Source organism: Pseudophryne corroboree, chromosome 4 (assembly GCF_028390025.1).
Source record: "Pseudophryne corroboree isolate aPseCor3 chromosome 4, aPseCor3.hap2, whole genome shotgun sequence".
Lineage (NCBI taxonomy): Eukaryota > Metazoa > Chordata > Amphibia > Anura > Myobatrachidae > Pseudophryne > Pseudophryne corroboree.
This window is the reverse complement of record NC_086447.1, coordinates 927,498,021-927,642,199: the sequence shown is the minus strand read 5'-3', so window position 1 is coordinate 927,642,199 and position 144,179 is coordinate 927,498,021. Positions and strand designations below refer to the sequence as shown.

Sequence of the window (144,179 nt, the reverse complement as noted above, 5' to 3'; positions counted from 1 at the left end):
AACAGTCCCTAACTGTCAATCACTCTGCAAATAAATCCTCTCTGCAACCGCCATCGCAAGACCATTGTGATAATAATTGGGTCTGTTTACAACTGAATCAGGCCCTGTGTATGAACGCAATCTGAGAATTGATGCTAATTCCGCAGGAAGCGTCTTTTGGAAAAAACACACCCACTGACGCCCTCTCAGATCTGCTGCGTGCGTCCGAAGACACAGCATTGGATCGCCATTGCAACCATCACCTGGATAATTGGACATCTGCGCAACCCTAAGAAAGGTCAGAATGCCCAACTGCCAAGACCAGTGAATGCACGTTCCGACAACACAGTTGCTGGCTATCGCCATCTCCGAACACCCCTGCGGCTTCCTCTACACTGCGCCTGAAGCCGCTGCACTATCACGGCACATGTACGCTGCGGCGCATGCGCAGGGAAGAAGCCATCTTACAGCTGAGACGGAATCGGTCCAGCATCCCAGTGTGAATGAGGCCCACAATCGGGATGCATGCGTAGTGCTACCAGTCTCTAATCCAGGCATATTCCCAGGATTCTGGGGGGCATATTTACTAAAGTGCGGGTTTTTTAGAAGTGGAGATGTTGGCCATAGCAACCAATCACATTCTACTTATCATTTATCCAGCACCTTCTAGAAGATGACAGCTAGAATCTGATTGGTTGCTAGGGGCAACATCTGCAGCTGGGGCTGTTTTATAGCATACTTGTCTACTCTAACGCAAATCGCGGGATACTCCAGATATTTCAGGCAGTCCTCCGCACCTACGGAAGAGCGGTTTTATCTCCTGCTTCCTAGTGAGACGGGCAGGATGGAGAGAGCATAGAGAGGTTTGCGGATGCTGTATGAAGGGGGTGGGACTAAATGGCGTGACTTCAAGTCATTTAGCTCCGCCCCCTCAATGCGGACACACAAATTACAGCATTTTAGGGAAGGGCCTAGTGATGTACAACCTGGCCATGCCCCCCCCCCCCCCCCTCCCCGCGGTGGCAAGTCACATCTCCTCCTCTAGCTTCTCCTGGAGAGGAGATTTTTAATGTACGCAAATATGTTTTAAAGGGGGAACGCTAGCTCAATGTTCATGCAATTGTCTGATGGTATTTGATCTGTCGAAGGAGCCGCACTGCGCACGTGCAGATCTGGCCCTGCCATGTGGTCCCTGTGTTCACACAGTGGATTCGATGTTGCATCTTTGCAGCGGATGACAGAATCCACCAGTGGCCGTTTTACACCACGCGCTTCCTGCGTCTTCTGCCTAGTATTTCAGCATACAAAGCCACTGCGGCGGTGCCATTGTTGTCCACCTCTGAATCAGCCCCTCTCTCCATGAAAATACCCCCGTGTTTAGTTTCTGCGTGTTAGTTGGGGCTGTTACTACCTCTGGCCTGCACCGGGTAACATTTACTGCAAATGAGCATTTTAAATGCACAACAGTCCACGATTATCACTTCCGGCAAACATGACGGGGATTGCCACCTTCCATGGCCCACCAAGGCGGCCTCACCCATACCATGCTCTGATGCAGCAGCAGTAACCAGTAAGTCTTTATCACGTGCCTGAGTTATTGTACAATTTGCACCTAAATGCAGCGTCACCACCATAAATGAGCCTTATAGGGACCCCCACCCACTCCCCCCAGGGGAAACTGCATTGCGTGCCCTTTGTATACTGAGTTGTACTCATCAGTGATTGGAACGTCCCTATCTGTACCTGTTATCATTATTCCTGGTGCAAATGATCCATCTGGTGTAATCACATTGATGCATGGAGCCTGATTCAGAGTTGATTCAGAGTTGTACGCAAGCCCAGTGGTGAGCGTTTTCGAAATCAGAGTTGTGTCTTCTGACGCAGCTTCGCTGCCCCCGGATGTGTGGAACCACCGGCCATCCCGAGGGTTACTCAGATGCGATCACCTGTGCTCCAGACCCATAGTCATTAATATTCTGCCTTACTGCAGCTAAAACAAAACCAAAACTAATATACAGTAAGTCAGTGTTCCTGTATCCGATTGCAAGTTCCCGGGACTTTTTTTTTTGGTGTTGGAGGACTTATTATTTTGTAATCAATACGCCCTGACCATTAATTTTGAACTGCACATAATTACCAGCGAAAAACAACTTAAAAATAAAATGAGGGGGTTTTACAGTAATTACATGGTGTGTTGTTACATTTCAGGGTGTGATGAGCTCTGTGTTGTGGTTTATAGATTGTGTTGCAGATGTGGTCTCGTGGTCTCGTGGGATCTGATGTGGAGAAGGTAAAACAACACGAGGGTGCTTCATGGGGCAACGCGGTAAGGAGCTCTCTACACTCACATGACTGGGATTCAGTGCCCTGTATGTGCCCTATTGCCAATTGCACTAAGGAGAAACATAGAATGTGAGGGCAGATAAGAACCACTTAATCCCATCTAGTCTGCCCACACACACACACAAACAAACACACACAGGTTAATTTTGTTGTGAACTAATTAACCTATCAGTATATTTTTGTATTGTGGGAGGAAACCCACTTAAGCATGGGGAGAATATACAAACTCCACACAGTTAAGACCATGGTGGGAATTGAACCCATGACCTCAGTGCCGTGAGGCAGTAATGCTAACCATTACACCGTCCATTCATTGCTTAGTTCTGTATTACTGCTGCATGGGATAGGATACGGCTACATCAGGGGCTCTGAGAGCGGGGGGCGGAGGGTGCCCAAGACCGGGATTTCCTTGGAGGTGTAATGTCACCACCCAGCTTTTTCTAATATGGCCTCTGTACTCACAACAAAGAATACCACACACTTGGCCACGCCCCCTCAGGCCCTAATGATGTCTTGGCAACACTGAGCTCCAATGTCTCCTTGGACAGTACTGGAGCTGTCAGGGCAAGGGTACGCACAATTACCGTAGGTGAACGTTCCCTAGGTGTTGTGCCCCATCCTCCTGCCTCTTATCATCGCACCTCTGACTGGGAGTGTGGCACTGGGCAGTGTCATTATAACTAAGCACCGCTCTCCACTTGCACCCTAGGTAATGCCTTGTTTCACCTCGTGGCAGCGCAGTACAGCCGCATTGTGTTGACAGCAAAAATAAAACAGATTTTTTCAATTGCCCTAAAGATTGAGAATTCTCCATAGAATTTTGCATAAAACATAATTTAGATGAACTGGTTTGCCATCCCCCCTACACGGCCTAACCCTAACCCCCACAGCCTAACCTTAAACCCTCCCACCGCCTAGCCCTTAACCCTCTACAGCCTAACCTTAACCCCCCCACAGCACTACAACAACCAGCATGCTCTCCAAATGCCGGTCCCATCTGTGCTTCTCAGAACTTCAGTATAAAATGGAAGCTGCCCAATCAATTATTTAGTAATACCCCTCAGGCGCTGAACGGGAGGGGTTATTCTAAACACCAGTGTTGGACCACCAGTATCAGAGAAGCCATGAAGAGGCCTGTGGCTTAACCACATCTTTGCAAATATATGTAACTAAGATCTCTGGATTTTCTACTACCATGTAGTGCTGAAATGTTATTGCTAATACCCCTTAGTGTGCTGGGGAAACTCTGTTTTGCGTATTTTTATTGTCTACACATTTCTTGTTGAGATTTTGACAATGCTGACATCAAAACAATGCGTCTGACTCTTGGAAGTACCTTGGTTTTACCCAACACAGATTATAGTTAGAAAACAAAAAGTTATTTCAAAATAGTCAATGTTTCTGATGATTAAACATTTTTATTGCTGTATATTATTGAGACTAAAATTATATTAAATCACAATTTGGATAGCAGAAGAGACAATAAAAAAAATAATTTGCTTGTAGATTCTACAGGTTGAGAAAACCCCCTGGACTTTCATGTGACTAAATGACATTTGTAAATACCCAGGACTGTGGTGTGTGCTCAGGTACCAGCCGTGTGAGACACAACACCACCTGGTATACATTTCAGAGTATCAGTTAGGTCTATGCTCAGGTAAATGCAGGTCGGCAGCGGTTACACCCTCGTGTGCGCGGAGATAAATGCAGATACTTGTAAGTCGAGTTGTACGCATTTCTGTATTTATATATAGGCCAAAATGAAGTGGCAGCACTCAGAGACTGTTACAACACATGTTACTAGTTAGAAAACATGCAATTAATTCCGATGTTTCAGGGATCGTCTATCTTTCCTCAGATAATGTCTCTCTTTCCTCAGGGAACATCTCTCTTTCCTCAGGGAACTTCTCTCTTTCCTCAGGGAACATCTCTCTTTCCTCAGGGAACATCTCTCTGTCCTCAGGGAACATCTCTCTTTCCTCAGGGAACATCTCTCTTTCCTCAGGGAACTTCTCTCTTTCCTCAGGGAACATCTCTCTTTCCTCAGGGAACATCTCTCTGTCCTCAGGGAACATCTCTCTTTCCTCAGGGAACATCTCTCTTTCCTCAGGGAACATCTCTCTTTCCTCAGGGAACATCTCTCTTTCCTCAGGGAACATCTCTCTGTCCTCAGGGAACATCTCTCTTTCCTCAGGGAACATCTCTCTTTCCTCAGGGAACATCTCTCTTTCCTCAGGGAACTTCTCTCTTTCCTCAGGGAACATCTCTCTTTCCTCAGGGAACATCTCTCTTTCCTCAGGGAACATCTCTCTTTTGTCAAAGTCAGAAAAATATCACTATGCACACTGCCATATTTGCACCTCATACATGTCCGCTCTGCGCGTGCGTACACTCTCCCGTGCGTGCGCATACACGCAGTCGCGTGCACCCGCAGGCGCACGATATGTGCATTTACGGTAGAGTTTATGTGTTCGTAGCGGGCGACTCAATCGTTACATATTTTCACTATATAATGTATTTTGTAGATTATGGTCCCTTTGATAGATTCTGAAAGTTTAGTTAATATAGCATGTTCCTGGACAGAGAGATCCCTCTTTGTCTGATACAAGGGGTCAGACAGGGATTATACAGTGGTGTTTAGTATCCATCGGAAGAATATTTAATTAGCAATATTCCGGTGTTGGTTTGAAGCGGATTAATCGCTCGTGCGAATAGTTATGGACATAAGAAGTTTATGTCCATTTACTATTATTTGCACTTACTTATCCATGCGGCGGGAAACCTAGTTTCCCACCCACCTGAGCAGTTGGAAATTGTCACAGCCCACCTGTATGAATCAACCTATGACCTTTTGTTATAATGCGAGGAGGAATTCCTGTGTCCAATGAACAATGAGATTGTAGGGACCATTGAATTGTATTGTGTGTGGGGCATAAATAGACAAGCCGATCACATCCAGCTCACTCTCTTCAACGGTTCTCATTGCTGATAATCGGGAGCTGGATGTCCAGAGGCGCATGCGATCGTTCCCCTTTGTGCGTAAGTTTTTCTCCGCAATCATATTGTCTTATTGTCATTGTGAGCCATCTCTCTCTCTCTCTCTCTCTCTCTCTCTCTCTTCTCCTCTTTCTCTCTTATTTTCCCTTAAAATGTAATTGTATTGTATTGTATTTCCTGTGTAGTTATCTGGTTAGTTAGTCTATGTTATATTGTAGTGTATGACTTGTATTGTATTAATTCTTTTGCAAGTATAACATTCATAATATATATATAAGGCGTTGGACCCTAAGCCCAGGTATCTGTGTATTTCTTATAGTGTTAAGTATTTTCAGAGCGTCGGTGACGCTCGAACAGCTTTTAAGATAATCAGGCTACACAAGGTTGCATCTACACTCTATCATTACACTAAGGTTTTGCTGCATAATACATTGTTTATGGTTTAGATATAAAGGTTTAACATTGTGAGCGTCAGCGCCGCTGGTGATCTCCTCGTGGTCCCGAGCGTCCGCTACGCTATAGCGAATCATTACGTTAGTCGGCAGCCAATAGCGTGCCTGCCTGTGATCTCTTGGCCGTGAGCGAACGTGACGCTTGAGCGTCTCGATTACGGCTAAGCGATTGTTACGCAACGTGCGTACCCTTACGGTACTCCATACGTGAATAGCGTACAGTGTTCTTAGACCTCACAAAGGGTTTTATATAAGATAAATATTTGGCTTTATCAATTGGCGGCTCGTCCTGTCCTTCACATATCTCTGCTAGGTAATTTCAGCAGACATTATCCATCAGCAAAGGGCGGGAGATCATATTCTTCGCAGTGCTGACGGGATAAGCGTCTGCTTCGCTTAGTAAAGGGTGCTGAGGGAATCCGGAACCGGAGGTAAGAACAACACGCTAGTGTCTTTTAAAACTGTTTATTTCTGTCTTGCGTACGCACGCACATATCTGCATCTCTTTTTCATTCGTGTATTTTCATATATCACTCTCCTGTTTGCCATTTTATAAATTGATAAAACGTGCTAAGAGAGATTTGTCGCTATTTCATAGTTAAAGTGTAAAAGTAATGCATTAAGGGATAAAGTGTAAAGCACACACGCAGCTCTACCTAAAGGTACAAGGAGAGATTGGTGTGGGGTTCAGTAGAGGATCGAGGATCATCTACATTGATAAACGTGTACATTGTGTTACGGTGGACATTGGCTTTGTGTACACGTGTCTCTAACAAAGGGCTGAGACTCGCGTACGCAAAGGCCGACGCACGCAGCGTAAATTACGCAACGGAGCGTCTGGGTACGCCCACGTAACTCAAGTCACACGATAGTGTTGATTTTTAACAAGCGAAAAGGTGGCAACGCGATAAATAGCGCAACAGGCGATAAATAGCGCAACAGGCGATAAATAGCGCAACAGGTGATAAATAGCGCAAAGAGCGATAAATAGCGCAAATCTATTTTAATATCCGAAATTTAAATTAACAGATCCTTCTCCAAATTTACAACACATCTGGTCTAAAGAAAATTTCTGCGCAGAAATAGAAATAGAAACAAAAGTGTATATGTGGTGAGTGAGTGTTTGTTTTTACAATTTTGGGGATTGAACCACAGAAATCATCGAGTTCTCGTGAAGGTACATACGTGTAAGTGACATACGTGGTGGCTAGGGAGGCATCTCTGGTTAAACATAAAATTTGAGCATTAGAGTGTAGCGGACCAGGAGGTATAGCAGACCAGGAGGTCAGACCAGGAGGTCGTATAACAGACCAGGAGGTCTAGGTACAAAGAAGTCCGCTATAGAGACAAGGCACAACACCAAGAAGGGTTGGTGCAACACCCATATAGGCCATAAAGCTCAGGCTGAAGGAATTCGCAGCTGCTGAATGTCGATTCCACTGGTCGCTCCGTACATAAGATTAGTTGCTTATGTACTGAACGATTGTACCGCACGTAATTGTGTGCATTAGTTAGTCTGACCAGTACCATTTGTGTACGAACCCGGTCATAAACACTATTTGTACATTCTAACGTGATTTGTGTAATTTTTTATTTTTTTAAAAAGGGAAGTTCGCTGGTCACTCAGGAATTATCCGACAACCCCACCTTTACTGGAAAGGGTTAATGCTCTTCGGATCACACTCACATGTTCCAGTAAACGAAGGTTAATAGGGGCCCTGGGTCGAGTACGCCAGCACTATATCAGTGTGTGGGCATATTGGTCGGCGTGGGCGAGTGAGTGAGGTGCTCGGTAAACTTCACCGTCAACCTATCTTTGAATATTTTGGTTTTTTGTAAGGGTTCGCTGAAGACCCTGATATAAAGGTCAGAGGTAGAGCAAGCAACACCTGCAAATTATGGGGGCCAGTTGTTCAGGAAGGGGGCGATCAACCTCGGTTCGGGTTGATTCTGTAAACCGACCAGTCGGGTCGGCAAGGTATGTAATGTGTGAAAAATACGGAAGACACACAGAAATTTTATGTGATGAATGGGAGAAAATGACTGTACATGACGGGGAGAAATTCCCAAGAGTAGGCAGCTTCAGCCCAGAAGTGTTGCAAAATTTAAGGAGAAGGATATGTCTCATTAAATCAGCAAAGAGACGAATCAAACATTATGATTATTTGCAGTTATGGCAACAGGAGGGTGAAATACAGAGAGGATTGGCTCAGGCGGCGGGATCTGGCCCTATCAGGAAACTGATAGCCACGGCCCCGCCGCCACCATACATATCAGGAGAGAAGTTGGTTGCGGAGAATGACGCATCAGGGGGTAACAAACAGGCACTTAGCAACTGTATAAATGTTAAGGATAATATTAATAAGTTAACCCATGCAAGTATTAACCCGTGCAAGTTGTACCCTGTTTTGAACTTTCCCCAGGAGTGTGATCAAGAGGACGAATCGGCAACAATATCGGCGCTCTCTCTAGCAGCCACCATATCAGAAACAACAGTAGGCACGGCCCAACCCATAAGATTAGTAACAAAGCCCCCTAGCGGAGGGACAGGTGAGGTCGTATCAACGGGTAAGTACGGCACCATACACTATGCTGAAACTATTTCACCACAGGCTGTAGAATCTACACAGAATGATGTTGTTAGAATTAATCCTGTTAAGGTAATAGTAGTGCCAAATGGGAAAACGGACACTTCAGGAGTCACTCCTGTTAGGAACATTGCCATGTACAGCCCGTTTTCCCGAATGGAATTAAGGACCATAGTGTCTGAATTCCCTGACCCCAGAAAAGACTTAGTTGCTAGCCAAAAATACATCAGAGACCTAGGAAACACTTTAGAGCCCAATAACAAAGATTGGCAGATATTGCTGAGGGCTTGTTTACCCTCCAATGTCGACGCAGCTCAATTTTTAGCTGACTGTGGATTGGATCAGGATGTACCTCTTACAGATGTGTACAACAAAGATAACGTAAAAAGAATAAGTTTACAGTTAAAAGAGTATTTTCCAGCTGTGGCCAAATGGAATAGAATTTTTTCCATTAAACAAAAAGAGACAGAAACAGCTGCTGATTATTTTCACCGGGCACTATTAGAAATGGCAAAGTACACTGGCATAGAGGACATTAGGACCAATGCAAACCATCAAGAAGTAGCAGTATCTGTGCTAATGGATGGTTTAAAAGAGGCATTAAAGACCAGGGTACAGACCACACAACCTTGTTGGCGAGGTCTGTCGGTGGCTACTTTGAGAGAGGCTGCTATTGATCACGACCGGAATATCACCAGACACAGGGAGTCACAAGGTGATAAGTTAATGTCAGTAAGTATACAGGCCCTGACCACAAAACAGCCTGTGTTTATATCACCAAACCCTGTGGGTAAGTCAAATGTGGTAACATGTTATTTTTGTCATAAACAGGGACACATAGCACGAGACTGTAGAGCGAAAAATTCGCAAAGATCATACCAACCCCCTAGACAACGACACGACACACGACATTGGGATCAGGGTCCGCAGAGACGGAGTTATGAGCCACATACAGGGGAAACAAAAAGATACCCCCCGAACAGAGACTGGCACGCCTCTGGTAGTTCCCAGCTAACTCCCTCACAAGTAGTTGCTGCCAGCGGGATTCAGGGAGGTCACCATACCCAATAGGGGTGTGGCCATACCTGTAATCTGCAGCCAGTAAAATTGATTGCAAATCTTGGAGGTGAACCCGAGATTGCAATAAATGTAGCTGGCAAATCATTAAACTTTCTTGTAGATACGGGGGCGGCCAAATCAGTGATAAATTCGACAGTGGGCATGAGAACCACTGGTAAAACAATTCCAGCCATGGGAGTAACGGGAGTAGTACAACACTACCCTGTTAGCAAACCAGCAGAGATTACAATAGGGCCTTTACATACCAAGCATTCCTTTTTGCTGGCTGCATCGGCACCGACTAATCTCCTGGGAAGAGATTTATTGTGTAAAATGGGGTTGTATTGTACTCCTGAAGGTGTATTCTTGGACATACCTGAGAATCACGCTCAGGAAGTGCGAGACATGTTAGACTCCCCATCAAAATTAATGTCACATACCATTATGACAAATAGGACTCCATCCCAAGTAGAAGAAATGACATCCCAGATACCAGAGTCACTTTGGACTAAAGATGGACAGGACACTGGATTAATGGCAAACGTAGCACCGGTAGTTGTACAAGTAAAAGATGGTAGGATAGCTCCAAAAATCCCACAATACCCTCTGAAGCCAGAGGTGGAGTTAGGAGTGTATCCCGTAATAGAGCGCTTGCTACAACAGGGCATTCTGGTAAGAACGTCCAGCACTGCCAATAGTCCCATCTTCCCTGTGAAAAAGAGTGGGGGGAGGGGTTACCGGCTAGTGCAGGATCTAAGGGGGATTAACAAAATAGTTGAGAGTCAGTTCCCCGTAGTGCCAAATCCAGCTGTCATCCTTATGCAAATCCCTCCCACTGCGAAATTTTTCACTGTTATTGACCTCTGCTCCGCTTTCTTTTCGGTACCTCTACACCCTGACAGCCAATACTTGTTTGCATTCACATACAGAGGAGTCCAATACACATGGACTCGATTACCACAAGGTTTCATAGACAGTCCAAGTATATTTTCCCAGGCTTTGCATGATTGTTTACAGTCTTTCCAACCAGAGAGTGGATCAGTATTAATACAGTACGTGGATGATCTACTACTGTGTTCTGATTCAGTGGAAGCATCCCTGAAGGATACGAAACAGCTCCTGTTTCATCTTTCAGACACAGGACACAAGGTTTCCAAAGACAAGTTGCAATTATGCCAAACTAAAGTAAAATATTTGGGACACTGTCTAACACAAGGACTGAGACACCTGACCGCTGATAGAATTCAAGCAATTAGAGGCATGACTCTGCCACAAACCCAGCAACAGATCAGAACATTTTTAGGAATGTGTGGGTATTGCCGTAACTGGATCCAAGGATTTTCCATTCTAGCGTTACCTTTGCAGGAGATGGTCTCCTCAAACAAACCTGATCGGATTTCGCATACAGACGAGTCCGAGATGGCATTTGAGAGACTTAAACAGTGCCTAACGCAGGCACCAGCATTAGGTATGCCAGACTATGGGAAACCCTTTGAGCTGTACGGAACAGAAAGTGCTGGTTGCGCGGCAGGCGTCTTAACCCAAAAGCACGGTGATGCCAGCAGGCCAGTAGCATACTATAGCGCTCAGCTAGAGACGGTAGCGCGATCCCTCCCCACATGCTTGCGAAGCGTTGCTGCGATAGCATTGCTAGTAACAAAAAGCGAAGATGTAGTGCTAGGTCACAACCTCACAATTCATACACCACATGCAGTGTCAGCCTTGCTAAATTCTGCCCAAACCAGGCACGTCTCATCAGCGCGGTTTACAAGATGGGAATTGGCACTAATGGCCCCCGTAAACATCACCATAAGGAGATGCAGTGCATTAAATCCTGCAACATATCTCCCAGGTGTGCCTGGACAGGCACAAAGGGTGGAGGATGAGAGTGGTGGGGAAGGAGAATTTAATACAAAGGAGGACACACATAATTGTATGGAATATTTGACCCAAAATTTTACCGCAAGGCCTGACATCAGTGACAACCCACTGGAAGATGTAGATCTAACTTTCTACACGGACGGTAGTTGTCACAGACAGTCAGACTCGGGAGACTTGTGTACTGGATACGCAGTCGTAGATGACCAAGGCACCATAGAAGCAGAACCGCTAGGCCCACCTCACTCAGCCCAGGTTGCTGAACTGGTCGCCCTAACCAGAGCATGTGAATTGGCTAAGGGCAAATCAGCCAATATCTACACCGACTCTAGATACGCATTCGGGGTAGTCCATGATTTCGGAGCCCTATGGCGCCTCAGAAATTTCATGACGGCAGCTGGTACACTGGTAGCGCATGCAGCTCACATCAAAAGGCTTCTAACAGCGATACAGGAACCCGACTGAGTGGCTGTTATCAAGTGTAAAGCACACACATATAGTCAAGATCCAGTATCACTTGGTAACAGCCGAGCAGACGAAGCAGCTAAGTTAGCAGCTGGTACCCCCAGACAGACAGACAGACACCACACAACTGATGGTATTTAATACCATCAACACACAGAAGTTGTGTGAAATGCAAAATTTGTGTTCCACACAGGAAAAGGCAGTCTGGAAGGCAAAGGGATATGGCCAGGAGTCCTCAGGACTCTGGACGAATGGACATGGTAAACCGGTGGCCCCCAGAGCGTACCTTCCATGTTTAGCTGAGGCAGCTCACGGGCTGACTCATCTGGGCAAGGAAGGAATGTGCAAGTTGGTAAGAGCATACTGGTGCGCCCCAGGATTTTCATCTCATGCAGGTAAGAGAGCAATGTCATGCCTTACCTGTTTGAGAAAGAATATCGGAAAGGCAATACCAACAGAACCATCTCATATCCCACCTGCAGGCGGCCCTTTCCAGGTAATACAGATTGACTTCATTCAATTACCCCCTTGTCGAAATTTGAAATATGTACTTGTTTGTATAGATGTTTTCTCAAATTGGGTCGAAGCATTTCCTGCGGCCACAAATACCGCTATGTTTACTGCTAAGAAAATTGTGCAGGAATTTGTATGTAGATATGGTATCCCTAGAATTATCGAAAGTGATAGGGGTACCCATTTTACAGGTGATGTCTTTCAAGGAATGTGTAAGTTGATGGGAATTGATAGCAAGCTGCACACTCCATACCATCCACAGGCGAGTGCGAAGGTGGAAAGAGTGAACAGCACTATTAAAAATAAACTGAGCAAAGTTATGGCAGAGACAGGATTGACATGGCCAGAAGCTTTACCCATTGTACTGTACAGCATCAGAACCACTCCCAGGTCCCCTCTTAATCTGTCTCCCTTTGAAATCTTGTTTGGTCGACAACCGCATGTTATGATTAACCCTCAGGATGATTTGAAGTGTAACAATGAAGTGACTGTAAAATACCTGATTAACATGAGTAAACAGCTAAGGAATCAAAATGATCATTTGAAGTTGGTGATTCCTGATTTACCAGATAGTAATTGTCATGACATTGAACCTGGAGATTATGTAATGATACAGAATTTTCTACGCTCAGGTTGCCTTATTGACAGATGGGAAGGACCATACCAAGTCTTATTGACTAGCACTACCGCATTGAAGGTTGCCGAGAGAGAGACTTGGGTTCATTCGTCCCATTGTAAGAAGGTTGCTGATCCAGAGAGGTCCCGTGATAAGGAACAGACGGTAGAGGAAGTGGTATCGCTGGAGTGTCTGTTCCAAGAGGACTGAGGCGGCACCTGAGCATTGAAAATCACAAGATCAAAAGCAGTTGTCGATCCCCCGTTTCCCTTTTATTGTTTTTCTCCACTTCCCATCCCCTCTCCCTCAAATTATTTTTTCCCCCTTCTCATTCTTCTTCGTTTCCTCCTATAAGATGGACTTGCCTCAAGAGACTGTGATCCGGATTTTCCTGTTGACCATGATGTTGACCAGAGCAGTCTGTTCCGGCGAGAGTACCATGGAGGTCGAGAAAGGTTCTGGAATGGGTTCTGATGACAAAGATGGAGGCGTAGTTTTCCAAGAACAACTTAACCAACAAGCAAAGACAACTGATGGATTAAAGAAGAAGTTTTGACAACCTTATACACAGAGATTTGATGAACTATGCCATAGACCCCCAGTTTCCCTAGAAATTTTAAAATTACGCTAGCCCAACACTTTTGTAAGCCTATGGACATTGACAAAGCTTTTTGCCCACACGCCTTTTGGCAAAAGCACAAAGAAGACTGCATTCAACAGACACCGAACAAGACTTCAACCGACAAATGTTCATTAACCTGACATAGAATACCACTGCATTTACCATAATTATGTCTTTTCTTCATCTCTACAACCTTCAGGTAATGACACACATAGTCGATAGGGAATACAGGCACAGATATCAGCAATCACATATTCCCCCATTCATGTATCATCAACTAAAATGTGCTCCCCCATTTTGTTGCAACCAAAATCCGAAAAGAGCTCGGTAAAGTTTGACAGCCCATCCACAGACCCGTACCACGGGATAAGAAGGAATTCAAATGTATACTTCGCAATACCTCGAAGCTTGATTTAAAACATGTACGGCACGATGATACATGACCCCCAAACACGGATACATACACACATGCTTCTGCTATCTCACTAGGTCATACCCTTTTCCTACCTTCTTCTCTCCTCCCTTACCCAACCATGGAAATGTATTAACCCCTGACATATATTTTTCTCTTTTTGAAATGTTTTAGGAAGTGGCAGTTATTGTTGACTGCCAAAGGGTGGACTGTCAAAGTCAGAAAAATATCACTATGCACACTGCCATATTTGCACCTCATACATGTCCGCTCTGCGCGTGCGTACACTCTCCCGTGCGTGCGCATACACGCAGTCGCGTGCACCCGTAGGCGCACGATATGTGCATTTACGGTAGAGTTTATGTGTTCGTAGCGTGCGACTCAATCGTTACATATTTTCACCATATAATGTATTTTGTAGATTATGGTCCCTTTGATAGATTCTGAAAGTTTAGTTAATGTAGCATGTTCATGGACGGAGAGATCCCTCTTTGTCTGATACAAGGGGTCAGACAGGGATAATACAGTGGTGTTTAGTATCCATCGGAAGAATATTTAATTAGCAATATTCCGGTGTTGGTTTGAAGCGAATTAATCGCTCGTGCGAATAGTTATGGACATAAGAAGTTTATGTCCATTTACTATTATTTGCACTTACTTATCCATGCGGCGGGAAACCTAGTTTCCCACCCACCTGAGCAGTTGGAAATTGTCACAGCCCACCTGTATGAATCAACCTATGACCTTTTGTTATAATGCGAGGAGGGATTCCTGTGTCCAATGAACAATGAGATTGTAGGGACCATTGAATTGTATTGTGTGTGGGGCATAAATAGACAAGCCGATCACATCCAGCTGACTCTTCAACGGTTCTCATTGCTGATAATCGGGAGCTGGATGTCCAGAGGCGCATGCGATCGTTCCCCTTTGTGCGTAAGTTTTTCTCCGCAATCATATTGTCTTATTGTCATTGTGAGCCATCTCTCTCTCTCTCTTCTCCTCTTTCTCTCTTATTTTCCCTTAAAACGTAATTGTATTGTATTGTATTTCCTGTGTAGTTATCTGGTTAGTTAGTCTATGTTATATTGTAGTGTATGACTTGTATTGTATTAATTCTTTTGCAAGTATAACATTCATAATATATATATAAGGCGTTGGACCCTAAGCCCAGATATCTGTGTATTTCTTATAGTGTTAAGTATTTTCAGAGCGTCGGTGACGCTCGAACAGCTTTTAAGATAATCAGGCTACACAAGGTTGCATCTACACTCTATCATTACACTAAGGTTTTGCTGCATAATACATTGTTTATGGTTTAGATATAAAGGTTTAACATTGTGAGCGTCAGCGCCGCTGGTGATCTCCTCGTGGTCCCGAGCGTCCGCTATGCTATAGCGAATCATTACGTTAGTCGGCAGCCAATAGCGTGCCTGCCTGTGATCTCTTGGCCGTGAGCGAACGTGACGCTTGAGCGTCTCGATTACGGCTAAGCGATTGTTACGCAACGTGCGTACCCTTACGGTACTCCATACGTGAATAGCGTACAGTGTTCTTAGACCTCACAAAGGGTTTTATATAAGATAAATATTTGGCTTTATCACTTTCCTCAGGGAACATCTCTCTTTCCTCAGGGAACTTCTCTCTTTCCTCAGGGAACGTCTCTCTTTCCTCAGGGAACGTCTCTCTTTCCTCAGTGAAAGTCTCTTTTTTTCAGGGAATGTCTCTTTCCTCAGGGAATGTCTCTCTTTCCTCAGGGAACTTCTCTCTATCCTCAGGCAACATCTCTATTTCCTCATGGAACGTCTCTCTTTCCCGAGGGAACTTCTCTCTTTCCTCATGAAACATCTCTCTTTCCCCAGGGAACACAAATGCAAGTGAAAAACAAACTGACCTACAGAAAATAGCCTTGGGGGTTTTACTATCTGCACCTTCTGGGCAGTAACTTTATTGCGTCTACTTTGTATGCTGCTAGTTTTTAGCATTTAGCATCCAGTTGCATTTTACCGCATATGTCTTACAGCTTAAAGAATGTACAACCATTGCTAATGGTAAATGGCTCCAGCCTGAAGGCAGATACTGGTGAGAAGAAGGTTCCTGGTTGATTGGTGGTGAGAGGCGATGTTATTGCAGTGTCACATATAAGGATGGATTACGGATATTTATTGGTAAGAAACCATTAGTTGTATCTTTTCAGTACGGTAACTCTAGCTGACTCCCGTTGTCAGAATTGGGCTGATGCTCTGCAGGAACCATGACTCAGTTATCTGGGAGATGGTGTATTAACATCATCATTAATTGATGGGGGTTTTCTGGTCAGATATTGCTCACAGGTCATCTTCCGCATCTTATATTTCAAGAATTGGAAAAGTATAAATTGTGCGCAGAACAGCGAGGTGGAATCTGCAAGATGATATGTACTATACATACATTTTATCCGTGTAATGCTATCACCGTATACAGCACTTACACAGTAGAGGACAGTAGGTGCAACATATTTAGGATTTATACTTATTTGTCATCTATAAATCTTGCATTTGCTTTGTGTCTCTGTTGATGCCTAAGTTATGTCACTGTCTACTTTTAAAGGGATAGGCTGCGCTCTCAGTGATGTCACTGGCTCCTAGTGATTGGATAGGCTGCACTCTCAGTGATGTCACTGGCTCCTAGTGTCTGGATAGGCTGCACTCTCAGTGATGTCACTGGCTCACAGTGACTGGATAGGCTGCGCTCTCAGGATGTCATTGGTTCCTAGTTACTGGATAGGCTGCGCTCTCAGTGATGTCACTGGTTGCCAGTGACTGGATAGGCTGCACTCTCAGTGGTGTCACTGGCTCCTAGTGACTGGATAGGCTGCACTCTCAGTGATGTAATTGGTTCCTAGTTACTGGATAGGTTGCGCTCTCAGTGATGTCACTGGTCCCCAGTGACTGGATAGGCTGCACTCTCAGTGATGTTACTGGATCCCAGTCACTGGATAGGCTACACTCTCAGTGATGTCACTGGCTTCTAATGTCTGGATAGGCTGCACTTTCAGTGATGTCACTGGCTCCTAGTGACTGGATAGGCTGCAGTCTCAGTGATGTCCCTGGCGCCTAGTGACTGGATAGGCTGCAGTCTCAGTGATGTCCCTGGCGCCTAGTGACTGGATAGGCTGCACTCTCAGTGATGTCAGTGGATCCCAGTGACTGGATAGGCTGCGCTCTCAGTGATGGCACTGGCTCCTAGTGACTAGATAGGCTGCACTCTCAGTGATGCCACTGGCTCCTAGTGACTGGATAGGCTGCACTCTCAGTGATATCACTGGCTCCTAGTGACTGGATAGGCTGCACTCTCAGTGATGCCACTGGCTCCTAGTGACTGGATAGGCTGCACTCTCAGTGATATCACTGGTTTCTAGTGACTGGATAGGCTGCGCTCTCAGTGATGTCACTGGCTCCCAGTGACTGGATAGGCTGTGCTCTCAGTGATATCATTGGTTCCTAGTTACTGGATAGGCTGCACTCTCAGTGATGTCACTGGTTCCCAGTAACTGGATAGGCTGCACTCTCAGTGATGTCACTGGCTCCTAGTGACTGGATAGGCTGCACTCTCAGTGATGTCACTGGCTCCTAGTGACTGGATAGGCTGCACTCTCAGTGATGTCACTGGTTCCTAGTTACTGGATAGGCTGCATTCTCAGTGATGTCACTGGCTCCCAGTGACTGGATAGGCTGTGCTCTCAGTGATGTCATTGGTTCCTAGTTACTGGATAGGCTGCATTCTTAGTGATGTCACTGGTTTTGGGCTCAATAAAATCATCTGAACTCTGCATTTACCCATAAATATAGTACAGTGAAATGCTTGGTAATATATGGTGGATATTGGATTTCAGCAGATGATACAACATGGCAGCTCCCACATGTCACCCCTCTCCTGTCTCTGCTTGCATTCAGCACTATCCCGGCGTGCGTCATATGTAACAGCGCAGTGATAGAGTACGTAGGGAGGTTAGTATCTCCTATATAATAGCCCAGACCTGTGACTCTGTGCCTGTGTGTATAATGCTGGGCGGAGTCGTACAGGCACAGATCTGGGTGGCTGGATACAGGGTAGGAACAGTCCCCTCCCTCGGTGCGCCCATCCCCGCCCAGTTCCCTCTCCGTCTCCGCCCAGTCCCCTCTCTCCTCCTCCCCGTACAGTCCCCGCACCCTGGTGACACTACAGACGGCGACAGTAAGCAGGACTCGCAGCAGCTGCCTCAGTCTCCAGGACTCCAGTACCGAGCAGCGGCCTTGAGTCTTGCGGCTGCCGCACAGTCCTGAGTGGGCAACATGGAGGAGAATGGCAATGTGCCGGAGACGGGCACTGACAGCCTCACCCCCCCCGCGCCACCTGCCCCCCCTCCCCCCCTCGGCACCCCCCACCCCACTCGCGGCATCCACCGCATCCGCCCCCCACCCGCGGCACCCCCGCAACCGGCATGCGCTGTGGCCGCAATGTGCAGGCGCGTCGCTGCTTGGCGACGGGAAACGCCAGTCAGCAATTGTTCTAACAAAGATCGCAGCGGCGATCGCAAGGTGACTGCCGTGGTGGCAACTGACCGTTTTCTGGGAGTGGAGAGGAAAATGCAGGCGTGTCCAGGTGTTTGCAGGGCGAGTGTCTGAAGTCAATTAGATCTGGGTGTTGTGTGTTCAAACTGAAATCTAAATTGCAGTGTAAAAATAAAGCAGACAGTATTTACCCTGCACAGAAACAATATAACTCACCCAAATCTAACTCTCTCTGCACATGTTACATCTGCCCCACCTGCAGTACACATGGTTTTGCCCAATTGCTAACAAACTTGCTGCTGCGATCAGGTCTGAATTAGGCCCCATGTCGGCATTTTGAACATGTTGTTATAATGAATGTCAGTATTTTGACTGTCGTCAAAGGCTGTCGGTATTGTGTCCGTCGGTAAATCAACTGCTACCCGTTTCAATATATCATCTTCTGTGTAAGCCGTGGGCGAGTGCTTTCCATGCAGAGTTGGAGAAACTTTATGATATTTACGGCTCCGCATAGATGAGAATAAAGAAGCTGCGGTGAGCCACCAGATCCGCTGCGTTGCGAGAGTAGCAATCCCGCGAGGGGACTCGCTGCCTCGCCGCCGGGATTCCGGCAGATGGGATGCCGCTGTTGGTATATTGACAGTCGGCATCCCGTCTAGCGGAATATCGTATGAATTCCGTTAGAGGAATCTGAGATTTCTCCATGAGATGCCTCTTAATAAATGTGGAGAAGCGGTGATACCGATGGGAAAGAGGGTTATCACCGCTTCATAAATAGACCCCTATACCCGGTATCTATACATCAGCGTAGATTATTGTGTGAAAGTACAAGGGGATATATTTACTAAAGGGTTACAATTCAGTTGTACGCGATGTGCCGTTCCGGAAGGGCGCATTGCGTCTGCTGGCCCTGCAAGTATTCCGTCGCACCCCATAGATGGAAAACTTGTAAAGTCGGCAGTACCAATATCTGCCCAATACGTGTGCGTCGCCGCTACGCCAGGGGGCACATCATTCCGGATTCCCTCTAAATGCCGCTTTTTAAACCTGCCATGTTTTCCACGGTTGTGGACGCTGGATTTAAATGGCAAAAATATAAAATACAACGCACGCCTGGCTGTGTATTTAATACTATCACCCCTTTAATTCCAGCGGGTAAAAGCGCGGCGTAGTCACATTCTTTTATCGTGGTGCACGAAGGAAGATTGTGCTGCAGACGGTATACATTCCTGACATTGCGCTGTGGACTCAGGACCCATGTCGCCAAGTATACAGGTCGCCTCACCTGTTGGCCGGATACAATGTTTACTTGTTTTTAAATTCTTAGAAATGACAACGGCGATGTCTGGATAACAAGACGCTATTTACAGCTCATAACATACACATTCTGGAGACGGACGCTGGTTCCCATGGCGACGCCTGTATATAAACACAGCTTGTCCTAGTGCGGATGCATCACATAGGAGGAAGTTGTTAAATGTTCAACATTCTCTAAATACAGTGTGTGTTACATGCAGCGTAATGGGTATATAGAGCTCTATGGGGGTCATTCAGAGTTGTTCGCTCGCTAGCAGTTTTAGCAGCCGTGCAAACGCTATGCCGCCACCCAGTGGGAGTGTATTTTAGCTTAGCAGAAGTGCGACCGAAAGGATCGCAGAGCGGCTACAAAATAATTTTGTGCAGTGTCAGAGTAGCTCCAGACCTACTCAGCGCTTGCGATCACTTCAGACTGGTCAGTTCCTGTTTTGACGTCACGAACACGCCCTGCGTTCGCCCAGCCACGCTTGCGTTTTTCCTGGCACGCCTGCGTTTTTTCAAACACTCCCTGAAAACGGTCAGTTGACACCCAGAAACGCCCACTTCCTGTCAATCACTCTGCGGCCAGCAGTGCGACTGAAAAGCTTCGCTAGACCCTGGGTGAAACGACATTGTTCGTTGTAATAGTACGACGCGCGTGCGCATTGCGCTGCATACGCATGCGCAGAAGTGCCCTTTTTTGCCTGATCGCTGCGCAGCGAATGAAAGCAGCTAGCGATCAACTCGGAATGACCACCTATGTATTAAGCCTTGGAACGCGAGAAAGTGGGCGAAGGTAAAGCACCAGCCAATCAGCTCCTACCTGTCATTTTTCAAACACAGCCTGTGACATGGCAGTTAGGAGCTGATTGGCTGGTACTTTTTCTCACTCCAAGGCTTAGTAAATAGACATTATTTCCTATGATACCATATAACAGACCCCCTATAATAAGTGGGCTTCTTGTGAGAACTTCCAACAGTGCAAAATCGTGTCAGAGTGATTTTAATGACTTTAGGGCAAAATGTATAAAAACTTCAAAAATGGACGATAGCAGCCAATCATTTATCAAGTACTTTCTATAAAATGATAATTATAACCTGATTGGTTGCTATAGGCAATTTTTGCATCTGTTCTCTTTACGAGGTTTGAAACATCTCCCCCTTGGGAGAGTAATTGTAATTCATGTTCTGACCCAGCGAAATCCTGAAAATATCTTTTTAGAGTAGTTTGAGAAACTTTTTTTCCAGATCCTCCTCGTACTTGTGGATTTATACACATGAGAACGTGCAGTGGAAAATGTCCGTCACAATGCAATAAATATTTTCAGATTTTATATATATATTTTTTATTAAAACAAATATCAAATTTTATATATATATATATATATATATATATATATATATATATAAAAGAGGCGGAGCTTATGATGTGGTGGCCAGGATTAGAAACAAGGTGGGCGGAGTTAGTATAAATCTACTTTTTTTTTAAATTTAACTTTGCCTTCAGCGCGGGAGAGCAGCGGCCATGCAGAGGGTTTACCATTATTATGCAATTACTGCAGATTTGTTTCCCCCTGAAAGCAATAAGAAAATCCTGTCTTTCACAAATGAGTCAGATGCCAACTTAATGTAGCAACCGGACCCAATAATGCTATATTTACTGTAATCTAGATTGTACTACCTAGAACTCGCAGGATCTTTTTCCCCTTACATTCCAAGCCTGAGAGACTGACGACATAACGAAATAAAACATACAGCGTGTTGTAACCCAGTTACCTAAACTGTGATCAGCAGAAATCTCATATAAATGTTTTAAGTTTAACTAATGATGACTGACAGGTTTTTGCCCCATCGCTAATAGACCAAAAGTAACTTTTTAAGATGCTTCCATGTAAGCCTACAATTATTTATTTATTTATTATTTATTAACAGTTTCTTATATAGCGCAGCAAATTACGTTGCGCTTTACAATTGAATATAACAATGATATAACAAAACTGGGTAATAACAAACAGTCATAGAGGTAGGAGGGCCCTGCTCGCAAGCTTACACTCTAGAGGGAACTTACTACAGGAGTGACATCCACGCCACGTGCGTCTGTGCCACGCAGGGCCCGCCGACGCGCTATTGCTGGGCTGGCAAAGTCATTTAGGAAAGGCAGGCACATTTTTCTTTAGCCTTTATATTTTTCAAATATATATTTTTTTACATTTAATTTTCTTAGCGTTACTTATAGATCATAATGAGCCGTGAGCAATTGCTACTGAGCTGTCCACGTCACTCATCTAAGGGACACACAGACACGCCACGTGGGAGCATGAGTGTACGTACAATCTACTGTAGCACTTATTCAGGGAAGACCTTTGAATTGGGGAGTGGGGTCCTCCCAACTTCCCAGCGATCAAACCAAAAGCACAGTTCCAATAATAAGGACTGAACCCCCGCCCACATCAGGACTGTAGGGAGTAATGCGTCTCTGTTATCATCAGGTATCCAAGTCGATCCTGACGTGGAGGCTGTTTTGACACTGGCAAACACATTGCGTCGATAAAAAACTGCGGTTTAAGTGCCCAAGAGCAGAGTCGTATGGTTGGGTCAGCCTGGTGCGAGATACGGGATAATCAGCGGTCTCTAACCCAGCAGCGCAAGGATCTACAGCCCATCAAAATATAATGATTTACTATAAGATGTTTGTGGCTACATTACTTTTGTAAAAAAATTTTTTTTTTAAATGACAGCAATGCTTTTGGGTTGGCGGAGCCCTTTGTAAGATTGTACTTGGAAATTGCGCTTCCAAGCACTGTACAATCTGTCGATACTTTGGCCACCGGTCTACAAAGCCGAGCGAGCGGTTTGCAGACATACCAGAGCGGGTTACTTCTCCCTGATTGACCGGTAATTTCAAGCAGCGACGGTTTCAGGGAAGAGTCCCTGGAAGGAAAAAAATTTGCAAAAATGGGGGTCATGCCGACCTGATCGCACACTAGGTTTTTTCGCTGCGGTGTGATCATGTCAAGATTCGGCAAAACTGCGCATGCATATGCACCGCAATGCGCAGGCGCGTCGTAAGGGTACAAAGCGGATCGTTGCTGAGCGATGGATTTAACGAAGAATCCATTTGCACAGCCGATCGCAAGGAGATTGACATGAAGAGGGCGTTTGTGGGTGGCAACTGACCGTTTTCAGAGAGTGGTTGGGAAAATGCAGGCGTGTCCAAGCGTTTGCAGGGCGGGTGTCTGACGTCAATTCCGGACACGAACAGGCTGACGTGATCGCAGCGGCTGAGTAAGTTCTGAGCTACTCAGAAACTGCACAAAACTTTTTTGTACCGCTTGGCTGCACATGCGTTCACACACTTGCAAAGTGAAAATACCCTCCCCTATAGGCGGCGACTATGTGATCGCAGCGCTGCAAAAAGTAGCTAGCGAGCGATCAACTCGGAATGACCCCCTATGACACTGGACCGCAAGTGCGCCAGCAATATCGGTCCTGTGCGCTCCAGCAGCGCAATTCTTGTTGTCTTCTTTCCTGGTACATTAGGTTCAGTTTTTGTGACCTCTTAATGACCATGAGAAAAATATAACATTAGAGGAGAATTCTCCAATAAATTACCAGATTTTCCTATGCAGGGCTTGGAAAATTAGTTTGTTATTAAACGTACTATTTGACGGGCTACAATGTAATCATTAAAACATAAATAAATAGAAAGGTATTCAGTTTTATATGTTTAAGTAGCAGTTACAATATTATGACGCTCAGGAACATGCGCGATGGTGCCTAGCTATCTGGCCGCGCAATCCGCCCACCAGTGGGGCATGTGACAGTGAACTGCCCTGCTCTCACTGCGCAGGGGGGCCACACCGAAATTACTGCAGGGGCTCCCATCATTGTGGGCCATGCAGAATGTGGGCTGTCCCCAAATGACTCCGCTAATCACGCGCTTCAGTCATCGCAGGCCACATGAGAAACGCGCAGTTATTTGCTTTGAACAGTAATAATTTAGGTTTCTATTATTGGACAGATAATTCACCTTCAGGAAATAACCTGTATTATTGACGGCAGTATAAATAGTAGCAGCCACACGGCAGTAATCAGAATAACAATTTCTTCCTTATGAAAGTTTAAATACTGTGAACAGATTGTAATTGTTATTTGTAAGTTTAAACAGTTTATGGAGTGACCCAGAGATACAAGGATCAGTCTGGTTTGAGTGACAGCTGAAAATAGATCTTTGACAACATAAATCTCTCACTACAGCTCTATACTCTGCAGCTAACGTCACGTTCTGTGTAGCCTGGCAGTGAAAGTGCAGTCTGGATTGTACGAACCCCCTGGGAAACATAGAACCGTCTAATATTTTAATGACCCCTGATACTATACACAAATGAAGCCACCAAGAATTTTTACGCGTTTCACACTAGGATGGTTAAAGAGATACTCCACCTTCGCAGAGTGTAACACTATAGAGTGTAAGCTTGTGAGCAGGGCCTTCCTACCTCTATGTCTGTCTGTTTTTACCCAGTTTTGTTCTATCACTGTTGTTCTAATTGTAAATCGCAACGGAATATGCTGCACTATATAAGAAACTGCTAATAAATAAACAAAATTCTCACTGCCTTTAGCGATGACAAGACGATTGCTGTGTGTATACAATAAAAGACAAAACAAAACTGGAAGAAAGATTTTCCTAGAAGGCGGTGTGCGATCGTAGCGCTGCATAAGTGAAGCCCCCCTGCCTACGCAGCCTGGCTGAGATGGCGGATGGGCCGCCGTCAATTTCCACATGGCAGTGGACGCCCCAAAAACAGCACCGCCCTGCCCCGTTTTAGCCGCCCCGCCCCCACGTTGCCGCCTTAGGAACGCCTCTGCCTTTCAATAAGGCAGAGGTGTTCGCATCAATGCAGCGCTGTACAATGTCGCAGATCTACCAGGCGACTTGTTACATCTGTAATAATTTGTGATTGGTGTCGCGTTATTCCTTACAATAGACTCGTTTCCTAGATCACTGAAGAGATGACCCCAGAACACTGCAGTCAGTGATAAGGTTATTACTAGTCACCGAGCGCTTTCCCACAGGTGACAGAAGTAAAATGGCTTCTGATACGTGTAGTCATTTACAGCAGAATGCGTTATTTCTGACAATACGCAGGTTTTCCCGGTTAAGCAGCGACGTGGTGACATCAGAACTTCCTGTACCCTCAGCAGCAGCACTTGCGTATTGGAAGGACAATAATGAATATTCCTGATTGTTTAAATGACGCAAAATATTCGGTATCCGGTCTTTAGGTCGACATCACGTAGGTCGACATGAGTTTTTCAAAAAATTTTTTTTACTTTTTCATACTTTACGATCCATGTGGACTAAGATTGGGAATAGTAACCTTACCCGAAGCCCGCTCACCATGCGAGGGGACACGGTACACTAATTGGGGTTCCCGGTCACTTTACGAAGAAAACGACACCAACATTTTTTTAAAAATTCATGGTGACCTTTTTCTGTGACTACCTTTTCCATGTCGCCCTAATGACCGTGTCGACCTAGTCACTGTCGGCCAATAGTGGTCAACCTAAGGACTGTCAACCCAACGATCCACACCCAAATATTCATACAACTCAAAAAGCAAAAGAGCCATTATAAGTGCTCTGGCGCCATCTTGTGGCAGACAGAGAGCAACGCACCTCTTCAAATGTCAAAAAGCAGAAAAAGTGGGAAACTAAAAAAACAAGTTGTATTATACACAAGGAATATCTGGAAATCTATATGCAGAAGGTCCCAGACCTTGGCAGAACTCTTGACAAGACTGTATATTTGCTATGCAGCAGCAGCATTTAAGGTGTTATATTGTATCCATACCTCCCAACTGCCCCGATTTTCGCGGGACAGTCCCGTTTTCTTGGGTCTGTCCCGCTGTCCCTCCCGTGGGCCGCAGTGTCCCGCGGTGGGGGGGGGGGGGGCAGTTGGGAGGCTCCCTATCACTCGCTGCTCTGCTCAGTTCAGAGCAGAGCAGCGGTGATTAGACTCTATTCCAGTGAGGCAGAGGGACTGGGGGCATGGCCAGCAGTTCACAGAGCGCTGGCCACCACCCCACTGTGACGGAAATTGGGGGCGTGGAGCGCGAATGTGTCACCCTGCGAGGCCACACCCCCTTTTCAGCAGGCCACGCCCTTTCTAGGCACGGCACAGCCGTGTGAGAAGTCCCTCCTTGAGGGAATAGAAAGTTGGGAGGTATGTTAAGGAAAAATTATTTCACAGAAAGGGTAGTGGATAAGTAGAATAGCCTCCCAACAGAGGTGGTAGAGGCTAAGACTGTAGAGCAATTTAAACATGCTTGGGATAGGCATATGAATATCCTTACAAAGAATTAAGGTTCAAAAAGGGTTGCGATTACCTAAAGGATAAAAAAAAATGGGCAGACTAGATGGGCCAAGTGGTTCTTATCTGCTGTCAAATTCTATGTTTCTACGTTTCTATGTTGTATCACCAATAATATAAGAAAGGCAGGGGGCGTAAGTTCATCCCAGTCGCTCGGAGGCAAGTTGGAATTTGGGGCCTTCACCTTTACAAAAAAGGGAAAACAAACATTTAAACACACGACTTACAGAATTATATAGATAGCACTCTCAGCTGGTCTACGGTTACCGGAGCCCGCAATGAATTTGCAGGACTCTAGCTACGTTGCGTGGCAACGGCTGGTGGGTCAGGGTCAAACTCACGAGATTCAGCCGTCTGCAGCGTGCAGAATCAGTGATCACCAGTGGATTCCATCTCACAGTCCAGCAGCAGCGGCGGGGGCACCGTGCAGGCTGAGCAGTACAAGACGGGAGCCATCCTGTCCCCTTATTGCAGGTGTTAGTTAGCAGGGCTCCTGAGACAGAGCAAAATAACTCTGCAGCAGCAGTGGGTGCGCCACAGAGCTCCGTTGGAAGGGCAGAGGTCACACGTGGATCCTGCTGTGAACCACACAGGTGCCCCTTTAGGGCTTGCAGCCCGGAGGCAGGTGTCTCCAATGTCTCTGGGAGTTATGCACCTGAAGCAAGGCCTGTCTATCATCTGTCACAATGGGACATCCCTCTATGGCAGCCTGCTCACTGGGTTACGCTAACGCGAGTATCTGTCTGTGTATGCGAGTACCTGTCTACATGCGTATACTGTATGTGGCGCTGTTGTCATTAGTACCAGGGAGTGTACACACCCCATGCTGAGTGCAAGACATCCATCTGACAGAGGCTCCCATCTTCGTCCACAGACTGTGAACGTCCCACAAGACGCTCGTGCCGTTCCCACTAGACCCATCTATTCTGTGAGTCCACACTGTCACCACCCAAAACTGGCCACTTCACATTAGGCGCCTTCCGCTCAAACTGCGGCTTGCCTACAGCTACTTGTTAGTGAGGACGCATTATTTATTAGCAGTTTCTTATATAGTAGCAGTTTCTTATATAGAGCAGCATATTCTGTTGCGCTTTACAATTGGAAACAACAGTAATAGAACAAAACTGGGTAATAACAGTCATAGAGGTAGGAAGGCCCTGCTCGCAAACTTACACTCTATAGGGAAGTACTGTAAGCATTGATACACAAGGATAGGCGCTATCTATTGCATAATTGTCCAGCCAGATTGCTAGGTTCTTGGTGGGCTGTATAATATGGTCACACAGTGATGTTGGCCTGGGGTCAGGAGGATGGGAAAGTGAAGATAGAGAAGATATGTGGAGAGTATGTGTGGACTGTACAGAGGGGATATATTTGGATAGGAAACTTATGAAAGTTATGTGGGCGGTTCTGGAATGTGATAAGCTGCCTGAAGAGGTGAATTTTCAGGGAACTCTTGAAAGTTTAGAGACTAGTGGAGAGTCTTATTGTGCATGGGAGGGCATTCCACAGAGTGGGTGCAGCCCGGAGAAAGTCCTGTAATCGTGAGTGGGAGCGAGTAATGAGTGTGGATGAGAGACGCAGGTCTTGTGCAGAGCGGAGAGGTCGGGTTGGGAGATATTTTGAGATAAGTGAAGAGATGTAAGTTGGTGTAGTTTGGTAAATAACCTTGTGTGTATTTTATATTGAATACTGTAGAATACGGGTAACCAATGGAGGGACTGACGGAGCAGATCCACAGATAAACATCTACCGATGAAGAATAGCCTCCTGCAGCTTCAGGCCGCCCCATCACAATAGGCCCGCAGGATCTGCTGTGGCTGCGCTGCAGGAGAGAGGGATGTTTTCCTATTACAGCCTGCCAGCAGCCGCCTGACCGAGGAGCCGCACACTGACCCCCCCCCCCCCCCCCAATCATACACCGAGCGCACTGTGCTGACACCTCTCTCTCTCACACACACACACATGGCCGTGTCGTGCAGTAAGAGGCTTCACTAGCCCTCCCTGTGCTCCGTAATGTCTCAGGCAGGCCGCTCCTCTGCACCGCTCGATGCCACGCAGGTGCCACCCAGCCCAGTACAGTCTCCTTGTCACGTGGCCGCAGGAGCGCCCATTGCATACACATGCCTTATCCCTGGGCATAGACAGATCTCTCAGACGGTGTCATGGCACAGGCAGAGAGGCCGGGCAGCACTATCTATTAGCCATCTGGCTGTTAGGCATGTGTAAGCAGCTGGCACTGCCAGCTTGTGTCCGCTCCTCCGCAGCAGTTACACACCACCACTCTTTTCTGGACGTGGTCTCACTCTCTGGCCAGTTTTCCTCTGATGTACGGCCCATTGTAGGCGGAATGCAATACAATACAGTTCTGGAGAAGTGACCAGAGCGCGGGCGAGCTAAATCCAATACCACCCCAGGAGCGGGACCCGGTAGTCACTGCTTATATTTAAAGATTTTTGCCACTTTTTTTTTTTTTTTTTAACAGCAAACCAATGTTTATCACAGTGTGTACCGCAGCTGCAGATCCGGGGAGTGATCTGGGTCTCAAACTGGCGGCGGGATGCAATGGAGTCCGAGATCGCCGGAGGTGCAGGATGCCGTCTGAGATCAGTGAGTAAATCTGGGGTCTAATTTGACACCAGGAAGAGGTTAGTTAGGGGATTTGATAACTGAGGGATGCAGATTTGGGCTTTCATTTTAAATGAGTGGGGAAATCAGATCTGGGATCTGAATTTATTACAGTTACAGATATTTTACATATAGAATGGCCTCTGTACTGCATATCGGTCGCTAGAATGATCTCTGCACTGCATATCTGGTCACTAGAATGGTCTCTGCACTGCTTATCGGTCACTAGAATGGACTCTGCATTGCATATCAGTCACTAGAATGGTCTCTGTGTTGCATATCGGTCACTAGAATGGTCTCTGCACTGCTTATCGGTTACTAGAATGGACTGTGCGTTGCATATCGGTCACTAGAATGGTCTCTGCGTTGCATATCGGTCACTAGAATGGTCTCTGCGTTGCATATTGGTCACTAGAATGGTCTCTGCGTTGCATATCAGTCACTAGAATGGTCTCTGCACTGCATATCGGTCACTAGAATGGTCTCTGCATTGCATATCGGTCACTAGAATGGTCTCTGCACTGCATATCGGTCACTAGAATGGTCTCTGCACTGCATATCGGTCACTAGAATGGACTCTGCACTGCATATCGGTCACTAGAATAGACTCGGCACTGCATATCGGTCACTAGAATGGACTCGGCACTGCATATTGGTCACTAGAATGGTCTCTGCACTGCATATCGGTCACTAGAATGGTCTCTGCATTGCATATCGGTCACTAGAATGGTCTCTGCGTTGCATATTGGTCACTAGAATGGTCTCTGCATTGCATATCGGTCACTAGAATGGTCTCTGCGTTGCATATCGGTCACTAGAATGTACTCTGCGTTGCATATCGGTCACTAGAATGGTCTCTGCGTTGCATATCGGTCACTAGAATGGTCTCTGCATTGCATATCAGTCACTAGAATGGTCTCTGCACTGCATATCGGTCACTAGAATGGTCTCTGCATTGCATATCGGTCACTAGAATGGTCTCTGCACTGCATATCGGTCACTAGAATGGTCTCTGCGTTGCATATCGGTCACTAGAATGGTCTCTGCACTGCTTATCGGTTACTAGAATGGACTGTGCGTTGCATATCGGTCACTAGAATGGTCTCTGCGTTGCATATCGGTCACTAGAATGTACTCTGCGTTGCATATCGGTCACTAGAATGGTCTCTGCGTTGCATATCAGTCACTAGAATGGTCTCTGCACTGCATATCAGTCACTAGAATGGTCTCTGCATTGCATATCGGTCACTAGAATGGTCTCTGCACTGCATATCGGTCACTAGAATGGACTCTGCACTGCATATCGGTCACTAGAATGGACTCGACACTGCATATCGGTCACTAGAATGGTCTCTGCACTGCATATCGGTCACTAGAATGGTCTCTGCATTGCATATCGGTCACTAGAATGGTCTCTGCACTGCATATCGGTCACTAGAATGGACTCTGCACTGCATATCGGTCACTAGAATAGACTCGGCACTGCATATCGGTCACTAGAATGGACTCGGCACTGCATATTGGTCACTAGAATGGTCTCTGCACTGCATATCGGTCACTAGAATGGTCTCTGCATTGCATATCGGTCACTAGAATGGTCTCTGCGTTGCATATTGGTCACTAGAATGGTCTCTGCATTGCATATCGGTCACTAGAATGGTCTCTGCGTTGCATATCGGTCACTAGAATGTACTCTGCGTTGCATATCGGTCACTAGAATGGTCTCTGCGTTGCATATCGGTCACTAGAATGGTCTCTGCGTTGCATATCAGTCACTAGAATGGTCTCTGCGTTGCATATCGGTCACTAGAATGGTCTCTGCACTGCTTATCGGTTACTAGAATGGACTGTGCGTTGCATATCGGTCACTAGAATGGTCTCTGCGTTGCATATCGGTCACTAGAATGTACTCTGCGTTGCATATCGGTCACTAGAATGGTCTCTGCGTTGCATATCAGTCACTAGAATGGTCTCTGCACTGCATATCAGTCACTAGAATGGTCTCTGCATTGCATATCGGTCACTAGAATGGTCTCTGCACTGCATATCGGTCACTAGAATGGACTCTGCACTGCATATCGGTCACTAGAATGGACTCGACACTGCATATCGGTCACTAGAATGGTCTCTGCACTGCATATCGGTCACTAGAATGGTCTCTGCATTGCATATCGGTCACTAGAATGGTCTCTGCACTGCATATCGGTCACTAGAATGGACTCTGCACTGCATATCGGTCACTAGAATAGACTCGGCACTGCATATCGGTCACTAGAATGGACTCGGCACTGCATATTGGTCACTAGAATGGTCTCTGCACTGCATATCGGTCACTAGAATGGTCTCTGCATTGCATATCGGTCACTAGAATGGTCTCTGCGTTGCATATCGGTCACTAGAATGGTCTCTGCATTGCATATCGGTCACTAGAATGGTCTCTGCGTTGCATATCGGTCACTAGAATGTACTCTGCGTTGCATATCGGTCACTAGAATGGTCTCTGCGTTGCATATCGGTCACTAGAATGGTCTCTGCGTTGCATATCAGTCACTAGAATGGTCTCTGCACTGCATATCGGTCACTAGAATGGTCTCTGCATTGCATATCGGTCACTAGAATGGTCTCTGCACTGCATATCGGTCACTAGAATGGTCTCTGCGTTGCATATCGGTCACTAGAATGGTCTCTGCACTGCTTATCGGTTACTAGAATGGACTGTGCGTTGCATATCGGTCACTAGAATGGTCTCTGCGTTGCATATCGGTCACTAGAATGTACTCTGCGTTGCATATCGGTCACTAGAATGGTCTCTGCGTTGCATATCAGTCACTAGAATGGTCTCTGCACTGCATATCGGTCACTAGAATGGTCTCTGCATTGCATATCGGTCACTAGAATGGTCTCTGCACTGCATATCGGTCACTAGAATGGACTCTGCACTGCATATCGGTCACTAGAATGGACTCGGCACTGCATATTGGTCACTAGAATGGTCTCTGCACTGCATATCGGTCACTAGAATGGTCTCTGCATTGCATATCGGTCACTAGAATGGTCTCTGCGTTGCATATTGGTCACTAGAATGGTCTCTGCGTTGCATATCGGTCACTAGAATGGTCTCTGCGTTGCATATCGGTCACTAGAATGTACTCTGCGTTGCATATCGGTCACTAGAATGGTCTCTGCGTTGCATATCGGTCACTAGAATGGTCTCTGCGTTGCATATCAGTCACTAGAATGGTCTCTGCGTTGCATATCAGTCACTAGAATGGTCTCTGCACTGCATATCGGTCACTAGAATGGACTCGGCACTGCATATCGGTCACTAGAATGGTCTCTGCGTTGCATATCGGTCACTAGAATGGTCTCTGCACTGCATATCGGTCACTAGAATGGACTCTGCATTGCATATCGCCCACTAGAATGGACTCGGCACTGCATATCAGTCACTAGAATGGACTCGCCACTGCATATCGGTCACTAGAATGGTCTATGCACTGCATATCAGTCAATAGAATGGTCTTTGCATTGCATATCGGTCACTAGAATGGACTCTGCATTGCATATCAGCCACTAGAATGGACTCGGCACTGCATATCATTCACTAGAATGGACTCTGCATTGCATATCGGTCACTAGAATGGACTCTGCATTGCATATCGGTCACTAGAATGGACTCTGCATTGCATATCGGTCACTAGAATGGACTCTGCATTGCATATCGGTCACTAGAATGGCCTCTGTGTTACATATTGGTCACTAGAATGGTCTCTGCACTGCATATCAGTCACTAGAATGGCCTTGTGTTACATATCGGTCACTAGAATGGTCTCTGCATTGCATGTCCTTGTCCATTTAAATGGGCATTATTTAAAAAAAAAAGTTAGAATATTATTTAATTTAATAATATTTAAATGTAATACTTTAATAAAAAATGAGTAAATAATTAAAAAAGTGTCATCACTGGTATACACCGGAAACATGCAATGGGTCATGAAAGGATTAAAGTACTGTAAAAAAAAACAACAAAAAAAAAACTTTTTTTTGTTCAAACATTTATTTTATGTTAAACTTCTGTAGTGTATTTTCTTACCAACAGCCCCGGTGACATAAACCAGCTGCCAGCGTGAGAACTGCTGATCTTACACACAACGCCGTATAGGATTCTGGGCACTGTCGTGCTAAAATAAGTGTGCAGTAAAAGTTGTGCACATCAGCCAAAAACAGAGGGTAGTGATATAAAAAAGTTAACTGCGAGTCCACCAGGAAATTATAAGGAGAATGCACATGACGTGGTTCATTCTGTAACACACAGCAAACTGTCTCCCAGAACCATCACACAGCATTCCGCCGGACAATGGACCTCCGAGAGGAGTGTCCAAAAACAGTCCCCAGTTGTACCCACAGAAACGCAGTAACATGATTAATCTGATGCTGAGAACTGCGTCACAGGAATAACGCTCAAACCCGTCCCGTTACCGTTATCACTAAGGGGGGAATGGAGCCGGAGATTATAGAGTACTACATGGTAACAATTATACAGACAGCCCAGGAGACCTCTCTGCTCCGGCGTCAGTCAGACTATGAGGTAGACACACTAGAGGAGGGAGACTGAGATACACCGATTCCTGTTTTCTAGTCCGTTCTTTACATTTCTCGCTGGGCATAGTGTTTAACCCCCGCAGGTTCTGTAAATAGCTCAATTTATAATGACAAGACGGAGGTTGGAGGAGAAAAACGTTCCTTCAGAATTCATCTTTAATGGTGAAATGCGGTTGATCTTCGGGCTTGAAGTCCGGGTTGGGGCCGCCGCCCTCGGTCAGAATGCGCCTGGCCATGTAGCCGACAATCTTGTATTTTTTCTTGTACACGTTCTCAAAAATGTCGTCCAAAGACTTCAGTTGTTCCTCGGAGAGTCCAGCCTGAAGTAATAACAACACAAGGTGGAATAAAAGCCCAGATGATACGCTACACAGCAATATGTCTTGTCTAGTGTCATATAATAGCATTGTGCAGAAGGGCTGGTAACTGCATCGCGCAATGAAACGTCATGACAAGGACGCAGCTAGAATGCATTCAACGGTCTAGTCTTCCCTTCACACATATTGTGTCCACTGTAACCCCACTCCTTTCCAACGCAGATTTCTTCTTCATCCTACGCCACAAATGCACTTCCCATAGCAACCTCCAAATTCTAACAGTTCTGTCTTTATCCCCTCACTAACCCTCGCTGAGCCTTCTCACTTCCCCCAACTCACTGCACCCTCTCACTACATCTAACTCACTGCGTCTTCTCACTCCCACAAGTCACTACATACAACTCACTGCACCCTCTCACTACATCTAACTCACTCCCCCCAACTCACTATGCCCAACTCACTGCACCCTCTCACTACATCTAACTCACTCCTCCCAACTCACTATGCCCAACTCACTGCACCCTCTCACTACATCTAACTCACTCCCCCCAACTCACTATGCCCAACTCACTGCACCCTCTCACTCCCCCCAACTCACTATGCCCAACTCACTGCACCCTCTCACTACATCTAACTCACTCCTCCCAACTCACTATGCCCAACTCACTGCACCCTCTCACTACATCTAACTCACTCCTCCCAACTCACTGCACCCTCTCACTACATCTAACTCACTCCCCCCAACTCACTATGCCCAACTCACTGCACCCTCTCACTACATCTAACTCACTGTGTCTTCTCACTCCCACAAGTCACTACATCCAACTCACTGCACCCTCTCACTACATCTAACTCACTCCCCCCAACTCACTATGCCCAACTCACTGCACCCTCTCACTACATCTAACTCACTCCCCCCAACTCACTATGCCCAACTCACTGCACCCTCTCACTACATCTAACTCACTCCCCCCAACTCACTATGCCCAACTCACTGCACCCTCTCACTACATCTAACTCACTGCGTCTTCTCACTCCCACAAGTCACTACATCCAACTCACTGCACCCTCTCACTACATCTAACTCACTCCCCCCAACTCACTATGCCCAACTCACTGCACCCTCTCACTACATCTAACTCACTCCCCCCAACTCACTCACTGCACCCTCTCACTACATCTAACTCACTCCCCCCAACTCACTATGCCCAACTCACTGCACCCTCTCACTACATCTAACTCACTGCGTCTTCTCACTCCCACAAGTCACTACATCCAACTCACTGCACCCTCTCACTACATCTAACTCACTCCCCCCAACTCACTATGCCCAACTCACTGCACCCTCTCACTACATCTAACTCACTCCCCCCAACTCACTATGCCCAACTCACTGCACCCTCTCACTACATCTAACTCACTCCCCCCAACTCACTATGCCCAACTCACTGCACCCTCTCACTCCCCCCAACTCACTATGCCTAACTCACTGCACCCTCTCACTACATCTAACTCACTGCGTCTTCTCACTCCCACAAGTCACTACATCCAACTCACTGCACCCTCTCACTACATCTAACTCACTCCCCCCAACTCACTATGCCCAACTCACTGCACCCTCTCACTACATCTAACTCACTCCCCCCAACTCACTATGCCCAACTCACTGCACCCTCTCACTACATCTAACTCACTCCCCCCAACTCACTATGCCCAACTCACTGCACCCTCTCACTACATCTAACTCACTGCGTCTTCTCACTCCCACAAGTCACTACATCCAACTCACTGCACCCTCTCACTACATCTAACTCACTCCCCCCAACTCACTATGCCCAACTCACTGTACCCTCTCACTACGCCTTCTCACTCCCCCAAGTCACTACATCCAACTCACTGTGCCCAACTCACTGCACCCTCTCACTACATCTAACTCACTGCGTTTTCTCACTCCCACAAGTCACTACATCCAACTCACTGCACCCTCTCACTACATCTAACTCACTCCCCCCAACTCACTATGCCCAACTCACTGCACCCTCTCACTACGCCTTCTCACTCCCCCAAGTCACTACATCTAACTCACTGTGCCCAACTCACTGCACCCTCTCACTACATCTAACTCACTGGAGGAGATTCAAATGTTTGAAAAGTCAGTTGGGAGCCTGTTTTTTCATATCTAATAGACAGGAAAAAACAGACACCCAAATGACTTTTCAAACATTTGAATCTCCCCCACTGCGTCTTCTCACTCCCCCCAACTATCTGCACCCTCTCACTACGCCTTCTCACTCCCCCAAGTCACTACATCCAACTCACTGCGCCTTCTCACTCCCCCAAGTCACTACGTCCAACTCACTGCGCCTTCTCACTCCCCCAAGTCACTACGTCCAACTCACTGCTCCTCCTCACTCCCCCAAGTCACTACGTCCAACTCACTGCGCCTTCTCACTCCCCCAAGTCACTACGTCCAACTCACTGCGCCTTCTCACTCCCCCAAGTCACTACATCCAACTCACTGCGCCTTCTCACTCCCCCAAGTCACTACGTCCAACTCACTGCGCCTTCTCACTCCCCCAAGTCACTACGTCCAACTCACTGCGCCTTCTCACTCCCCCAAGTCACTACATCCAACTCACTGCGCCTTCTCACTCCCCCAAGTCACTACATCCAACTCACTGCGCCTTCTCACTCCCCCAAGTCACTACGTCCAACTCACTGCGCCTTCTCACTCCCCCAAGTCACTACGTCCAACTCACTGCGCCTTCTCACTCCCCCAAGTCACTACGTCCAACTCACTGCGCCTTCTCACTCCCCCAAGTCACTACGTCCAACTCACTGCGCCTTCTCACTCCCCCAAATCACTACGTCCAACTCACTGCTCCTCCTCACTCCCCCAAGTCACTACGTCCAACTCACTGCGCCTTCTCACTCCCCCAAGTCACTACGTCCAACTCACTGCACCTTCTCACTCCCCCAAGTCACTACGTCCAACTCACTGCGCCTTCTCACTCCCCCAAATCACTACGTCCAACTCACTGCTCCTTCTCACTCCCACCTACTCAATGTGCCCAACTCACTGCACCCTCTCACTACATCTAACTCACTGCGTCTTCTCATTCCTCCCAACTCACTGTCCCCAACTAAATGTGTGTAATATATATATAAAAAAATAGGATTTCAATTACCTACCGGTAAATCCTTTTCTCGTAGTCCATTTAGTACCATGAGGTATAGACGGGTCCTCCAGGAGCCATGGGCACTTTAAGAATTTGATAGTGTGGGCTGGCTCCTCCCTCTATGCCCCTCCCACCAGATTCAGTCTAGAAACTGTGCCCGAGGAGACGGACATACTTTGAGAGAAGGATAGATAAGGATAGTGGTGAGATTCCGAACCAGCACACACAAACAAGAGGAAAGCCAAGCTAACCAGACTTGAAAACAGGAACAGCAACAGCTGAATCAAACAACAATACTTAACCAAGTAACAGTGCAGGAAGTACGAAGCACCGGGCAGGCGCCCAGTATCCTACTACGGGAGGGAGAGTGCTGAGGTTCCTGCAGAACTGATTGACCAAACTGAAGGTCCTCAGAGGCCAAAGTATCGAACTCATAGAACTTAGCAAATGTGTTCGAACCAGACCAAGTAGCTGCTCGGCGGAGCTGTAAAGCCGAGACACTGCGGGCAGCCGCCCAAGAAGAACCCACCGACCTGGTAGAGTGGGTCTGTACAAATTTTGGAATAGGCAATCCTGCCGTGGAATCAGCATGCTGGATAGTGAGCTTAATCCAGCGTGCAATGGACTGCTTAGACATCCAATCTTATTTGGATCATAAAGAACAAACAGCGCGTCCGATTTTCTGTGACGAGCTGTTCTCTTTACATACACCTTCAAAGCCCTCACAAGATCCAAAGACTTTGAAGTAGCAGTGGTGTCGGCAACCACTGGAATCATAATAGGTTGGTTGATGTGAAACGCAGACACCACTTTAGGAAGAAATTGCTGACGAGTTCTGAGTTCAGCTCTGTCCTCATGGAAAATCAAATAGGGGGTCTTGTGAGACAATGCCCCCAGCTCTGACACACGTCTTGCTGAAGCCAAGGCCAACAGTGTGACAGTCTTCCACATAAGATATTTTATGTCTACCTCCGGTAATGGTTCAATCAAGTTCGATTGGAGGTACTGCAGCACCAAATTGAGATCCCAAGGTGCCGTGGGAGGCACAAAGGGAGGTTGGATGTGCAGAACAACTTTCAAGAACGTCTGGACCTCAGGGAGAGAAGCCAATTGTTTCTGAAAGAAAATGGACAAGGCCGAAATCTGTACTTTTATGGAGCCCAGACGTAGGCCCACATCCACACCTGACTACAGAAAAAGCTTTCTGCTCTCACACCAAGGGACGTGTTTCTTCCAAATACGGTGGTAATGTTTAGATGTTACCCCCTTCCTGGCTTGGATCATAGGGCGTCATTCCGAGTTGATCGCTCGCTAGCTGTTTTTAGCAGCCGTGCAAACGCTATGCCGCCTCCCACTCGGAGTGTATTTTAGCTTAGCAGAAGTGCGAACGAAAGGATCGCACAGCGGCTACAAAATAATTTTGTGCAGTTTCAGAGTAGCTTCAGACCTACTCAGCGCTTGCGATCACTTCAGACTGTTCAGTTCCTGTTTTGACGTCACGAACACGCCCTGCGTTCGGCCAGCCACGCCTGTGTTTCTCCTGGCACGCCTGCGTTTTTCCCGAACACTCCCAGAAAATGGTCAGTTGACACCCAGAAACGCCCACTTCCTGTCAATCACTCTGCGGCCACCAGTGCGACTGAAAAGTTTTGCTAGACCTTGTGTGAAACTACATCGGCTGTTGTGAAAGTGTGTCGCGCGTGCGCATTGCGCCGCATACGCATGCACAGAATTGCCGTTTTTTTTTGTATCATCGCTGCGCAGCGAACATTTTCAGCTAGCGATCAACTCGGAATGACCCCCATAGTCGGGATAACCTTGTCAGGGATCCCTCTCCTGGCTAGAATCAGCCGTTCAACTTCCATGCCATCAAATGTAGCCACGGTAAGTCCTGACAGACGAACGGGCCCTGTTGCAGAAGATCCTCGCGAAGAGGTAGAGGCCACGGATCTTCGAGGAACATCTCCAGAAGGTCCGCATACCAGACCCTTCTTGGCCAGTCCGGAGCAATGAGTATTGATTGAAAAAGTATAAATGCTACTTTAATACAAAATATTGACCACAAAACTGAGGCCCTTTGGGTCACCATAGAAACCGGGGAGAAGGACATTATTCGCATTGGGGTGATCTATAGACCACCAGGCCAGGGGCAGGATTTGGACAGGAACCTATTGTTGGACATCACTAAAACGGCTTTAAAGGGAGAAGTCATAATTATGGGAGACTTTAATTTACCTGACGTAAATTGGGAGGGGTCTTTTGCAAGTTCAGCTACAAGTGGCAAATTTCTACATTCCTTACAGGGAGCATCTCTCAAGCAATTGGTGAGGGAGCCAACTCGCAAAGACTCAATATTAGATTTAATTCTTACAAATGGAGACAGGATATCAGACATATATGTGGGTGAGCACCTGGGATCCAGTGATCATCAAGCAGTATGGTTTAGTATAAAGACAGGATCCAACTCCTGTCACACAAAAACAAAGGTGTTGGATTTTAGAAATGCTGACTTTGCAAAAATGGGGAGATGTTTAAGTGATTCATTGGCGGACTGGAAGAACTTGGAAGGAGTGCTGGAGAGGTGGGAAAAACTAAAAAGTGCAATACTAAGTGCAACTGATCTTTGTATCAAAAGGGTTAGGAAAAGCACCAGGAAAAGGAAGCCAGTGTGGTTCACCAAAGAAGTATCAACTAGTGTGAAAGCAAAAAAGATGGCTTTTAGGAAATACAAACAGACTCAAAATAATAATGACAAAGAGGTGTATCTGGACAGACGGAAGGATGCTAAGAAAGTGATCAGACGTGCAAAGGCAGAAGCCGAGGAGAAAATGGCCCAGTCAGTAGATAAAGGGGCAAAACGTTTTTTAAGTATATAAGTGAAAGGAGAAAATCAAATGGAGGAATAATAAGACTTAAGACAGAGAGTGAGCATTTGGTGGAGGGAGATAAGGCAATAGCAGATCACCTAAATAATTATTTTTGCTCAGTATTTACTACAGAAGAAGGGATGGGGCCACAGTTAAATTGCAAGGACATTCATAAAAATAAGATAGATGAAAGTACATTTAGACAGAACTTTCACAACTAAAAGTGGATAAATCAATGGGGCCAGATGGGATACACCCAAGGATACTAAAAGAGCTAAAAGATGTGCTGGTGGCACCATTAACAGAATTATTTAACCAGTCACTAAATACAGGTGCCATTCCAGAGGACTGGAAAAGAGAAAATGTAGTTCCGCTGCACAAGAGTGGACGCAAGGAAGAAGCAAGTAACTACAGACCAGTAAGCCTTACATCAGTAGTAGGGAAAGTCATGGAAAAACTATTAAAAGAAAGAGTTGTGGAATATCTTAAATCAAACAACTTACAGGATCCAAAATAGCATGGATTTACTGGTGGGAGATCGTGCCAAACAAATCTTACTGACTTTTTTGACTCTGTGATGAAAATAATTGATCAAGGGGGAGCTGTAGATGTAGCATATCTAGACTTTAGTAAGGCATTTGCCACTGTCCCACATCGCAGACTGCTAAATAAACTTGAAAGCCTGGGGGTGGATTATAAATCAGTTAAATGGATAAGAACCTGGTTGCAGGATAGGAAACAGACAGTTGTAGTAAATGGAGTGCAATCTATGGTGGGAAATGTTACCAGTGGAGTACCCCTGGGATCTGTACTTGGACGAGTTCTCTTTAATATCTTTGTTGGTGACATTGCAAATGGTATTGAAGGGAAAGTATGCCTTTTTGCAGATGACACAAAGATATGCAACAGGGTAGACACAACGGGAGGGGTAAAACAAATGATTGATGACCTAGGTAGGCTTGAGAAATGGTCAAGAACGTGGCAACTACAGTTTAATGCTAAAAAATGCAAAATCATGCACTTGGGTCTCAAAAACCCAAAGGCTAAATATAGTATCAAGGGTACTATAATGGAAACTACTGAGGAGGAAAGGGATTTAGGAGTTACTATTTCAAGTGACTTAAAGGCAGGAAAGCAATGCAACAAGGCAATGAGAAAGGCAAGTCAGATGCTTGGTTGCATAGGGAGAGGAATCAGTAGCAGGAAAAAAGAAGTAATAATGCCACTGTATAGGTCTTGGGTACGGCCCCATCTGGAATACTGTGTCCAGTTCTGGAGACCATATCTCTAGAAGGATATAAATACATTAGAGAGTGTACAAAGAAGGGCAAATAAAATGGTGCATGGCCTACATCACAAAACGTACCCGGAAAGGCTAAAAGATCTTAACATGTATAGTTTGGAGGAGAGAAAAGAAAGGGGGGGGACATGATAGAAACTTTCAAATATACCAAGGGTCTTAACAAAGTTCAGGAGGGAAACATTCTTCAAAGGAAGAGAAGTATTTGAACTCGAGGGCATACACTGAAACTGGAGGGAGGCAGGTTCAGGGGAAATGTATGGAAAAATTACTTCACAGAAAGGGTAGAGGCTAAGACTGTAGAGGAATTTAAACATGCTTGGGATAAGCATATGAACATCCTTACAAAGAATTAAGGTTCAAAAAGGGTTGAGATTACCTAAAGGATAAAAAAAGGGGCAGACTAGATGGAAGTCCAGGGGTGGGCAATTATTTCAGCTGGGGGCCCGCTTAACACTTCCAGCGAATATTCGAGCGCCACACACAAAATACTCAAAAAGAGTCCCCTTTTTACACATTACGGCATACAGTGTGCCCTTTTTACACATTACGGCAGATAGCGTCCCCCTTTTTACACATTACGGCAGACAGCGTCCCCCTTTTTACACATTACGGCAGACAGCGTCCCCCTTTTTACACATTACGGCAGACAGCGTGCCCTTTTTTACACATTACGGCAGACAGCATCCCCCTTTTTACACATTACGGCAGACAGAGTCCCCTTTTTACACATTACGGCAGACAGTGTGCCCTTTTTACACATTACGGCAGACAGCGTCCCCCTTTTTACACATTACGGCAGACAGCGTGCCCTTTTTTACACATTACGGCAGACAACGTCCCCCTTTTTACACATTACGGCAGACAGTCCCCCTTTTTACACATTACAGCAGACAGCGTCCCCTTTTTACACATTAAGGCAGACAGGAAAGAAAGAAAGAAAGAAAGAAAGAAAGAAAGAAAGAAAGAAAGAATTATACTTACTCTCTCCGCTGGCTCAGGCTCCTCGGTGCAGCTTCTGCAGAGATCCCGGGCAAGGAGGAGGAGGGAGTGGGAGGAGGGAGCCGCAGCAGCGCTGTGTAATTGGTGGAGGCGCTGCTGCTGCTGTCCCTCTGCTTCACCACAGGCTGTTCTCCGTCGCTGTGAATGCTGGGATGCGCTTCCCAGCATTCACAGCGGCGGAGGGCAGCCTATGGTGAAGCAGAGGGGCAGCAGCGCCTCTACCAATTACACAGCGCTGCTGCGGCTCCCTCCTCCCCCTCCTTCTCCCCCGTGCTCTCTTCTCCTCAGTCACTGACCGCCGCTCCTGGTCACTGCCCGCTCAGCCTGTCGGGCCGCTTGTCATTGCACTCTGATGGGACACAGCGGGCCAGGCAGGATCGGTCCGCGGGCTGCATCCGGCCTGCGGGCCGCATGTTGCCCACCTCTACTCTATTCCCTGTGACAGAGCAGCATCCCCCCCTCTGAGTCCACCTTCCCCTCCTCCATGTCTGACCCTTCAGCGTCAGAGTCAGACTGCAGGATATGGGCCAGAGTTCGCTTTTGCGGACAAATGGCAGGGGACTGAGACGCTGGTTTGGGGACTAAGTCTCTGATCATAAACTCATTCACAGACTGTCTTAAGTATTGCGTCTCTTTCTCATTAAGGGACAATTTATTAGAAATATTGGAAATCATTCCTTTAATGGAATCCAGCCATGCTGGTTCAGCCCCGCTAGCCTGAGAAGGTGCACTACACTGAGTACATATTAGTGAGCTCCCTGGGGAAGAGGAACACTCTGCCGTACAAGAAACACACTCTTTGCCAGACATATTGTAAATGTGACAGTACACACACACAGGAAAGGTTAAAAGCACAATTAACCCACAAAGAGCCCTTCTAGGGAGACACAGAGGTATAGTGGAGCCAGCACACAGCGCCCTTATTGCTAATGCCAAGCTTAGCCGGGTCGCAGACTAAGTACCCAGATTGGTGACTTAGTACACTAGTAATCGCTCCCCCCTGCTATGACTCCCTGGTGCCGCCACAATGGCCCGCGACCCGCTACCCGGATGCCGGCTTAGTACTCACCACTCTTCTGGCTCTGTTAGGGGTGGCGGTGTGCTGCGGGAATGTACGCTCGCCGTGGTGGGGCTTGCGAATAGTTCCCTCAGGAGCTAGTGTCCTGTCAGCGGGGAACGGGACCATTAACCCTTCAAGAGGTTAAGCCATCCCCCCCCCTAAGTCCCACAAAGCAGGCAGGCTGGTGCCAACCAGTCCTGCCTGAAAACCCCTCACCCACCCCTCATTCCTAGCCCAACTCATACACTGGCCACACCACATCCACCATCCAACCTCACTCTGCTCAGCCCCCCAAACACACCCTTTTCTCTACACCACGCACATTCTATGTACCCCTTCCACAACAAACTAAACACCAAACATTTTTCCTTCACCTCCCTCCACAATGCAGCATGCAATATATACAACACCTACCACGTACACACTATGACCCTCAACACGGATTATATCTACCCATCACAACAACAGTTACCCCACAACACTATCCGTCTACCCTACAAGTAACCACATGCACTACACACCTATTTACAGCCCCACTCCACACAATCAACTTAACACACCCTACCACCACTCCAAAAATCACACAACATTCTTCATCCTGCACAAACCCTATCATAAGACACCACAACCCAAAACTCATAACTACTACGCCCCAACCCCTAATCCACCTACCTTTACACAAGTACAGTACCTATGCACCCCCTCGACCATGCCCAACACCCCCATTTAAAACCAACCATACACCAAACCACACACACACACACGTACACACACACACACACACCCTTCATTCAGACTCACACATTCACATCCTCCACACAGGACAACCGCCACCACTGACTACAGCTACAGAGACCTTTTTACACTACATCTCTACAATAACAACCCCATCCACATGCCCCCTTCTATAACCACACAGACAACCACACGCACACCCTTCACCACCATCCCTCACCACAAGCAGTCACAACCTACATCGCAGTCCCACAGCCACACGTTAACATGTCATTTACAGCCACATTCTGTACAGCCTCCCCTGAAGACACTGTTAGTGTTCCTTCTAGGCTGTTTCAGCGGGGTGCTGCACCCTGCCCATTTTTGAAATGTGAAAATGCACCCGGCCCTTTTTCAGTGCACCCTGCAGGACCATAAATTGCCCCCTTGTATACAGAATGTAACAGTCAGAGTGCATGTTACAATGTAGTGGTCTACTCCTTGCCTACCTCTGAAATTGGAAACAATTTCTATCCTTAATGAACTGGATGGCAGAGGAGGGGCTGTAAGTGGCATCACTGCTGTGGCTGCCGGCATAACACAGCATGCTGATAAAGAGGGAAAGAACAGGGTAAGCAGTGGGCATGTACTGCTTACAGTATTTCCCTAGTAGAAGAACAGACTTTTATTTTGTACCTATATTGTATATTTTAACCCTCTGCTTAATTTTTCTGTTTTATAACACATAAGGATTATAACTACTTCAGCACTGGAGGAGACATTTATTATTATCTACTTATTATGTATATGCTACAGCCGTTCTTTCAAGAAGACTGGACATATACAGCATTTTTCTCATTACAGATGTTGGGTGTTACATGGGTGTCCTATATGTTTGTAGGGGTAAATGATACATTAAGTGGAAAATATATGTATAAAAACTATAAACATATGCGCTATGCTTTGTGCACAGAGTCACATCAAAAATGTGCCCTTCAAAATTAAAATGTGCCCTCCTCAATGATCAGCACCCTGCCCTAAAAAAATCCTAGAGTGAACACTACACTGTTCACCCACTCACAAGACCCTGCACCCCATTCACCATCACATTCCCTTTTGTCGTACTACATCTACCCACGAACAAACCTCCCATTCCACCAACACAAACTATACAACTACTATTCTACACCTTCACTTTTCAGTAGAGATTACGGGGCCGTAGCCCCTTACGACGGTGTGAAGAGCTGCCCGTAGGGCGCGATGAATCACCTAGTATATATATATATATATATATATAAATGTATATATATATATTGGTACCCCCCTATAGATATATATATATATAGAGAGAGAGAGAGAGAAGAGGGGGTGGGGCGTGCAGGAGAGAGATAGGGTATCAGGTAGAGAGAGTCAGGGACACAGAGAGAGACGGGGGTGAAAGAGAGGGTGTCAGGAAGAGAGACAGAGAGGGGTGAGAGAGAGGGTGTCAGGGAAAGTAAGGGAATGAAAGAAAGAGAGGGAAGGGTGAGAGAGTGTCAGGAGAGAGAAAGAGGGTGTCCATGAAAGTGAGTAAATGAGACGGCAGAGCAAGAGGGTGTCATGGACAGAGAGAGAGGGGGTGAGAGAGAGAGTCAGGAAGAGAGTCAGAGAGATGAGAGATTCTGAAGTTTCAAAAACCCATTGCTGTATAACTTAGTACACCACCCATGTCACAATCTGAAGATAAGCGGCCCCACTGACTTCTGGGGGCGCAGGTGAGTCTTCAACATGCGCGGGGGTGGGCCTATTATTCCATATTTTCCAGGGGGGGGGGGGGGGTGTTACTTCTGCGGGGGTGTCTCCGCAGACTGGGGTTCCTGAAACTAGAGCGTCCCAGTTTTCGGGTACCTGGGTAAAGCTGGTCTGGCCTTTGGTTCCGGAGGTATCAGGGGTCAAAGGTAAAAAAAATGCTACCCAGGAAGCTGGACTTAGGCTCTGGGGTGGAGCTGGCGCCGGGACCCGGTGCTTGAAGTCAGATATCTCTGGTTCTATTGGAGATAGAAACTTGGGGGCAGATTTAAGAACGTGCGCTATGTGCTTTTTGCACATTGCGCACGCTAACTGCTGCTGTTTCCGCCTCGCCGCAATGTATGATGAGGCTTACCACGGGTTTTTAAGGAAGGCACTATGCACATGCAGCAAGTTCGTCTGCGACGCTGTGCCAGTAGGAAGTTGATGCCTACCAGAGGGATGCGGTCAACATCCCGCTGGACGGGATCCCGGCGGTCGAAATACCGACGCCGGAATCCCGACCACCACAATCCCGACATATTCTCCCTCCGTGGGTGTCCACGACACCCATAGAGGGAGAATATAATAGTGTGCCGAGCGTAGCGAGGCACTGTGCCCGCAAGGGGCTGCGTTCCGCTCGCCACCCCTGTCGGGATTGTGTGGTCGGGATTCCGGCGTCGGTATTTCGACCGCCGGGATCCCGTCCAGCGGGATTACGTACTGATCCCCTACCAGATGTATTACCGATGAGATGGCCCCTCACCACACGTTATGTCCCTTGTGTCTCTTCGCCAGGTCGGCGCTGGCGTTGGCCGTGTTTTACAGGTTTTTTTTTGTCCGTTAAAATAACTTTATTGTTCGCCGCCATCACGTCTCCCCTGCGGCCCCTGACGTCACCCCCACACGTCTCCTCAATGCCCGGCACCGTGTGGCGTCCTCACAGCCTAACCGCGCACGCAGGGCTCACTGGGATTTGAGGTGACGGCGCATGCGTGCTACTACAGCTTGCGGCGATAACAGTCTGGCCGATGTGGGAGGATGCGTGTCACGGGACAGGTGACATAGCGCCCTCCCACACCGGCGGGGGCCTGTTTAGTACATTGGGCGGGAACGGGCGTATGACCACGATAATGTGGTGATACGCCCCCAGGCACATAACGTCCGTTAGGACGTTTTTCATACATCCCCCCCTTGGTTCTGGGATCCTCTGGAAGATGAGGGTCTCAGCTAAATTCTATGTTTTACAAAACCGGAGATATCTGGTCGAGAAGCTAAATTAACGGTTCCTGGGCAGCGAGCTTATTTCCCCATAGATAATCCATGTGACCACCCTCCGTGCTTCGCAGCCGGATATCTCCGCCATCACTGGTCCTATCAAGCGGGAAATGGTTCCAGAAAGCTGGGACTCTCTTCTTTCAGGGGACACCCAGGTGGTTGGGATCGGTCTGGAACTGCCGGACTGGGAAAGAAACCGCTGCAAGGCTCCTCCTGGAGTCCGTCTCAAGTCAGTGAAAAATGCGGTTTTATACCTTTGCACCTGGATATCGGCTGGAAGGGGTCACAGGTGAGCACATGGAGCCAGAGACGATGGAGGAGAGGTGCACCCCTTCTGGGCAGGAGCCCGGCGGCAGCTGACTCCACTGTCTCCAGCTGTCCCGTCCCTTCCCCACGAGGTATGCGCCTTATGTCACTATTGATAAAATGGGGTGGGGCGCTAATTCTCTTTCTGGCAGAGGGCACCAAAAAGTCTAGTTGGGCTCTGGGGGAGGTGGATAGTTTAAATACTTACTCCGTCCAGTGTTGGGATCTCCAGTGTCATGTGACCGCTGGTATAACATACTGAACCCGCCTAAATATACAGTAAGTTTAGCAGGTCAAATGTAAGTGACTAGGAGAAGTGACGGTAAGTGTGCCAGCGATAGAGTAATGACACAGATACGTGATGGATACTCCTAATACCAGGGTCAGCTTCATGCGGCCTCCTACTCTGTATCCATGTGTACCAGCACGCAGATTGTCAGCTCACTTGGTCAGTAAAATGTTGCCTGAACAAATCTACAGTTCATACATATTAAGCAGAAACACTTAGAATAGTGAATAAAAGGTGAAACTAATCTGAGATCTGCTGCCACAGATACAGAACTCCAAATAGCGTTGTAAGATCCGCGCTGGTGTCCTGACCACAGTTACCCCGGTCAGAGATGCAGCTGGTCGCGCGGCCTGCGTCTTACACCGTGTTTCCAGCGGGAATATCTCACTACTCTGTATCATCACACACTGAGAAACAGCTCCTGTATAGATGGTAGTTACTGACGTCTTATTTCTTACCGTATCGTGAGTGAGATCTTCCGGCTCCAGCGACATTTTGGCAACAGCGCGTGAGGAATCCTTTCCCGCAAGTGCGTTATATGGAGCTCCCTTCCCATAGAACTCTGCCCAGTAACAGGGGACATAAAGACACATTCTCTTGTTAGTAACTTGTGTGGGTTACATGCAGAGGAAGGCCGTATTTACCCAGCATGCAGACATAATAATGTATTTGTACCCCCTCTTATTCCTTTATGGCGACAGCATAAAGCATGGTGATGGCGGTAGCTCTATACAGTCATAGCGATACATGCAGAGGAAGGACGTATTTACCCAGCATGCAGATATAGTAATGTATTTATACCCCCTCTTATTCCTTTATGGCGACAGCATAAAGCATGGTTGTGGCGGTAGCTTTGTACAGTCTTAGCGATACATGCAGAGGAAGGCCGTATTTACCCAGCATGCAGACATAATAATGTATTTGTACCCCCTCTTATTCCTTTATGGCGACAGCATAAAGCATGGTTGTGGCGGTAGCTTTGTACAGTCTTAGCGATACGTGCAGTGGTAGGACAGTTACCTTTTCCTGATGACACATCGAACACAGTTCCCTTCACTGCCATGTATATCGGCTGGTCACCCTATGGAGAATACAATGATATGCTCTGCTGAAAAATATCTATACTAGAAAGAATAGATTGTAAATGTCATCACCTAATGCTCGCTGGGACTACGCAGCAATGCTCGCCGGGACTACGCAGTAATGCTCGGCCGGGACTACTCAGCAATGCTCGGCCGGGACTACTCAGCAATGCTCGGCCGGGACTACGCAGTAATGCTCGGCCGGGACTACGCAGCAATGCTCAGCCGGGACTACGCAGTAATGCTCGGCTGGGCAAAGCAATTATGGTCTCCGGGACTACGCAGTAATTCTCGCTGGGACTACGTAGTAATGCTCACTGGGACTACGAGCTACCAGCCCGTCTAAATGACGGCACATTGTCACGCCCAGAGAGTTCGGGATTAGCCGTGTAAACTAGCTAAACATGACCAAAGTAATGGGTGCAACGCAAAAAGTCCAGTGCTCAATCCGGTCACTTGTCGCTTATTTCTCGCCAGCATGTGTACCGTCAGCTCTACAGTGTGACATAGTGTGTACCGTCAGCTCTACAGTGTGACATAGTGTGTACCGTAGCTTTACAATGTGACAAAGCGTGTACTGTCAGCTCTACAGCGTGACATAGCGTGAACCGTCAGCTCTACAGTGTGACATAGGTTGTACCGTCAGCTTTACAATGTGACAAAGCGTGTACTGTCAGCTCTACAGCGTGACATAGTGTGTACCGTCAGCTTTACAATGTGACAAAACGTGTACTGTCAGCTCTACAGCGTGACATAGTGTGTACCGTCAGCTCTACAGTGTGACATAGTGTGTACCGTCAGCTTTACAATGTGACAAAGCGTGTACTGTCAGCTCTACAGCGTGACATAGTGTGTACCGTCAGCTCTACAGTGTGACATAGTGTGTACCGTCAGCTCTACAGTGTGACATAGTGTGTACCGTCAGCTCTACAGTGTGACATAGTGTGTACCGTCAGCTCTACAGTGTGACATAGTGTGTACCGTCAGCTCTACAGTGTGACATAGTGTGTACAGTCAGCTCTACAGTGTGACATAGTGTGTACCGTAGCTTTACAATGTGACAAAGCGTGTACTGTCAGCTCTACAGCGTGACATAGTGTGTACAGTCAGCTCTACAGTGTGACATAGTGTGTACTGTCAGCTCGACAATGTGACAGGGTGTGTACCGGCAGCTCTACAGTGTGACATAGTGTGTTCCATCAGCTCTACAGTGTGACATAGTGTGTACTGTCAGCAAGACAATGTGATAGGGCGTGTACCGTCAGCTTTACAATGTGACAAATCGTGTACCGTCAGCTCTACAGTGTGACATAGTGTGTACCGTCAGCTCTACAGTGTGACATAGTGTGCACCGGCAGCGCCACAGTGTGACATAGTGTGTACCATCAGCTCTACAATGTGACATAGTGTGCACCGGCAGCCCTACAGTGTGACATAGCGTGTACAGTGTGATATAACGTGTACCAACAGCGCTACAGTGTGACATAGCGTGTACAGTGTGATATAGCGTATACCAACAGCGCTCCAGTGTGACATAGCGTGAACCGGCAGCACTACAGTGTAACATAGCGTGTACCGGCAGCACTACAGTGTGACATAGCATGTACCGGCAGCACTACAGTGTGACATAGCGTGTACCGGCAGCTTTACAGTGTGACCTAGCGAGTACCGGTAGCTCGACAGTGTGATATAGTGTGTACCGGCAGCGCTACAGTGTGACATAGCATGTACCGGCAGCTCTACAGTGTGACATAGCGTGTACCGGCAGCTCTACAGTGTGACATAGCATGTACCGGCAGCTCTACAGTGTGACATAGCGTGTACCGGCAGCTCTACAGTGTGACATTGCATGTACAGTATGACATAGCGTGTACGGACAGCCCTACAGTGTGACATAGCGTGTAACTGCAGCCCTACAGTGTGACATAGCGTGTACCGTCAGTGCTACAGTGTGACATAGCGTGTACAGTGTGACATAGCGTATAACGGCAGCTTTACAGTGTGACCTAGCGAGTACCGGCAGCTCTACAGTGTGACATAGCGTATAACGGCAGCTCTACAGTGTGACATAGTGTGTATAGTGTGACATACCGTGTACCGGCAGCCCTACAGTGTGACATAGAGTGTACAGTGTGACATAGCGTGTACCGGCAGCCCTACAGTGTGACATAGAGTGTACAGTGTGACATAGCGTGTACCGGAAGCTACAGTGTGACATAGTGTGTACACTGTGACATAGCGTGTACCGGCAGCTCTACAGTGTGATATAGTGTGACACAGTGTGTACAGTGTGACATAGCATGTACCGGCAGCACTACAGTGTGACATAGCGTGTATAGTGTGACACAGCATGTACCGGCAGTACTACAGTGTGACATAGTGTGTACAGTGTGACATAGCGTGTACTGGCAGCCCTACAGTGTGACATAGCGTGTACCGGCAGCACTACAGTGTGACATAGTGTGTACAGTGTGACATAGCGTGTACTGGCAGCCCTACAGTGTGACATAGCGTGTACCGGCAGCACTACAGTGTGACATAGTGTGTACAGTGGGACATAGCGTGTACCGGCAGCGCTACAGTGTGACATAGTGTGTATAGTGACATGTGTGACATAGTGTGTATAGTGTGACATAGCGTGTACCGGCAGCCCTACAGTGTGACATAGAGTGTACAGTGTGACATAGCGTGTACCGGAAGCTACACTGTGACATAGCGTGTACCAGCAGCAGTACAGTGTAACATAGCGTGTACCGGAAGCACTACAGTGTGACATAGTGTGTATAGTGTGACATACCGTGGACCGGCAGCCCTACAGTGTGACATAGCGTGTACCGGAAGCTACAGTGTGACATAGCGTGTACCGGAAGCTACAGTGTGACATAGCGTGTACCGGAAGCTACAGTGTGACATAGCGTGTACTGGCAGCCCTACAGTGTGACATAGCGTGTACCGGCAGCACTACAGTGTGACATAGTGTGTACAGTGGGACATAGCGTGTACCGGCAGCGCTACAGTGTGACATAGTGTGTATAGTGACATGTGTGACATAGTGTGTATAGTGTGACATAGCGTGTACCGGCAGCACTACAGTGTGACATAGTGTGTACAGTGGGACATAGCGTGTACCGGCAGCGCTACAGTGTGACATAGTGTGTATAGTGACATGTGTGACATAGTGTGTATAGTGTGACATAGCGTGTACCGGCAGCTCTACAGTGTGACATAGTGTGTATAGTGACATGTGTGACATAGTGTGTATAGTGTGACATAGCGTGTACCGGCAGCCCTACAGTGTGACATAGAGTGTACAGTGTGACATAGCGTGTACCGGCAGCACTACAGTGTGACATAGTGTGTATAGTGTGACATAGCGTGTACCGGCAGCACTACAGTGTGACATAGTGTGTATAGTGACATGTGTGACATAGTGTGTATAGTGTGACATAGCGTGTACCGGCAGCCCTACAGTGTGACATAGAGTGTACAGTGTGACATAGCGTGTACCGGAAGCACTACAGTGTGACATAGCGTGTACCGGCAGCACTACAGTGTGACATAGTGTGTATAGTGTGACATAGCGTGTACCGGCAGCACTACAGTGTGACATAGTGTGTATAGTGACATGTGTGACATAGTGTGTATAGTGTGACATAGCGTGTACCGGCAGCCCTACAGTGTGACATAGAGTGTACAGTGTGACATAGCGTGTACCGGAAGCACTACAGTGTGACATAGTGTGTATAGTGTGACATACCGTGGACCGGCAGCCCTACAGTGTGACATAGCGTGTACCGGAAGCTACAGTGTGACATAGCGTGTACCGGAAGCTACAGTGTGACATAGTGTGTACCAGCAGCAGTACAGTGTGATGTAGCGTGTACCGGAAGTGCTACAGTGTGACATAGCGTGTACCGGCATCAGTACCATGCGAATGCACTTTTTTTGCCTTAATCGCTCCGTTGCGAAAATCGTCAACGAGCGAACAGCTCGGAATGACCCCCATAGTCTATAGTGTGACACAGTGTGTACAGTGTGACATAGCGTGTACCGGTAGCACTACAGCGTGACATAGCGTGTATAGTGTGAAATAGCGTGTACCGGCAGCACTACAGTGTGACATAGTGTGTACAGTGTGACATAGCGTGTACCGGCAGCCCTACATTGTGACATAGTGTGTACAGTGTGACATAGCGTGTACCGGCAGCCCTACATTGTGACATAGTGTGTATAGTGACATGTGTGACATAGTGTGTATAGTGTGACATAGCGTGTACCGGCAGCTCTACAGTGTGACATAGTGTGTATAGTGACATGTGTGACATAGTGTGTATAGTGTGACATAGCGTGTACCAGCAGCCCTACAGTGTGACATAGCGTGTACCGGCAGCCCTACATTGTGACATAGTGTGTACAGTGTGACATAGCGTGTACCGGCAGCCCTACATTGTGACATAGTGTGTATAGTGACACATGTGACATAGTGTGTATAGTGTGACATAGCGTGTACCAGCAGCACTACAGTGTGACATAGTGTGTACAGTGTGACATAGCGTGTACCAGCAGCACTACAGTGTGACATAGTGTGTATAGTGACATGTGTGACATAGTGTGTATAGTGTGACATAGCGTGTACCGGCAGCTCTACAGTGTGACATAGTGTGTACAGTATGACATAGCGTGTACCAGCAGCACTACAGTGTGACATAGCGTGTACAGTGTGACATAGCGTGTACAGTGTGACATAGCGTGTACCGGCAGCACTACAGTGTAACATAGCGTGTACCGGCAGCTCTACAGTGTAACATAGCGTGTACCGGCAGCACTACAGTGTAACATAGCGTGTACCGGCAGCTCTACAGTGTGACATAGCGTGTACAGTGTAACATAGCGTGTACCGGCAGCTCTACAGTGTGACATAGCGTGTACAGTGTAACATAGCGTGTACCGGCAGCTCTACAGTGTAACATAGCGTGTACCGGCAGCACTACAGTGTAACATAGCGTGTACCGGCAGCTCTACAGTGTGACATAGCGTGTACAGTGTGACATAGCGTGTACCGGCAGCACTACAGTGTAACATAGCGTGTACCGGCAGCTCTACAGTGTAACATAGCGTGTACCGGCAGCACTACAGTGTAACATAGCGTGTACCGGCAGCTCTACAGTGTGACATAGTGTGTACCGGCAGTGCTACAGTGTAACATAGCGTGTACCGGCAGCACTACAGTGTAACATAGCGTGTACCGGCAGCTCTACAGTGTAACATAGCGTGTACCGGCAGCACTACAGTGTAACATAGCGTGTACCGGCAGCTCTACAGTGTGACATAGTGTGTACCGGCAGCACTACAGTGTAACATAGCGTGTACCGGCAGCACTACAGTGTAACATAGCGTGTACCGGCAGCGCTACAGTGTGACATAGGGGGTTATTCAGAGTTGTTCGCTCGCTAGCTGCTTTTAGCAGCATTGCACACGCTAGGCCGCCGCCCTCTGGGAGTGTATCTTAGCTTAGCAGAATAGCGAACGAAAGGATCACAGTTCTGCTACTAAATAATTCCCTGCAGTTTCTGAGTAGCTCCAGACCTACCCCTAGATTGCAATCACCTCAGTCCGTTTAGTTCCTGTTTTGATGTCACAAACACACCCTGCGTTCGGCCAGCCACTCCCCCGTTTCTCCAGACACTCCCACGTTTTTACCTGACACACCTGCGTTTTCCGCACACACCCAGAAAACGGCCAGTTTCCGCCCAGAAACACCCACTTCCTGTCAATCACACTACGATCACTTCAACAATGAAAATTCTTGGTTCGGACGTGAGTAAATCTACTAAGTTTTGTGCTAAAATACTTAGCGCATGCGCACTGCGTACCATGCGCATTTTCGCCTTAATCTCTCCGTTGCAAAAATCGTCAACGAGCGAACAACTCGGAATGACCCCCTCTGTGAGTAGGTCTGGAGCTACTCAGAAACTGCAAGGAATTATTTAGTAGCAGTTCTGCGAATCTTTCGTTCGCTATTCTGCTAAGCTAAGATTCACTCCCAGAGGGCGGCGGCTTAGCGTGTGCAATGCTGCTAAAAGCAGCTAGCGAGCGAACAACTCGGAATGAGGGCCAACATGCCTGTCCCAGGTGGTAACAGCGTATCAGAGCAGTAACTGATACATGGGCTGACTCCTCCCCCTGCACACTGACTCCTCCCCCACAGCCGGCCTGTATGACACACTAGCTCCTCCCCCTCCAACACAGCCGGCCTGTATGACACACTAGCTCCTCCCCCTCCAACACAGTCGGCCTGTATGACATACTAGCTCCTCCCCCTCCAACACAGCCGGCCTGTATGGCATACTAGCTCCTCCCCCTCCAACACAGCCGGCCTGTACGACACATTAGCTCCTCCCCATCCCCCACAGCCGGCCTGTATGACACATTAGCTCCTCCCCCTCCAACTCAGCCGGCCTGTATGACATACTGGCTCCTCCCCCTCACACTGGCTCCTCCCCATCCCCACAGGCGCCTGTATGACACACTAGCTCCTCCCCTGACTCCTCCCCCACAGCCGGCCTGGCTCGGACACCGCAGCTGGCCACTCACCTGCTTCCCGTTGTAACCGGCCAGGTCCTCGTCAGTGAAGAGCCTGACCGGCTTATGCTGGGGGTGTGGCCGCTGCTGGGAGTCGGGGAGATCCCCCTGTACCTGGCCAGGTATCAGGGTGCTCAGCAGCAAGCCCACCACTGCCCTGAGAGGCGACATATCCGGGACACTTCCGGGAGGGGCGGTGTCTGGCCAGTAACCGAGCCACGCCCACAGGGCTCTAACCCTTTCACTGCCAGCCGTAGACTACATAGGAGTAAAAAAAAATATAGATCTGGTAATGCCGTTATTTTATATATATTACATGCACATGTACTGTACACACACACACACACACACACACACACACACACACACACACACACACACACACGTGTATACACACACATAATGTACATGTATACATATACACACGTGTATACACACACCCATATAATATACATGTATACACACACACACACATAATGTACATGTATACATATACACACACACACACACACACACACACACACACACACACACACCCATATAATATACATGTATACACACACACACACACACACACACACACACACAAACACACACACACGTAAACACACACATATAATATACATGTATACATATACACATACACACACACAAATGTACACACATATATTCAGTTATTTTATATATACATGTACTGTACACACACACACGTGTATACACACGCACGTGTATACACACACATATACATGTATACATATACACACACACAAATGTACACACATATATTCAGTTATTTTATATATACATGTACTGTACACACACACACACACGTGTATACACACACACACACACACACACGTGTATACACACACACGTATACACACACATAATATACATGTATACATATACACACACAAATGTACACACATATATTCAGTTATTTTATATATACATGCACATGTACTGTACACACACATGTGTATACACACACACACACACGTGTATACACACACATATAATATACATGTATACATATACACACACAAATGTACACACACATATATTCAGTTATTTTATATATACACGCACATGTACACACACACACACACACACACACACACACACACACACACACACACACACACACACACACACATAATATACATGTATACATGTACACACACATATATTCAGTTATTTTATATATACATGCACATATACTGTACACACAGACACACAGACATATAATATACATGTATTCATATACACACACACAAATGCATACACATATATTCAGTTATTTTATATATACATGCACATATAGGGGGGGATTCAAATGTGTGAAAAGTCGGTTGGGTGTCTGTCTATTAGATAGGAAAAACAGACTCCCAACTGACTTTTCAAATATTTGAATCTCCCCAAAGTGTACACACACACACACACACACACACACACACACACACACACACACACACACACATATATACACACACACACACACACACAATATATACATACATGTATATATATATATATATATACACACACACATAATATACGTACATGTATATATATATATATATATATACACACACATCCACAGTATGTCGGCACTCAGTGTATAGGTATCCAGCTGCTCCGGTGCCTCTCAAACAGATAAACATCCAGCAAAGAAAAGATGGCACTCAGAGACTATTTTGAAATGGTGAAAGAAGATAACTGTATTGAGATGTTACAGCATCTAACGTTTTCGGAGCAGTTGCCCCGTCCTCAGGATAACATCTACAGCAAAACATACATGGACAACACATACATAAATACCCTTACCTGTCCCTCATGTAAGGTAAGGGTATTTATGTATGTGTTGTCCATGTATGTTTTGCTGTAGATGTTATCCTGAGGACGGGGCAACTGCTCCGAAAACGTTAGATGCTGTAACATCTCAATACAGTTATCTTCTTTCACCATTTCAAAATAGTCTCTGAGTGCCATCTTTTCTTTGCTGGATATATATACACACACACACACACACAAATGTACACACATATTATATATAATATTTATTTCCTGTACAGGTCTGTGCATCACCTGCTGCTGGAGAATCACAAGTCCCAGCATACCAGTGCCAGCTGGGTAGCCTGTCTCAAGTTGGAGAAAAGTTTGTAGAGTCAGAACTACATCTCCCAGCAGCCCCCGGGGCAGGCCCAGTCCCGGCTCACATGATCCCTGTGTCTGGGCAGCAGCTGCTGCAGTGAGAGCAGCACGGGACCTGAGACAGGGAGAGAGCTGCTGCTGCCTGCTGTGCTCCCCCCCCACCCCCCCCTGGTACCCTGCTTCTGCCTGCTGTGCCCCCCCTGGTACCCTGCTTCTACCTGCTGGGCCCCCCCTGGTACCCTGCTGCTGCCTGCTGTACCCTCCCCCTGCCTGGTATCCTGCTGCCTGCGGTGCCCCCCTTGGTACCCTTTGCTGCTGCTGTTGTGCCTCTGGCTGTCCCTGGTACCCTCCTGCTGTTGCTGCCTGCCCAGTGCTATGATCAGGAAGGAGATATCCAGGTCTTACCAGGAGGTAACTACATGCATGTTACATATATGATCACCCTGCAGCAGGTCCTTTATGTGCTGATGATTACATGCCCCAGTGATGTGTCCCATAACACCAGCCGCCTGTAACTGCCCCATCTACCCCACAGGCAGGGTGTGTATGGGCTGTTATCAGCTACTGATGTGTGATATGCACTGTATATACTGTCGCCGATGTATTACATTGTAACTCTGCTGCTGGTTAGATTGTAAGCTCTTGGAAGTAAAGACTGCAGACACTAGGGGTCATGTGTTACTGTGTATCCTGGAGTCACTGTATTATGTCCCGCATCCCCTCGCCTGTTATTGTGGTGTGTGTGTGTGTGTATATATATATATATATATATATATATATATATATGTGGCTGTGTGTTACTCACATGTGACCTCGCCTGTTATTGCGGTGTGTTAGTGTAGTATGTGTGTGTATATATGTGGCTGTGTGTCACTCACATGTGACCTCGCCTGTTATTGCGGTGTGTTAGTGTAGTATGTTTGTGTATATATGTGGCTGTGTGTCACTCACATGTGACCTCGCCTGTTATTGCGGTGTGTTAGTGTAGTATGTGTGTGTATATATGTGGCTGTGTGTTACATGTGACCTCGCCTGTTATTGCGGTGTGTTAGTGTAGTATGTGTGTGTATATATGTGGCTGTGTGTCACTCACATGTGACCTCGCCTGTTATTGCGGTGTGTTAGTGTAGTATGTGTGTGTATATATGTGGCTGTGTTACATGTGACCTCGCCTGTTATTGCGGTGTGTTAGTGTAGTATGTGTGTGTATATATGTGGCTGTGTGTTATTCACATGTGATCACGTCAGTGCCGGCTGCGCTCTCTCACCAGCTGTATGTATATTATACAGTGATAACGCTCAGGCTTGTGTCTGGCTGGAGGTGATAGAGGTGGATGTGGCTCTCATTGCCTAATCAATAATAAATGTGTCCCCGTATCATTACACTGGCCGGTAATGTCACCCTGGCAACACTCTGCAGGAAATGGTGCATTGTGTATATATACTGTGTATGTATATATATATTATATATCTTACGTCCTAGAGGATGCTGGGGACTCCGTAAGGACCATGGGGTATAGACGGGCTCCGCAGGAGATAGGGCACCTAAAAAGAACTTTGACTATGGGTGTGCACTGGCTCCTCCCTCTATGCCCCTCCTCCAGACCTCAGTTAGATCTTGTGCCCAGAGGAGAATGGGTGCACTGCAGAGAGCTCTCCAGAGTTTTCTGTGGAAAAAGAATTTTGTTAGGTTTTTTATTTTCAGGGAGTCCTGTTGGCATCAGGCTCCCTGCATCGTGGGACCGAGGAGAGAGAAGCAGAGCTGGCTTGTAAAGTTGGGCACTGCTTCTAGGCTACTGGACACCATTAGCTCCAGAGGGAGTCGGAACACAGGTCTCACCTGGGGTTCGTCCCGGAGCCGCGCCGCCGTCCTCCTCACAGATGCCGAAGATAGAAGCCGGGTGAGTATGAGAAGGCAAAGAAGACATCATAGGCGGCAGAAGACATCAGATCTTCATGAGGTAAGCGCGCAGCGGTAAGCTGCGCACCATTGCTCCCAGTCACACACACACAAGCAGGCACTGAAGGGTGCAGGGCGCAGGGGGGGGGGGCGCCCTGGGCAGCAATATTCCTCATATTTGGCATTGATAAGCATGGATTAGGCTGTGGCACAGTAAATCCGGTAACCCCCGCCATTTTTCTATAGAAAGTTGATGGGACCGAAGCCTGCCGTCGGGTGGGCGGGGCTTGATCCTCAGCACTAACCAGCGCCATTTTCTCCACAGAGACTGCATGAGGAAACGCTGGCTCCCTGTTCTCTCCCCTGCTGAGCTTCACAGGCTGGAAAAAAGAGGAGGGGGGCACTTTGGCGACGCAGTGAGTGGAGATTACAATTATATATAACAGCGCTATCTGGTCATATATTCCAGTGTTTTTAAGCGCTGGGTGTGTGCTGGCATACTCTATCTCTCTGTCTCTCCTAAGGGCCTGGTTGGGGTTCTGTCCCCTTATAGGTAACTCCCTGTGTGTGTGGGGTGTCTGTACGTGTGTGTCGACATGTCTGAGGCAGAAGGCTTCTCCAAGGAGGAGGTGGAGCAAATGAGTGGTGTGTCCCCGTCGGTTGTGCCGACTCCAGATTGGATGGACATGTGGCATCTTTACATAAAAGGCTTGATAAGGCTGGTTTAGGGGGGACATCAGGCGGTCAATCCTCAGATTGGACCGACTCACAGGGCCCGTCGGGGTCTCAAAAGCGTCCCTTAACACAAGACACTACTACCGACATGGATTCTGATTCCAGTGTCGACTATGACGAAGTAAAATTGCACCCTAGGGTGACTAAAACCATTCAGTGTATGATTGTGGCAATAAGGGATGTGTTGCATATTGTGGATGAACCCTCGGTCCCCGACACAAGGGTACACATGTTTAAGGAAAAGAAACAGATTATTAATTTTCCCACATCTCATGAATTAAATGAGTTCTTTGGAAAAGCTTGGGAGACTCCGGGTAAGAGACCACAGATCCCCAAAATAATTTTTATGACATACCCTTTCCCTAAGTAGGACAGGGAGATTTGGGAATCACCCCCCACTGTGGACAAGGCCCTGACGCTCTTGTCCAAGAAAGTGGCGCTACCGTCTCCTGACACAGCGGCCCTTAAGGACCCTGCAGATCGCAGGCAAGAAACTACCTTAAAGGGTATTTATTCTCATACGGGTGCTGTGTTAAGACCGACGATTGCGTCGGCATGGGTGTGTAGCGCAATTGCAGCTTGGACAGATGAGCTGACAGATCAATTTGATAATATGGATAAGGATACTATATTCCTTACTCTAGCCCATATAAAAGACGCAGTTTTATTTATGAGGGATGCTCAAAGGGACATTGGATTGCTAGCTTCTAGGGCCAATGCCATGTCTATCTCAGCGAGAAGATCCTTATGGACTCGCCAATGGACGGGTGATGCGGATTTCAAAAAACATATGGAAGTACTACCCTATAAGGGTGATGTATTGTTTGGGGATGGTTCCACAGCTACAGCAGGTAAATCAAATTTTTTACCATATATTCCCCAACAGCAAAAGAAAGCAACACCCTATCAGATGCAGTCCTTTCGGTCGCACAAGTCCAAAAGAGGTTGGGGATTCTCTTTCCTCGCCAGAGGTAAGGGCAGAGGCAAGAGAGGACCTGCTTCGGCAGGTGCCCAGGAACAAAGGTCCTCCCCGGCTGCTCCAAAACCCACAGCATGACGCTGGGACTCCCCTGAGGGAGTCCGCACCGGTGGGGGCACGTCTTCGACTTTTCAGTCAGGCCTGGGTCAGTTCGGACCTGAATCCCTGGGTGTTGGAAATAGTTTCCCAAGGTTACAAATTGGAATTCGAGGAGGTGCCCCCGCGCCGATTTTTAAATCGGCCCTACCAGCTTCCACATCGGAAAGGGATGTAGTGTTAGCTGCAATTCAAACGCTGTGTATACAGCAAGTGATAATCAAGGTTCCCCTGCACCAGCAGGGAAGAGGTTACTATTCAACCCTATTTGTGGTCCCGAAACCGGACGGTACGGTCAGACCGATTTTGAATCTGAAATCCCTAAACCTGTACATAAAAAGATTCAAATTCAAAATGGAATCTCTCAGAGCAATAATAGCCAACATGGAGGAGGGGGAGTTTATGGTGTCTCTGGACATAAAGGATGCGTACCTTCATGTCCCCATATATGCCCCCCATCAGGAATACCTGAGATTCGCTGTACAGGATTGTCATTACCAATTTCAGACGTTGCCGTTTGGACTTTCCACGGCCCCGAGGATTTTCACCAAGATAATGGCGGAAATGATGGTGGTCCTGCGCAAGCATGGAGTCACAATTATCCCATACTTGGACGATCTCCTGATAAAAGCGAGATCAAGAGAAAAATTGCTGAGCAGTGTGGCGCTCTCTCTGAGAGTGCTCCAGCAACACGGTTGGATTCTAAATCTACCGAAGTCACAGTTGATTCCGACAACTCGACTACCGTTCCTAGGTATGATACTGGATACGGAACAAATGAAGGTCTTCCTCCCAATAGAGAAAGCCCAAGACATCCAGAACATGGTCAGAGACCTGCTAAAACCGAAAAGGGTGTCAGTTCACCAATTCACTCGAGTTCTGGGGAAAATGGTGGCGGCCTACGAGGCCATTCCCTTCGGAAGGTTCCATGCAAGGACTTTTCAATGGGACCTTCTGGACAAGTGGTCCGGGTCCCATCTGCATTTAAATCGGAAAATAACTCTGTCCCCAGGAACCAGAGTGTCCCTCCTGTGGTGTTTGCAAAGTGCTCACCTGCTGGAGGGTCGCCGGTTCGGGATTCAGGACTGGATCCTGGTTACCACGGACGCGAGCCTCCGAGGATGGGGAGCGGTCACACAGGGAAAGACTTTTCAGGGTTTTTGGTCAGACCAGGAGTCCTGTCTACACATCAATGTGTTGGAACTCAGGGCCATGTACAACGACCTTCGACAAGCGGAGAGTTTTCTTCGAAACCTTCCGGTTCTGTTTCAATCAGACAATGTCACAGCAGTGGCTCATGTGAACCGCCAAGGCGGGACAAGAAGCAGAGTCGCGATGGCGGAAGTCACAAGGATCCTTCGCTGGGCGGAAAATCATGTAAGCGCTCTGTCGGCTGTCTTCATTCCGGGAGTGGACAACTGGGAAGCAGACTTCCTCAGCAGACACGATCTCCATCCAGGAGAGTGGGGACTTCATCAAGAAGTCTTTGCAGATGTAACACGTCTTTGGGGAACTCCTCAAATAGACATGATGGCGTCACGCCTCAACAAAAAACTTCGGAGGTATTGCGCCAGGTCTCGGGACCCTCAGGCAGTAGCAGTAGACGCACTGGTAACACCGTGGGTGTTCGAATCGGTCTACGTGTTCCCTCCTCTTCCTCTCATCACGAAAGTGTTGAGGATCATAAGACGAAGAAGAGTACAGACGATACTCGTTGTCCCAGACTGGCCTCGAAGGGCTTGGTACTCGGAACTACAAGAGATGCTCACAGGAGACCCCTGGCCTCTTCCTCTGAGGGAAGACCTGTTGCAGCAGGGGCCCTGTGTATTTCAAGACTTACCGCGGTTACGTTTGACGGCATGGCGGTTGAACGCCGAATCCTAGCAAAAAAGGGGATTCCGGAAAAGGTCATCCCTACTTTAATAAAAGCTAGGAAGGAGGTGACGGTAAAACATTATCACCGTATCTGGCGAAAGTATGTGTCTTGGTGTGAGACCAAGAATGCACCTACGGAAGATTTTCATCTGGGTCGTATTCTCCACTTCCTACAGACAGGAGTGGATATGGGCCTGAAATTAGGCTCTGTTAAGGTACAGATTTCGGCCCTCTCGATTTTATTTCAGAAGGAATTGGCTTCTCTTCCAGAAGTCCAGACGTTTGTAAAGGGAGTGCTGCACATCCAGCCCCCTTTTGTGCCTCCAGTGGCACCATGGGACCTGAACGTGGTGTTGCAGTTCCTAAAATCACACTGGTTTGAACCGCTTAACAAGGTTGAGTTGAAATTTCTAACCTGGAAGGTGGTCATGTTGTTGGCCTTAGCATCAGCAAGGCGAGTGTCTGAATTGGCGGCTCTATCACACAAGAGCCCCTACTTGATTTTTCATGTGGATCGAGCTGAAGTGAGGACACGTCCGCAATTTTTGCCTAAAGTGGTTTCGTCGTTCCATATGAATCAACCTATAGTGGTGCCTGTGGCTACCGGTGACCTGGAGGATTCCAGATCCCTGGACGTAGTCAGGGCCTTAAAAAAATGTATGTAGCCAGGACGGCTAGAATTAGGAAAACAGAGGCTCTGTTTGTCCTGTATGCGGCCAATAAGATTGGCGCTCCTGCTTCAAAGCAGACTATTGCTCGCTGGATCTGTAATACGATTCAGCAGGCTCACTCTACGGCTGGATTGCCGGTACCAAATTCGGTTAAGGCCCATTCCACTAGGAAGGTGGGCTCTTCTTGGGAGGCTGCCCGAGGCGTCTCGGCTTTACAACTTTGCCGAGCGGCGAAGTGGTCGGGGTCAAACACTTTTGCTAAATTCTACAAGTTTGATACCCTGGCTGATGAGGACCTAGCGTTTGCTCAGTCGGTGCTGCAGAGTCGTCCGCACTCTCCCGCTCGATTGGATGCTTTGGTATAAACCCCATGGTCCTTACGGAGTCCCCAGCATCCTCTAGGACGTAAGAGAAAATAAGATTTTAAACCTACCGGTAAATCTATTTCTCCTAGTCCGTAGAGGATGCTGGGCGCCCGTCCCAGTGCAGAAACTCTGCAAGACTTGTATATAGTTGTTGCTTACATAAGGGTTATGTTACAGTTGACATCGGTCTTGGACCGTTACTGTTGTTTTGTTCATACTGTTAACTGGTTATGTATGTTCCAGGTTACATGGTATGATTGGTGTGGGCTGGTATGAATCTTGCCCTTGGATTGCTAAATCCTGCATTGTATTGTCCATCTCCTCTGGGCACAGTTCTCTAACTGAGGTCTGGAGGAGGGGCATAGTGAGAGGAGCCAGTGCACACCCATAGTCAAAGTTCTTTTTAGGTGCCCTACCTCCTGCGGAGCCCATCTATACCCCATGGTCCTTACGGAGTCCCCAGCATTCTCTACGGACTAGGAGAAATAGATTTACCGGTAGGCTTAAAATCGTATTTTTTATATATATATATATATATATATATATATATATATATATATATATATATATATATATATATATATACATATATATATATATACATATATATATAATGTGTGACAGGATTTCCTTCCTCATCCTGGGCGCTAAACAGTCCATAAACACCAGCACAGCAGGGAAGAAGAGACAGAGCGGCCCCTAAGGACAGAGCAGGCAGGAGATGAGATGCGATACTTTCCGTTCTGTAAGACTTGTACTGTAAAGTTGGGGTAGGACCGCACTGTAACCTCGTGCCTTATCAGGCCATTGGTCCCTGTCCGCCAGCATTATGTAGTGAAACTCTTTTGCTTCCACCAGTTACACCTTCCCACAAAGCAGTAACTAGACTTTTTGGTGCCCTGTGCCAGAGAGAGCATTGGTGCCCCCCCTCCCCCATGCCTCGTGGGGAATGGGCATGACCAGATTGATCCCAGAGAAAGCCCATGCTATGATGTCCCCTTTACACATTATATATTTAGATAGATAGATAGATATAATACACACTTGAACTTGAGAGCTCGTTGTTATTCAGTTACAATCCCCTTTATTGAATAACACGTCAATATACTGCCATACCCAGGATTTAAACCTATAACCTGCTGAATTCTAATCACACACCCTACTCATTGAGCTATTTGATCCTGTATATGAACACTATATGATGCTACTGTTACTTCTTATAAAAATAATCCGCATTGCATTTGAGCAGATCTATGTAGTGTGCAGCCACACGTCCAATCTCTTGCAGCCACACACTACATAGATCTGCTCAGCCGCAATGCTGATCATTATTTCACAAAGTACAAGGTGAGCTTCAAATAAATTCTCTAGGTTAGAATTTATCTACCTCTCTGTGTAAGGGCAAATAGCTCAATAAATAGAGTGTCTGACTGCAGTGTCACAGGTAATGGGTTCGAATCCTGTGTATGTCAGCATCTTGAAATGTAATAAAGGACAGTGTGACTGAATAACAAAGAAATCTGAAGTTGAGTTCATGAATGTTGCACAGGTATTAGCGACAGAAGGGGTCAGGGTTGGCGGTCAGGAGATGCTGGGCGTCAAAGAGGGAAAAAGCGGCAAGTAAAAGTAATTAAAACAGAGCCGCCAACAGTGCCCCCTACCCTGCAGCGCTATGTGTGGTGCCCCCTCCCGCACACACCTAGTTACGGAAGCATCATCCATAGATTAGTTTTAGTTTCTCTATCGTCCTTGTGGATGCTGGGGTTCCTGAAAGGACCATGGGGAATAGCGGCTCCGCAGGAGACAGGGCACAAAAAGTAAAGCTTTCCGATCAGGTGGTGTGCACTGGCTCCTCCCCCTATGACCCTCCTCCAGACTCCAGTTAGATTTTTGTGCCCGGCCGAGAAGGGTGCAATCTAGGTGGCTCTCCTAAAGAGCTGCTTAGAGAAAGTTTAGCTTAGGTTTTTTATTTTACAGTGAGTCCTGCTGGCAACAGGATCACTGCAACGAGGGACTTAGGGGAGAAGGAGTGAACTCACCTGCGTGCAGGATGGATTGGCTTCTTGGCTACTGGACATCAGCTCCAGAGGGACGATCACAGGTACAGCCTGGATGGTCACCGGAGCCGCGCCGCCGGCCCCCTTGCAGATGCTGAAGTAAGAAGAGGTCCAGAATCGGCGGCTGAAGACTCCTGCAGTCTTCTAAAGGTAGCGCACAGCACTGCAGCTGTGCGCCATTTTCCTCTCAGCACACTTCACACGGCAGTCACTGAGGGTGCAGGGCGCTGGGAGGGGGGCGCCCTGGGAGGCAAATGAAAACCTTTTTTGGCGAAAAATACCTCACATATAGCCCCCAGAGGCTATATGGAGATATTTAACCCCTGCCAAGATTCACTAAATAGCGGGAGACGAGCCCGCCGAAAAAGGGGCGGGGCCTATCTCCTCAGCACACAGCGCCATTTTCTCTCACAGAAAGCCTGGAGAGAAGGCTCCCAGGCTCTCCCCTGCACTGCACTACAGAAACAGGGTTAAAACAGAGAGGGGGGGCACTGATTTTGGCGATATTGAGATATATATAAAGATGCTATAAGGGAAAACACTTATATAAGGTTGTCCCTATATAATTATAGCGTTTTGGTGTGTGCTGGCAAACTCTCCCTCTGTCTCCCCAAAGGGCTAGTGTGGGTCCTGTCCTCTGTCAGAGCATTCCCGGTGTGTGTGCTGTGTGTCGGTACGTGTGTGTCGACATGTATGAGGACGATGTTGGTGAGGAGGCGGAGAAATTGCCTGTAATGGTGATGTCACTCTCTAGGGAGTCGACACCGGAATGGATGGCTTATTTAGGGAATTACGTGAGAATGTCAACACGCTGCAAGGTCGGTTGACGACGTGAGACGGCCGACAAACTATTAGTACCGGTCCAGGCGTCTCAGAAACACCGTCAGGGGCGTTAAAAACGCCCATTTACCTCAGTCGGTCGACACAGACACAGACACGGACACTGAATCCAGTGTCGACGGTGAATAAACAAACGTATTTCTCATTAGGGCCACACGTTAAGGGCAATGAAGGAGGTGTTGCATATTTCTGATACTACAAGTACCACAAAAAAGGGTATTATGTGGGAGTGAAAAAACTACCTGTAGTTTTTCCTGAATCAGATAAAATAAAATGAAGTGTGTGATGATGCGTGGGGTTACCCCGATAGCAAATATTGGCGTTATACCCTTTCCCGCCAGAAATTAGGGCGCGTTGGGAAACACCCCTTAGGGTGATAAGGCGCTCACACGCTTATCAAGTGGCGTTACCGTCTCCAGATACGGCCGCCCTCAAGGAGCCAGCTGATAGGAAGCTGGAAAGATATCCTAAAAAGTATATACACACATACGGTGGTTATACTGCGACCAGCGATCGCCATCAGCCTGGAGATGCAGTGCTGGGTTGGCTTGGTCGGATTCCCTGACTGAAAATATTTTATTCATATAGAGCATTTAATAGGATGCATTCTATATATATGTACGTGAGATGCACAGAGGGATATTTGCTCTCTGGCATCAAGATAAGTACGTTGTCCATATCACCCAGAAGATGTCATGGACACGACAGTGGTCAGGTGATACAGATCCCATACGGCACATGGAAGTATTGCCGTATAAAGGGAAGGAGTTAGTTGGGGTCGGTCCATCGGACCTGGGGACCACGGCAACAGCTGGGAAATCCAACCTTTTTACCCCAAGTTACATCTCAGCTGAAAAAGACACCGTCTTTTCAGCCTCAATCCTTCCTTTCCCATGAGGGCATGCAGGCAAAAGGCCAGTCATATCTGCCCAGACATAGAGGTAAGGGAAGTAGACTGCAGCAGGCAGCCCCTTCCCAGGAAAAAAAGCCCTCCACCGCGTCTGCCAAGTCCTCAGCATGACGCTGGGGCCATGCAAGCGGACTCAAGGTGGGGGGGTAGTCTCAAGAGTCTCAGCGCGCAGTGGGATCACTCGCAGGTTGACCCCTAGATAGTACAAGTATTATCCCAGGGGTACAGATTGGAGAGTCGAGACATCTTCTCCTCGCAGGTTTCTGAAGTCTGCTTTACCAACGGCTCCCTCCGACAGGGAGGCAGCATTGGAAACAATTCACAAGCTGTATATCCAGCAGGTGATAATCAAAGTACCCCTCCTACAACAAGGAAAAGGGTATTATTTTTCCACAATATATTGTGGTACTGACGCCAGACGGCTTGGTGAGACATAGTCTAAACTGAAATCTTTGAACACTTACATAAAAGGTTCAAATCGAGATGGAGTCACTCAGAGCAGTGATAGCGAACCGGAAAAAAGGGGACTATATGGTGTCCCTGGACATCAAGGATTACCTCCATGTCCAAATTTGCCCTTCTCAACAAGGGTACCTCTGGTTCGTGGTACAGAACTGTCAATATCAGTTTCAGACGATGCCGTTTGAATTATCCACGGCACCCCGGGCCTTTTACCAAGGTAATGGCCGAAAAGATGTTTCTTCAAAGAAAAAAGGCATCTAAATTATCCCTTACTTGGACGATATCCTGAAAAGGGCAAGTTCCAGAGAACAGTTGGAGGTCGGAAGAGCACTATCTAAAGTAGTTCTACGAGAGCACGACTGGATTCTAAATATTCCAAGAATCGCAGCTGTTTTCCGACGATACGTCTGCTGTTCCTAGGAATGATTCTGGGCATAGTCCAGAAAAAGGTGTTCCTCCGGGAGGAAAAAGCCAAGGAGTTATTCGACCTAGTCAGAAACCTCCTAAAACCAGGCCAAGTATCAGTGCATCAATGCACAGGAGTCCTGGGAAAAATGGTGGCTTCTTACGAAGCGATTCCATTCGGCAGATCTCAGGGGATTTGCTGGACGAATGGTCCGGATCGCATTTTCAGATGCATCAGCGGATAATCCTGTCTCCAAGGACAAGGGTGTCTCTTCTGTGGGGGCTGCAGAGTGCTCATCTTTTAGAGGGCAGCACACTCAGCATTCAGGACTGTGTTCTGGGGACCACGGATACCAGCCTGAGAGGCTGGGGAGTAGTCACACAGGGAAAAAATTTCCAAGGAAGTGTGGTCAAGTCTGGAGACTTCTCTCCACATGAATATACTGGAGCTAAGGGCAATTTACAATGCTCTGAGCCTAGGAAGACTCCTGCTTCAAAGTCAACCGGTGCTGATCCAGTAGGACATCATCATGGCGGTCGCCCACGTTATCAGACGGGGCGACACAAGAAGCAGGAGGGCAATGACAGCAAGGATTCTTCGCTGGGCGGAAAATCATGTGATAACACTGTCAGCAGTGTTCATTCCGGGAGTGGGCAACTGGGAAGATTTCCTCAGCATAAATGAATTCCACCCGGAAAAGTGGAAACTTAATCTGGAAGTTTCCACATGATTGTAAACCGTTGGGAAAGACCAAAGGTGGTTATGATGGCGTCCCACCTGAAGCGCCAGGTCAAGAGACACTCAGGCAATAGCTGGGACGCTCTGGTAACACCGTCGGTGTACCAGTCGGTGTATGTGTTCCATCCTCTGCTCTTCATACTCAATGTATTGAAAATGATAGGAAGGAGAGGAGTAAGAACTATACTCGTGGCTCCGGTTTGGCCAAGAAGGACTTGGTTCCCGGAACTTCAAGAGATACTAAGAAGGGTCTTGATTCGGCAAGAACCGTGTCTGTTCCGGGACTTACCGCAGCTGCGTTGACGCCAAGGCGGGTGAACGCCGGATCCTAAGGGAAAGAGGCATTCCGGAAGAGGTCATCCCTACCCTGGTCAGAGCCAGGAAGGAGGTGACCGCACAACATTATCACCACTTAGGTGAAAATATGTGTCAGGGTGTGAGTCCAGGAAGGCTCCACGGAAGAATTTCAACTAGGTTGATTTCTACATTTCCTGCAAACAGGAGTGTCTATGGGTCTCAAATTGGGTCCATTAAGGTTCAAATTTCGGCCTGTTGATTTTCTTCCAGAAAGAAATTGGCTTCAGTTCCTGAAGTCCAGAAGTTGTTAAGGGAGTACTGCATATACAGCCCCTTTGATGTCTCCAGTGGCACTGGGCGATCTCAACGTAGTTTTGGGATTCCTAAAAAATCACATTGGTTTAAACAACTCAAATCTGTGGATTTGATATATCTCACATGGAAAATGACCATGCTGTTGGTCCTGGCCTCGGCCAGGCGAGTGTCAGAATTGGCGGCTTTATCTCACAAAGCCATATCTGATTGTCCATTCGGACAGAGCAAAGCTGCGGACTCGTCCCCAGTTTCTCCTTAAGGTGGTGTCAGCGTTTCACCTGAACCAGCTTATTGTGGTACCTGCGGCTACTAGGGACTTGGAGGACTCCAAGTTGCTGGATGTTATCAGGGCCCTGAAAATATAGTTTCCAGGTTGGCTGGAGTCAGGAAATCTGACTTGCTGTTTATCCTGTATGCACCCAACAATGCTGGGTGCTTCTGCTTCTAAGCAGTCGATTGCTCGTGGGATTGGTAGCACAATTCAACTTGCACATTCTGTGGCAGGCCTGCCACAGTCTAAATCTGTTAAGGCCCATTCCACAAGGAAGGTGGGCTCATCTTGGGCGGCTGCCCGAGGGGTCTCGGCATTACTACTTTGCCGAGCAGCTACGTGGTCGGGGGAGAACACGTTTGTAAAATTCTACAAATTTGATACCCTGGCAAAAGAGGACCTGGAGTTCTCTCATTCGGTGCTGCAGAGTCATCCGCACTCTCCCGCCCGTTTGGGAGCTTTGGTATAATCCCCATGGTCCTTTCAGGAACCCCAGCATCCACAAGGACGATAGAGAAAATAAGAATTTACTTACCGATAATTCTATTTCTCGGAGTCCGTAGTGGATGCTGGGCGCCCATCCCAAGTGCGGATTATCTGCAATACTTGTACATAGTTATTGCTAACTAAATCGGGTTATTGTTGTTGTGAGCCATCTTTTCAGAGGCTCCGCTGTTATCATACTGTTAACTGGGTTCAGATCACAGGTTGTACAGTGTGATTGGTGTGGCTGGTATGAGTCTTACCCGGGATTCAAAATTCCTCCCTTATTGTGTACGCTCGTCCGGGCACAGTACCTAACTGGAGTCTGGAGGAGGGTCATAGGGGGAGGAGCCAGTGCACACCACCTGATCGGAAAGCTTTACTTTTTGTGCCCTGTCTCCTGCGGAGCCGCTATTCCCCATGGTCCTTTCAGGAACCCCAGCATCCACTACGGACTCCGAGAAATAGAATTATCGGTAAGTAAATTCTTATTTTTTTACAGTTAAACTCTTTACGCCCGTTCGCGCAATGAATGAGTACAGCGCTGCGGAATATGCTGCCGCTATATAAGTATGTGGTAATGATAATAATCCTTGTAATAATAATAATAATAATAATTAGTGAGCGTGCGCAAGCTGGGATGCAAAGAAAGGGAGGATCCATCGTGTATCATTATTACCTGCATGTTACGGCCCTGATGTCGGAGTAATTTTTTTCTCCTGCGCATGCGCCCAGATGTTGTGCACACGGAATCCGAGTTGCAATTGAGGCACACGGTCTCGGAGATGCGTTGAAAATGTTGTTTCCATTCCTGGGTGGTGAGGGGGAGGTGGCTTAGCGCACGCACGGGGATGGGCCGTTGTATAGGCGTGTCGGGGAGAGTGGCTATGTACACAGATGCTCACATAGGAGGCCAGACACTGACGGAGAAACTCCACCTGCCCTGATTACTAGTTGGCAGCCCACAACCCTAGAATCCGCTAATGCGGGTGAGTCCCCGGTCTCTGTCTGTTGTGGCGCTGAGTTATGTTGCAGTCCCACCTCAATGTCCACCTGAGACTGTTCCCCATGGAGTTTATTTAAATATTCTAGACTTCTTTATTTTTTTGTCCACAGTTAAGTGAAGAGAGAGAACAACCTCCGGAGGATGATAAAATGCTGGAGGACCTGGAAGACGAGATGGATGACGCAAACTCCACAGAAGCACCAGGTGATTAAGACCGAGGGCCAGATTTACTAGGCAGCCCTTTTGAGAGCCACCGCACTTCAGTCGCTGGATTTAAAGTAGAAATTGTACGCAGTACAAAACCAGGCGCCTTTTATATTGAACATAATGTGCTCTTTAAATTCAGCGTTTGGAGCACTGTTACTATATTTCGGGGGGAGGGTGATTAGATATTGCTCCTGCAAACTAGTAACTTATACCAGAAGTCCTTATGGGAAGGATCATAGCACCACCGAAGTGACTCGGAATGATGAGGAAACGCGCTGGGCCCTCATGATGACCTATCTTGCGCTTGTTCATCAGGTCCAGTTTGTGGACGCGCTAAACCTTATCAGGGAAGGGAACCGCTGTATATAGGGCCCCATCCATCTATGTGACAGGAGTTACAGCTGATGGTGCTCAGTTGTCCAATTCCTCCTTTTTCTCCGAAGAGCTGAATACTGAACATAAAGTTACTGGACTGTTAGTATTAACTAAACAGGGGTCTGTGTAGTAATCCTTGGAGAGAGATAAAGTGGACGGAGATAAAGTACCAGCCAGTCAGCTCCTAGCTGCCATGTTGCAGGCTGGGTTAGAAAATGACAGTTATGAGCTGATTGGCTGGTGCTTATCCGTCCACTTTACCTCCATCCAAGCTTAGTACATAGACCCCTAAGTCCACTACACCTGTCAGCCGCAGGTTGTCATGTTAGAAAGGAGGCTCCTCCTCTTTGGGGGCACGTCTCGGACTGTGAGGGCATCTGACTATCAGTTGTATAATGACTGAGATTTCCACACCCGAAAGAATTAGTAAAGGTCACATAAGAAACTACAGCCTACAGGTCGGCCCAAAGTAACGGTGTCTGCAGAGATCTCGGTTCAGAAACCCAACATCTCTGCCGAGTATGACGTCTGTGCACTTCCTACAGACAGAGCTATGATCATAATTATTCACAGCGCGTTTCTCCAACTTCCGAGAATTCAGCAGATATCCGTCCTTCAGGCGACTCTGTCTGTGACTGTGTATACCGGCTCATTAGGTAACTCAGGCTGTGATTGGTTCTGTGCATCTCTCAGCTCGTTACCTATTCAGTGGTCTCTCCGAGTTCTAGCGGCTCCCAGCTCGAATCTTACTGACACCTGTGCGCTCAGCGATAGTAATTCCTGTGACTATCATGAGAAAACACCTTAATTAGTAGAAGAAGCAGAATTCCACACCTGTAACACTGAAAGTCATCTACACCTGTTCTCCCAAATCATATCATATATATATATATATATATATATATATATAAAATCATATATTGACTCTACACAAACACCACTTATACAATGACTGTTGTATCGTTATCATACAGAATATTCATTGGTATTTAATAGCCCTGAGATTGGCAGGCTGGGCTTTGTTGTGTTATCAGTCTCCTGTAACGAGCGTAACCTTACAATAACTCATTCTCATCAGACGCTGAGGTGTACGAGGTCAGACACCTGCAGCCGATATGTCCCGTATACAGCTATGAGAACGTGGGAGAAGGGATCAGAGAATGTAAAATAAATTTATTATTTGTAACGTTATTCTCGCCTGTCTCAGATATATGGAATCTAGGGCAGAAGTCACTTCTAATAATTCACACCAGTCCCTGCCCCAGTGGAGCTTACAGTCTATGTTCCCTACGCACGCACATTCACGCTAGGGTTTATTTTGTTGGGAGCCAATTAACCTACCAGTATATATTTGGATTGTGGGAGGAAACCGGAGTACCCGGAGGAAACCCACGCAAGCACGGGGAGAATATACAAACTCCACACAGGTAGAGCCATGGTGGGAATCAAACCCATAACTGTGAGGTAGCAATGCTAACCATTACACCATCCGTGCTGCCCATACGTAGATATGTAATACTATATTGAAAAAATCTGCATCTCTCTCTCCACTGTCCCTATCTGCCCCTACCAGTCCACTCTCTCCCCAGTCCCTATTTACCCCAACCCCTCCCCCTTCTTTCTCCCCAGTCCCTATCTGCCCCAACCCTCACGCCCTCTCTCTTTCTCAGCTAGTCCCTATCTGCCCCTACCCCACTCTCCACCCCCCAGTCCCTATCTGCTCCTACCCCACTCTCCACTCCCAGTCCCTATCTGCCCCTACCCCACTCTCTCTCCCCAGCCCCCTCTCTCCGTATGCAGCTAGTGTGAAACGGTCAGATCAGTATTATTAATATTAGCAGCAGGGGGGTAAGAGGCTGCAACATCTCCCTGCAGTATCGCTTTCACCTGTTACAGCTTGCAGCACACAAAGGAGTACTTTGGTCCATTGGGCGCCCTCTAGTGGCCGCCGGTGAACATAACAGAGGTGAGGAGCAGCCTCAGCCTTTTATTATATAGCATAATGCTAATTTAAAAACGATGATTTAATATCTTTACTTATGCTTATTTAAGTATCCATAATATGATAATGACACAAATCAAACATCAATCATTTAATTACTGAGGGTTATAGGTAAAACATCTCTCATGTACTCAACAGGCCCGAGGCCTGAAAGACATCTTAGTGAATTAAGTAGCTGTCAGAGGCGGTGGAACGGTGGGGGGGGGGGCGGAGGGGGCAGCTCGCTCCCCCCCCCCCAAACATGAGAGGCGCCGGCCAGAGCCGACCTTACCTAGTGGCACTCTAGGCAAATCGTTAATGGTATCCGGTTGATAGACAGTGTCTAGTTAGACAGTCAATAGATAGACACCATATGTTAGACAGACATTAGGGCGACAGGGTCAAAAGATTGAACATGTTTTTGGACTATTTCATACCTTCTCTATCCATGTCAGCATAGAGTTGGTTATAAACCTTGTGGTGAGCGCAGCGAGCTACTGAGCCCAAAGCGTGGCGAGCGAAGCCTTTCTACAATTGGGGGTCCCAGATGACAAAACTATCCAAACAAACCACAAAAATGCAAAAAAACATGGTGTCTATCTTTTTTTGTGTCGACCTTTTGACCATGTCAACTTTTTGTACTGTACCTTTTTTCGTTTCGACCTATTGACCCTGTCGACCTAATTGTCTATCAACCCACACCCATCGTTAACGCCTAGGGGCATCCCCTGCCTAAGACCAGTCCACCTCCCCCCCTCTCACTGCCAGCAGGAAAAGTGTAGTGTGGGTATGGGAACGGGGAGTGGGGTGATAATGTCGATATTATCTTAAACAGTAAAGCTATACCTTTACACACCTTTACCATGGAGCTGCTGCGGTCGCTAGCTCACGCTACATACTTCGTACGCTATTTGCGCACAGAGTCCCGTACCGTGTACGCACTCAGCGTACAAACGCCGCACTGTGGGTACAAAGCACACACAGCGTGCGCACACACAATTGATAACCTTTAAACCTTGTTAATGATATAATGCAATGATATGATTACACTTTAAACCCTTAGCAGCAAAGTACTGCAACAATGTTATACCTTAAACCTTAAGTAGCGCTGGCGGTATAAAGTACCCGCAGTGCGTACACCTTATCAATGCCTATACACCTTATACAGATAAATACACTCTAAGACCCTTGCAGGAAAGTGAAGACACAGCACAGTTTTGTAGTTGAACCACAGGGTTTCTAAGGCCACAGTGGATTATTCAAAAAGGTAAACAGTACAATGTATACACTACAGGCTAACAAGATAAGTCTAAACAGAATAATGGCTACAGAGCATGTACATACGTGAGAATGTTCGCAAGCGCAACCCGGCCGGTCCTCCGCTGGTCATACAGATAGCGTTCAGAGTCTTCTGACCAGCCAGGCAGCAACAGGCTTTTTTTATACACTACTTCCATATACAATACAATGGTCACTGTAATCCCTTTGTCTATTGGACACAGAGATGTATCTTTACATTACAGGAGAAGTCATAGGTTGATTTGAAAAGGTGGGCTATGTCTTTCTCAACTTTCTTGTGGGTGGTCTCCTCTGGATTCCCCCCGCATACATAATATACAGTAAATAAAGTTTAAACCTATTTTCTGCTTCTGCATCTAACTATCCTCAGGAACATGCGATCTTCCTCAAACCAACACCAGAATGTTTCCCTTAAAATACCCTACAGCTGGATACCTAACACCACCTTGTAACCTTGTTCTGTCCCCTCCTATCCTGTAAAGGTGAATCCCCTTGTTCTGTTACCATTTTAAACAGCTATTTCTTTCTGATGTGGTGCAGGGGGCTATGTGTACAATGTGCACTATTTGGGTTAAATATGAAATGTTCTAATAACCCTCTACGCGCTCACAAACTCCGCCGTAAATACCCATATCACGCGCATGATCGCCGGAGCGATCCTACGCAAATTGCGGATATGTGCACGCACGGAGGACTGAGTGCACGAGCAGCGGGCATGTGCATGGGGTTAGTACAAGGCATATGCATTACAATATTTTTCGACTTTGACAGGGGGTGAGGAAGACAGCGCAGCAGCAGCCGATCTCTATGGTGATCAGTATGAAGGGATGTGGGGGCGTGGTTTGGGCGGAGCGTGAGCCGATGAGAATGACTTTGGCACCGTGGCTGTGTGTTAGGGGGATCTGCCACTGACTTCAGACCATCAATACAGAGGCTGTTCTGGGTCGCCCTCATCGGCTCACGCTCCGCCCAAACTACGCCCCCACATCCCTTCATTCTGATCACCATGGAGATCAGCTGCTGCTGCGCTGTCGTCCTCACCCCCGCGCTCCACGTTCTCCATTCCCATACCGGCCACACACTACACTATTAACCCAGACTCGGTTCCTGTCTATGACCCTGCTGCCTGTGAGATAGGGAGGCCGGGGCCAGAGGGGACTGTTCTGTGCCATTTGAGTTCAGTGGCCAAACAGGGTGAAACACAGGACCAATCTGGCGGGGGACCTGTGGGCACATAGAGGTGGGATCCGGCACCAGTCCACAGACAAGAGCTCTGCCGGTGGTGAGCAGTCAGCACATCCATTCACACACATCCATCCCACTGAGCTTCCCACTCACTCCACTCCCTCTCTCTCCCTGTCCCACTCTCTCACCCTAACACTCTCTGTCCTCTTACTTCTCTCTCTCCCTGACGCTCTTTATCTCTCCCTGACACTCTCCCTCTCTTCCTGACACTGTCTCTCTCTCTACCTGACACTCTCCCTCTCGCTCTCTCCCTGACACGTCTTTCTCTTTCTATCCTTGACACTCTCCCTCTCTCTCCCGACTGTGGTTCTGCCTCCATTTTGTCCCTATAGTTCCACCTCCTCCTGGTGCCTCCGCCCCCAGGGCCACCAAAATACACTGCTCAAAAAAATAAAGGGAACACTTAAACAACACAATGTAACTCCAAGTCAATCACACTTCTGTGAAATCAAACTGTCCACTTAGGAAGCAACACGGATTGACAATCAATTTCACATGCTGTTGTGCAAATGGAATAGACAACAGGTGGGAATTATAGGCAATTAGCAAGACACCCCCAATAAAGGAGTTGTTCTGCAGGTGGGGACCACAGACCACTTCTCAGCTCCTATGCTTTCTGGCTGATGTTTTGGTCACTTTTGAAAGCTGGCGGTGCTTTCACTCTAGTGGTAGCATGAGACGGAGTCTACAACCCACACAAGTGGCTCAGGTAGTGCAGCTCATCCAGGATGGCACATCAATGCGAGCTGTGGTAAGAAGGTTTGCTGTGTCTGTCAGCGTAGTGTCCAGAGCATGGAGGCGCTACCAGGAGACAGGCCAGTACATCAGGAGGCGTGGAGGAGGCCGTAGGAGGGCAACAACACAGCAGCAGGACCGCTACCTCCGCCTTTGTGCAAGGAGGAACAGGAGGAGCACTGCCAGAGCCCTGCAAAATGACCTCCAGCAAGCCACAAATGTGCATGTGTCTACTCAAACGATCAGAAACAGACTCCATGAGGGTGGTATGAGGGCCCGACGTCCACAGGTGGGGGTTGTGCTTACAGCCCAACACTGTGCAGGACGTTTGGCATTTGCCAGAGAACACCAAGATTGGCAAATTCACCACTGGCGCCCTGTGCTCCTCACAGATGAAAGCAGGTTCTCACTGAGCACATGTGACAGACGTGACAAAGTCTGGAGACCCCAAGGAGAACGTTCTGCTGCCTGCAACATCCTCCAGCATGACCGGTTTGGCAGTGGGTCAGTAATGGTGTGGGGTGGCATTTCTTTGGAGGGCCGCACAGCCCTCCATGTGCTCGCCAGAGGTAGCCTGACTGCCATTAGGTACCGAGATGAGATCCTCAGACCCCTTGTGAGACCATATGCTGGTGCGGTTGGCCCTGGGTTCCTCCTAATGCAAGACAATGCTAGACCTCATGTGGCTGGAGTGTGTCAGCAGTTCCTGCAAGACGAAGGCATTGATGCTATGGACTGGCCCGCCCGTTCCCCAGACCTGAATCCAATTGAGCACATCTGGGACATCATGTCTCGCTCCATCCACCAACGCCACGTTGCACCACAGACTGTCCAGGAGTTGGCGGATGCTTTAGTCCAGGTCGGGGAGGAGATCCTTCAGGAGACCATCCGCCACCTCATCAGGAGCATGCCCAGGCGTTGTAGGGAGGTCATACAGGCACGTGGAGGCCACACACACTACTGAGCCTCATTTTGACTTGTTTTAAGGACATTACATCAAAGTTGGATCAGCCTGTAGTGTGTTTTTCCACTTTAATTTTGAGGGTGACTCCAAATCCAGACCTCCATGGGTTAATAAATTTGATTTCCATTGATAATTTTTGTGTGATTTTGTTGTCGGCACATTCAACTATGTAAAGAACAAAGTATTTAATAAGAATATTTAATTCATTCAGATCTAGGATGTGTTATTTTAGTGTTCCCTTTATTTTTTTGAGCAGTGTACATGCTATAAGAGAGCTGCTTGTACTGTGGACAGGGATGGAGAGCGGAGTACAGTAGTTCCGTCATCTCTAGACCGGTCCTTACCGCTCATGCAGACATTGGGTAGGTGCAAAGGGTTAATAGCTACCGTGGTCCCTGATTCATTTTCCTTTTCATCTCCTCCTATCAGAGCAAGAGCGGGACAGGGGCAGCCCCCCGGTGCGTTTCAGCCGGACCTGCCTGAAGAACGTCTTCTCCGTGCTGCTGATCTTTGTCTACCTGTTGCTGATGGGTGTAGCCGTGTTCCTGGTCTACCAAACCATAGCCGACTTCAGGGAGAAGCTGAAACACCCGGTCATGTCCGTCTCCTACAAAGAGGTGGACGTATACGAGGCGCCCGGTGAGTGTCCTGCATCTATAGTGTTATTATCTCTTATTTATAAGGCGCCACAAAGTGTCCACAGCGCCCTACAAGAGGTAAACACAGAAACATCTGCGATTGCCCGCCGCTATAATCACTGCTCCAGCGTCCTGCGCTACATCTGCTGCCCGGTACCTACACACACTCACCGGCTGCTGAGCTGTATGACACTCTGCTCCTCTCCATCTACCAGTGTGTGTAACAGTGAGTACGCTACAGTGGCATGTAATAACGGATGAGAACATCTCTGAATATCATACGCACTGTTATAACTGCCTGGGCTGCAATCTGTTACCCTGTCCTCACAGTCTGTATTATCCTGTGTATAGGTGTCTTACTCTTCTTATGACTATGGCCCAGATTTATCAAGCCTTGGAGAGTGATAAAGTACCAGCCAATCAGCATCCAACTGTCATTATTCAAACAGCCTGTGACATGGCAGTTAGGAGCTGATTGGCTGGTCATTTCTCATTGTGCAAGTTACTGCTCTCCAAGGCTTGATAAATCTGGGCATATATGAGCTATCCTGTGTGAATGGCACCGCTCAGGACACCGCACGGAATCATTATGACTTTCAAAAATGAGATCCGTTTCGCAGCTTAACTAAAAAATGATTCTCCGCTGTCTGAAGCGCAGTCGCCCTGCAGCAACTGTCCCGGGTACTTGCAGGTCCGGAGCTACGGTAAGTGCGGCATATAGCGCATAGCCGTAATGCGAGTGTAACTGAATCCACCCCTTAGTGTGACGTCTCGCCAGCCCTTACTGCCTCATGTAAGAACAGGTTTAGACGCCTTTACAGTAAAGAATCCCTTCCTACGTCTGTCTCATGCACAACTGGTGGCCCCTTGTCCTCTGTATGCTCCTTGTTACGGAATGTTATTAGATATTTGTATCGATCCTGACTATAATAATACGTATTAGTTGGGTCACATGACAGGTGCCTTTTATCTGTATGTTCCTTTTAGTAATGATGCTGCCCGCCTCTAATCCCTCTGTGCCCCTTCCGTTGTGGTACACTGCCTGGAGTGCCACAGGCCGCCTGCCCCGGGATTATACCATAAATAATCCTACATGCGTGACCTGGGCACAGCTAAGCGGGGGAGGGGTCCGAGCGTCTTCCATCATGGCTGCCAGGATTAGCTTGTGGTCAGACCTCTGAGTAACACGCGGCTTCTCACCTGTCACAGGTATCGCTCTGTACCCAGGGAATGCCCAGCTGCTGAGCTGCGAGCACCATCTCTACGACCATATCCCGCCGCTGAGGAATCCGGGCCAGCCGGGAGACAATCGCTGCGTCACTCAGAAGATCAACTACACCGACCCTTTCACCAACCAGACCATGGTAATGCCAGCTAGCGGCGGTGACACGGAGAGTAGACACTGGGCGCTGGTCTACTCATGATGTGTGGAGGGGAATGGAGGCAGCAGGAAGCCACAGACTGAGAGTTATATAGTGGGAGGAGCAGGGTCCCCAGCAGCACAGAGTATATCAGGAGATGAGTGATGTGTCAGTGAGGACAGGGCTGCATGTGACAGGGGCAGTGACATGATGTGAGGAGGGGAATGGAGGCAGCAGGAAGCCCCAGACTGAGAGTTATATAGTGGAAGGAGCAGGGTCCCCAGCAGCACAGAGTATATCAGGAGATGAGTGATGTGTCAGTGAGGACAGGGCTGCATGTGACAGGGGCAGTGACATGATGTGTGGAGGGGAATGGAGGCAGCAGGAAGCCACAGACTGAGAGTTATATAGCGGGATGAGCAGAGTCCCCCAGCAGCACAGAGTATATCAGGAGATGAGTGATGTGTCAGCGAGGACAGGGCTGCATGTGATAGGGGCAGTGACATGATGTGAGGAGGAGAATGGAGGCAGCAGGAAGCCACAGACTGAGAGTTATATAGTGGGAGGAGCAGGGTCCCCAGCAGCACAGAGTATATCAGGAGATGAGTGATGTGTCAGTGAGGACAGGGCTGCATGTGACAGGGGCAGTGACATGATGTGAGGAGGGGAATGGAGGCAGCAGGAAGCCCCAGACTGAGAGTTATATAGTGGAAGGAGCAGGGTCCCCAGCAGCACAGAGTATATCAGGAGATGAGTGATGTGTCAGTGAGGACAGGGCTGCATGTGACAGGGGCAGTGACATGATGTGAGGAGGGGAATGGAGGCAGCAGGAAGGCACAGACTGAGAGTTATATAGTGGGAGAAGCAGGGTCCCCAGCAGCACAGAGTATATCAGGAGATGAGTGATGTGTCAGTGAGGACAGGGCTGCATGTGACAGGGACAGTGACATGATGTGAGGAGGGGAATGGAGGCAGCAGGAAGCCACAGACTGAGAGTTATATAGTGGGAGGAGCAGGGTCCCCAGCAGCACAGAGTATATCAGGAGATGAGTGATGTGTCAGTGAGGACAGGGCTGCATGTGACAGGGGCAGTGACATGATGTGAGGAGGGGAATGGAGGCAGCAGGATGCCACAGACTGAGAGTTATATAGCGGGATGAGCAGAGTCCCCCAGCAGCACAGAGTATATCAGGAGATGAGTGATGTGTCAGTGAGGACAGGGCTGCATGTGACAGGGGCAGTGACATGATGTGAGGAGGGGAATGGAGGCAGCAGGAAGCCACAGACTGAGAGTTATATAGTGGGTGGAGCAGGGTCCCCAGCAGCACATAGTATATCAGGAGATGAGTGATGTGTCGGTGAGGACAGGGCTGCAGGTGACAGTGGTAGTGACATGATGTGTGGAGGGGAATGGAGGCAGCAGGAAGCCACATACTGAGAGTTATATAGAGGGAGGAGCAGGGTCCCCAGCAGCACAGAGTATATCAGGAGATGAGTGATGTGTCAGTGAGGACAGGGCTGCATGTGACAGGGGCAGTGACATAATGTGAGGAGGGAATGGAGGCAGCAGGAAGCCACAGAATGAGAGTTATATAGTGGGAGGAGCAGGGTCCCCCAGCAGCACACAGTGTATCAGGAGATGAGTGATGTGTCAGTGAGGACAGGGCTGCATGTGACAGGGACAGTGACATGATGTGAGGAGGGGAATGGAGGCAACAGGAAGCCACAGACAGAGTTATATAGTGGGAGGAGCAAGGTCCCCCAGCAGTACAGAATATATCAGCAGATGAGTGATGTGTCAGTGAATACAGGGATGCATGTGACAGGGGCAATGACATGATGTGAGGAGGGGAATGGAGGCAGCAGGAAGCCACAGACTGAGAGTTATATAGTGGGAGGAGCAGGGTCCCCAGCAGCACAGAGTATATCAGGAGATGAGTGATGTGTCAGTGAGGACAGGGCTGCATGTGACAGGGGCAGTGACATGATGTGAGGAGGGGAATGGAGGCAGCAGGAAGTCACAGACAGAGTTATATAGTGGGAGGAGCAGGGTCCCCAGCAGCACAGAGTATATCAGGAGATAAGTGATGTCTCATGTTTCCTTTATAATTGCAAATTTAATAAAACAGATCTAGGGACCTGTTAATTGTTTGAATCTAAGTATAAGAATATGCTAAGTGGGAAGAAACGTTGATCTTGAGGCGATATATATTTATGATGAGTTATAAGTGCGCTTCTTGGACTGATTATATTATTTTATCCTAACCCTGCGTTCTTTAGTGACGCCCCAGAGCTGAGTGTTTATACAAATGACTTCCAGATCAGATGCATCCTAACCGAGATCTCAGTCATATTATTTTTGTAGGAATGTTTCCTTGGTAAAGTAATTATCCCGGGTGCTACAGCTTACGTGTATAACTCCTGATACTTGAAATAATTCTTCTGCCCGATATTCCCTGTTGAAGACTCAGACTTTGCTGCTGCTGCTGTCTGTTTGGCAGTTTGTGAACAACCAGTAACTGCGGTAACCACGGAAACAGCTGTGGAAAGTTGTCTTATATACTAGAGATACTGAGAAGAGTCACCGATATATGTGTAACCGTTTCAGGCGGTGATCTGACTTCTCCGTAATCTCACTGTACGCTTTATTTCTCTGGCTGGGTCCACAGGATTATCCACAGGATAACATTGGGATATTGTCGAGCGACAGCGAAAATGGCACCAACACGGTCACAAGCTTTCTGGCCTCCCAGGATGCATTGGGGCCTCCACTATATAGTCCCGCCCACTGACTCAGTCAGATCAGTTTTTTGCTTGGTGCGGCAGGAAGCCGCATGGTCACAGGGCTGCTGTGAAAGCAGCCTTAAGTTTTCATTACTTTATTTTTATAGACTTACTGTTTTGGTTTTTTGAGCGACTTCTCTTAACAGCGTTGTGACAGGACGGTTCCGTACGAAAGCACTCGCCGCTTTCGCGTCCCGTCGGCTGCGCACAGAATGGAAGGTCAAGTCACACGAGGCCTGACCACATAGGGGATTCCCGCTTACCGTCAGTAACCGCCTGTTACTGACTCCACCCACTGCGTTGTGGGCGGGTTTATGCTGCCACCACCAAACTCCTAACCTGCCGTGGCGTTTGGAACCACGGTTCTGCTCTGTATGTGCCGACGCACTGCCTTACCACAGCTGTGTGGTGCTGACGAATCCCCACTAGCCACTTGCTAGGCCTCTACCGGTAGCTGGCGGAAGGCGGAGCTTGGAGACGTTAGGTGCTTCCCTGGACAGCCGGAGGACGGGGCTAGGTTTGGCCTAACCCTGTTGGTCACAAGATGAAGCAGTCTTCTTGAGGCAATGATGTTTATTTGCTCAATGATAAATAACCTTTCTCTGACGTCCTAGTGGATGCTGGGGACTCCGTAAGGACCATGGGGATATAGCGGCTCCGCAGGAGACAGGGCACAATAATAAAAGCTTTAGGATCAGGTGGTGTGCACTGGCTCCTCCCCCTATGACCCTCCTCCAAGCCTCAGATTTTTGTGCCCGGCCGAGAAGGGTGCAATCTAGGTGGCTCTCCTGAGCTGCTTAGAATAAAAGTTTAAGTTAGGTTTTTTTCTTTCAGTGAGACCTGCTGGCAACAGGCTCACTGCTACGAGGGACTTAGGGGAGAGAAGTAAACTCACCTGCGTGCAGGATGGATTTGCTTCTTAGGCTACTGGACACCATTAGCTCCAGAGGGAGTCGGAACACAGGTCTCACCCTGGGGTTCGTCCCGGAGCCGTGCCGCCGACCCCCCTTGCAGATGCCGAAGTTGAAGAGGTCCAGAAACAGGCGGCAGAAGACTTTCAGTCTTCATAAGGTAGCGCACAGCACTGCAGCTGTGCGCCATTGTTGTCAGCACACTTCACCAACAGTCACCAACTGTCACTGAGGGTGCAGGGCGCTGGGGGGGGCGCCCTGGGCAGCAATGTATAATACCTTTTTATGGCTAAAATACATCACATATAGCCCTTGAGGCTATATGGATGTATTTAACCCCTGCCAGATCTCACAAACTCCGGGAGAAGAGCCCGCCGAAAAGGGGGCGGGGCCTATTCTCCTCAGCACACGGCGCCATTTTCCTGCTCAGCTCTGCTGTGAGGAAGGCTCCCAGGCTCTCCCCTGCACTGCACTACAGAAACAGGGTTAAAACAGAGAGGGGGGGCACTTATTTGGCGATATGATTACATATATAAAAATGCTATAAGGGAAAACACTTGTATAAGGGGTTGTCCCTGTATAATTATAGCGTTTTTGGTGTGTGCTGGCAAACTCTCCCTCTGTCTCCCCAAAGGGCTAGTGGGGTCCTGTCCTCTATCAGAGCATTCCCTGTGTGTGTGCTGTGTGTCGGTACGTGTGTGTCGACATGTAGGAGGACGATGTTGGTGAGGAGGCGGAGCAAATTGCCTGTATTGGTGATGTCACTCTCTAGGGAGTCGACACTGGAATGGATGGCTTATTTAGGAATTACGTGATAATGTCAACACGCTGCAAGGTCGGTTGACGACATGAGACGGCCGGCAAACAAATTAGTACCTGTCCAGGCGTCTCAGACACCGTCAGGGGCTTGTAAAAACGCCCATTTACCTCAGTCGGTTGACACAGACACAGACACGGACACTGACTCCAGTGTCGACGGTGAATAAACAAACGTATTTTCCTTTAGGGCCACACGTTTCATATTAAGGGCAATGAAGGAGGTGTTACATATTTATGATACTACAAGTACCACAAATAAGGGTATTATGTAGGGTGTGAATAAACTACTTGTAGTTTTTCCTGAATCAGATAAATTAAATGAAGTGTGTGATGATACGTGGGTTTCCTCCGATAGAAAATTATTGGCGGTATACCCTTTCCCGCCAGAAGTTAGGGCGAGTTGGGAAACACACCTTAGGGTGGATAAGGCGCTCACACGCTTATAAAAACAAGGGGCGTTACCGTCTCCAGATACGGCAGCCCTCAAGGAGCCAGCTGATAGGAAGCTGAAAAATATCCTAAAAGTATATACACACATACTGGTGTTATACTACGACCAGCAATCGCCTCAGCCTGGATGTGCAGCGCTGAGGGGGCTTGGTCGGATTTCCTGACTGAAAATATTGATACCCTTGACAGGGACAAGATTTTATTGACTATAGATGCATTTCTATATATGCGAGATGCGCAGAGGGATATTTGCATTCTGGCATCAAGAGTAAATGTGATGTCCATATCTGCCAGACGAAGACACGACAGTGGTCAGGTGATGCAGATTCCAGACGGCACATGGAAGTATTGCCGTATAAAGGGGCGGTCCATCGGACCTGGTGGCCATGGCAACAGCTGAAAAATCCACCTTTTGTTACCCCAAGTCACATCTCAGCAGAAAAGGACACAGTCTTTTCAGTCTCAGTCCTTTCGTCCCCATAAGGGCAGGCGGGCAAAAGGGCCAGTCATATCTGCCCAGGGGTAGAGGAAAGGGAAGAAGACTGCAGCAGGCAGCCCATTCCCAGGAACAGAAGCCCTCCACAGCTTCTGCCAAGTCCGCAGCATGACGCTGGGGCAGTACAAGCGGACTCAGGTGCGGTAGGGGGTCATCTCAAGAGTTTCAGCACGCAGGGGGCTCACTCACAAGTGGACTCCTGGATCCTACACGTAGTATCCCAGGTGTACATTGGAAATTCGAGACGTCTCCCCCTCACAAGTTCCTGAAGTCTGCTTTACCAACGTCTCCCTCCGACAGGGAGGCAGTATTGGGAACGATTCACAGGCTGTATTCCCAGCAAGTGATAATCAAAGTACCCCTTCTACAACAAGGGAAGGGGTATTATTCCACACTATATTGTGGTACTGAAGCCAGACGGCTCAGTGAGATCTGAAATATTTGAACACTTACATACAAGCGTTCAAATCAAGATGGAGTCACTCAGAGTAGTGATAGCGAACCAGGAAGAAGGGGACGATATGGTGTCACTGGATATCAGGGACGCTTACCTACATGTCCAAATTTGCCTTCTCACCAAGGGTACCTCAGGTTCGTGGTACAGAACTGTCACTATCAGTTCAGACGCTGCCGTTTGGATTGTCCACGGCACCCCGGGTCTTTACCAAGGTAATGGCCGAAATGATGATTCTTCTTAAAAGAAATATGGACGCTTTCCTGATAAAGGCAAGGTCCAGAGAACAGTTGGAGGTCGGAGTAGCACTATCTTAAGTAGTTCTACGACAGCACGAGTGGATTCTAAATATTCCAAAATCGCAGTTTTTTCCGACGACACGTCTACTGTTCCTAGGGATGATTCTGGACACAGTCCAGAAAAGGATGTTTTCTCCCGGAGAAGAAAGCCAGGGAGTTATCCGAGCTAGTCAGGAACCTCATAAAACCAGGAAAAGTATCAGTGCATCATTGCACAAGGATCCTGTGAAAAATGGTGGTTTCTTACAAAGCGATCCCATTCGGTAGATTTCACGCAAGAACCTTTCCGTGGGATCTGCTGGAAAAATGGTCCGGATCGCATCTTCAGATGCATCAGCGGATAACCCTGTCTCCAAGGACAAGGGTATTTCTTCTGCGGTGGCTGCAGAGTGCTCATCTATGAAAGGGCCGCAGATTCGGCATTCAGGACTGGGTCCTGGTGACCACGGATGCCAGCCTGAGTGGCTGGGGAGCAGTCACACAAGGAAAAAATTTCCAGAGAGTGTGATCAAGTCTGGAGACTTCTCTCCACATAAATATACTGGAGCTAAGGGCAATTTACAATGCTCTAAGCTTAGCAAGACCTCTGCTTCAAGGTCAGCCGGTATTGATCCAGTGGGACAACATCACGGCAGTCGCCCACGTAAACAGGGCGGCACAAGAAGCAGGAGGGAAATGGCAGAAACTACAAGGATTCTTCGCTGGTCGAAAAATCATGTGATAACACTCTCAGCGGTGTTCATTCCGGGAGTGGAAAACTGGGAAGCAGACTTCCTCAGCAGGCATGACCTCTACCCGGGAGAGTGGGGACTTCATCGGGAAGTCTTCCACATGATTGTAAACCGTTGGGAAAAACCAAAGGTGGACATGATGGCGTCCCGCCTGAACAAAAAACTAGACAGATATTGCGCCAGGTCAAGGGACCCTCAGGCAATAGCGGTGGACGCTCTGGTAACACTGTGGGTGTACCAGTCAGAGTATGTGTTCCCTCCTATGCCTCTCATACCAAAAGTACTGAGAATCATAAGAGGGAGATGAGTAAGAACGATACTCGTGGTTCCGGATTGGCCAAGAAGGACTTGGTACCCGAAACTTCAAGAGATGTTCACGGAAGACCCGTGGCCTCTACCTTTAAGAAAGGACCTGCTCCAGCAGGGGCCTTGTCTGTTCCAAGACTTACCGCGGCCGCGTTTGACGGCATGGCGGTTGAACGCCGGATCCTGAAAGGGCATTCCGGATGAAGTCATCCCTACCCTGGTCGAAGACAGGAAGGATGTAACCGCAAAACATTTTCACCGCATTTGGTGAAGATATGTTGCGTGGTGTGAGGCCAAGAAGGCCCCTACAGAGGAAATCCAACTGGGTCGTTTCCTACATTTCCTGAAAACAGGACTGTCTATGGGCCTAAAATTAGGGTCCATTAAGGTTAAAATTTCGGCCCTGTCGAATTTCTTCCAGAAAGAACTGGCTTTAGTGCCTGACGTTCAGATGTTTGTAAAAGGGGTACTGCATATACAGCCTCATTTTGTGCCCCAGTGGCACCTTGGGATCTCAATGTTGTTTTGAGTTTCCTAAAGTCACATTGGTTTGAACCACTCACCACTGTGGACTTAAAATATCTCACATGGAAGGTGACGATGCTATTAGCCCTGGCTTCAGCCAGGCGTGTGTCAGAATTGGCGGCTTTATCATATATAAAGCCCTTACTTAATTTTTCATTCTGACAGGGCAGAATTGAGGACTCGTCCTCAATTTCTCCTTAAGGTGTTTTCTGTTTTTCACATGAACCAACCTATTGTGGTACCTGCGGGTACTAGGGACTTGGAGGACTCCAAGTTACTTGACGTTGTCAGGGCCCTGAAAAATATGTTTCCAGGACGGCTGGAGTCAGAAAATCTGACTCGCTGTTTAGCCTGTATGCACCCAACAAGATGGGTGCTCCTGCTTCTAAGCAGACGATTGCTCGCTGGATTTGTAATACAATTCAGTTTACACATTCTGTGGCAGGCCTGCCACAGCCAAAATCTGTAAAAGCCCATTCCAAAAGGAAGGGGGCTCATCTTGGGCGACTGCCCGAGGGGTCTCGGCTTTACAACTTTGCCGAGCAGTTACTTGGTCAGGGGCAAACACGTTTGCTAAATTCTACAAATTTGATACCCTGGCTGAGGAGGACATGGAGTCTCTCATTCGGTGCTGCAGGGTCATCCGCACTCTCCCGCCCGTTTGGGAGCTTTGGTATAATCCCCATGGTCCTTACGGAGTCCCCAGCATCCACTAGGACGTCAGAGAAAATAAGATTTTACTTACCGATAAATCTATTTCTCGTAGTCCGTAGTGGATGCTGGGCGCCCATCCCAAGTGCGGATTGTCTGCAATACTTGTACATAGTTATTGTTACAAAAATCGGGTTATTCTTGTTGTGAGCCATCTTGTCAGAGGCTCCTTCGTTGTTATCATACTGTTAACTGGGTTCAGATCACAGGTTGTACGGTGTAATTGGTGTGGCTGGTATGAGTCTTACCCGGGATTCAATATCCTTCCTTATTATGCACGCTCGTCCGGGCACAGTATCCTAACTGAGGCTTGGAGGAGGGTCATAGGGGGAGGAGCCAGTGCACACCACCTGATCCTAAAGCTTTTATTATTGTGCCCTGTCTCCTGCGGAGCCGCTATATCCCCATGGTCCTTACGGAGTCCCCAGCATCCACTACGGACTACGAGAAATAGATTTATCGGTAAGTAAAATCTTATTTTAAAAAGGCTCCTCCCTATTGCTAGGGGCAACAGCATACAATCAGATGTTTCAGCAGAATAAGATAGTACAATACACACTCCTATGGGCCAACTGCCCTCCATCCCTCTCCAAGACCCATTACCACAGGGGGTAAGCCCGCCCTGTGGTGTACAACCAATCAATGTTTACCCATGAGCTGTGCATGCCTTGGTCACATGCACAGCTAACATTGTTCGCTATGGACAGTGGGGAGTGGTCGGTCTCCTTTGACTATCCCATCTTGGAGGATCAGGATACGCCCCGGTGCCGTTCAGTCTAGGCTGGGGGAAGGTTTCCCTCCTAAAACTGACTTCCAGAAACCTGCCCAGGACCCAACCCACTGCCTGCAGCCTGGATTTGGGCTCCAGAGCTGGGCAGCCTGGCTCCCCGGTCCAGGTTTCTAGGCCACTACAGGTGATCTCCATGGAGCTCCAAGAAACCACTCAGCTTGTTTCATAGCTGAGCTGCTTCTCTTTCTCCCAGTGCCCCTTTGAAGTGTGAGGCTGGATGGGAAAGCATTCCGTTTTTGGGGAAAAGGTCTGGGAGAATCCATCAGCCTGCACAGCCAGGGATTCCCCCCTCCTGGGACACACAACCAAGTAAGTGCATTTACCTTTAAATACATCACATTTAAAACACACTGTACATTTACCTTTAAATATACACTGAGCCTGTGCCCTGCACAGACTCTACATACTCAGGCACTGCAGTGCCTTACAACACACTGTACTTTTTATTATTTTTAACACAATGTCTTGTTTTTTAACTACTGTGCCCAACGCTCAGCGCTGGGCTTCCCTAGCCCTGCAGCCTGGCTGCTAGGGCTCTCTCAGTGCTGGAGGTATGGGGCTGGCTTCCCCCATCCTCCAGCCTGCCTGCCTGCCACTGGGGTCCAGGGAGCTGGCGCTCCCTGTCCCCCCAATGGGGCACTCACTTCGTGGCCTCGCCGCACGCAGCGGCGCACCCCACTGATCCGAAGCCCGGCGGCCCGGGACACTTGTCCCGGCCGCCGTGACTCTGGCTTGTTGCAGCGCTGAGGTGCCGGGAGCGTAGCTCCCGGACCCCAGCACTTACCAACCTGATCATTCCCCCGCCGCTAGGGAGCCGGCTAGCCCGGTCCCCCATGAGCGGCGCACTCTGGTGGCCTCGCCGCGCAGGGGGCCGGCTAGCCCGGTCCCCTGTATGCGGTGCTGATCTCTGGTGTCCTCGCCGCAGCGTCCGGCAGGGAGCCGGGCTGCGACGCACCCCCCGTGCCGCCCAGCAGCCCGGGACGTTCGTCCCGGCTGCCGCGGCTGGCCACCTCCGACGGGCTGAGGCGCCGGGAGCAGAGCTCCCGGCCCCCAGCGGCGGCTCTCCCTTCTCCCCGGCGCGCACACAGTTAGTGCGCCCGGGGCTGCACTGACCGCTGCCGGGAGCGGAGCTCCCAGACCCCAGCGGTCAGCGGCTCCCCTCTCCCCCGGCGCGCACACACTGCTCAGCGCGCCCGGGGGCTGTCCTCACTGCCGTGGTCTCCGGACAGGTCCGGGACCACGGCACACACAAATAAATTTTTTTGTACATTTATAAACACACGGCGCCTAGCGCCCAATACAGTTTAAACCTGGCGCCAAGCGCCCATTGTCTTTTAAAATGGCGCCGGGCACTAGGGGTTAACCCCTTCAGTGCCACGGCGGCCATTTTCCTCGTGGCTGGAGCCTCTCCGGCCACACTCCTCCCCCCCCATTCAAGCGGGTCAACCAGGGACCCATGTCCCAACGATTTGGTCCCTGGTCCCGCAGTCCTTAATGGGGTTACCGGGAGTTCTTTGGGGGTTCAGGCTCCTCCTGACGTGACAGTCCATCCGCATTGCTATGAGCCTTACCTTGCTTGTGGATAATATGGAAGTCATAAACCTGAAGAGCAAGGCTCCACCGCAACAGTCTGCCGTTTTCCCCCGTGGTGTACTGGAGCCACCGTAATGGATTGTGGTCCGTTACCACCGTAAAATGGCGGCCATACAAATAGGGCTGAAGCTTCTTCACAGCCCAAACAATAGCCAAACACTCCTTTTCAATTGTGGCATACCCCACCTCCCGCGGTAGCAGCTTTCTGCTCAAATAGGCCACAGGGTGCTCCTGTCCATCCGGCCCCTCCTGGCTCAGTACTGCCCCGACTCCGTACTGTGATGCATCAGTCTGTACAACAAAGTTTTTACTATAGTCCGGCGCCATCAGTACTGGGGCTTGTACTAGAGCGGTTTTCAACGACTGGAATGCCAACTCACATGCGGTCGTCCAGTCAACTAGCTTGGGGAGTTTCTTCTTAGTCAGATCAGTGAGGGGTTTGGCCACAGAACTAAAGTCAGGGACAAAACGTCTGTAGTACCCTGCGATCCCTAAGAAAGCCAGGACCTGTCTCTAGGTTGTGGGCCGGGGCCAGTCACGGATCGCCTCCACCTTCGCTGGTTCAGGCTTCACCTTACCTCCCCCCACACGGTGCCCCAGGTACTGTACTTCTATCATCCCCATTTGGCACTTGTCTGCCCTGATGGTCAGACCTGCCCACCGAATCCTCTCTAACACCAACCCCACATGCCCCAGGTGCTCTTCCCAGGTTCGGCTGAAGACAGCAATGTCATCCAAGTAGGCCTGGGCGAACTCTCTGAACCCCTTCAGCAGGTCATCGACCACACTCTGGCGCATTCTTCATCCCGAATGGCATGGTTTTGAACTCAAACAAGCCAAAGGAGGTGATGAAGGCGGACCGTTCCTGAGCCTCGGGAGTCATTGGTATCTGCCAATACCCCTTGCTCAGGTCGAACGTAGAGATGTACTTCGCTCCAGCCAACTCGTCTAACAGTGCGTCAATGCGGGGTAGGGGATAGGCGTCGGATTTGGTCACTTCGTTCAACCGGCGGTAGTTTACGCAGAACCTGGTTGTCCGGTCCTTCTTGGGAACCAGTACAACGGAGGCGGCCCAGGGACTGTTGGAGCGCGTGATTACGCCTAGCGCTAACATCTCCTGCACCTCTTGGTAGATACTCGCCTGCGCCTCTGGTGAGACCCGATACGCGGGTTGTCGAATCGGCCTATGCTCACCAGTGTCTACATGATGGGCACGTAGGGAAGTCAGGCCGGGCTTCCTGCTGAACTGGGCCTCAAAGGACTGCAGCACTGACTCCAGCTGCTCCCTCTTGTGGTTACCAAGCTCACTGCTCCAGCTTACTTCCTCTACACCACCCTCACCCTTGGCATCCGCGAGGAGGTCAGGAATGGGATCTTTTCCTGGTTCCTCCATCGGCAGGCAGCACACAGCGGCTACCGACTCCACACGCTCGTGGTATGCCTTCAACATGTTTATATGGTAGGTACGCTGTCTCCTACCATCGCTGTCAAATGACACCACGTAGGTGATGTCGCTTAGTCGTTTTGCGACCGTGTACGGTCCCGCCCAGGCATCCTGGAGCTTGTTCTGACGTGTGGGCACCAGAACCAGCACCTTCTGCCCTACTCCAAAGACCCGAGCACGCGCGCCCTGGTCATACCAAGTCTTCTGCTTGGTCTGTGCTTCCTCAAGATTCGCTTGCGCTAGTCCCATGAGATTCTCTAACCGATCTCTGAGCTTCAACACATACTCCACCACAGACTCATCCTGGTGGATCAGCTCCCCCTCCCAAGACTCCCGGAACAGGTCAAGAGGTCCACGGACTCTGCGGCCATATAGTAACTCGAAGGGTGAGAATCCGGTCGACTCCTGCGGCACCTCCAGATACGCAAACAGGAGGTGCGGCAGGTAGCGCTCCCAGTCTCCCCCCTCCGAAGTCACAAATGCCCGTAGAATCTGCTTCAGAGTGCCATTGAATCTCTCACAAAGTCCGTTAGTCTGGGGATGATAGGGGGCAGTGCGGAGTTGGCGCACTCCGCACCTCGCCCAGAGACACTGGACCAGATCACTCATGAACTGCGTCCCTTGATCAGTTAGGATCTCACTGGGGAAACCTACTCTACTAAATATGCCTAGCAGAGCGTCCGCTACCTTTTCTGCAGTGATGGCGGACAGAGCCACAGCCTCTGGATACCGGGTAGCATAATCCACCACGGTGAGGATGTATCTCTTCCCCGATCTACTGGGGACCGACTATGTCCACGGCCACTCGTTGGAAAGGTTCCCCGACTATTGGCAAAGACCTCAGGGGAGCCCGAGCACTGGGGCGTCCAAGCCGTTGGCATACATCACAGGACTTACAATAGGTCCGGACGTCATCCGACACTCCAGGCCAAGAAAAGTTCTGCGTCAGGCGCCTCAGTGTTCGGTCCCTCCCCTGGTGTCCCGCCAAAGGAATTTCGTGTGCAACTGACATCCCCTGGGAACCACCAGTTGAACTTGCTCCCGCACCGGCCTATCCCCTTCTACCTTGGCTACCCGGTACAGTAACCGTTTCCACCAGGTCACACTCCCTGCCCCCATCCCAGCAAGACCGCAGCCAGCTTGGCGCCTCATACCTTCCAGGGATGGGTCAGAGAGCTGAGCTTCCCTAAACTCCTGCCTGCGGCCCTCACTTTCTCCTAAGTTTGGACACTCTACAGGGGGAATATGGGGGTCAGTCAAGTCGGGGTCAGTCATGGTAGGGTCGGGGTAGTCGCTCATAATCACCGCCGGAGTTGGCAAACCACTAGGGACAGGAGCATCACTGGGCACCCCCACAGGATTCAACAAACTGGAACCGACACCCTCTGCGTTGCTAGGGGACGTAGGCCCACCAGAGGCAAGGGGCAGATGTGCTGATCTGGCCGCTGTGGTCTTTTCCTCTGGGATGGCTGACACTGTGGTTGGCAGTTGTTCAGCCGCTGTGGTCTTTTCCTCTGGGCTGGGCGGTGCTGGCAGAGACGATGAAGACTGTAGTCTGGACGCTTGACTCCGGGTGATGGCGTTCGCAAAGGCAGTAACGATTCCTCCACCGAGATCATTCCCCAAGACGACATCAGTTGGGAGGCCATCCATTACGGCAACATCTCTTAGCTCTTGTCCAGCTCCCCAGTCGAGGTAGACTCTGGCCATGGGCACTTCTCGCTCTAGCCCATCGGCCACTGTAACTTTTGCAGTGCAACCCTGCAATACGGCAGCAGGATCGACCAGGTGGGGGCTTACAACGGTTATGGAGGCCCCAGAGTCTTTTAAGCCTTCGCCCTGCAGGGACCCCACTTGGACCGGCTGCAGGTGCCGCCACATGTTTGGTGGGGGCTTCTTAGCCATACAGGTGACTCTTTCCGCGAAGTCCACCTGCTTCTCGCCACACTCCATCGGACAGACTGGAGGGGGTACAGTCTCTGGAAGCTCATCTCCCTGGGTTAAGCAAGCAATCCGGGCTCCAGCACTCGGATTTGGGGCACGAGTCTGGGGTGCTTGGGATGCAGGACAGTTCATCCTCAGATGTCCGATCTTCCCACAGCCATAGCACTTTTTGTCCAGGCGTGGCTCCGATGTCCTCTGATTACTGGCAGGGGCACTGCGGGGCGGTTGCTGGCCAAAAGCACCCGGGTTGGAAGATGCTTGCTTTGGGGGGCGATGAGCTGAAGAGGGGTGTCCCCCTGGTGGTACAGTTTTTTGGGGCTGGCTACTGGTTGGGCGCTTCTGCCCCTGTGGCCGAATTGCCACATACTTGTCTGCTAACTGGGCAGCCATCTTTAAGCTGGGTGGCTCCCGATCTAGCACCCACTCCTTCACTTCTGGGGCGCACCTGCGGTAGAACTGCTCCCTGCAGATCAGGTCGATCAGTGCGTCCCACGTAGTGGATTCCGAATCCTTCACCCACTTCACCACGTACTGCCGCAGCTGGGTGGCGAACTGCTCATGGGTGCTGCTAGGATTCTTGGGCAAGTCTCTGAACTTCTTCCTGTAAGACTCTGGAGTGATGAAGAATCGCTGGAGGAGGGCCTTCGCGACTTCGTCATAGTTCCCACAGTCCTCCGTGGCCTCTCCTCGATAGGCCTCCAAGGCCTCTCCATGCAGAGTGGGCACAAGGTGTCTCACCCACTCTGACTTGGGTAGATCGTGTAGTTTACAAGTCCTTTCAAAAACTTGCAAATGTCCATCAATGTCCCCATCACTGCCTGCAAACTTGGCAAACTGAACTCGTCCTGATCTGTGTACCCCAGCTGACAACGGCTCCCGGGGTACCACGGCCTGTGGTGCCCGCTCATCACGCCACATCTGGATGATGATCAAGCGCTCTTGCTCCGTTGCCCTTTCCCCCAATTCCGCTAGCCGATCTGCTAGGGTATCCAAGCCGCCCCCCCTGGGACGTTGGGATCCTGGCCCTGCTAGGGATCGCTGGGAAACATGGCTGCTGTGAGAGAGGGCGGGGCTTGTGGATCTCACCGGTTCTGTACGAAGGTCCACTGGTGGACCGTCCTCTGCGATGCTGACGCCGTCAGTGTTTTCCACCTCCACCCGATGGGACTCCTCCCAGCTCCTAAGCGCCGCCTGCATGACGCTTCTGGACGCGTTGAAAGGGATATCCGCACCCTTCTCCTGGCATACGATCTCCAGATCATCCTTGGACATTCCGCTGAATTCCGCCTTCTTGTGCGTTCTCCTGCGCTGCAGTTACTCCTCTCCTGAGTACCTCGGCTTCTCCAATCGGGTGATGAAAAGCCGCCTGGGAATATCCCACCGCTATGCCACCAATTTCTGTGACAGGACGGTTCCGTACGAAAGCACTCGCCGCTTTCGCGTCCCGTCGGCTGCGCACAGAATGGAAGGTCAAGTCACACGAGGCCTGACCACATGGGGATTCCCGCTTACCGTCAGTAACCGCCTGTTACTGACTCCACCCACTGCGTTGTGGGCGGGTTTATGCTGACACCACCAAACTCCTAACCTGCCGTGGCGTTTGGAACCACGGTTCTGCTCTGTATGTGCTGACGCACTGCCTTACCACAGCTGTGTGGTGCTGACGAATCCCCACTAGCCACTTGCTAGGCCTCTACCGGTAGCTGGCGGAAGGCGGAGCTTGGAGACGTTAGGTGCTTCCCTGGACAGCCGGAGGACGGGGCTAGGTTTGGCCTAACCCTGTTGGTCACAAGATGAAGCAGTCTTCTTGAGGCAATGATGTTTATTTGCTCAATGATAAATAACCTTTAAAAAGGCTCCTCCCTATTGCTAGGGGCAACAGCATACAATCAGATGCTTCAGCAGAATAAGATAGTACAATACACACTCCTATGGGCCAACTGCCCTCCTTTTATCCCTCTCCAAGACCCATTACCACAGGGGGTAAGCCCGCCCTGTGGTGTACAACCAATCAATGTTTACCCATGAGCTGTGCATGCCTTGGTCACATGCACAGCTAACATTGTTCCCTATGGACAGTGGGGAGTGGTCGGTCTCCTTTGACTATCCCATCTTGGAGGATCAGGATACGCCCCGGTGCCGTTCAGTCTAGGCGGGGGGAAGGTTTCCCTCCTAAAACTGACTTCCAGAAACCTGCCCGGGACCCAACCCACTGCCTGCAGCCTGGATTTGGGCTCCAGAGCTGGGCAGCCTGGCTCCCCGGTCCAGGTTTCTAGGCCACTACGGGTGATCTCCATGGAGCTCCAAGAAACCACTCAGCTTGTTTCATAGCTGAGCTGCTGCTCTTTCTCCCAGTGCCCCTTTGAAGTGTGAGGCTGGATGGGAAAGCATTCCGTTTTGGGGGAAAAGGTCTGGGAGAATCCATCAGCCTGCACAGCCAGGGATTCCCCCCTCCTGGGACACACAACCAAGTAAGTGCATTTACCTTTAAATACATCACATTTAAAACACACTGTACATTTACCTTTAAATATACACTGAGCCTGTGCCCTGCACAGACTCTACATACTCAGGCACTGCAGTGCCTTACAACACACTGTACTTTTTATTATTTTTAACACAATGTCTTGTTTTTTAACACTTGTCCCGGCCGCCGTGACTCTGGCTTGTTGCAGCGCTGAGGTGCCGGGAGCGTAGCTCCCGGACCCCAGCACTTACCAACCTGATCATCCCCCCGCCGCTAGGGAGCCGGCTAGCCCGGTCCCCCATGAGCGGCGCACTCTGGTGGCCTCGCCGCGCAGGGGGCCTGCTAGCCCGGTCCCCTGTATGCAATGCTGATCTCTGGTGTCCTCGCCGCAGCGTCCGGCAGGGAGCCGGGCTGCGACGCACCCCCCGTGCCGCCCAGCAGCCCGGGACGTTCGTCCCAGCTGCCGCGGCTGGCCACCTCTACGGGCTGAGGCGCCGGGAGCAGAGCTCCCGGCCCCGAGCGGCGGCTCTCCCTTCTCCCCGGCGCGCACACAGTTAGTGCGCCCGGGGCTGCACTGACCGCTGCCGGGAGCGGAGCTCCCGGACCCCGGCGGTCAGCGGCTCCCCTCTCCCCCGGCGCGCACACACTGCTCAGCGCGCCGGGGGGCTGTCCTCACTGCCGTGGTCTCCGGAGAGGTCCGGGACCACGGCACACACAAATACATTTTTTTGTACATTTATAAACACACAGCGCCTGGCGCCCAATACAGTTTAAACCTGGCGCCAAGCGCCCATTGTCTTTTAAAATGGCGCCGGGCACTAGGGGTTAACCCCTTCAGTGCCACGGCGGCCATTTTCCTCATGGCTGGAGCCTCTCCGGCCACAAGCGTCTTAAACGCATATTAGACAGAGTCGCTCCAACAACTCCCCACCGGGTCGCAACAACGCTTACCTTCGGGTATCAGTGCTGTCTCGACAGGCGTCTGTGTCGGATGTTCTAGCAGGTCCAGCAGACGTAACCAGGCTGTGGCCGGAGCATGGGGAGACGGTGAGTCTATGGACTTCCTCTTACTGGAGGGGTCAGGACACAGCTACACTGATTTGGAGGAGACTACAAACAGTGTGTTGATGCGCCGAACATCTCGAGTGTGACAGCGCTACGCTCCGGGGATCATAGGCGCCAGGACTAGGTGAGGCCGCGATCCTGGGAGTTTAAGTCAACAGGGGGTTTCAGACGCTCTCCTGGCCATCCCTCCTCCGAGTTCATGGCCAGTTCCCGCGTGTCTCTCGTTTCATGAACTGAATGACCTCACTTTCGGCTCAGACGCTACCACGAGGGTACTCGGTCGCAGCTTAGACGCTGCGGTTGTGTACACTGGATATAAACCCGCCCAGACCGAGTCGCAGGCCTTTAGCGTCTGCATACAAGTGAAGTCGCTCAGCGTCCGTGTCTGTTAGTGAGCGTCCGTGTCCGTTATCAGTTACCAAGAGCGGCAGTGTACACCAGTAGCGTCTGAATCCACTCAGCGTCTTACGAGCGTATTTGCTTGGATATGGAAGTGTGGTGAGTCTCCCTGTATCCCGCTCTCTGGAGGCAGGGTATACAGTACTAAAAAATCCTTCTACTTTTTAGTATGCATTGTTAATTTTTAGTACCTATTGCATATGAGACCTGTATATTACTGTGTTTTCTGCATGTTATGTTGAAATTAGAACCAGTTAAACAGAAGTACAATTTTCCTACTTATGTATAAGTTATTATGGAGGTTGTATTCTCATATGACAATGTCTAATGCTTTAACATGTGACTGACTGCTAGTATGTGTGCTGACTTTTTTGTGTAATGTCAGTACTGTTCTGACCCTCAAATCAGGTGCACTGTGGTCAGATTGATTTCACCTCTATATACTGATTATAGGGTGTTTTTCAGTCACAAAAAAGTGTAGTCAATAACAGGTTAATACCATGTCTATGAGCGGCAAAAGTGATGAGGAGAATTTGTCAAGCACTCCTACAGCCCTAACATGCTTATCTTGTAAGTCAGGGGTAATTGATATGAATCAATTAGTCACTTATGAGGGTTTGTGTGCAAACTATTTCGCTTTTCAGCGAAGTAAAAAATAGGAGTTAGGTCAACCTCCAGTAGAGCCACCATGGAATATGTTCGCAAAGACTCTGTCTTCAATAGCGGACAGGTTCGCTCCGGTAGCACCACCTCAAGGGTTAGGTTACACTATGAACCCATACATGCAGCTCCCTTCCTATGGTTTGGTTCCAGTAGCCTCTACAAGCAACCAAGGGGCAGGTAAGACTAAGACAGATACGTCTGTATGGCAGACTACACAAGATGATACATCGGATGATGATGCGGAAACAATAGATTCAACTCCGTATGATGATCAGTCGCAGAGCTTTAGTTCAGAAGATGTAGCTGAACTTATTAATGCAGTGAAGGCTGTGCTTTCTCTGGAAGAACAGCCAAGACAGCGTTAAAAGCAAAAGCACCTGTATTTAAATGAACAAAATCAGTGAAAGCTGAATTCCCAGCGTCAGATGAGTTGACGTAAATGATGGATGAGTCTTGGGCAGCGCCCAGTAAAAAGTACAAGATTCCTAAGAGATGGGATTCTTATTATCCATTTCCTGCTGGAGATTGTTCGAAGAGAGAAGTTCCTCCAAAAGTAGATGCACATGTTCTGCGACTCGTGCATAAGTCTGCTTTACCGCTGTCATCTACCTCCTTGAATGATGTCACAGACAGAAGGGTAGAGAGCCTATTGAAAAATATTTTTTCTCTTGTAAGAGCAGTGGTAAGACCTGCTATGGCTTCGGCCTGGGTAGCAAAGGCAATGGGTGAATGGATAGAGGAACTAGAGAATGACATCCCCTCACCTACTAGGGAGCAAGAGGATCGTCTTTGCCGTTTAAGACAATCTGCCCAGTATTTAGAAGAAGCAGCAATTGATGTAGGCACTGTTGCTTCTAAAGCTTCAGCCTTGACAGTAGTTGCTCGCAGAGCAGTTTGGCTACGGACCTGGAAGGCGGATGCGGAGTCTAAGAAAGAATTGGAAGCATTGCCTTTCGTGGGTAATATATTATTTGGAAAACCTTTATCGGATATCCTAGAATCAGAGGCTGAATCGAAAAAGGTCCAAAGGTTTAAAATTTCGCTAATTTCGCTGGCAAAGCAAAGCGAAAGCTAAAGAGGAGCCTAAACAACCCCAGTTTAAATCCAGGGGTAGGAAGCAGTGGGCTAGCAAAAAGCCAGCTTCCAAACCTGAACAGAAACCCTCAGCCTGAAGAGACGGGCCTCCGCCTGGAGGATTCCAGGGTTGGGGGCCGACTCCTGCAATTTGCACATATATGGCAACAGTCAACAGCAGATGCCTGGGTGCAGAAGGTTGTATCTCAGGGGTATGGGTTCCCATTCAGGAGGCAGCCTCCTCAAAGATTTTTTTGCACCAGCCCGTCTCGAATAGAGTCGAAGGCCAATGCCCTGCAAGAAGCAGTCCAAAAATTACTGCAGTCAGGTGTGATTGTCCCAGTACCTCCATCACAGAGGGGACAGGGGTATTACTCCAATCTATTTCTAATCCAGAAACCAAATGGGTCATATCGACCAATTCTAAATCTGAAGATGTTGAACAACTACATATGGATCCCGAAGTTCCACATGGAGACGTTACGCTCCATAATGTTGGCTATGGAACCGGGAGACTATATGGTATCTCTGGATGTACGGGATGCTTACCTACATGTGCCTATAGCACTATCACATCAGTGTTACCTCAGGTTTGCCATCCTCAAGGAACACTTCCAGTTCCAAGCTCTGCCCTTCGGGCTAGCTACAGCACCCAGGGTGTTTACCAAGATCATGGTGGTTATGGCAGCTTGTCTGCGCAAACAAGGGATAAGAATATTCCCATACCTAGACGACCTATTAATCTTAGCACAGTCGCAAGATTTACTGTTGAGCCATCTTCAACAGAGGATAGTTTGTTTACAGAGACACGGGTGGCTCATAAATTGGGAGAAGTCGTCCCTGAATTCGTCACAGCGGATGGTTCATTTGGGAGCCATATTGGATTCAAACCTACAGAAGGTTCTCTTACCAGAGAAAAAAATAGTCAAGGTGCAGGTCATGGCTCAGGAAGCGTTGCACGCCCAGACAATGTCAGTCCATGCAGCAATGCGACTGTTGGGTCTGATGGTATCAACCTTCGACATGGTGGAATATGCGCAATTCCACTCCAGACCATTGCAGCATCTAATTTTGACCAAATGGAACGGAAATCATCAGACGATAAAGAAGCAGATGATAAAGATTCCAGTAAATGTGAAAAGGTCTCTAGCGTGGTGGCTACAGACAGACCATTTAAACAAGGGGAGACCCTTTTGGATAAAAGAGTGTCAAGTCCTGACAACAGATGCCAGCCTGCAGGGCTGGGGGGCGGTACTCGGAAGCCTATGGTTCCAAGGAAATTGGACCGCAAGGGAAAGTCGCCTGCCGATAAATCTGTTAGAAATAAGAGCCATTTACTTGGCTCTGGTTCAGGCAAAGGACAATCTACAAGGAAGGCCAGTCCAGATCCGCTCAGACAATGCGACGGCAGTAGCATACCTCAATCATCAAGGAGGAACTCACAGCAAGAGTCTGATGGAGGAAGTAACCCCCATTCTAAAATGGGCAGAACTCCATCTCCCGGCATTGTCAGCAGTATTTGTCCCGGGTGTACTAAATTGGGAAGCGGATTTTCTCAGTCGGCACACCATTCAGGAAACCGAATGGGCACTACACCCAGAAGTGTTTCAGACACTGGTGAACAGATGGCGTCTACCAGAGATAGACCTTATGGCGTCTCGTCTAAACAACAAAGTTCCGAGGTACGGATCAAGAACAAGGGACCCAGGAGCGATCCTGGTAGACGCACTGTCAGTAGAATGGAGGTTTCAGCTGGCGTATCTGTTCCCTCTGATATCTCTGTTACCCAGAGTAGTGAGAAAGATAAAACAGGCAAAAGGAGCAATCATTCTAATAGCTCCAGCTTGGCCAAGAAGGCATTGGTACACAGATCTGTTGAGAATGTCCGTGGAAGCACCGATACTGCTCCCTCAACGTCCAGATCTGTTACTGCAGGGTCCTTGTTGTGACAGTCATCTGGATCGCCTGTCTTTGACGGCGTGGCTGTTGAAACCTCTATCTTAGAAGCTAAAGGATTTTCAAAGCAAGTAATTCAAACTATGCTTGGAGCAAGAAAGCCTTCTTCAGCTCGTGTGTATCATAGAATATGGCAAGCCTATATTCACTGGTGTTCTGGAAAAAATTACAATCCGAGATCTTTTAAAGTAGCTAGAATTTTGGATTTCCTTCAGGCAGGATTGGATAAAGGGTTGAAGGTTGCTTCCTTGAGGGTGCAAGTCTCAGCGTTGACTGTATGGTTTCAGCAGAAGATTGCTGACCTACAGGATGTACGTACGTTTTTCCAAGGAGTAGTACATATTCAACCTCCATTTGTTCCTCCTGCAGCTCCCTGGGATTTGAATTTAGTTCTTAAATTTCTCCAGGGTCCTTTGTTTGAACCACTTGAGAGAGCAGATCTTGGTTAACGGTTAAAGTTATTTTTTTACTGGCAATGGCGTCAGCCAGAAGAGTGTCAGATTTAGGAGCATTATCATGTAAGTCTCCTTTTCTAAGTTTTTTTTCCAGACAGAGCAATTCTCAGAACGAGATCTAGTTATCTTCCAAAGGTGGTGTCAAAGTTTCACCTGAATGAAGAGATTGTAGTCCCAGCTTTTCAGGTATCGGGACTATCTGCGGGAGAAGCGTCACTGGACGTGGTCCGGTCTTTAAAAATCTACATAGATCGTACTAGTGCCATCAGGAAAACAGATTCCCTCTTCATCCTCTACGGATTCCATAGGAGAGGTTGGCCTGCTAGTAAACAGACGCTGGTGAGATGGCTCCGAGTGGTAATATCTGAAGCTTATTCTCATGCAGATCTCCCTATTCCGGCTAATGTCTCTGCACACTCTACACGTAAGGTAGGTCCTTCTTGGGCAGCACAACAGGGTGCATCAGCAGAACAGATATGTAAGGCAGCCACATGGTCTTCCATAAACACATTCATCAGACATTATGCCTTGGATACTTTTGCCTCTCATGACACAGACTTCGGGCGAAAGGTCCTCCTGTGCAATCAGGAGCGTCCCCACCACTAAAATGGCTTTGGGAATCCCAATGTTATCCTGTGGATAATCCTGTGGTCCCAGCCAGAGAAATATACGTTATGGTAAGAACTTACCGTTGATAACGTGATTTCTCTTATGTCCACAGGTATCCACAGGGATCCCACCCTGACGCAGCTGATTTGAGGATCTAGACAATCACTAAACCTCTTCCTTCTTGTATGGAAGGGTGTGCATGTGTGTTCTTATCGCCTGTACAGGTCTCTACCTAATGTTCCTGCCTAAAATCGCTGTGGAAAGAACTGATCTGACTGAGTCAGTGGGCGGGACTATTATAGTGGAGGCCCCAATGCATCCTGGGAGGCCAGAAAGCTCGTGACCGTGTTGGTGCCATTTTCGCTGTCGCTCGACAATATCCCAATGTTATCCTGTGGATACCTGTGGACATAAGAGAAATCACGTTATCAACTGTAAGTTCTTACCATAACGTTCATTTACGAAGCGGCAGCTATTGTAAGGCGCTGCTTTCCAGCGGGTTGAAGTGAAAATGTAAAATGGCACTCGCAGTCAGTGTAAAGCCGCCGGGAAGCTTTGGAAATAAAGACCTAATGTCCAAATTGATTATTCTATTATGATAAAGAAGATTTTCTATTGCAGAGACTGTAATATTGCAGATCAGCTGAGTAGCACTTATCTCCCCGGCGCTACTAACTGGCGGCGATAAGTCGTCACCGGTCAGTGCATCTGAGCATGTGCGGCTACAATTGCTGGATCACGCGCCCTGACTTGAGCTTCCAGATTAAAATATAAATATATTCTTGTAACATGTTTATTTGCGATAGCACAACCGCAGCCTGTGATAGATCGGTAGACGCCATATTGCTCTACATAATGAATAGCGACCTATCTGTGATAAATACTTGCACTGAACTTGCCGTTGTCCCTTACATCTGATTACCACTAGATGGCAGTGTGGGGCCAGAGAACACAATGCATCCCTGGGAGAGTCACTGTAACTTTCCTGTCTATGCTTTGTGCAATGCATGCAGATACAGTGTCACCGGGATACATTGTTAGTACTGCGTGTGCTGAATTCCTGTCTCACTGGTGTCACGGCTTCCTGGTGAATATAGGCTGCACTCCCATAGATAAAGTCGCTGCACTTCTAGAACACTGAGTGCGGTCGTTTGTCGCTGCTAGTTGTATCACCTACTGTACTGTAGGTATTTGATGTTTTTTTACAATCATTTTTTATTGTGTGTGAAAACCACTAGTCTTGCAGTGTACAGGGACCATGTCCTGGGACAGGAATTACAGGTTCCCCAGCCTGGGTCTACAGTAAATGCAGTTAGTGTCTGACGACCCCTCCTCCCCCATCTCCCTGACTTATTTTACATGTTTCCAGAGCTCACTACAAGATACATACAGCGTACTGTAAGTAGCTGCGCTGCATACACTCTACACCACAGGTTCTCAAACTCGGTCCTCAGGACCCCACACAGTGCATGTTTTGCAGGTCTCCTCACAGAATCACAAGTGACATAATTAGCTCCACCTGTGGACCTTTTAAAATGTGTCAGTGAGTAATTAATACACCTGTGCACCTGCTGGGTTACCTGCAAAACATGCACTGTGTGGGGTCCTGAGGACTGAGTTTGAGAACCACTGCTCTACACCAACGACAGGACAGCAAAGAAGTTTGTGAACCTGTTTAAAAAAAAAAAAAAAAAAAAGGACATTGTATTGAAAAAAAAAACCGTATAAAAAAAAAAATCCCATGGTTTTTCCTGTAATATGAAGGTGAATGGGACAGCGGGCGATAGGAACATGGGGGATGGGCAGTGTTTTAGGAAATGTATATGTAACATAGAAATCAAATAGTCCCAGGTAGGAACCCTAGGTGGCGCTATGGGTATACAATACCTAACATGGGTGCAGTGTGATGGGTGCTCCACTTCCCCCCAGGGTCCTTAGTTAGGGAACAAGGACTTCACCACAGGGACCCCTCAGGCCGCAGCCCCCAGGGCGAGTCTCTCCAGGCAGCAGCTGACCCTACAGGGGCAGATAAGAAGCACAGTCCGAGGTCAGGGCAGGCAGCGAGGAATAGTGGGGTCAGGAAATGGACTTGCGCTCACACCACATCTGCCCCTTAGTGAACGGCGTGTAAGTCGGTATGTGAGCGGGAAACACGAAAAACAAGATTTCTGCGCCCCCAGCACAGTGCAAGCGAACAAGGATCCCCAAACTCCGTCCTCAAGGCACCCTAACAGTCCAGGTTTTATGGATTTCTATACTTAGACACAGGTGACTTAATTACTAAATCAGTCTGTTTGATTATACCATCTGTGTTCAAGCATCGGGGATATCCTTAAAGCCTGGACTGTTAGGTTGATATTGACAGAGTTTGGTAAACCCTGGGATAGAAGATGAATATGTTACATATAAAGGGGGGTTGTGATTCCCAGCCTCCGTCATCAAAGCACGCCAACAGTCCAGGTTTTAAGAATAGCCATACTTGAGCACAGATATTAAACCAAAATAACTGCGGTACCTATTGAGCCACCTGTGCTTAATCATGACCATCACTAAAACCTGGACTGTTAGTGTGCCTTGGGGACTGTTGCAGCGTGTACTGCTATGTTAGAAAGGATCTGTCACACTTTACAGAACAGTATAACAGGATTACCCTAAGGCACTCAGTATTGTGCAGCGTTAATGTGTCAGACGGTCCTTTATTTGGCATTAATATTATTATATCCTACACCTGCTTCCCTGTCCCGCCATGCACAGTACGCACGTAGGGGGTAATTCAGAGTTGATCGCAGCAGCAGGTGGGGCAGATGTAACATGTGCAGAGAGAGTTAGATCTGGATGGGTTATATTGTATCTGTGCAGGGTAAATACTGGCTGCTTTATTTTTACACTGCAATTTAGATTTCAGTTTGAATACACCCCACCCAAATCTAACTCTCTCTGCACATGTTACATCTGCCCCAACTGCACCACACATGGTTTTGCCCAACTGCTAACAAATTTGCTGCTGCGATCAACTCTGAATTACCCCCATAATTGCCGACACTGCCGGCTCCTTTACTGTAAGATCATCCTTTAATATAGGATTACAAGATTTAGGTAAATAGGGTTGAGGCGGCCTCGTACCGGCGATATGGGGTGAGGCGCTGGGTATAAATACGGATTCTCACCCGGTATAGTGTTTGACGCTCTGCGCACCTGGCTCATGTCTTGCAGAAGCACGCCCTCATTATTAAAGGACCCCGTGAGGTGAGGAAGCGAGAACTGGTCTTCCTGCAGTTCCACCTTAACGAGACGGAACAAGACTTCAGCGCTATAGACTATCTGCTCTTCTCTTCTTACAAGGACTTCCTAACCAGGTGCGTACGTAATGGTCATGTGACGCGCGACGATTTATATACCGGGATCACATGGGTGTCCCGATTTTTTTTTCTTTTTTCTTAATTTCACCATCATGCCTGTCAGCAGTTGCAGTATGTGTTACAGTAGCTTCTAATTGATTCTAAAATTGCCAGATCTTTATTTCTTTGCTTAGTAAAATACAGTTCGTTGAGAAAACAAGTTGCTAACTACATGATGCCATAAAACGCAGTGCCACTGCACCATAGTTCTGGAACACACAAAATAGGACAGAAACGGAGATGGGAAGCGGTAATGGTGGGCGCGGGATCTGGCGTGAGGTAATAGTCTCGGAACATTGTTTATGTTTAGCCTGTCGGTTGATGCTTCTGTGTTTATTGTACCGTTGTACAATGTATTTGCCGGATGATTCCGGGACTCAGACAATACGCTCTTGTGCTCTGATGAAGAGCGTCTGTAAAAGTGCAGCAACGTCTAAAGGAGTCCTTTGTCTTCCCGGTTTGCAGGTTACTCTTCTGTGGCAGTAAGCCTAAGACGTCGTATAAATATACAGTGATGGACAGGATGGAAATACGTTGTTGTTTTCTGTGTAAATATCGGCACGTGCGCACACCTGCTCCAGCGCAAGTGATGAGCCAATTTATCTTTGTGCAGCTCACTTCCTGGTCCTGTTCTGTTTCTGTTACAGCGGCCTCCGGGAATTTACAGATGATGCGGATGAGGGAAACTGCAGTATACGTCTATAAGCTCCAGTATGGCTATAATAATCCAGTACACCCCCTCGTGGAAATGTGTTTTATTTGTAACCGTTATTATTTTTGCTGTTTTGAAGCTGAAATTGTTTTATTGTCTATTGCTCATACCTATCTGCTGTCCTGATCCCTGATTTAAGGGACCGGGAGCCTTGTCCTGAGTCCAGGCCAGTTGTGCCCCTGCAATGCTGCTGCAAGTATGGGTGTCTTATTGGGGGTATGGCTGGCCCAGGAGGACGTGGCATGTTCCACCATGACGTGGTCATGCTATTATGAAGCGTGATCCACCCGGTATTTGCACATTGTATAGGAGATAATGGGTCTATTTATTAAGATGCATTTTTTCTAAACTGACAATTGTTTGCAGTTTTTTTCCGCATCTTATAAAATTGCAGCTTTAAATCCTCTGGAGAAAACTGGTTTTAGCAGAATTGCAGCTATCCTGCTGTGAAGGGTTCTGGTCCTTCCGCACTGTTGGCTGTGAAAGGTTCCAGTGGTCCTGTACTGTTGGCAATGAGGGGTTCTGTGGATCGGTACTGTTGGCAGTGAGAGGTTCCAGTGGTTTGGTACTGTTGGCAGTGAAGTGTTTCAATGGTTCCATACTGTTGGCAGTGAAGGGTTCCGACGATTCATTACTGTTGGCAGTAAAGGGTTCCGGTTGTTCAGTACATTTGGCGGTGAAGGGTTCTAGTGGTCCTGTATTGTTGGCGGTGAAGGGTTCCGGTGGTCCTGTACTGTTGGTGGTGAAGGGTTCTAGTGGTCCTGTACTGTTGGCGGTGAAGGGTTCCGGTGGTCCTGTATTGTTGGCGGTGAAGGGTTCCGGTGGTCCTGTACTGTTGGTTGTGAAGGGTTCCGGTGGTCCTGTACTGTTGGCGGTGAAGGGTTCCGGTGGTCCTGTACTGTCGGAGGTGAAGGATTCCGGTGGTCCTGTACTGTCGGCGGTGAAGGGTTCCGGTGGTCCTGTACTGTTGGTGGTGAAGGGTTCCGGTGGTCCTGTACTGTCGAAGGTGAAGGATTACGGTGGTCCTGTACTGTCGGTGGTGAGGGGTTCCGGTGGTCCTGTACTGTCGGACGTGAAGGATTACGGTGGTCCTGTACTGTCGGTGGTGAGGGGTTCCGGTGGTTCTGTACTGTCGGAGGAGGTTCCGGTGGTCCTGTACTGTCGGAGGTGAAGGGTTCCGGTGGTCCTGTACCGTCGGAGGTGAAGGATTCCAGTGGTCCTGTACTGCCGGCGGTGAAGGGTTCCGGTGGTCCTGTACTGTCGAAGGTGAAGGGTTTTGGTGGTCCTGTACTGTTGGTGGTGAAGGGTTCCGGTGGTCCTGTACTGTTGGCGGTGAAGGGTTCCGGTGGTCCTGTACTGTTGGCGGTGAAGGGTTCCGGTGGTCCTGTATTGTTGGCGGTGAAGGGTTCCGGTGGTCCTGTACTGTTGGAGGTGAAGGGTTCCGGTGGTCCTGTACTGTTGGAGGTGAAGGGTTCCAGTGGTCCTGTACTGTCGGAGGTGAAGGGTTCCAGTGGTCCTGTACTGTCGGAGGTGAAGGGTTCCGGTGGTCCTGTACTGTCGGAGGTGAAGGGTTTTGGTGGTCCTGTACTGTTGGAGGTGAAGGGTTCCGGTGGTCCTGTACTGTTGGAGGTGAAGGGTTCCAGTGGTCCTGTACTGTCAGCGGTGAAGTGTTCTGGTGGTCCTGTACTGTTGGTGGTGAAGGGTTCCGGTGGTCCTGTACTGTCGGAGGTGAAGGCTTTTGGTGGTCCTGTACTGTTGGAGGTGAAGTGTTCTGGTGGTCCTGTACTGTTGGAGGTGAAGTGTTCTGGTGGTCCTGTACTGTTGGTGGTGAAGGGTTCCAGTGGTCCTGTACTGTCGGAGGTGAAGGGTTCCGGTGGTCCTGTACTGTCGGAGGTGAAGGGTTCCGGTGGTCCTGTACTGTCGGTGGTGAAGGGTTCCGGTGGTCCTGTACTGTCGGAGGTGAAGGGTTTTGGTGGTCCTGTACTGTTGGAGGTGAAGTGTTCTGGTGGTCCTGTACTGTTGGAGGTGAAGTGTTCTGGTGGTCCTGTACTGTCGGCGGTGAAGGGTTCCGGTGGTCCTGTACTGTTGGAGGTGAAGGGTTCTGGTGGTCCTGTACTGTTGGCGGTGAAGGGTTCCGGTGGTCCTGTACTGTTGGAGGTGAAGGGTTCCGGTGGTCCTGTACTGTCGGAGGTGAAGGGTTCCGGTGGTCCTGTACTGTTGGAGGTGAAGTGTTCTGGTGGTCCTGTACTGTTGGAGGTGAAGGGTTCCAGTGGTCCTGTACTGTCGGAGGTGAAGGGTTCTGGTGGTCCTGTACTGTTGGAGGTGAAGGGTTCCGGTGGTCCTGTACTGTTGGAGGTGAAGGGTTTCCGGTGGTCCTGTACCGTCGGAGGTGAAGGATTCCAGTGGTCCTGTACTGTCGGCGGTGAAGGGTTCCGGTGGTCCTGTACTGTTGGAGGTGAAGGGTTTTGGTGGTCCTGTACTGTTGGTGGTGAAGTGTTCTGGTGGTCCTGTACTGTTGGTGGTGAAGGGTTCCGGTGGTCCTGTACTGTTGGAGGTGAAGGGTTCTGGTGGTCCTGTACTGTTGGTGGTGAAGGGTTCCGGTGGTCCTGTACTGTTGGCGGTGAAGGGTTCCGGTGGTCCTGTACTGTTGGCGGTGAAGGGTTCCGGTGGTCCTGTACTGTTGGAGGTGAAGGGTTCCGGTGGTCCTGTACTGTTGGAGGTGAAGGGTTCCGGTGGTCCTGTACTGTCAGAGGTGAAGGGTTCTGGTGGTCCTGTACTGTCGGAGGTGAAGGGTTTTGGTGGTCCTGTACTGTTGGAGGTGAAGTGTTCTGGTGGTCCTGTACTGTCGGAGGTGAAGGGTTCTGGTGGTCCTGTACTGTCGGAGGTGAAGTGTTCTGGTGGTCCTGTACTGTTGGAGGTGAAGTGTTCTGGTGGTCCTGTACTGTCGGCGGTGAAGGGTTCCGGTGGTCCTATACTGTTGGAGGTGAAGGGTTCCGGTGGTCCTGTACTGTTGGAGGTGAAGGGTTCCAGTGGTCCTGTACTGTCGGAGGTGAAGGGTTTTGGTGGTCCTGTACTGTTGGAGGTGAAGTGTTCTGGTGGTCCTGTACTGTTGGAGGTGAAGTGTTCTGGTGGTCCTGTACTGTCGGCGGTGAAGGGTTCCGGTGGTCCTGTACTGTTGGAGGTGAAGGGTTCCGGTGGTCCTGTACTGTTGGAGGTGAAGGGTTCCAGTGGTCCTGTACTGTCGGAGGTGAAGTGTTCTGGTGGTCCTGTACTGTTGGAGGTGAAGTGTTCTGGTGGTCCTGTACTGTCGGCGGTGAAGGGTTCCGGTGGTCCTGTACTGTTGGAGGTGAAGGGTTCCGGTGGTCCTGTACTGTTGGAGGTGAAGGGTTCCAGTGGTCCTGTACTGTCGGAGGTGAAGGGTTCCGGTGGTCCTGTACTGTTGGAGGTGAAGTGTTCTGGTGGTCCTGTACTGTCGGCGGTGAAGGGTTCCGGTGGTCCTGTACTGTTGGAGGTGAAGGGTTCCAGTGGTCCTGTACTGTCGGAGGTGAAGGGTTCCGGTGGTCCTGTACTGTTGGCGGTGAAGGGTTCCGGTGGTCCTGTACTGTTGGAGGTGAAGTGTTCTGGTGGTCCTGTACTGTTGGAGGTGAAGGGTTCTGGTGGTCCTGTACTGTTGGAGGTGAAGGGTTCCGGTGGTCCTGTACTGTTTTAGGTGAAGGGTTCCGGTGGTCCTGTACTGTTGGAGGTGAAGGGTTCCAGTGGTCCTGTACTGTCGGAGGTGAAGGGTTCCGGTGGTCCTGTACTGTTGGCGGTGAAGGGTTCCGGTGGTCCTGTACTGTTGGAGGTGAAGTGTTCTGGTGGTCCTGTACTGTTGGAGGTGAAGGGTTCTTGTGGTCCTGTACTGTTGGAGGTGAAGGGTTCCGGTGGTCCTGTACTGTTTTAGGTGAAGGGTTCCGGTGGTCCTGTACTGTTGGAGGTGAAGGGTTCCGGTGGTCCTGTACTGTTGGTGGGTTTTGGTCATTTTGGAAGCAGTTTTATGCCGTCTTTTCTGCGGGTTCGCAGCTGAGTGCTGGATGATTTTGGCCCTTTCCATTCACTTTACAGTGGGAAATGTGGCCTCTACCCCAGGTGTGTTAGAGAAGAGAACCTGTAACATTTGGTTTCTGTTGGCTATTTGCGCCGTGCTCGCTGCAGGTGGGGTTCTCTATGTCCATTCATTAGGAGAATCGTCCTCAGTCGCAGCTTCTTACATCACCGCTTCCCGGCCTTTTTGTGCATTTAACGCTATGTAAACAAATTTTCCGATATGTGATGGGATCCTATTAAACGCCTGTTACAATGTTTTGTGTAGAGCAGGGGTAGCCAACCCAGGTCTCCTCGCAGAATCACAACTTAAGTAATTAGCTCCATTTGTGGATATTTTAAAATGTGTCAGTGAGTAATGAGTGCACCTGTGCACCTACTAGGCGAGCTGGAAACCATGAACTGTTGGTAGCTCTCGAGGACCAGGGTTGGCTACCCCTGGTATAGAAGATTGTTCTCTGCAGCGCTTACGGCACAAGACTGGCCATTATGGAACAGACAGAGCGGCGAGGTAGAAGCGGGATGATGTAATGTGCGTTCTCCTTCAGTGCAGACCAGAAGAAGTTCATGCAGGACTGTGAGAGTTCCTTCTCCAGCTGGAAGTTCTCCGGGGGATTCCGCACTTGGGTGAAAATGTCCTTAGTGAAGACAACAGAGGAAGACGGGAGCGAGTCGGTGGAATTCCGACAAGAGGTGAGCGATGCACGCGCGCCTCAGTCACACACAGAATAGACGTGCGGCAGCCACAGGCGTAGCGCAAGAGCACAAGGCAGGGAAATAACCCATACCGCCATTTATTCCTCCCCTGTGTAACACATACGGCCATCACCAAATGATGCGAGTGACCTGTATTCTGGGTACTATGATAAAACAAAGGAAAAGGAAACGGCCAAACTGCTGAATAGCGCCTCAAATAATAATAATATTTTATATAAATGTATAATTGCTCTATCACCTGCGCTGCCGTAAAACACTGTGTGTGTGTTTTTGCAGATGAATAAGTAGGGAAAAGAGGAACGGCTGCGCAAATGTATGAAAGCAATTAATAATAATTTATGATGAGCGGCGTACTGAAGGGAATGACCAACGGCCGTATGATAAGTCGGGATGTGGAGCCGGTGTGGAGCCGGGGTATCGGTAGCTCAATAAGCAGTCCTTAGGTAGTACCTTTGACAAAGTTACATGATCTGTGACGAAACGCGTCAGGACCCCGCCTCCTTGCACACCTTGATCGTGTTACCTACCAGGTAGCAAGCTGCTTATTGAGCTACCGATACCCCGGCTCCACATCCCGGCTTATCATACTGCCGCTGGTCATTCCCTTCAGTACGCCGCGGAGATTGTTACCTACAAGGCAGAGAGCTGCTCATAGAGATACCTGTATCCCGGCTCCACATCCCGGCTCATCACACGGCCGCTGGTATTCTCATTCAGCACGCGGCTGATATTGCACCATCCATCTCTGGCTGCTTGGCTACAACACGTTCATCTCCTTGCCGCACAGACGGACACTGGGCATTGCAGGACCGCAATACCGAGGACGCTCGGTACGGACCAGCCCTAGGAGAGGTATTCAATCACGTGCATAACTACAGTATCCATTTGCCTTTGAAACCCCCTCACGGCATTTATTATCAGCAATACACCGATTGACTGTTTATTTGGAACTGTGGATACTTCTGTAAAATTAACTATCGGACCCTGTGGTTCTCCTTTTTAACAAAAAGACACAATTTTGCAGCTCACATAGTCCGTTGATCAAGGTGTTGTCACATTTAACCTTTGCATGAATGCTTTTATTGAATTTTATATTTAGACTTAAAGTGTTATAACCAATGTTATTAATATAATAAATTTTTCTTTATTACACGTCGGCTCTTATCATTAACTGCTCATCATAAATTATTATTAATTGCTCTCATACATTTGCGCAGCCGTTCCTCTTTTCCCTACTTATGATAAAACAAAGACCCATGAAGTCAGTATGGCAGATAGTCAGACGCAGAAGACATACAGTGTAGTGTATTACGTTGCTAAACCAATGACATTTAATTGTAGTTAAATATAATGCAAGGGTGGGTCCCAATGATGCAAAAAGCGTTGTTTATTGTCCTCAATAGTGTCAGTGCAGGGGGGAGCTGCAATAACATGTAACGCATCATTGCATGTCACATGTAGGGGAGGAGCTTCAGTAACGACCGTATGCTCGGGGCTTATGGTGATGGAGCAAAGATCCGAGTCACAGTGTATCTGGCATTGCACAAGGTGACACTTACCTGCTCACGCTCCTCTCCCCGGTGGTCTGCGGAACACACATGCACAATAACAGCGGTGTTATGGACTGATAACAAATCGCCCGACCACGCGCGGCCTGTCGGTGCATAACCTTCTGTTACACGGCAACTCATCCACCTTTTTTCTTTTTTATGTGGGGTTAAAATGTATTTTAAGTAATCACCTGAGCAGTGTGTAATATAATATATCGCACTTTTCCTAATTGCAGACTAGTGTGGTGAATTACATTGACCGGAGACCTACGACGGAGGAGGGAGACCAGTTATTTTTTGTGGTTTTTGAATGGAAAGATCCCTACATTCAGGAAATTCAGGACGTGAGTATGAGCGCTGTTCACTTGCGCCGAGGGCAGGATCGCGCCTCGCGTAATTCATCACGGAACACAATGTGTGCAGCACCCGGGCGCTGTAAGCGGTGACACCCAGGCGTTTCGCTTCCTTTGTCGCACGAGGCTGATGTAGCTGGTTGGGTTATATGGCTACGGGTACCACCTAGGTTATTCGCAGGGCCTGATTTAGAGCCGAAGTTTGCGCCGGTGTCTTAGATGAGAAGGAGATTCTGGGAAACCATAGGCGGATTGGTGAATCTGGCGGTGGGCGTCTCCTTGCACAAGACAGCAGCTGCGGCATTAGCATATTATTGCATATCGGCAGTGTGCGTGATCGCAGTAGAGGCGGCATTTGCGTCCACACCTGAATCAGGCCCGCAGGGTTAGTGAGAACGTGCTTGTCGGGTATTGAGGCTAGATGAGGAAGGCGTCTCGCTGGGCCCTTGCCAGAAAGTCAGCATTTCAAGGAATATTCTTAAGTTTCCCCAGCAAGAAGGGACTTACCTCTATGTTCACTTACCTTATTCAGCCCCACTTATCGCAAACAGACTCGAATTAGGACAATTGAAGATTTTATCTCCACAGCCGTAAGTTTTACCTTCTCTGTAATAATAAAATGAGCATGAAATTGCTCTCAATGCATTTATACTGGACGTTATCCAGCTATACCTGGCTAATCTAAGCTGTGCCTCACATTGGCCCTCATTCCGAGTTGTTCGCTCGCTAGCCGCTTTTCGCAGCAGTGCACACGCTAAGCCGCCGCCCTCTGGGAGTGAATCTTAGCTTAGCAGAATTGCGAACGAAGTATTCGCAATATTGCGAAAAGACTTCTCTGTGCAGTTTCTGAGTAGCTCGAGACTTACTCTTCCAGTGCGATCAGTTCAGTGCTTGTCGTTCCTGGTTTGACGTCACAAACACACCCAGCGTTCGCCCAGACACTCCCCCGTTTCTTCAGACACTCCCGCGTTTTTCCCAGAAACGGCAGCGTTTTTTCACACACTCCCATAAAACGGCCTGTTTCCGCCCAGAAACACCCACTTCCTGTCAATCACATTACGATCACCAGAACGAAGAAAAAACCTTGTAATGCCGTGAGTAAAATACCAAACTTCTTAGCAAATTTACTTGTCGCAGTGCGAACATTGCGCATACGCAATTAGCGGAAAATCGCTGCGATGCGAAGAAAATTACCGAGCGAACAACTCGGAATGAGGGCCATTATTCATACTGACTGTCATACGGGGCCTAATTCAGAGTTGATCGCAGCAGCAAATTTGTTAGCAATTGGGCAAAACCATGTGCACTGCAGGTGGGGCATAAGTAACATGTGCAGAGAGAGAGAGATTTGGGTGGGGTGTGTTCAAACTGAAATCTAAATTGCAGTGTAAACATAAAGCAGCCAGTATTTACCCTGCACAGAAACCATATAACCCACCCAAATCTAACTCTCTCTGCACATGTTACATCTGCCCCACCTGCAGTGCACATGGTTTTGCCCAACTGCTAACAAACTTGCTGCTGCGATCAACTCAGAATTACCCCCACTGTGCGAAGAGTATGTGGTCGGAATGGCGTCAGTATATTGACACTGACTTTATTGGCAGTACATTGTTGGCACCAGTATGCCGACGCGGTTGTTAGTAGATAAAGTATTTAGTTATTGAGCTGCCAGCCTACATATGTGTAACCCCGCCAGGAGACGTCGCAGTGAGGGCGATAGGGGTAACATTGCTGCGGATAAGGCTGAGTGATTCCATTCGCACACGTTAGCAGACATGGGCCACCAGCAACGAGCGTGTCTCCGCCAGGCTCCGGAGAGATGTGCAACCGTCACACGTCTCCTACGCAGAACTCGTACCCATCTGCTCCTCATACTCCATCCTATACTTGTCTCTTCTCATTTCCTTTCCTGATTTCCATGTTTCGTTCTGCAGATCATCACCGCCAACCCCTGGAGCATGATCGCCCTGCTCTGCGGGGTGTTCCTGGTTTTATTTAAAGCCGCAGACTTTGCCAAGCTCAGCGTGAAGTGGATGATCAAAATCCGCAAGCGGCACCTGAGGAAGAGGGCGCGGGAGCTGAACCACATAAGCTGAGGTCGCGGAGGAGAGGTCGGGACGCCTCACCGTGTTACCGTAGGAGCACCGGGCCTGGACGCTGCTCCATAACTTGTATTGTTTGTTAGTTAGCTGTAATATAGAAGTAGATTATCAGGCGGCTGGTGCCGCCGCCAGTCCTCACCGGAAGGTGCGTTACGCATTCTGCAGCACTGCCAGATCACCGAAATTGAAAATGATTCACGCACAAGGGAAAAACGGGAAAACAGAGGCGATTTCTGCCGGGAAAGACCTCAGCATCCCTGCATCCTAAGGTAGAGCCGGACGGCGCGCTACAGCTGCTGGACAGGCAGAGATCACAGGCTGCCGCCGGTTGTCCAAATGTCATATTTAGCGTGGAAGAAGCCTGGCAGGAAACCGGATGTGACTGTACTGCCGGTAATGACTACTTAGCATACGTAGGTCCGTTCTAGCCAGCGGTAACGTGAGTGAGCTAACAAAGGTCGGTCTGATGTCGGCGTTTGTCGGTCACTGGGCAGAACGAGGCATTTGTCCCAGTCACAGGCCACAAAGCTGCCCGATACAGCTGCACCGAGGTAGGAGGTCCGGGGGCGGTGAGAGAACTGTAACGTTACAGACCGTGATTAATACCCTGCAATAATATATAGATGCAGCACGGACATTCAGTATCTGCTACCTGCAGGGACCGCTGCTGGCGTCTTACAGAGCAGATAAATACGAGGGTGGTGCAATACATAAAGTAACAAGACGTCTCATGGCGTAAATATATTCACCTCGAACATATACATACAAGAGGAATGTCAGCTGCTGATGTAGACGCAGAAATCTGATCATACTGCGCACCTCAGTGTGTGACTATATCCCCGCCAGCCCCGCCATCTTACACCTGATGCTGGGACAGTATGGCTGATATGAGGAGGAGTCTAATGGCTGTGAGGGGAAGCAGTGGTCTACCTGCTCCAGCCTGGCGGGGAATTAGACTGACATAGAGAACATTACACACGTGAGAGGACTTGTTACCTTTACTAATTGCACCACCCTCGTAGGTGGAGAATTGTTTTTTACAGGCTTCCAGATGCAGTGAGACACCTGTAACATATTATGTTGCTCATACAGGGCCTGAGCCTGAGTCGCAGGTGGCACCGTTTGCGGCCACATCTAGCGAATATTGGCAAACAGCGCAGTAGCGAATGCTCCCAGCTTTGCGTATCTCGTGTGATTCTAAAGTGCCCGTATGTTTCCGCATCGTTGTGCGCACGCAGAGAACCGTTTCCGTGGAGTGTCTTGATCGTGTAGCCAGAGTTCCGTGCTATTCTGAGTTGTGCGTATGGCGTAGGGAGGCCTGTGTCTGACAAATCTCCTGCACCCAGCAGAAGGAGCGGAAATGCCGGTACTAATGAGGACGCTTGCGACCACGGATGGAGAAAACTGTGCGCGGTGCAACCATGCGCCCTCATTAGCATACGGTTCTGGCTGCAGCTGCCGCCCAGACCTGTGCCCGCTTTGCGTGTGACTCAGAATCAGGCACACACTGAGCAATTATTACCCCCTGTGATCTCCGTACCCAATCACGGTACAGCCCTGCTGGAGCAAATTTGATTCCGTATGGAAGGAAATCCATTTTGAAGATGGTTCCGCGTGCACAGTCACGCAAAGGTAGTGCGGCGTGTGAATATCGCAGCTTTTAATAACGCAGCCTGCAGAGATCTACCACGGATTTAAAGGGAGCGTCACCCATTATTCTATGGGAGTCACCGGTGGGTAATAAGATGATTTGCAAACAATGTTTTTTCTGCAGCTCTTTGTGGAAATAAAGCAAATCTCTGTAGGGTGTAACGTTGTACGAGGGGGTACTCTGGCCCGTCACCTCACCCTCCCAGCCCGGACCCCTGTCTGTCCAGCTGTGCACATAGCGTCTTTCTTAAGAGAAAAAAAAACAAAAACATTTTGGGCACAGTTTAGAATGTTTTAACTCTTTAGGTAACCACAAACATTCCATGTTTCCAGTTTGTTATAATCCTATATCGTATTTGGATTTCGGAGAGGTTGCATCACTGCTTTGAAAATTAAATATGTTGCTACAATTAAAAGAAGTCAGCACCAACATTGTAGGAATTGCACATATTATTTGTAGCCAGCAGGGGTCAGTGATACCAGCTAGCTACGGCTATACGAGGAGATTGCAACAGTGCTACCCGCAGGCTAACTAGATACTGCACTCAGAGGCAAGAGGCAAAGTAATGAGGCAGTTCCTGGCTCTCGTAAACAATTTGGAGTAAATTAAGTGAAAACAAGAAGTATTTTAGGAGAAACACTGAACATGTTTAAGAGCGACACACAGAATTGTCCTATCTACCTCCCTGAGAGCACAAACAAGCAAAGAATAATGCTTGGTACCAATATAAATAAGTAGCGTCACCCACAGGGAGGGGTTTGTCTGAAGCAGAACAAAAAATCTGATGGGGAAAAATTGTTAATACGTCACCAAAAAGGTTTAGTGTAACTTATATTTAATATAAAATTTATTTTTTGATGTTTGTTTTTAAAACAGGAATGTTACCGTCAGTTTTCACAAAACACATGGAGAGGTTCCACTGCATAAAAAAATGTGATCAATCGTCTTGTAAGAAACAGTCACAAGTCTGCGTTATTCCTGTATCTACTGTTACTTTTTTTTTATCTGTTATTTTTTTTCAAAATAAATTTTTTAATGTGGCTAATATAGCCCAATATGTGATTTTACCCCCCTCCCCCCATGTTTCAGTGATGTCATTGGTTCCTAGTGACTGGATAGGCTGCACTCTCAGTGATGTCACTGGTTCCTAGTGACTGGATAGGCAGCACTCCCAGTGATGTCACTGGCTCCTAGTGACTGGTTACGCTACATTCTTAGTGATGTCACCAATTCGTAGTAAATGGATAGGCTGCATTCTCAGTGATGTCACTGGTTCGTAGTGACTGGATAGGCTGCACTCTCAGTGATGTCACTGGTTCCTAGTGAGTGGATAGGCTGCACTCTCAGTGATGTCACTGGTTCGTAGTGACTGGATAGGCTGCACTCTCAATAATATAATTTGTTTCAAGTGAGGTGTTAGGCTTCATTGTTATGGTTCCGCTCACAAAATAGCTACATCCAGTAGATAAAACATAAGTACATAGCTATTTGAAGGTATTAACAGAAAGGTTAGGCAGGAAGTTCTCAAACGCGGTCCCCAAGGCACCCCAACAGTCCAGGATTTAAGTTTATCCATGCTTGGACACAGGTGATGTAATTAGCACCTCAGTGAATTTGATTTATCCATCTGTGCTGAGATATGGCTATCCCTAAAACCTGGACCGTTGGGGGTGTCTTGAGGACCGCGTGTGAGAACCTGTGTTAGGTGTTAATAAAACATACTGTAATAGCCAGCAGGTAATCACAAGAGACGTATGCAGGAACAAGTAACAGGAGCTGAGCGAGCAGAATACTCACAGTATACACGCCACATATATCCATATACACGCGGAAGGTCACTAGGCCTTACAGTAGATTCATTGCCCCATGGTTGTGCGGGTATTAGGCCCATGGTGAGAGGGGGTAATAGGCCCCATTACCAGGGTGCATCACTGTTCCCATGTCCTTGTATCTCCCACAGCCAGGCCCCCATGGAAGGTACGCTGCTGGTAGGTACCGGTTATGATGTGTGGTAACTGTATTGGGGATACGGCTGTCTGGTGCTGTCGGGAGGTAAGTACACTACACCCGGCCTGTATTTGCCAGTGATGTCTCACCATGTCACAGTTATAGGACCCTGATTGTAAGTTGCAGTGAGGCTGTTGTGGGTGGTACACGCTTAGGGATAAAAATAAAGCTGCCCAGCATGTGTGGGCTACATGTAAAAGCAGCCAGTATTTATCCTACACAGAAAAATATATATAAATGTATTTGCTCCTCTGCATTGCAACATGGTTTGTTCCAGACACAAAAGTGACTTTCTTTTCTTCCAAACCAGAATCAGGTCCTCAGTGTATTCAGGTGCCTCAGGCAATGTGCAGCTGCTTTACATGCAAAGAAATGTGAATGGGTTCCGTGTTCTTGGTTAGTTCCGCCAAGTCCTCGCTCCCTGGCTTCCGCCGCTGACGGTCTCCATGTAACAATGGCCCTCATTCCGAGTTGTTCGCTCGGTAATTTTCTTCGCATTGCAGTGATTTTCTGCTAATTGCGCATGCGCAATATTCGCACTGCGGCTGCGCCAAGTAAATTTGCTAAGAAGTTTGGTATTTTACTCACGGCATTACGAGGTTTTTTCTTCGTTCTGGTGATCGGAGTGTGATTGACAGGAAGTGGGTGTTTCTGGGCGGAAACTGGCCGTTTTATGGGTGTGTGTGTGAAAAAACGCTACCGTTTCTGGGAAAAAAGCGGGAGTGGCTGGAGAAACGGGGGAGTGTCTGGGCGAATGCTGGGTGTGTTTGTGACGTCAAACCAGGAACGAAACTGACTGAACTGATCGCAGTGTAGGAGTAAGTCTCGAGCTACTCAGAAACTGCAAAGAAATTTCTATTCACAATTTAGAGAATCTTTCGTTCGCTATTCTGCTAAGCTAAGATACACTCCCAGTAGGCGGCGGCTTAGCGTGTGCAATGCTGCTAAAAGCAGCTAGCGAGCGAACAACTCGGAATGAGGGCCAATGATCTTTCCACTTTACAGTCATTATTTTCTCAAAAAGAAAGCAAAAAAAAACCCAAACCTTCACCTTCCCGAAGTCCAATCCTACTGGTTTACTGTAAGCTGGGTACGCGCCTGATCAACATGTCGGTGAACCCGCCGTTTCGTCGACAAATCGGCTGATCCAGGTAAGTACAGTATACACACTTGACGAGCGGCAGTTTGATGTGTCGGTCGCGGGCATTTGAATTTGCACGTCCAGCTGTGACATTAACCCAACCCCCCCCCCCCCCCCCCCCCACAGCCAGTGTACGGGTGGTTGGTGGGTGACCCGTACACACAGCAAGATGCACCAATATATCTGAAGATATTTTGCCCATCGGCAGTGCTGCACAGCTGACGCAATGTCGGCCCGTGTGTACCCAGCTTTACACCCCATCACGGATGCTTTGTGATCTGACATCAATGTCCCAATACACATAGGCAGCACGGATGGTGTAGTGGTTAGCATTACTGCCTCACAGCACTGAGGTCATGGGTTCCATTCCCACCACATCCCTAACTGTGTGGAGTTTGTATGTTCTCCCCGTACTTGCGTGGGTTTCCTCTGGGTTCTCCGGTTTCCTCCCACAATCCAAAAATATTCTGGTAGGTTAATTGGCTTCCAACAAAAATTAACTTTAGCATGAATGTGTGTGCGTGTACATGTGATAGGGAATATAGAGTGTAAGCTCCACTGGGGCAGGGACTGATGTGAATGGACAAATATTCTCTGTAAAAGCGCTGCGGAATATGTGTGCGCTATATAAATAACTGGTAATAAATAAATAGTTATGTGGCTTGATCTTAAACGTCTGCTTTACTTTGATCGTTAACACCTTGAGGTAAATATATCAAGTTGCAGCACGTTCAGACTTTAATAAAATTGCTGCTTTAAATGCCGCTGGCAAACCCGCTAATAATCTGCAATTTTTTTTGCAAAAAACAGCAGTTTGATACATTAACCCCCCCCCTCCCCCCTTAAATGCAAAATACATCCCAAACTGGGCTCTCTGTACATGTAAATTAGTCCTAACTCCCTTGGCCTGATGTACAGCATATAGCAGATGCCTATTACGGACTATGGTGGTGTAATACAGTACATGCTATAGGGAAGAAATAGCCGGCCAAAGGCACGGAGGAGGGAAATCCTGATCAGGCAGAGATTGTGGGGGCACCGGTGAAGAAAAGGGTTGTTTTTTTGTTTGTAGGGAGGGTTAGTAGCAATGGATGTTGATAGGGAGGGAGAGTATTCCACAGAATAGGGACATCACAGGAGAAGTCTTGGAAGGGAGGGGGGGGGGGGGGACCAGTGGGGAGAAGAGGCAGCGGTCACTGGATGATCAGAGAGGGTGGGAAGGGGTGTGGAGGGTAAGGTAGTTGTAGATGTAGAGGGGGGAAGAGAGTGAGAGAGCTTTGACGGTTAGGGTGAGATGTTTCAACTTGACGCTGTAGGGGATAGGGAGCAAGTGAGGGACTGGCAGAGGGGGAAATGGTAATAGGTCAGTCTAGTAGTAAGGATAGATTGGGGAGAGGAAAGGCGGTTGAGGGTAAAACCAATAAGATTGTAACAGTCAATTCAAGAGATGACGAGGGAAATGAACATGTGATTTGGTGACAATGAGACAGGAAGGGGTGAATTCTGGCAATGTCCTGGGGATGGAACCCGCAGGAGGGGGTGAGGGCATTTGGGGAGTGAATGAGAGCATGGAATCAAGAGTGACACCCAGGGAATGGAATTTATTAATCGAGGTGACGGTGGTGTTGTCAACAGTTATAGAGAGACGGTAGAGTGAGGACCAAAGGGGGCCTAGGACTGACCCTTGTGGGGCCCCTACAGACCTAACACTAAAGGTCATCGGTCTGAGTTTTTTCCCAGTTGCCTTCAGGATAAGGGGATCTCTACATGTACGTCCAGTCACGTGGTGTGTCATACGCAGAGACTACAGCGACGGAATAAGGCCCGCACCATGCAGATCTGACAGTGGTATTAGTTACAGAACTAGAATAAGCAGCTGTTGTATCATAGTAACTGGGTGGGTTTTTTTTTTTAGGACACTTGTTATTAAATTGCAGATTATATAATTATGACAGTAATGATTGTGACATTTAATGTTCCTGTTTTGAAAAAAAATCCTTTACACCGCTTCTCAAAATCAACACAACTGCTAGAATGTAACAAAAAATGTCACTTTAATGAACGCATATGCGTTGTTGAGATGTTTTGGCCATTGTTCAGTAAATGTCACCGTTCTGTGACGCCGCAGTGCGTGACAAATATTAGGCTTGTTTGCGAATGTTTAAAGAGGAACTAAGTTCAGATGCAGTCGTGTTACTGTCTGTCCATTACATTGTTCCCGGTAACACTGGGTCTCATCCCTCTGACCAATAACAATGAGGCGCCTCTGTTACTCCGGGGAGTAATTCTGGTTTGTGTCGTGCACAGTCATGTTTGCTTCTATACAGTTACAATAAAACACAGTAGGACAGTAAAAGGAAGAGGTGAGTGTTGTGTGCCATGGTCGTAAGGAAATTTAATTTGCATTATTTTTAATCCGCATATTTTCGCAATATGTCTTGTTTTTTACTCCAAGGCACAGCCTGCGACTGCATACCACTAGGGGCTAGAATGGGAGGCCAGACACAGGCATTTGGCTTGCAGACATGCCCAAAGTACAGTAAGGGCACATGCTGGGGGTCATTCAGACCCGATCGCTGCTGTGCGTTTTTGTTCATGCACCGCGTGACGTTCCCCCAGCGACGGGGAGTGCAGGATGGGCGAAGAAATTGATTACACCAGCGATCGCAAGCAGATTGACAGGAAGAGGCCATTTGTGAGTGTCTGGAGAAACGCAGGCGTGTCCAGCCGTTTGAAGGGAGGGTTCCTGACGTCAGCTCCGGGCCGGATCATCGCACTAGGGGGGTCATTCCGAGTTGATCGCTAGCTGAAAATGTTCTGTGCGCTGCGATTAAGTGAAAAATCGGCACTTCTGCGCATGCGGCGCAGTGCGCACGCGCGACGTACTTTCACAACAGCCGATGTATTTTTACACAAGGTCTAGCGAAGCTTTTCAGTCGCACTGCTGGCCGCAGAGTGATTGACAGGAAGTGGGCGTTTCTGGGTGTCAACTGACCGTTTTCAGGGAGTGTTCTAAAAACGCAAGTGTGCCGGGAAAAACGCAGGCGTGGCTGGCCGAATGCAGGGCGTGTTTGTGACGTCAAATCAGAAACTGAACAGTCTGAAGTGATCGCAAGAGCTGAGTAGGTCTGAAGCTACTCTGAAACTGCACAAAAAAAACTTTGTAGCCGCTCTGCGATCCTTTCGTTCGCACTTCTGCTAAGCTAAAATACACTCCCAGTGGGCGGCGGCATAGCGTTTGCACGGCTGCTAAAAACTGCTAGCGAGCGATCAACTCGGAATGACCACCTAGAAGAGCAAGTCCAGAGCTGTGCAGAGACTGCAAACTTTTATTTGTGCAGCTCGCTGCAAATGCATTCGCACCCCTGCACAGATTACCCCCTCCCCCTGTAGGCGGCGGCTATCTTGGCGCAGCAGTGTAAAAAACGCCTGCTTGCGACCAGGTCTGAATTAGGCCCTCTGTGGGGTCACAAAGTGCGACTAAAATGGCCAGTGAACAGCAGCCGGAAGGGTCGCATATTAAGTGATTTTTTTTTTTTTAAATACATTTTTAGTTTAATATTTATTTCCCTGATTATTTGTGTATTTTATTTAATTGTGTTAAATAGTGAGAATGTTTGTAAATCCGTTCTTCCAGAACATTATGTTGGTATGAATCCGAGTTTGGAATCTCATTATTTACATAAAGAAGTCATCATAATTCATTACAATGTAAGGTTGGACTGTCCTACTTTACAGCTCATCAGTAAGAGATCTGATCTACCACAAGCTAAGACACGATTACATTCTACCTTGTTACATAAAGAGGCTTATACCGTGTATCCGTGTCCTATCAGTGGTGGCGCACAGCAAAGCCAGCCCCAGTGTTAGCTCGGCAGGACGTGTAATAAAATCTCATGATTATTTCTATATGGGGGCCACCGATTCCGCAGAAGGACCTTGGCTTTGTAAAAGTACATCGTTTCTTCATTATTTTTTAAAATTAAATATGAAAAAAAAGCCCCTTTAAATATGAGATCTACAAGGTTTTTCTGTTGGCTGAAATCCCTCGGTGCCGCGAGGTCTCGTAGATCATTGTTGTGTGTACAAATCTGCCCACGTGACCCTCCGCCTCGCAATACCAATTCACTCTGCGAAACAATAGGAGAATTATTACACTATCTGTGGTTAAATATTCCCGTGCCAATATCCTATTAACTCCACTGCAGCTTTGTGAGTACAGATTAAACTGACTGCAGCCAGCTCGGTGCACCAATTAACCCTATATGCTGCCCTGATTACATACTGCAGACGTTACTTGGAGGGGAGAATAGATTATAGGCCCTGATTCCGAGGCGGGAGTAAACATTAAAAAAAAAAGCAGGTAACCTTGCACCTGAACAAACCGGGGTGCAAACACATTATTGTACATGCAGAATAAACACTGGCTGCGTTCGCATGTACAGGTGCCCACAAATGCTAACCAGCTTTATTTTGTACATTGCAATTTAGATTTCAGTTTGGACACGCCTCTTCCAAATCTAACTCTCTGTGCACATGTTACATCTCCCCCACCTGCAGTGCAGCATAGTGTTACCCAGGTGCTCATGTTACATCTCCCCCACCTGCAGTGCAGCATAGTGTTACCCAGGTGCTCATGTTACATCTCCCCCACCTGCAGTGCAGCATAGTGTTACCCAGGTTGCTCATGTTACATCTCCCCCACCTGCAGTGCAGCATGGTGTTACCCAGGTGCTCATGTTACATCTCCCCCACCTGCAGTGCAGCATGGTGTTACCCAGGTGCTCATGTTACATCTCCCCCATCTGCAGTGCAGCATAGTGTTACCCAGGTGCTCATGTTACATCTCCCCCACCTGCAGTGCAGCATGGTGTTACCCAGGTGCTCATGTTACATCTCCCCCACCTGCAGTGCAGCATGGTGTTACCCAGGTGCTCATGTTACATCTCCCCCACCTGCAGCGCAGCATGGTGTTACCCAGGTGCTCATGTTACATCTCCCCCACCTGCAGCGCAGCATGGTGTTACCCAGGTGCTCATGTTACATCTCCCCCACCTGCAGCGCAGCATGGTGTTACCCAGGTGCTCATGTTACATCTCCCCCACCTGCAGCGCAGCATGGTGTTACCCAGGTGCTCATGTTACATCTCCCCCACCTGCTGTGCAGCATGGTGTTACCCAGGTGCTCATGTTACATCTCCCCCACCTGCAGTGCAGCATGGTGTTACCCAGGTGCTCATGTTACATCTCCCCCACCTGCAGTGCAGCATGGTGTTACCCAGGTGCTTATGTTACATCACCCCCACCTGCAGTGCACCATGGTGTTACCCAGGTGCTCATGTTACATCTCCCCCACCTGCAGTGCACCATGGTGTTACCCAGGTGCTCATGTTACATCTCCCCCACCTGCAGTGCAGCATGGTGTTACCCAGGTGCTCATGTTACATCTCCCCCACCTGCAGTGCAGCATGGTGTTACCCAGGTGCTCATGTTACATCTCCCCCACCTGCAGTTCAGCATGGTGTTACCCAGGTGCTCATGTTACATCTCCCCCACCTGCAGTGCACCATGGTGTTACCCAGGTGCTCATGTTACATCTCCCCCACCTGCAGTGCAGCATGGTGTTACCCAGGTGCTCATGTTACATCTCCCCCACCTGCAGTGCACCATGGTGTTACCCAGGTGCTCATGTTACATCTCCCCCACCTGCAGTGCAGCATGGTGTTACCCAGGTGCTCATGTTACATCTCCCCCACCTGCAGTGCAGCATAGTGTTACCCAGGTGCTCATGTTACATCTCCCCCACCTGCAGCGCACCATGGTGTTACCCAGGTGCTCATGTTACATCTCCCCCACCTGCAGTGCACCATGGTGTTACATCTCCCCCACCTGCAGTGCAGCATAGTGTTACCCAGGTGCTCATGTTACATCTCCCCCACCTGCAGTGCAGCATGGTGTTACCCAGGTGCTCATGTTACATCTCCCCCACCTGCAGTGCACCATGGTGTTACCCAGGTGCTCATGTTACATCTCCCCCACCTGCAGTGCAGCATGGTGTTACCCAGGTGCTCATGTTACATCTCCCCCACCTGCAGTGCAGCATGGTGTTACCCAGGTTCTCATGTTACATCTCCCCCACCTGCAATGCAGCATGGTGTTACCCTGGTGCACGTTACATCTCCCCCACCTGCAATGCAGCATGGTGTTACCAAGGTGCACGTTACATCTGCCGCCCTGCAGTGTAGCATGGTGTTACCCAGGTGCTCATGTTACATCTCCCCCACCTGCAGTGCAGCATGGTGTTACCCTGGTGCACGTTACATCTCCCCCACCTGCAGTGCACCATGGTGTTACCCAAGTGATCATGTTACATCTCCCCCACCTGCAGTGCAGCATAGTGTTACCCAGGTGCTCATGTTACATCTCCCCCACCTGCAGTGCAGCATAGTGTTACCCAAGTGATCATGTTACATCTCCCCCACCTGCAGTGCAGCATGGTGTTACCCAAGTGATCATGTTACATCTCCCCCACCTGCAGTGCACCATGGTGTTACCCAAGTGATCATGTTACATCTCCCCCACCTGCAGTGCAGCATAGTGTTACCCAGGTGCTCATGTTACATCTCCCCCACCTGCAGTGCAGCATGGTGTTACCCAGGTGCTCATGTTACATCTCCCCCACCTGCAGTGCAGCATGGTGTTACCCAAGTGATCATGTTACATCTCCCCCACCTGCAGTGCAGCATAGTGTTACCCAGGTGCTCATGTTACATCTCCCCCACCTGCAGTGCAGCATGGTGTTACCCAGGTGCTCATGTTACATCTCCCCCACCTGCAGTGCAGCATGGTGTTACCCAGGTGCTCATGTTACATCTCCCCCACCTGCAGTGCAGCATGGTGTTACCCAGGTGCACGTTACATCTCCCCCACCTGCAATGCAGCATGGTGTTACCCTGGTGCACATTACATCTCCCCCACCTGCAATGCAGCATGGTGTTACCCTGGTGCACATTACATCTCCCCCACCTGCAATGCAGCATGGTGTTACCCAGGTGCTCATGTTACATCTCCCCCACCTGCAGTGCAGCATGGTGTCACCCTGGTGCTCATGTTACATCTCCCCCACCTGCAGTGCAGCATGGTGTCACCCTGGTGCTCATGTTACATCTCCCCCCCCTGCAGTGCAGCATGGTGTTACCCAGGTGCTCATGTTACATCTCCCCCACCTGCAGTGCAGCATGGTGTTACCCTGGTGCTCATGTTACATCTCCCCCACCTGCAGTGCAGCATGGTGTTACCCTGGTGCACGTTACATCTGCCCCCTGCAGTGCAGCATGGTGTTACCCTGGTGCACGTTACATCTGCCCCCCTGCAGTGCAGCATGGTGTTACCCAGGTACTCATGTTACGTTACATCTCCCCCACCTGCAGTGCAGCATGGTGTTACCCTGGTGCTCATGTTACATCTCCCCCACCTGCAGTGCAGCATGGTGTTACCCTGGTGCACGTTACATCTGCCCCCTGCAGTGCAGCATGGTGTTACCCTGGTGCACGTTACATCTGCCCCCTGCAGTGCAGCATGGTGTTACCCTGGTGCACGTTACATCTGCCCCCCTGCAGTGCAGCATGGTGTTACCCTGGTGCACGTTACATCTGCCCCCTGCAGTGCAGCATGGTGTTACCCTGGTGCACGTTACATCTGCCCCCTGCAGTGCAGCATGGTGTTACCCTGGTGCACGTTACATCTGCCCCCTGCAGTGCAGCATGGTGTTACCCTGGTGCACGTTACATCTGCCCCCTGCAGTGCAGCATGGTGTTACCCTGGTGCACATGTTACATCTCCCCCACCTGCAGTGCAGCATGGTGTTACCCTGGTGCACATGTTACATCTCCCCCACCTGCAGTGCAGCATGGTGTTACCCTGGTGCAGTTACAGCTTGTTTCTGCTTTGCACACACCTCAGAATCAGACAGCCCTCCTGTATACAGTATACACTGCAGCAGAAGCTTCTCTAGATAACTTGAACCCACCAGTACACATTGCAGCAGCCAGCAGGGGATCTGGTGCAGGAACAGAAGTTTGTATATTAAGCAGAACATAGAGTACTGTAGTTATTACATATAGACGTTTTGTTCTTTTCTGCTACTCTCATCGGGTGAAGAACAGGTAAAGTACTGTCACTAGGGCAGAGAAAGGTCGTCTACTGAAGAACCAAATCCCTTTCAGTGTTAATGGCATTACAGGAATTATAGTGTAGCTGTAGTAAAGTATTGTTGAATGATTGCACACATGGAATTAATACTATCAAACTTAGTTGCCATTTAAAGGGTCCACAAAGCTGTTCTATGTTGTGTATAAAGGCTACACAACTAAGCAGAGGAGAATTAACAAAATGTAAAGTGTTTTCTATTTGGTACTAGTGGCAGAAATCCTCGCAAAAAAAAAAGTTATAGTTTTGTGAAGGTGGGACACCTGCCGGGACCCTCAGGAAGTGACATCACAGACCCTGATGGGAGGGGTCAGAGTGCGCAACTGTCACAACAAATTAATATAAAGGATACTGAGTAACAGGTTGTTGTGTAACTCCTCCACAACCGTATCCAGTTGTTATCATCACAAATACACAATCGGTCACGGCTTGATCCGCTAGTACTGGTGTACAAGGATACGGCTACGGTACAAGCCCTCACAAGGGTACAATTAGCTGCATTTTAAAATAATGTCTGAATGGACAAGCCTCACAGCACTGAGGTCATGGGTTCGATTCCCACCATGGTCCAACTGTGTGGAGTTTGTATATGCTCCCCGTACTTGCGTGGGTTTCCTCCCACAATCCAAAAATATACTGGTAGGATAATTGGAGCCCAACAAAAAAATAAGATTTTACTCACCGGTAAATCTATTTCTCGTAGTCCGTAGTGGATGCTGGGAACTCCGTAAGGACCATGGGGAATAGCGGCTCCGCAGGAGACTGGGCACAACTAAAGAAAGCTTTAGGTCACCTGGTGTGCACTGGCTCCTCCCACTATGACCCTCCTCCAAGCCTCAGTTAGGATACTGTGCCCGGAAGAGCTGACACAATAAGGAAGGATTTTGAATCCCGGGTAAGACTCATACCAGCCACACCAATCACACCGTATAACTCGTGATACTATACCCAGTTAACAGTATGAAAACACTGAGCCTCTCAACAGATGGCTCAACAATAACCCTTTTGTTAACAATAACTATGTACAAGTATTGCAGACAATCCGCACTTGGGATGGGCGCCCAGCATCCACTACGGACTACGAGAAATAGATTTACCGGTGAGTAAAATCTTATTTTCTCTGACGTCCTAGTGGATGCTGGGAACTCCGTAAGGACCATGGGGATTATACCAAAGCTCCCAAACGGGCGGGAGAGTGCGGATGACTCTGCAGCCACGAATGAGAGAACTCAAGGTCCTCCTCAGCCAGGGTATCAAATTTGTAGAATTTTGCAAACGTGTTTGCCCCTGACCAAGTAGCAGCTCGGCAAAGTTGTAAAGCCGAGACCCCTCGGGCAGCCGCCCAAGATGAGCCCACCTTCCTTGTGGAATGGGCTTTTACAGATGTAGGATGCGGCAGTCCAGCCGCAGAATGCGCCAGCTGAATCGTGCTACAAATCCAGCGAGCAATAGTCTGCTTAGAAGCAGGAGCACCCAGTTTGTTGGGTGCATACAGGATAAATAGCGAGTCAGTTTTCCTGACTCTAGCCGTCCTGGAAACATAAATTTTCAAGGCCCTGACTACGTCCAGTAACTTGGAATCCTCCAAGTCCCTAGTAGCCGCAGGCACCACAATAGGTTGGTTCAAGTGAAAAGCTAATACCACCTTAGGGAGAAACTGGGGACGAGTCCTCAATTCCGCCCTATCCATATGGAAAATCAGATAAGAGCTTTTACATGACAAAGCCGCCAATTCTGACACACGCCTGGCCGAAGCCAAGGCCAATAACATGACCACTTTCCACGTGAGATATTTTAGATCCACGGTTTTAAGTGGCTCAAACCAATGTGATTTTAAGAAACTCAACACCACGTTGAGATCCCAAGGTGCCACTGGAGGCACAAAAGGGGGCTGAATATGCAGCACTCCCTTTACAAAAGTCTGAACTTCAGGCAGTGAAGCCAGTTCTTTCTGAAAGAAAATCGACAGAGCCGAAATCTGGACCTTAATGGAACCCAATTTTAGGCCCATAGTCACTCCTGACTGTAGGAAGTGCAGAAATCGACCCAGCTGAAATTCCTCCGTTGGGGCCTTCCTGGCCTCACACCACGCAACATATTTTCGCCAAATACGGTGATAATGGTTTGCGGTTACTTCTTTCCTAGCTTTAATCAGCGTAGGAATGACTTCCTCCGGAATGCCCTTTTCCTTTAGGATCCGGTGTTCAACCGCCATGCCGTCAAACGCAGTCGCGGTAAGTCTTGGAACAGACAGGGCCCCTGCTGTAGCAGATCCTGTCTGAGCGGTAGAGGCCATGGGTCCTCTGATATCATTTCTTGAAGTTCTGGGTACCAAGCTCTTCTTGGCCAATCCGGAACCACGAGTATCGTTCTTACTCCTCGCCTTCTTATTATTCTCAGTACCTTTGGTATGAGAGGCAGAGGGGGGATCACATAAACCGACTGGTACACCCACGGTGTCACTAGAGCGTCCACAGCTATTGCCTGAGGGTCTCTTGACCTGGCGCAATATTTATCTAGTTTTTTGTTTAAGCGGGACGCCATCATGTCCACCTGTGGCCTTTCCCAACGGTTTACCATCAGTTGGAAGACTTCTGGATGAAGTCCCCATTCTCCCGGGTGTAGATCGTGTCTGCTGAGGAAGTCTGCTTCCCAGTTATCCACTCCCGGAATGAACACTGCTGACAGTGCTAACACGTGATTTTCCGCCCATCGGAAAATCCTTGTGGCTTCTGCCATCGCCATCCTGCTTCTTGTGCCGCCCTGTCGGTGTACATGGGCGACTGCCGTGATGTTGTCTGATTGGATCAGCACCGGCCGGTGTTGAAGCAGGGGTCTAGCCTGACTTAGGGCATTGTAAATGGCCCTCAGTTCCAGAATATTTATGTGTAGGGAAGTCTCCTGACTTGACCAAAGTCCCTGTAAGTTTCTTCCCTGTGTGACTGCCCCCCAGCCTCAAAGGCTGGCCTCCGTGGTCACCAGGACCCAGTCCTGTATGCCGAACCTGCGGCCCTCTTGAAGATGGGCACTCTGCAGCCACCACAGTAGCGATACCCTGGTCCTTGGAGACAGGGTTATCAGCCGATGCATCTGAAGATGCGATCCGGACCACTTGTCCAACAGGTCCCACTGAAAAGTTCTTGCATGGAACCTGCCGAATGGGATTGCTTCGTAGGAAGCTACCATTTTTCCCAGGACTCGCGTGCAATGATGCACCGATACCTGTTTCGGCTTCAGGAGGTCTCTGACTAGAGATGACAGCTCCTTGGCTTTCTCCTCCGGGAGAAACACTTTTTTCTGGTCTGTGTCCAGAACCATCCCCAGGAACAGTAGACGTGTCGTAGGAACCAGCTGTGACTTTGGAATGTTTAGAATCCAACCGTGCTGTTGTAGCACTTTCCGAGATAGTGCTACCCCGACTAACAACTGCTCCTTGGACCTCGCCTTTATAAGGAGATCGTCCAAGTACGGGATAAGTAAAACTCCCTTTTTTCGAAGGAGTATCATCATTTCGGCCATTACCTTGGTAAACACCCTCGGTGCCGTGTACAGTCCAAACGGCAGTGTCTGGACTTGGTAATGGCAATCCTGTACCACAAATCTGAGGTACTCCTGGTGAGGATGGTAAATGGGGACATTCAGGTAAGCATCCTTGATGTCCAGGGATACCATGTAATCCCCCTCGTCCAGGCTTGCAATAACCGCCCTGAGCGATTCCATCTTGAACTTGAATTTTTTATGTATGTGTTCAAGGATTTTAAATATAAAATGGGTCACACCGAATCCTGCGGTTTCGGTACCCCAAACAGTGTGGAATAGTAACCCCGTCCTTGTTGAAGTAGGGGTACCTTGACTATCACCTGCTGGGAATACAGCTTGTGAATTGCCTCTAGCACAGCCTCCCTGCCTGAGGGAGTTGTCGGCAAGGCAGATTTGAGGAAACGGCGGGGGGAAGACATCTCGAATTCCAGCTTGTACCCCTGAGATACTACTTGAAGGAAACAGGGATCCACCTGTGAGCGAGCCCACTGATCGCTGAAATTTTTGAGGCGGCCCCCCACCGTACCTGGCTACGCCTGTGGAGCCCCCGCGTCATGCGGTGGACTCAGAGGAAGCGGTAGAAGCATTTTGATTCTGGGAACTGGCTGACTGGTGCAGCTTTTTCCCTTTTCTCTATGCAGAAAGGAAGCGCCTTTGACCCGCTTGCTTTTCTGCAGCCGAAAGGACTGTACCTGATAATACAGTGCTTTCTTAGTCTGTGAGGAAACCTGAGGTAAAAAATTTTCTTCCCAGCTGTTGCTGTGGATACGAGGTCCCAGAGACCATCCCCAAATAATTCCTCACCCTTATAAGGCAGAATCTCTATGCGCCTTTTAAAGTCAGGATCACCTGTCCAGTGACAGGTCTCTAACACCCTCCTGACAGAATGGACATTACATTAATTTTGGATGCCAGCCGGCAAAATATCACTCTGTGCATCCCTCATATATAAGACGACGTCTTTAATATGTTCATATGTTAACAAACTAGTATCCCTGTTTGACAGGGTCACCGACCACGCTGCAGCAGCACGATCTGCAGGTCTCAGTCTAGTACCTGAGTGTGTAAATACAGACTTCAGGATAGCCTCCTGCTTTTTATCAACAGGTACCTTCAAAGTGGCCGTATCCTAAGACGGCAGTGCCACCTTTTTTGACAACCGTGTGAACGCCTTATCCACCCTAGGGGATATCTCCCAGCGTAACTTATCCTCTGGCAGGAAAGGGTACGCCATCAGTAACTTTTTAGAAATTACCAGTTTCTTATCGGGGGAACCCACGCTTTTTCACACACTTCATTCACTCATCTGATGGGGGAACAAAACACTGCCTGCTTTTTCTCCCCAAACATAAAACCCATATTTAGAGGTACTTGGGTTAATGTCAGAAATGTGTAACACATTTTTTTTATTGCCGGGATCAAGTCACGGATGTTCCTAGTGGATTGTGTATATGTCTCAACCTTGTCGACACTGGAGTCAGACTCCGTGTCGACATCTGTGTCTGCCATCTGAGGGAGCGGGCGTTTTTGAGCCCCTGATGGCCTTTGAGACGCCTGGGCAGGCGCGGGCTGAGAAGCCGTCTGTCCCACAGCCGTTACGTCATCCAGCCTTTTATGTAAGGAGTTGACACTGTCGGTTAATACCTTCCACCTATCCATCCACTCTGGTGTCGGCCCCACAGGGGGCGACATCACATTTATCGGCATCTGCTCCGTCACCACATAAGCCTCCTCATCAAACATGTCGACACAGCCGTACCGACACACCGCACACACACAGGGAATGCTCTGACTGAGGACAGGACCCCACAAAGCCCTTTGGGGAGACAGAGAGAGAGAGTATGCCAGCACACACCAGAGCGCTATATAATGTGGGGATTAACACTATAACTGAGTGAATTTTCCCCAATAGCTGCTTGTATATACAATATTGCGCCTAAATTTAGTGCCCCCCCTCTCTTTTTAACCCTTTGAGCCTGAAAACTACAGGGGAGAGCCTGGGGAGCTGTCTTCCAGCTGCACTGTGAAGAGAAAATGGCGCCAGTGTGCTGAGGGAGATAGCTCCGCCCCTTTTTCGCTGACTTTTCTCCCGCTTTTTTATGGATTTTGGCAGGGGTATTTATCACATATATAGCCTCTGGGACTATATATTGTGATTATTTTGCCAGCCTAGGTCTTATTATTGCTGCTCAGGGCGCCCCCCCCAGCGCCTTGCACCCTCAGTGACCGGAGTGTGAAGTGTGTATGAGGAGCAATGGCAGTGCTGTGCGCTACCTTGGTGAAGACTGATGTCTTCTGCCGCCGATTTTCCGGACCTCTTCTTGCTTCTGGCTCTGTAAGGGGGACGGCGGCGCGGCTCCGGGACCGAACACCAAGGACGGGCCTGCGGTCGATCCCTCTGGAGCTAATGGTGTCCAGTAGCCTAAGAATCCCAAGCTAGCTGCAAGCAGGTAGGTTCGCTTCTTCTCCCCTTAGTCCCTCGGTGCAGTGAGCCTGTTGCCAGCAGGTCTCACTGTAAAATAAAAAACCTAACATATACTTTCTTTCTAGAAGCTCAGGAGAGCCCCTAGTGTGCATCCAGCTCGGCCGGGCACAAAGATCTAACTGAGGCTTGGAGGAGGGTCATAGTGGGAGGAGCCAGTGCACACCAGGTGACCTAAAGCTTTCTTTAGTTGTGCCCAGTCTCCTGCGGAGCCGCTATTCCCCATGGTCCTTACGGAGTTCCCAGCATCCACTAGGACGTCAGAGAAATTAACCCTAGCGTGAATGTGTGCATGTACATGTGGTAGGGAATATAGATTGTAAGCTCCACTGGGACAGGGACTGATGTAAATGGCCAAATATTCTCTGTAAAGCGCTGTGGAATATGTGTGCGCTATATAAATAACTGGTAATAAATAATATGTGTTATTACCACCAACCAGAGGCGTGCTGTCACAATACAGACCTATACACCCATAGGCTAACTGCTAGCACCTATATGTTGCAGAATGCGACTTTAGCGCTGATTAGGGTCAGGATAGGCCGTGCACAGCTACTGGAGGGGAAGGGGTGAACCTTGGAGACGGCAATGAACATATTCATGCTTAAGGAGCAGTGGACCGTTAAAGGCAGAAGTCTGTAATGGGATGTACACATCAGTGAACCAACAGCACCGGGCACCAGCGCCCACAATGGCAGCCTGGCCTGTAATGCAGGTGGCACGCAGACGCACTCCAGTAAATGCTGCAGTCCTACATACAGGCTTACTGCCAGGCTGCCACGTACTGCACCGAGGGCTCCATTTATGAAGAACGTTCTGTAGATCGTGGTCAGTAACGCTTTTGTGGCAATCATTTTATTTATGTAGTAATACCTGCAGGTGTCATCCAATGTGCTGCGTTATCCTTAGTCCCAAGCACAGGCTGTGGGGTATATGTATCAAAGCTTGGAGAGATAAAGTACAAACGAAACAGCTCAAAACAGTCTATAACATGGCAGGAGCGGATTGGTTGGTACTTTATCTCTTTGCAAGCTTGATACATACGCCCGTGCCTTAGTATAACTGAGACCTATGTCTGCACACTGGGCATACGCAACCTGATCAGCATCTGTACAGAAAAGTGCAGTACCACCGCTGCCGCAGACTGCAGCTAGCCAAGTATATCCGAGCGGGTGTGGTGCGCTGGATCGACAGTCATTAGGTCGACAACTATTAGTTGACAGCGACAAGGCCAATACCTGAAATAGGTTGACACAGTCATTTGGTGTGAAAAGGTCGACATGAGGTTTTTAAAAAAAAAAAATTGGTGTTTTCTTCGTAAAGTGACTGAGAACCCCAATTAGTGCACAGTGTCCCCTCGCACGTCTCGCTTCCCATTCCTAGTCCACATGGATCGTAAAGTATGAAAAAGTAAAAAAAAACACTAAAAGAAAAAAATAAATTTAAAAACCTTGTGTCAACGTATTGACCATGTCAACCAATAGTGGTTGACCTAATGAGTGTCAACTTAAGTGATATCGACCTAAAAACCGGATACCATCCTAACGTTCTCCTGAGACGGCTTTATACTTTCATCTCCATCTACACTGAGGTTCCACTGCGGTAACCCGCTACATGAACAGGCTGGAGAGAGCAAGAGACACGTATAGATTCATTCATGTAGAGCACAGGTTCTCAAACTCGGTCCTCAGGACCCCACACAGTGCATCTTTTGCAGGTAACCCAGCAGGTGCACAGGTGTATTAATTACTCACTGACACATTTTAAAAGGTCCACAGGTGGAACTAATTCTTTCACTTGTGATTCTGTGAGACCTGCAAAACATGCACTGTGTGGGGTCCTGAGGACCGAGTTTGAGAACCTGTGATGTAGAGCATAGGTTCTCAAACTCAGGACAACACACAGTGCATGTTTTGCAGGTCACCCAGCAAGTGCACAGGTGTATTAATTACTCACAGACACATTTTAAAAGGTCCGCAGCTGAAGTTAAATATTTCACTTGTGATTCTGTGAGGAGACCTGCAACACATGCACTGTGTGGGGTAATGAGGACCGAGTTTGCAGACCTATGATGTAGAGCAGGCATGTCCAAACTGTGGCCCTCCAGCTGTTGAGAAACTACACATCCCAGCATGCCCTGACACAGCTTTAGCATTCTCTGACAGCAAAACTGTGTCAGGGCATGCTGGGATATGTAGTTTCACAACAGCTGGAGGGCCGCAGTTTGGACATGCCTGATGTAGAGGCTGAACTGAAACGCCAAAGCCACCTAATTGCTATACTGTGAGAGCACAGCCCTCCTACCTGGGCGAGGCAAGACCTTCATCAGCCTCCACGGACAGCACAGCGCCCATATCATGAAGATATGATGAGTGCCAAAAATAGGATTTTATATACCTACCGGTAAATCCTTTTCTCATAGTCCGTAGAGGATGCATTCCATTTAGTACCATAGGGTATAGACGGGTCCACTAGTAGCCATGGGCACTTTAAGAGTTTAATAGTGTGGGCTGGTTCCTCTCTCTAAGCCCCTCCTACTAGACTCAGCCTAGAAACTGTGCCCAAGGAGATGGACATAATTTGAGAGAAGGAAATACAGATAGTGGGGAGATTCACACCAGCTCACACATAACAAGAGGAAAGCCAAGCTAAACAACTTGGAACGATTCAGCAACGACTGAACCAACAATACATAACCAAGTAACAAAGCAGGAATACGAAGCACTAGGCAGGCGCCCAGCATCCTCTATGGACTGCGAGAAAAGGATTTACCGGTAGGTATATAAAATCCTATTTTCTCTTACATCCTAGAGGATGCTGGGGTTTCATTTAGTACCATGGGGACGTACCAAAGCTCCCAGGACGATAGGAAGAGTGCTGAGGTTCCTGCAGAAAAGATTGACCAAACTTAAAGTCCTCAGCAGCCAAAGTATCGAACTTGTAGAACTTAACAAACGTGTTCGATGCTGACCAAGTAGCTGCTCGGCAAAGTTGTAAAGCCAAGACACCCTGGGCAGCCGCCCAGGAAGAACCCACTTTACGAGTAGAGTGGGCCTGAACAGATTCTGGAATCGGCAATCCTGCTGTAGAATAAGCATGCTGGATAGTAAGCCTGATTCAGCGAGAAATAGTCTGCTTCGAAGCAGGACGCCCAATCTTGTTGGGATCATAAAGGACAAATAGTGCATCCGACTTCCTGTGACGAGCAGTCCTCTTCACATATATCTTCAAAGCCCGCACAACATCCAAGGACTTTGAGGTAATTGAGGTGTCAGCAGCCACTGGCACCACAATAGGTTGGTTGATATGAAAAGCCGACACAAGCTTTGGAAGAAATTGCTGACGCATACTGAGCTCAGCTCTATCCTCATGGAAAATCAAGTAGGGGCTCTTGTGCGACAATACCCCCAATTCTGACACACGTCTTGCAGATGCCAATGCTAACAGTGTGACCACCTTCTAAGTAAGAAACTTTACGTCCACCTCCTGTAAAGGTTCGAACCAATCCAATAGCAGGAACTGCAGCACTACATTAAGATCCCAAGGTGCCGTAGGAGGCACAAAGGGTGGTTGGATGTGCAGAACTCCTTTCCAGAATGTCTAAACCTCAAGACGAGCAGCCAATTGTTTCTGGAAGAAAATGGACAAGGCCGAAATCTGGACCTTCATGGAGCCCAAGCATAGGCCCACATCCACACCTGCTTGCATAAAGAGAAGAAACCTTCCTAGTTGAAACTCCACCGTTGGAAACTTCTTGGATACAGACCAAGACTCATACTTTTTACAAATCCAATGGTAATGCTTAAACGTTACTCCCTTCCTAGCTTGTATCAGAGTAGGAATGACTTGTTCGGAAAAGTTCTTCCGAGCTAAGATCTGGCGTTCAACCTCCATGCCGTCAAACGTAGCCGTGGTAAGTCTTGATAGGCGAATGGCCTCTGTTGTAGAAGGTCCTCGCGAAGAGAAAGAGGCTTTGGATCCTCCAGCAGTAATTCCATAAGATCCACGTAACAAGCCCTTCTTGGCCAGTCCGGAGCAATGAGGATCACCTGAACTCTTGTTCTTTTTATTAGTTTGAGAATCCTTGGGATGAGTGGAGGGTAAACATACACTGACTGGAACACCCACGGAGTTACCAGGGCGTCCACCACCACTGCTTGTGGGTCCCTTGACCTGGAACAGTACCTCCGAAGCTTCTTGTTGAGGCGAGAGGCCCTCATGTCTGTCTGAGGTACACCCTATCTGCTTGTTACCTCTGCGAATACCTCCTGAATGGAGAACGTGTCTGCTGAGGACGTCCGCTTCCCAATTGTCCACTCCCGGAATGAAGTTCGCCGACAGCGTCACCGCATGTCTTTCTACCCAGAGGAAGATTCTTGTTACCTCTGACATTGCAGCCCTGCTCTTCGTTCCGCCCTGCTTGTTTATGTAAGACACAGCCGTGACATTGTCAGACTGAACCTGAATGGCTTGATCTTGCAGATGTGTCGCTTGTAGAGGGGCGTTGTATATGGCCCTTAGTTCCAGAATGTTTATTGGAAGGATGGATTCCAGACTTGACCACTTTTCTTGGAAATGTTCCCCTTGGTTGACTGCTCCCCAACCTGAGACTTGCATCCGTGGTTAGAAGAATCCAATTCTGAATCCCGAACCTGCGGCCCTCGAGTTGGTGAGAAGTTTGCAGCCATCAGAGTAGTGAAATCCTGGCCTTTGGCGACAGGCGTATCCGCTGATGCATGATAAGATGCAATCCCGACCACTTGTGCAGGAGATCCAGCTGGAAGAACCTTGCAAGGAATCTTCCGTACTGCAGGCTCGTAGGAGGCTACCATCTTCCCCAGAAGGTGAATGCACTGATGAACCAATACCCGGGCTGGTTTCAGGACATCCCAGACCATTGATTGGATCACCAACGCTTTCTCCACCGGTAGAATCACCCTCTGCACTTCCGTGTTAAGTATCATCCCCAGGAAGGGCAGTCTCCTTGTCGGCTCCAAATGCGACTTTGGAAGGTTCAGGATCCATCCATGATCCTGGAGTAGTTGAGGTGAGAGAGCAATACTCTGCAACAGCCTCTCCCTGGAAGATGCTTTTATCAGGAGATCGTCCATTATGTTCACTCCCTGCATGCGGAGGAGGATCGTCATCTCTGCCATGACATTGGTGAACACCCTCGGTGCTGTGGAGAGGCCAAATGGCATTGTCTGGAACGGATAGTGACAGTCCTGCAACGCAAATCTTAGATAAGCCTGATGAGGCGGCCAGATCGGAATGTGAAGGTACACATCCTTGATATCCAGGGATACTAGGAATTCCACCTCCTCCAGACCTGAGATCATCGCTCTCAGAGACTCCATCTTGAATTTGCATACCCTCAAGTAGGGGTTCAATGACTTTAGGTTCAATATTGGTCTTACCAAACCATCTGGTTTCTGTATCACAAACAGGTTTGAGTAATAACCGTTGTGTTGTAGGTGAGGTGGAACTGGAACAATGACATTTGTTTGCACCTATTTTTGAACGGCTTCCTGTAGGATAGCACTTTCTGTCAGCCTGATTTGAAGAATCTGTGAGGTGGGAGCTCTTGAAATTCCAGTCTGTAGCCCTGGGTAACAATATCTCTTACCCACGGGTCTAGGCATGAAGACGCCCAGACGTGACTGAATTTTTTTTTAGTCTCGCTCCCACCTGCCCGATCTCCCGGCTGGGAGGTCCACCATCATGCTGAAGACTTGGATGAAGCAGAACTTGGTTTCTGTTCCTGAGAACCTGTTGGTGCAGGTTTTCTGGATTTTCCCTGACCACCTCTAAAGAAGGTGGGAGGGGGTTTGGATTTTTTAAATTTTGCGGTCTGAAAGGACTGCAGTGTAGGCGTAGGATAAGATTTCCTAGCCGGTGCTGCTGCTGAGGGAAGAAAGGTTGACTTACCCACAGTCGCCATGGATATCCACGCATCCACTGCATCCCCAAACAGGGCCTGACCTGTGAAGGGTAGGTTCTCCATACTTTTCTTGGATTCTGCATCCACAGTCCATTGGCGTAGCCAGAGTTCTCAGCGTGCCGAGACTGCCATGGAAGTAGCCCTTGCATTAAGCAGGCCAATGTCCACCATGAAACCTGCAGAATTCTGTATGTGACGTAAAAACAAGTCAATGTCACTCCGTAAGGACCATGGGGTATAGACGGGTTCCGCAGGAGACATGGGCACTATAAAGAACTTTAGAATGGGTGTGCACTGGCTCCTCCCTCTATGCCCCTCCTCCAGACCTCAGTTAGAGAACTGTGCCCAGAGGAGACTGGGTGCATTACAGGGAGCTCTCCTGAGTTTCTCTGAAAAAATAATTTTGTTAGGTTTTTTTATTTTCAGGGAGCACTGCTGGCAACAGGCTCCCTGCATCGTGGGACTGAGGAGAGAGAAGCAGACTTACTTAAGTGATAGGCTCTGCTTCTTAGGCTACTGGACACCATTAGCTCCAGAGGGAGTCGGAACGCAGGTCTCCCCTCGCTGTTCGTCCCAGAGCCGCGCCGCCGTCCTCCTCGCAGAGCCGGAAGATAGAAGCCGGGTGAGTATAAGAAGAAAAGAAGACTTCAAAGGCGGCAGAAGACTTCAGATCTTCCCTGAGGTAAGCGCGCAGCGGTAACGCTGCGCGCCATTGCTCCCACACAACACACACTAGCAGGCACTGATGGGTGCAGGGCGCAGATGGGGCGCCCTGGGCAGCAATATAAACCTCTAAGACTGGCATATGAGTATTATAGGCTGCAGTAGTTATATAAATCCCCAGCCAGTATTATAAAATTGAGCGGGACCGAAGCCCGCCGCTGGAGGGGGCGGAGCTTGGTCCCACAGCACTAACCAGCGCCATTTTCTCCACAGAGCACTGCAGAGAAGCTGGCTCCCCGGACTCTCCCCTGCTGAACACGGTGACACAGGGCAAAAAAGAGGGGGGGCACTTGTAAGGCGCAGTTATATATAAAAGCGCTATATATTCTGGGAATTTGTTTTCCAGTGTCAGTTGGCGCTGGGTGTGTGCTGGCACTCTCTCTCTGTCTCTCCTAAGGGCCTTATTGGGGGACTATCTCCAGATAAATATCCCTGTGTGTGTGGGGGTGTCGGTACGAGTGTGTCGGCATGTCTGAAGCGGAAGGCTCATCTAAGGAGGAGGTGGAGCAGATGATTGTGGTGTCTCCGTCGGCAACGCAGACACCTGATTGGTTGGACATGTGGAATGTTTTAAATGCAAATGTGACCTTATTGCATAAGAGGTTGGACAAAGCAGAGTCCAGGGAAAAGGCAGGGAGTCAATCCATGCCTTTGACTGTGTCACAGGGCCCTTCAGGGTCTCAAAAACGTTCTCTATCCCAAATAGCAAACACTGATACCGACACGGATTCTGACTCCAGTGTCGACTACGATGGTGCAAGGTTACACCCAAGGGTGGCCAAAAGTATTCATTATATGATTATTGCAATAAAATATGTTTTGCATATCACAGATGACCCCTCTGTCCCTGACAAGAGGGTACACATGTTTAAGGAAAAGAACCCTGAGGTAACCTTTCCCCTATCTCATGAGCTGAACGAGTTATTTGAAAAAGCTTGGGAAACTCCAGACAAAAAACTGCAGATTCACAAGAGGATTCTTATGGCGTATCCTTTCCCTGCACAGGACAGGGTACGGTGGGAATCCTCGCCCAGGGTGGACAAGGCTTTAACGCGCTTGTCTAAGAAGGTGGCGCTACCGTCTCCCGACACGGCAGCCCTCAAGGATCCTGCTGATCGCAGACAGGAAACTACCTTAAAATCTATTTATACACATACGGGGGCTTTACTCAGACCGGCAATAGCATCGGCATGGGTATGTAGCGCGGTTGTAGCTTGGACAGATACCTTGTCAGCTGACATTGATACTCTAGATAGGGATACCATTTTATAGACCTTAGGTCACATTAAAGACGCAGTCTTATATATGAGAGCTGCTCAGAGAGACGTTTGGCTGCTAGGTTCAAGAGCCAACGCCATGGCGATTTCTGCTAGGCGAGCCCTGTGGACCCAATGGACGGGTGATGCCGACTCAAAGACGCATATGGAGGTTTTACCTTACAAAGGTGAAGTTTTATTTGGGGAAGGTCTCGCGGACCTGGTTTCCACAGCTACCGCGGGTAAATCTACTTTTTTGCCTTTTGTTTCCCCACAGCAAAAGAAAACTCCAAAATATCAGATGCAGTCCTTTCGGTCGCATAAGTCCAGAAGAGGTCGGGGCTCATCCTTCCTCGCCAGAGGTAAGGGTAGATGGAAGATAACGCCTGCTTCAGCTAGCTCCCAGGAACAGAAGTCTTCCCCGGCTTCTACTAAATCCACCGCATGAGGCTGGGGCTCCACTGAGGGAGTCCGCACCGGTGGGGGCACGTCTTCGACTCTTCAGCCAGGTCTGGGTTCTGTCAGACGTGGATCCTTGGGCGATGGAAATTGTATCCCTAGGCTACAAACTAGAATTCGAAGAGGTGCCCCCTCGCCGATTTTTCAAATCGCCCTTGCCAGCTTCTCCCCCAGAAAGGGAAGAAGTGTTAGCTGCAATTCAAAAGCTGTGTCAACAGCAAGTGATTGTCATGGTTCCCCTAGTCCAACAGGGAAAATGGTACTATTCAACCCTGTTCGTGGTCCCGAAGCCGGATGGCTCGGTCAGACCCATTTTAAATCTGAAATCCCTAAACCTGTACTTGAAAAGGTTCAAATTCAAGATGGAATCGCTCCGGGCAGTGATCTCCAGCCTGGAAGGGGGGGGATTTTATGGTGTCACTGGACATAAAGAATGCATACCTTCATGTCCC

At 48.6% G+C, this 144,179-nt stretch overlaps 2 protein-coding genes across 2 annotated transcripts; one reads left to right on the top strand and one right to left on the bottom strand.

Moving 5' to 3' along the window:
* Positions 1 to 32,785: 32,785 nt before the first annotated feature.
* NENF (neudesin neurotrophic factor) lies at positions 32,786 to 57,265 on the bottom strand. Its single transcript, XM_063919049.1, has 5 exons — positions 57,184 to 57,265; positions 55,108 to 55,353; positions 48,452 to 48,512; positions 47,890 to 47,993; positions 32,786 to 33,672 (listed from the first exon to the last, which is right to left on the bottom strand). The coding sequence occupies exons 1-5, from the start codon at positions 57,211 to 57,213 to the stop codon at positions 33,496 to 33,498; spliced, it is 618 nt and encodes a 205-aa protein (XP_063775119.1). The 5' UTR covers positions 57,214 to 57,265; the 3' UTR covers positions 32,786 to 33,495.
* Positions 57,266 to 57,334: 69 nt separating this feature from the next.
* Positions 57,335 to 119,016, top strand: PACC1 (proton activated chloride channel 1). The gene is made up of 8 exons (XM_063919048.1): positions 57,335 to 57,660; positions 71,766 to 71,859; positions 78,891 to 79,100; positions 80,309 to 80,463; positions 106,619 to 106,761; positions 112,144 to 112,288; positions 114,099 to 114,206; positions 116,153 to 119,016. The coding sequence occupies exons 1-8, from the start codon at positions 57,625 to 57,627 to the stop codon at positions 116,312 to 116,314; spliced, it is 1,053 nt and encodes a 350-aa protein (XP_063775118.1). The 5' UTR covers positions 57,335 to 57,624; the 3' UTR covers positions 116,315 to 119,016.
* The last annotated feature ends 25,163 nt before the right edge of the window (positions 119,017 to 144,179 follow it).

Coding starts and splice junctions, on each gene's coding strand:
- NENF (XM_063919049.1), bottom strand. CDS start 57,213: ATGCTGGGACTTGTGATTCTCCAGCAGCAG. Junction 55,354..57,183: donor TTGTGATTCTCCAGCAGCAG/GTGATGCACAGA, acceptor ACTCCTATGTAG/TCTACGGCTGGCAGTGAAAG. Junction 47,994..48,451: donor CGATGTGTCATCAGGAAAAG/GTAACTGTCCTA, acceptor GTTACTGGGCAG/AGTTCTATGGGAAGGGAGCT.
- PACC1 (XM_063919048.1), top strand. CDS start 57,625: ATGATCAGGAAGGAGATATCCAGGTCTTACCAGGAG. Junction 106,762..112,143: donor TACAAGGACTTCCTAACCAG/GTGCGTACGTAA, acceptor GTTCTCCTTCAG/TGCAGACCAGAAGAAGTTCA. Junction 114,207..116,152: donor ACATTCAGGAAATTCAGGAC/GTGAGTATGAGC, acceptor TTCGTTCTGCAG/ATCATCACCGCCAACCCCTG.